This window comes from Buteo buteo, chromosome 20 (genome assembly GCF_964188355.1).
Source record: "Buteo buteo chromosome 20, bButBut1.hap1.1, whole genome shotgun sequence".
In the NCBI taxonomy this organism is placed as follows: domain Eukaryota; kingdom Metazoa; phylum Chordata; class Aves; order Accipitriformes; family Accipitridae; genus Buteo; species Buteo buteo.
Genome location: NC_134190.1, coordinates 10,201,817 through 10,323,712, shown reverse-complemented (window position 1 = coordinate 10,323,712; position 121,896 = coordinate 10,201,817). Strand labels below are relative to the sequence as shown.

Genomic DNA, 121,896 nt, shown 5'->3' with positions numbered 1-121,896 from the left:
GTAGATTTACTCTGATGTTGAAAAGCCACACAGCAATATCCAGGGCTCCTCAGACAGAGAAAGCTGTTGTCTTGGGTGGAATTTGGATGCAAATAGCAAAAAGAAATTATTAAAAAAAAACCACCCTACATTATGTGGACAGTCTATCTCTGAGATGGGAAAAATCTTCTAGCAGAAAAAGGGCTCTGTTGACTTAAGAGTGATGTGTGTATGTTGTTTTTGAAACTGCCAGTGTAACGGGTATAAGATGAAATGAATAGGCACGTTTCAGAATTGGGAGGAACTCTCTGTGTCATCCTCCGAGACTGGCAAGACCCTGTCTTTGCCCTGGAAATGTTCCTGTCTAAATGTAGACTAATGCTGTGAACATTGCGAGAGGAGAAAGCAGCAAGGGAGGGTTAAGAACTACCTTTGGAGTAAATCCTATGAGTTTCTAAAGCCTTTTGATTGAGACTGAGGCATGTTAAGGTGGAGCAGGCAGCCTGGAAGTGGGTTCAACAGGGAAAAGCTGGATTTGGAGCAGAACAGCTACAGATGCTTGGCTCGTGGGCAGAGGGAAGGTGTTACCGGTGAAGCAACACTCTGAAGAGCACTGGCAGTAGACGTGGGAGGGACATTTCTGAAACGTAGCCCAGATGTACATGTTGGAGAGTACTAAAAGCTCCAGGGTCTGGAAGTTCCGGGGGGTGTGAAGATGCTGGAGTGTAATCCAGCATCAGGCGACAGTGTGGGAACTCGGTTTCCTTCACCCGTGTTGCCTTTGCTGGAACGGCAGACAGGGGGTTTGCCAAGGTTGCGGAAACGCGCAGGTAACGAAAGCAGAAGCCGCGCAGCCCTGGCTTGCAAGAAATGGTAAAAGTAGCAGCAGGGGGTTGTGCAACATGGGGCGCAATGAAGTGTGTCCTGTGTCATGAATCAGTATGAACTGATAATTTCTCTAAAACCTGCCCATTTCAAGAGTGGCTTTTGTCTCTCCTCTTTCTCCCTCACTCATCATCCTGGAAAAGAAAGGAAGCATTTTTCTGATTAATATGAATTAGCATTTACTTAATGTTTGGAGTAAGGAGCCAAGTGTGTTCTGCATTTGCCACTAGTGTGAGGCAGCCTTTTTTTTCCACACTGGACATCAGACAGTCATTTCACAGTGGCCATCAACTTGGTTGCCAAACAGCGGTAGTTTCTTGGCAACTGCGTGGGGACACTGTGGCTCAGGGAGGAGAGCAAAGAGGCTCTGGTTACTATTCTGAACCATTTTGGTTGTCCAGTCCCTCCTTTGTTGTTAGTTGACCTTTTTAAATTTAGTAGAGGAACAAAATGGAGCGCTTTTGGGAAGCAAGCCTGCATGGCTGGCTTTCCCCTTGTGAGGACACAACAGGCCGGACTAGGCACTGCGCTCTCGAGGTTTTCATTTTACTTGCACTCTCCAGCAGGAAAGTCTTTCACTGGCAGCTGAGAACTGGCATAAGCACAGAGCCAGTCCCAGGTTTTTTCTTTCCTCCTTGCACACCCAGGGTGTTTGACAGGAGGTAGGGCAGTGCCTTGGCAACAGTGAAATGGGAAGATAACTTTTGGGAAAGACTCCATGATCCTTGAAGCCACGTGGTTGTTTCAGGTGGAACCCCCCCCCCACAGGTAATGCTCAACTTGGCGTGTAGAAGAGGGATGCTCTTACTGTTGGGTTGGGGTGGGGAAGGATGGCTACACTGAGCAAAGCTGCTCTTCCAGTTCCTGCATGGATCGTGGCTTCACCAGTAAACGCTGGAGAGGGAGAACAGGCCAAAATGGGTGGACAGTCGCATCTGTGTCCTGCCCACCCCACCTTATCGTGGGATTGTGTGAGAGGAACTGCCCCGTTCACCCCCAGGACCTGCGCCTGTGCTATGATGAGGTGGTTCAGGATGCAGCTCACGCAGCAGGAATAGATGCTGGGAACGGGGCAGGAGCGTGGCCCGGTGCGCTGTAGACCCTGATGGTTGTATTTTGGGCTTGATACCTTGTGTAGCTGAGTTGGATAAACCTGCTTCTTCTGGACAGGCAGAGAAACTGTCCATCCCTTCTTTTTTACACCCTCAAGTTCTCACTCCACACTACAAGCACTCATCAGTGAAAAGATGGAAGTAAACTCCTCATTTTAGAATGGCTTTGATAGTATTAGCAGGCAGCAATATTTCTTTTTAATATGCTTAGAGGACTCTGAAAACAAGAAAAAATAAGACCACATGTTGCCTTTTTTATATAAAAAAAGCTATAGTCATTTAATAATTTTAAAATGGCTCTCTACAAGATAACAAACTGTAATACAGGCTTGCAATAAAGGTTCTCCTTTTGAAAGCACAAACTATCAACATAACCACTAAGCTTCAAACACTTTTTTACTTTCTAAGAATATACAGTGAAAAAAATGGAGAAGGAAATCCAAGAATCCCAAACAACACTAGTACAAAACAGGTTCATGTGGATTGCTTTTTGGCAACTGGCTATCGGTTACAATGGCATAACTACACTTCGTGGATATTACACCAGAGCCAAGCCCTGGAGCCAATTCTAGGCCAGCTGAGGTTGTGCTGGCTCCCGTTGCCCTTCCAGGAACAGTCTGCAGACCCTGGAAGCAACGTTACGGTAACTAAGAGTGGTCTTCACTCTGAGACAATACATTAAGGCTGCAAGATTTCATACGCTGCTGAAATGGTTTTGTTACCTAAGACAACAAATCCCATTTCAATAAGGCACGTGTTCAGATACAAACTGGGAAAGAGAAAAGTTGGGCAGAAGTGCCAGTTTTCTAGGTGCTACTGATCTCATGACTGTGTATTCACCAGTGATCTGCTTGCTGGTGCAAATGCTCAGAACACATCAATGTGGGACTACCCTGAATTATGCAAGGACAGTAGTGTTCTGCTTTAAAAATGCCAGAATCACCTGGGATTTACCTAAGGTATTGCTCACTTTGAAGCATGGCTTTTAGTCTGAGGACCACAGGCAAATGGCATTCTGTGACTTATTTTTAGGAGGTTCACAAAAGGCAATGAAGACAAATAAGCTTATATGTGTTTTGGAGCAGCCAGCATACATGAAATTTCTAAAGGAGTCTATCACTCTGCTAACAATTTTTAAGGGTCTAAATTGAAAATTGCTGGGTGGGACTGTGTGTACTTACTGATGGAATGGCCCCATTAAAACAGGAGGTCATTTTTGGCAACAATGCAGTGCAGAAGGACCAGCACCTATGTAATAGAATTTGGAAAAAAAGCCCAATAGTTGAATGGAAGTCAGAATTGCCATAGATGCAATTAATTCTCAAGAATATGTCCTACAAAAGTAAGTGCTATTTCTTCATTAAATTGTGTATATGCTATAGAGATGTTTAAATATGTCACTTCAAATTTACCTGTTTTCTCTCCATATGCATTACAATTTGTATGTTAATTCCTCTGGAAGGGACTGGTATTCTGAGACATTGCTCATCTGCAGCCTCAAAGATGAGCCCAATGGATCCTGGGATGCTCTCAAGGTAACTCTGAGTCCATGAACCATAAGGCTTTTGGGCCTGTTAAATTTAATTGCGAATGCAAGGACGTACAAGGTAAACATGTATGAATTTACATTGCTGGGAATCCATCCACATTTTTAAATCCCCCATTGCACAGTTATTAGAAATAGCAGAATTCAAATGCCATAAGATATTAAATATATACGATTCTGTCTTCCTTCTTAGAAGGTTCTTTTTCTTATATGGCCTAATAATGCTTTCCTCCCAAATGCTGTACGCCTTGCTTGATGCGTTGCTTGTTGCAGTTGTGCATATATGCTAGTCAGAATGATTGAATGCTGTACATAAAGTAACATCAAGAGGAGAGTTAAATTTCATGGAATTAAACTATAGAAAGTAATTTCTAAGAAGGGAATGGAGTTCTATGAGAACCATTACACTTGCTTCATGGATTGCTACAAGTAGGTTTCACAACCAAGTCCATGTGCCAAAATCAAGATGGAATGAAACAAGAAGAGTGCAGCATCCAGTTAACAAATATACTGAGGTAACAGGCAGTATATACAAAAGATACGCACTGCTTACCCAACGCATAATTTTTAAGGTGCTTAATTGATGGTTTAGAGAAAGTAGCAACATATACAAATATGCAGTGTATACAAATCTAAATGTGTATTAGAAACATAATACAGAACCAGATATATTCCCAGATCCCTGATTTCATTAGATTCTCTAATGCATAAGAATGTATCTAAAATTTCATCAAAAATACCTAAAAAAAACCCCAAAAACAAACCAACCAAAACAAAACAAACATTTACATAAAAATAGCTCCAGTTTGTTTGCTTTTCTGTTTTGCTGCTTGTGGATTGGATTCCACTGGGTTTCATAAGGATGCCATTTGGACCAGCGAGAGTTTGAACAACTGTGCGTGACGAGACAGCTCTGTTACTCGGTCGACCATCTTCTGTAAGGCTGCTGTATTGGGGTAATGCAAGGCAGCCATCTTTGTAGCCAGAACGACACTCTTCAGCAGTTCACACAACTGGTTGCTGGCATTCATCACTTTGTTGCATATGTCCTGAGTTGTCACTTGCCTTGTGAGCATGTCTCCAATGAACACAAGTTTGTGAGCGCTCAAAATGACAAATTTGCTGTGAGCCACGAAGATTCGGGGGGGCTGAGAAGCGTTGACGCAACCAAAAAAGGCGTCAATGGCATTTAGGAGGGAGTTGAAGTGAGTCTCGCATTGGTCAGAATAGAATAAGAGTAGCTGGCTGTCACGGGAGGTGGCAGTGCCGTTTGCAGTCTGGAGAGCTTGAGGCGGCTTCCATTTTGAGATGTCATTCTCTACTGGCTTTGTGATCTCTTGCTCCAGACGTTGAAACTGATTGATCTGAAAGGCAAATAAAAAGGGTCTCTTCAAAGAATATTCTCCTAAGACGTTATGTATTCAATTTCACTTCACGCCTCAGGACACCTCTAGGTATCATAGATTGACCTTATGCTAGTATACGTTTTCAAAGATCTTTTATTTTGGAGAGTGAGGGGCAATCAAGTGCTTTGGTTACCAGAAATCCAAATACACAGAGTTCAGAAGAGAAAAACATCTAAAATACTCTATTTGCATTTAAAAAAAACCAAACCCTCCTGAATTTACAGGCTGTTGCTCATTTGGAATATTCTGAAATCACAAGTGAGAGAGATGGATCCAAGTGGCAATGACTCCTACAGAGTCTTTAAAAAGCTGCCATCTCTGTGGGATTTTGAGATGACAAACCTTTAACTTTCACCTCCATGTTGCTTGTACAATTTTCTGCCATACAATATGGCAACAACATATTGAAGTATTAACATGAGGGCAAAGTGAAGCCCTCAATCTTATATGTCCTACTTTTTTAGCATTTAAAGTGATGTTAAGCACAGTATTTAAGTTAATGCTATTGATCTTTACTGAACAGGTGTACAGGTGGTATGTGCATCCAGTGTGGCCCAGTGATTAAGGCACTGGATTGCGGGTCAGGAAACCTAAGTTCTTGAGCTGACACTGTGACTGACCCACTGTGAGACATTGCATAAGTCTGTTTCTCCTCTGTGGTAAATTAGAGACAGAGACTGCTTTTTATTACACATATGCACTGGGCCCACCACAATGGTGCATTGTATAAAAAAAAAAATTAGTCTCTTAAATTGAGATGGTTGGAAATTGTTTTCAAGGGAAAAGCTTATTCCTGCCACAAGAGATGTCATTCTAAACACTGAAAGCTGTGGCTGTGTCTCCACTCCATTACGAAGTGGCAACAAGGAAATGGACAGGGCAGAGATGATGATCTTCAGCATAGCTACGCTGCAGTAAATACTTAAGATTTCTTTGGCATAAGCAATCGCTGACACAGATGCACAGGGCCAGGAAGGTGCCAAAATCTCGATGCTCACCATTTCCCATTTGCAGCATGACAGTGTACGTCCTCGTCCTTTGCGCTGATAAATCCCATTATGGTGGAGCCTGACTGGCACAAATCCCACTTGGAAAGAAACTAACCAGGAGCTGCTGTTTAGCCAAGACCTAATACCTGCCATCTTCACCATCTAGCACCTGGGACTTTCCACCTGCATGTGCTGGCACTCATGCACGCCTCACAGCCACGATGCTAGCACTTGCACGCTGCTAAGGGAAGGGCCCCTCCTGTTTTATTTGATCAGTATTCCTTATGTGCAAGGAATGCTGCATTTCAGTGTGATTATTGCATCTGAGTGAACATACCTGATGGTGCTCTAGCTCCATTTTGCTCTGTTTGATGATATTTTCTTTTTCCAGCAGCTCCTTCTGTTGCCTTTCAAACTCTTCTTTCCCCTGTTTTGCAAAACATAAAGACATTGTGTTAAATCAAAACCGCTCCTGAGCTAAATGACAACTCATAAATCAAATAACAGGCTGCTTTGTGTTGGCTTTTTCACTGGTAGTGCACCACTAAGAGTATGGAGAAGAAAAGGATAGTGTGGCAGAGCAAAAGGCTATTGCGATTATGTATGCAACAGTCTTATTTGAGAGAAAGTAATCACCCTTGTGAAATTACTCTTCAATATGTATTAGTGTAACAATCTGATTGCTATTTTCCTGCAAACAGCTTCTGCAAAAACCACAGATACCTCGCTTGGCCTTGTGCAGAACAAGGTGTTGGGTTTACCTACCTGCAGGTGAACATAATCGTAGTCATCCATCCAGCTCTTTTCTGAGCTCTCACTGGGGGTATTGTGGGGGTGCTGACCTTTACTCAGGAGTGGAGGAAGGGGACTGCAATGGTTCTGTGCTTTTTCTCCATGACGCTGCATATGAGGATTGTCATATACATAGTCAGGAGTGTTCATGATGTTCTCCGGTAAGTTTTTGAAACGTGAGCTGCTCGACACCTGTTTGAAGAGCACCTCTGCGTTGATGCTGATGGTAGTGGTCAGTTGCTTGGCATCATCTGGGACTGTCCTTGCCACCATAACAAACCGATCCAGGTCATCACACTTGTTCTGCAGTCTGTTGACAGCTAGAACATTCAAAGACCAGTTGTAGCTGTTCAAGTCGTGACTGGTTTGGGTAAGGATCTGGTGAGAGTCCTCCAGCCTTTGCACCTCTCTCCTCATTTTGTTAAGGAGGCTGAACTCGGATAGGCAGGAAGCATTGGCTGCTGATCCTTTCGCAAACTGGAGGTACTCCAACAGCGACTGCTCTACCTTATCCACAGCAGTGTGAATTTCATTGATGTGTTTCTCCATATATCCATAAGACCGCCAGTCTGCTGTAATGAAGGCCATGAGGTTATTGACAGCTGTCTCCACCATCTGCTGGAGGCGATAAAGCCTTTCTATAGCAGTGTCTGGATCAAGTATTAGTCTTTTGTCCTGTGCAGTTGATGCTGAGAAAGAAGAGTCTTTTGATGTTGTTGAAGATGTGGACATGTTACTCCTTGTGCTTCCTGTGCTGGAGAAAGACAACCTATTTATCCCATCAGTCACATCCTGTAAGCCTTTAGTGTCTTGGAGGACTGGTGGTGGCACATCATACACACCTTCTTTTCCTTCTGGGATGAGACTTTCACTGACTCCTGTCTGTTGTCCTGGGAATGCAATTCCCCTTGGGGTATCATAAACATCTTTTTGAGGTGCAATTTGCTGTCCAAGAAAATGGTTTTGATGGTTCATAGGGATGTCATAAACACTCTGTTTCTGTTGCACTCCATCTGGCAATAAAAGGCTTTCAGGAGAAAATTTATTAAGCTCTTTCCCAGTTGCTTTGGTGATGGGAGGAGGAATATCATATGCTCCTTCTGGTCTCATACTGTGGCCCCCTGGAGATGAAAATTCCTGCAAATTTTCCCTCAGGCCTGTATCATCTCGGCATGCAGATGGAGGTGTAGCATAGACCTGAATCACAAAAAGCAAACCATGAAATCTTTGGCTAGAATAGCAGAATATTTTACATTTTCCATATGGCCTATAAAATGCTGCAATGGAGGATCTGCCGCTGACTTTCATGAAGTCAGCTACTTATCGTGACTTTGAGTGTCAGTTTTAATATCTCACTTTTTCACATTCATCTTGATGCAAATTCTCATAAGCAGCAAAATCCAAAAAGGCAGCATGCTTCCACAAAGATAATGTAGGCCTAATTATCAATTCACACTCCATAATGTTAATAATTTTGATGCAGTGCTTCACTTTACCAGTTTTAACAGTTTAAAAACCTAAGGAAATCTTTACAGCACAGAATCTCCCCTTCTTTCAGGATCATACATGAACTCTTGTTTAAACATGTCTGGTCAGACATGAAAATACAGGATCTTGTGGAAACAGTGTAATACTTACCCCTTTGGCAGGTGGTATGTCATAGACTCCTAGAGCTTTTGCTTCTCCCATGGGAGCTGGAAGTGCAGGCCCCTTAACTGATGTGGGGGGAATGTCATATATCTAAAGAAAGAATTAATTGGTTACAGAAACAAGTCACCTCAGGAAAGCTCTGATCTCAGATGAGTTTTCTTGGTTTCCGTGTTTCTTCTCAAACAGCCTGAAGATGATCAGAGCTCTTCAACTTTGTATCATATGGGACAGCTGCTTGGATATGCCTGGTATTCTGGACAGTTAGGGGGAAATGCATTTTGCTAGGTCCCCTCTGGGCAATTGTGTGGACAGTAGGCTGGAGAGATGTAGTCACAGCTGACTTCTATCCCAAGAGTTAAATCAAGGCCAGTCTATTACAGATACCTGTTGGGTGAACAGGGGAGCAGTATATTCATGTGACCAGAACTGATCACACCCTTACTGATCGAGATTAGAGGAGTTGAGGAATAAGCTTCTACTAGTACACGCTAAATTCTCTGAAAGTAAGGCTGCCCCTGTCAGTATCGCCTATCTGCTTTATTGGGTGCAGTGTGAGCTGTCTTACTCAGCAGAGAGTACAGCTGTCAGATGTTTGAAGTGTCACACTTGGTAGCATGTCCTACATTACAGTGGGTTCTGCACGTGGTCTAAGGCCACTGTCTGAATGTCTCTTAACCCAGACTTCCCAACAGTTCCAGCCATTTGAGGTCAGTCTGTGTTATGACCTATTAGGCTTCAGTGTTGTTCCCTAGAGGAGCTGCTCGGTCAAAGAGCCGTGGAGAGATGCAGGGTTGTTGAGGTACAGGTCCTGCAAGCATCCACTCTAGATGTCTGTGGTCTTGGGGACTAAATGCTAAGGGTGTTCCCCAGAACAAAGATATATTTTAAGTTCAGCGACATAGTGCAGTAGATATGTGGTGAAAACAACTCCCTGCATAGTAGCTGTTCATCTAGGCGGTAATTTTACCCTTACTGAGTGAATTACTGTCAACTATGCAACAACAAAGTAAGGGAAAAAAAATTGTTCCCAGGCAGCAAGTTTATTCTGTTTAGATACACTCTTTGATCAAAACACAGAAAACAAATGGGACTTTTGCATTTGGTGTGCCGCCAAATCTTAGTCAACATCAAATACAACTTTGAAATGCTTCTGCGCTCTGTGAATAAGCCACAGCATCTAATTAAAACATATTTTCTCTCTGAAATGAGAGAATTTGCTTAGCTCATAAACTTCTGGTAGAAATTCATCACCTTTTGTATCCTGTCAGTTGGCAGTTTTATTGGTACCTACCCCTTGGAGAGGGCGAACAGGGGGGATATCGTAGGTATCCTTCTGGTATTTCGAAGGGAATTCATAAACATAACCTTGTCCTGACCTGACTGGAGTTATTACCTGTGGGATAAAAGAAAAAGAGGAAACATAAGTCTCCGAGGATCTTGGCACGTTCTCTCTGTAACTGCACAGGATATAAACAATTCAGTACTATTAACGTTCATGCTTTATGTGGCAATGTTAGTAACACAAGTCTATATATACTCCTGCCAGTTGAACACTGCAAAGTGACTGTTAGTAAATGCACCATTTTTTCCTTCCAGACCAGTTCTGACACAGCTGCTTTCTAGTGCTACGGTATCTTCTATTTGTCAAGCACAGATTCTCCAGCAGGTCTAGGAGAGTTTGGTCCCTTCTTCCCACTGACCACCCATTAGCACAGACCACACGAGGTGATGGTTACACCACCCACTCACTGAGATCAGGGCTACGTACATGCTGATCCTACTGAGGTATTGAGTGTCCCCACTTGCTGACAGAGGCTTAAAATACTACGTTCAGGCTCTGGGAGTCCACCCCTTTTCTCATGGAGGTATTTCCCACCTACTCCAGCAGGACGTCTTGTGTTACTGCTCCACAGTACAACATGCTGGATAACTGAGTGTGAGCTGTGGCTTTGGAAATTCTTTACATAGAAAGGCTATGCTTAAACCTTCCAAAGCAGGACATTCAATTTTGCTGTCTCCGTTTGGTTTGTCTATATTAGCAGCTAAAAGATAGAAAGTGTTAAGCCATTCTTGAAGTATATAATGCAAGAACAGCCTCTGGAAAAAAAAAAAAAGTGCCTAGAATTTACATTTTTTGACATTTTTCTAAACCATTAACTACCATAATGACTTCAAATAAAATTTGGTGAAAAATAAATGCCTTATGTTTTGGACAGCATCTGCATGGCAGAATATCAGTATTGTGTGGTATAAAAGAAATGTTACCTAACTCCAAGAAAGAGCTTGGTTTATGGTGGAAATGCTGACATCTTAACCTCTGCTGGTGCTATTCAGCTCTAACAAAAAAAATATAAATACTATGACCCAAAGGCATAAAATGGCAAATTACATAGGCCCCTCCCAGATGTGGCTTTGTACTCAGCTGGGGAGAATTCTGTATCAGAGCTACCTAACTGTCTTTAGAAATGTATGCAAGACATACAACAGACCTTCTGCCCAAATGCTGTGTAAAGATCCTATAAGAGTTTTTGCTGTAAGAAATCCTAGCATCCTGGCCAGAGTTCACAGTGAGTTTTGTTTGACTGAGGTCTGCAGGGAAAGTCCCTGATGCTAACCTCCTATCTCCTCTCTGCTATGTTAACAACATAGGCTTTTTTTCTTTTTACTTGCTGCCCAAATATTGCTGTGTTATCTCTGGCTCTGTACCATGAAACAATCACTGTATCTTCCCCCTGAGAAGCCATACCAGTATACTATACAGGTCTGATTCAATGCGAGTAGCCCAAGGCACTGGTAGCACCAGCCACTGGACTGACTGCGTGTGCCTTAGGTGAGGGAGGAACATCCACGCCTGGCAGGTGGGGGAAGACAGCGGGTTTTGCAGCTGCTTTTCCTTGAATTAGTATCAGAGGACAGGAACTGGAAGTGATATGGTCTCCAGAGCTCTGGGTCAGTTTGCTGCCCATGAGAGAACTCCTGCTGAATTGGGTGTGGGGTTAATAGGGCTTACACATGTCAGAGTTTTTTAAATAGAATCTAAAAATGTACTGAATTTATAACAGACTGTTCCTCTCCCACAGAGTCACCTACTACATTGTAAAAGGTATCTACAGACAAAACTTTTAAGAAAGTTCACCCTTAAGTTACTGGAAGCTTCCCACAACAGGTCACTCCAGATATTATCCCTCCCAGGCCACTCTCATGTATTACTGGGATTATTTTGTTTGCCTGAGAAACTTAAAACTTGTTTCAACATGGCTTCCTCATGCTTTTTCTGCCAGTGAGGGCTAGTGATCAGACTAGCGTATTTTGCCTGTGGAGAAGGACTCGGGGTTATTAGTGGATGAAAAACTGAATATGAGCCAGTGATGTGTGCTTGCAGCCCAGAAAGCCAATCACATCCTGGGCTGCAGCAAAAGAATTATGACCAGCAGGTCTAGAGAGGTGATTCTCCCCCTCTTACTCCGCTCTCATGAGACCCCACCTGGGTTACTGTGTTCAGCTCTGGGGCCCCCAGTGTAAGGCAGACATGAACCTGCTCAAGTGGGTCCAGAGGAGGGTCACAAAGATGATCGGGGGCTGGAGCACCTCCCCTGTGAGGATAAACTGAGAGTTGAGGTTGTTCAGCCTGGAGAAGAGAAGACTCTGGGGAGACCAGAGGAAAGATGGGGAGGGACTCTTGAACAGGGAGTGTTGTGATAGGAGGAGGGGTAATGGTTTTAAACTGAAAGAGGGTAGATTTAGATTAGATATAAGGAAGAAATTCTTTACCGTGGTGGTGATGAGACACTGGCACAGGCTGCCAGAGAAGTTGTGGATGCCCCAATCCCTGGAAGTGTTCAAGGCCAGGTTGGATGGGGCTTTGAGCAACCTGGTCTAGTGGAAGGTGTCCCTGCCCATGGCAGGGGGTTGGAACTAGATGATCTTTAAGGTCGCTTCCAACCCAAACCATTCCATGATTCTAATATAAAAAAAGGAGCTGATCTGAGCAGCACAGGTAATAAGGCATAGAATTATAGAGGGTTGGAAAAGACCTTTAAGATCATCGAGTCCAACTGTAAACCTAACACTGCCAAGTCCACCATTAAACCACATCCCTAAGCACGCACAAGTAAAACCACTTGCTCCTGTTGTTATAGGTAAACATGATATTTTGATTTTGTAAAAAGAAGCCCTGGTGGCAAAGCAGATGATATCCTTACACCGTGGAGCCTGGAACAGACGTGGAAGACAAGCTGTGCTCATGCCCAGTATTTAGAGAGATCCTCCCTCACTCTGCATACAAGAGTATCATGCAGCTGCAGTTATTCTTGTAGCTCATCCTTAGAGACCTTTCCCATTTTTCAAAAAAGGCTGACATACCAGATGCTATACGAAAGGCTTACAGTACTACAGGGCTGCTGTTTTTATTTACTGTGCTGTGATACAATCCTAAATAACTACACTAGTCAGATGAAGGAAGCCAGTTTCATTCAGTGCTGCAGGACCTTTTTATCATGTATCTTGACACTTTCACTCTTTCCCAGACTAGACTAACCCGAAGTAGTGACCAAGCAGGGTCACTCCTTTATTTGGGTGAAACAAACCCCTGCTCTGGGTGCTTCCTGCTGTTGTCAAAGGAAGTGAGATGTTAAACATGAAGTGCCTGATTCTGGGTATTCATGAGTACAGCTCACCTAAATGGGTGACTGCGGACAGAAGACCTGAGCTGTCTGCGGTGTTGTGCTTAGCAGTGCACTCAGGGTAGCATTTATTTTCCAAATAAAAAAGCATCAGAGGCTTTTAAGTCTGCTCCTTTTTAGGCTTCTGAAAAAGCTATATGAAAGAGAAAATACAACTTTAAGAAACTCAGCAACACCCACTAACAACCAAGGTTTGTTGATAACATGAAAGAGAACTTTTTTCTCCCAGTGACTCAGGTATATTTACCTGTGTGGAGGATTATTATCCAGTAACAACATGTTCCGAGCAAGTTCATCATAAAATCCTCTACAAATGCTGATCTGGTCTGCACTGAGTACAAGAACGTTTCCTGTTGTTCCTCCATCCTTCTTCCCTTCCAACACTTTTCATTAGGTTAAACGTGGCTCTTGGACTGCTTGTTCCCAGTCAGTTCAGAACAGAAGCAGCTCACCACCAAAACATATCCTGAGTGAATGTTTTGTAACAGTAATTAAAAGAATACCCATGCTACATGACAAAGTGAAAATGTGGAGCATTTATTCTGACTCGCAATTCCCCAAGACATGACCTTACACGGAAAGCCAGGACATGCGGTTGCACGGCTTGTTCTGTATGAGGAAGAGGGAGGTAGCTGGGTAGGTGAAGTAAGAAAGGTACCAAACCCAGTTTTTTCAGAAGTAACTTTTGATTTTGGATATTCACCCATAAATACATTAAATTAACTTGCTGCTTCTGAATTGGGATGCTCAGCCCTTTCAACATATTGTTGAACCCTTTCTTATGGTTTTGAATGTTTGATGGCAGTTTAGTTTTGAAGATGGAACTTCAGAAGGAAGGAGGTAGCTGCAAAAGAAAAGTTCCCCTTCTCCTGCATCTGGAACAGGGATAGCAGCCCTGTCTGGTACTTAGGAATTTATTTCCTAACAAATGTCACTGAACTTCAGACCTCATGAGGATTCTTTCTCCTTTTACCTCTTCTCTTTTAAGAATGCCTGTGGTCATCCGAGTTTAAATAATCCTGCATTTCAAACCAGCAATTTTCTTTGTTTACGCATTGAAGGAAACAGATGGTGTTCCCACAAACTATCTAACCCAACATTCTCAAAACATAGTTAGCCGCTTAATCCATGCAGAGCAACTAACGGGGACCAGGTTTGGCTCTGGTGAAACATGTAATGAGCCTACTTCAAATTTTCAGTACTGCAAAACAGAGACAATTGAGCAGGAAGTTTGTTCTGTTCTTGCTGGAGACCATGCTCTTCCAAAAGCAATTACTTGGGTCTCTTCCATGCCAATGGCATGTTCCTAACCAAGAAAAAGAGCTGAATGTGCATGTACTTTGCAAAAATATCCAGTCCTGTGGTTCATTAAATCCCTCTTCCCTAAATATAAGGGGAAAAAAAATCCATTCTGTTTCTTCTAGGATTAAAATGAACATTAGGCTGCAACAGAGAACATTCCTAACTAAGGCAGCAACAGGACAGTTCTCGTGCTTATGGCAGATGCACAACACTGTATTTTACATTGTTTAACAAGGACAAAGAGCAAATAAACCTACTGAAGCCAACAGAATTACTCTGAATTTATAGCAGAACTGTGGAGGGCAGAATTCGGCCTGCTCCCAGGAAGAGCAATGCCTTGTATGCAGAATGATGGGAAACCAGCTTTGTCAAGTTTTACAGGTGAGAGAACTGAAGCAGAGGTATGTTGCACCTCTGCAACACTTTGCCCCACCTAAACCACCGGCAGACAGGGGAGCTGAAAAGGGCAGCTTGAGATTTCCCAGTACAGCCTCTTAACCCCAAGAACATACTGATGCCTGCTGACTGCTTTTAAAATAGATCAATGCTTTTTTCGAGGTGGAAAAGAGAAGGCATGTGAGGTAAATTTATATATTTATTTTAAATCTGGATGAAGAATTGTATTAAAATATATTTCCTTCCCTGATGCTCTCCTCTTCACCCCATGGGTAACTCTCAGCAGTTGATGAGCTACTGCCATTAACTGCTGCTAATCTCAGCTGTCAGTCCTGTATCTATTTAAATCAGCTGTAGCTTACCCTGGGAAGAGTTGTGCCCTGGAGCAGGCCCAGTGGTGGTGCATAAAGTGGGGCTGTTATAAAGCTTGGACATGGGGGAAAAAAATGAATGAAAATGTAAGTAAAGGAAAAAGAGTATGATTGTTTTCTGTTGTAAAGTGTTTCTGTAAATGTAATACAAAACTCTAGTTGTTGAAATTCTGCTCTTAAGCCTCTTAGGTGGATATATAACAGCTACCTGGGCTCTCTTAGGCTTGTAAGGGGAATGAAATAGCCAAAGATAATGTGGGGAAATTATAAGAAAGAGAATTCAGGGAAAAAAACCTAATCCCTCCTCTCTTGAACTCCTAGTCCTTTGCCAAGCAGTGACAGGAGATACTGAACAATGCTCGGTCAGGTAGTGAGCCACCTCCCAGTCCATCTTTCTGTTTTGCTGTATGTACTTAGGAGGCTAGGTGTGTCTCCCTAAATGTTTTTTCTTGGGAAAGGTGTTAAAGAAAAGAGTCTCTAAGGTAATCTGGGTATTTGAAAGAACCAGGCTAGCTGGCTAAAACTCTTGTGTTTTTCACAGAAAGCACATAGTGTTTCCTCTCCTGTCTTTTGCAGACTGCAGTAAGATTTCCAGTGACTGATAATGAATTTCCTGACAGTAATACCTATTGTATCACTCAATGTTGTCTGCTGTAAAAAAAAGAGCAAAAATGTTTTTTATGAAGCAGTAGCCTTGACTTACTTATTTGCTATATATGACGACATACAATGTGTTCCCCAGCTGTCAGTGAGTAAAGGTTGGGGTTTCATTCTCCTATGTGCTAAGGATACTTGCTCTTATAAATGTTTTGGTTTTGTAAGTTGCTGTAGGTCTTAAGGATTATCAAATCATAACACTTTATTTTAACCTAAATAATGTATGAACATCAGGCCACTATCAAATGCTCTAGTAGAGTACTTTCTGCCAAGACTGAACCATTGGAGAGCTTTAGATCAAGGCTCACAAGCTGAAAGAGAGGGGAGGAAACCTATAGAGGCATTTCTTCTAATGCACCAGGCTTGTAGCTGCAACTATGAGTTGCTTCTAGTGCTGTTTCTGAAAGGCATGAGGAAATCAACAAAAATGACTGCATCTTCTTTCCTGGGCTGAGTGAGTTATCAGCTCTACTGTGTGGCGGAAAGAAATGCGGTATCGATGCACACAGCGACACAGCCACTTGTCTTTGATTGGGTGTTCCCCAGTGAATTTTCTAAGAAGTAAGACTCAAGATGTGTGAAGATAAGGATGTGTGACAAATACTACCCTGATACAGAACTGATTTATAGTTCTTGATGTTTCATTTTCAAAATACCTGCTTATTTTCTCCTATGCTTTATGTCCATTTGTTGTCCAAGAGCTATGCCTATGAAGATCTGCTTTTCTGCTGCAACTGTACGTGCTCTCATGGCTAAAGCATGTCCAGATGTCACTGATTCATGGTGTGTTAAATTAAAAATGCCTAACTTTGCAGGCTCAGGGCTTTAAACGGAAACTTTTAAATGTGGTTACTAAGTGTCTCACCAGTAGATGCCCAGTCTTAAAAAATGCCCCCATGGTATTTGAATGTAAATAACAAGTAATGAAATGGGTGTTACACTTTTCTCCTTCTGAGGTCGTATTATTTCAACCAGATTTATGCAAGTTTTGGGTTGTGAGTCTTGAAGATGTACAGCAGAAGGTGTGAAAATGATTTAAAATTAAAAATGTGAAATCATGAGCTGGCCATGATTCAAACTCTCAACTGCTGGTGATATAGGTATAGCCAACTGCTTTTCAACCAGCCTAATCCTGACTTGTCAACTTCTGGTGTGACCCTTTCTATTAACCAGCACACAAACGCAGGTTCGTTACACTGTTTTTCAGTTTTGTGTTTTTCCTAAATCTAAAGTGCAGGTTTGTTATCTTTCTAAACAACTAAATATATTACTTTTTTTTTTAATCTATGGAGTTACATAAATAACCTAAGCTCCCATTAGCATAAAATGACAGGGCTGTATTAAGTGTAATGGAATGGTGGTGACTTGCTGTAGCTTTGGATTACGGTGTTCAATTTTTGCTTGCTGCTGGTGTTCACGATCACAAACTAAATGCAGATATAAAGGTCTCTGTCTCTACAGACCTTACTGAATGAGTAGTACGAGGCACATAAAAAGTTCAATAATTTTGTCACTGACAAGACTTTACTGCCTTTTTTTTTCATTTAATGATGCTTTCATGACCTGATCCTGCTCTTGCATCAACTCTAGGGCTTTCTGCCAATTGTGTTATGAGCAACATTTCTGCCTGCGTCAGTGGAACAGGCTTGGTGCTGGCTGGCCTTGAATTGCAAGGCTGACTGGGAAGGGGTATTTCCTAGCTTCTGGTGGAGTCATTCTTGCTTACAAAATGTGATTAAAAAGAGTCAAACCAATGCTTCAGAGGCTGTCATGTTTTTTGAGAGGAAGAGAACAAGAGGGACGAATAAAACATACCTGTTATTATTAAATTATCAGCATTTTAAAGAGAAGTGTGAAAGAGGATACTTGTCCAATACTCTTGCTAAAAGTTTTTTACCAGTGCCATCCCCATGACAATTACTCACTTTTAGACAGACAGTGACATCACCATTTCTGCATGTGTTGGCCAACAGTGCTAATGAGCTTGTGTTGCAGTACTGCTGTTAGAACAGGCATGCACTCTGAAGTAAATGTCTGTGGATGGATATTAAGGAGAAACAAAATCCCCAAATTATTGTGTGCTAAGTTCTTCTAGTGGAGAAATATGTTTATCTGATAAAGCACTCTCTGGAAACCTGTGATTAAATTTGAGCTGGAGTTTTGATTAATGAGAAGTGTGTGGTGAAACTCAGCACCTCAGTGTTTTGGTCTCTTGCCCATGATAAATACTTAAAGCAGTGTCTTGCTTTGCCATCCCAATCTGTCTAGTCTTCCCATTTTAAAAAGGTTGTCGCATGAAGAATCATTTGGCAAACATGCACTTGTTTTCTATGCTAGTAATACTATGACTGTCTCATCTCAAAGACAGAAGCCTAAATTTAGGGCAGGTTTGCAGGAGGAGAGGAAATGAAGAAAAAGGATGAGAAGATGAGGTGCTGGGACAGGTAGGGCAGAGAGTGGTCTTACTGTTTTGAATGACATGAAATCCTAAAGGCTCACAAACAATAAACCAGTTTGGTTCAGCCCAAACAACTCATTTCAATTCTTTTGAGGAGCTTCATCTTATTTCTGTTATTTCCTCCTGCCTATATTGAATTTCTAGATGGAAAGTTGGAGAGAGGGGAAAAAAAAAAAGCTTCATTTGGGAATTGAAGTAGGGTATTTCCATGAGTTCTTGTTTCCCTTCAAATATTTTCCTTCTTCCTTTAAGACGTTTCTCAGAAGAGATCCTTCTCTGTCATCAGTTTCAGTTTTGGTGAATTAGCATTTCCCAGTAGGCAAAAAAAATGGCTGAGATAAAGCATTGCCAAAGAGTTTGAATTCCACAAGAGTGCTCTTGGAGGTACACTTGGGCAGAAATAATGGAAGTGTCCCTAAATCATTTAGGTTGGGAACTATGTTGCTCTGAGAGAAGCAGGCAAAGAAAACCTTCCATCAAGGAGAAGCTCAATTTAGTGTGATTTGTAGAGGTTCTCTGGCTCACAAGCTATATTCTGGCTTCATTTAGGTAGGGGTTTCTCAAGGCAGCTGTATGGACAAGTGCTCCTATTAACTGGCGTTTAGATTAGCATAGCTTGCTTTGGCAAGTTTATGGAAGCTATAGATGCATTTTAAACAGATATAAACTCCATCATTAATTGTCTGTAGCATCTATATAATTATTATATACCAGACCTCAGTCAGGACTGATTATGCATACAAAAAAGTTGTGATGGGAAGACACAATGGGAATATGTTTAGTGTCTTTTAAGGATTAGGGATGGACTGTGTTATGGAAAATTTGTCTCCTAAGAACTTAACTACATCAATTTCACTTTGATTCCATTCTAATAATCTGTTTTGGGAGAAAGCTTAATTTAGATTACTTTTAAAAAAAAACCTGATGCAATATTACCACTGCTATTTAAAAAAGAAAAATGGAAACACTTCAAGCCAGACATGTGGAATGATAATATTCTGAGGCTAATTAGTCTTCCTTCAAAACAAAACATCTACAAAAATCATCGAATGGCTGCAAAGCCTTTGGATTTCTATAGAACTATGTTTTCTGACTGTTAGCAACCCATCTTCATCTATCCATTTCCTATCTCCAGAAACCACACACTTCCTCCTTACGAAGAGATTCACTTTTTGAATAATCAGTTTTCCACTCACGTTTCTGTAAAATGCTCTGCTGCTGTGCTTGGGTTTTAGTACTTACAGGGAAATTTAGACTACCCAAACTTAGTGTTTGGTTAGCGTGTGTTTAGATGTAACCAAAAGCAAGAAACAGTCTATAAGCTTGCATTTTTCTTTTTATTGGTTTTTTGTTGTTGTTTTTTTGTTTTTGTTTTGTTTTTTTAGCTAAGGTTTGATCCTGTACTTATGCTTGTGCAGGCTGATTCGTGTCCCTGGGGACCTCAGTTGTTGGATGAGATTGCAGGACTGGCCTTTTTTCTGATACTACAGGGAAAAAATGCATGCCTCTGGTCTACAAATAGAACTGATTAAAAAGAGCCCTGTGCTTAGGGAGAAACAGGGAGTAATGTTGAGCTCATATGTTTGCTCAGCCTAATAAAATGCAGTCTTTTTCTTAAAATACTTCTCTACGAATCACATCAGTGAGTAACTACTGCTTACTCTAACTTGTGGATGAGGGTTTCTTCACTCAGTGGTTTTCATGGAGACTGCTGAGGATAGATTAACTGCACAGGCTTTTTATCAGTAAAACAGCTTTTCCCCTATTAGTGTCACATGGAAAGTTACAAGTGAAACTCCTGAGTCTAAGGAAAAGGCTGTGTGCTGTTTTTACCATTGAGTTTGCATTTAATTTGAGAGAATTTCACCCTTTAGACTGCGCTTTGTGAAACAGGGCACCGAGTGTTGAGGTATGTGTTACCATTCCTGCTGTACTCAGCAAATTTGCCGTGTGTTCAGCACTTCTAACACTGAAGCAATATTTTGTTACAAGGGATACAATCCCCAAAGTAGAATTTGTAATGTGAAAGCAGAAGAGGGACTAGAAGATGACTGGGCCATTTAAGTAAACCGCATCACAGGAAGCTCTGGTATTTCAGACTTGAGGGTAAACGGGGACAGTCTATCTTGGAATGTAAATATATTTTGTCATCAAAAAAAATGGGACCGTATCTAGTATTTTGTAGTTTGTTGGCAAATTGTTTGCCACACAACTCTTTAATATACTTAGTGTATGTCTCTTCTTACTTCATAAATGTGAAAATAGGCAAGAAAAAAGATAACAATGTAAAGGCAGGCTTATTTCTGGAACAAACGTTATATACAGCCATTTGTTTCCTCCCAGCTAAGACAGTACTTGTTTAATTGGAAGGAAAAACATCGTAACGTGGCTAACTGGCTTCTGCTACTGAAGTCAGTGCCAGAATTGTCAGGGTGGTGCTGCTTGTGGGGTGGTGTTTCCACTTTCTCATGGATTCAACCAACATGACTCGAACACAAATAAAGACCAAGGAACGAGGTCCGTTCCCTCAGCTGTAGTTTACCTAAACCTCCTGCTGAAGGCAGTGAACTCTTGAAGAAGGTGGAGATGTCAGGGTGTGAAACCCTTGATCTGTCAAGGGGATGTTTATACTTGGAAATAGGCCAAGGATGTTCACGTGTGAATAATTTCCTTCCCTGTCCTGCTTTATCCACTTTTAAAAGATGGATAAATGTGAGTGTTTCCTGAACTATAAAACTCTAGTTCAAACAGACCAACAAACAAAGCTGATCGTCTTCCAAGTTGGCATTGACCTCTATTTGCCTGAGTTGGTCCATGCCTTGTGGGAGTTGTAGTTCAGGGCTGGTAAGCCCTGCAGTGCAGCCTCTTCCCTGGTTGAACAGCTGTGACCTATCAGCCTCATATTCTGTTTTGTGCTGATTTCCCTTGATCAAAAGTTCTCCTGAAAGCTAGTGGTTCCTATAGAAAGCTTTCAGAATTTGTCAAAACCGTATTCCAACAAGGAAATGTTTCCTTTAAATTTTTTGGCCAATGCTATTTTCAGGATGGCAGGGACAGCACAACATCAGTTAGGGGAAATACTGAACCAGAAAAAGAGTGTTTAAATTACAGTGGTGTCTTTTTTTCCATGTCACTTTCACTATTTTAAAGCTCATGTGTGAACTAATGATTAATCACAGATGCAAAAGAGACTTTGTGCTTTGACAGCACCTTTCCCAAAGGATGTGCTCCCAAGTAGTCTGTCCAGATTGAGTTCCCTCATAATTACCCCACATATTTTGCAGATGAGATTGCTGAAGTGCAAAAACACCACTTAAGACTATGCAGAAGTCTGTGGCAAGGATAAACCCCAGGTTTCCTGAATGTCAGATTTGTCTGAAGATTCTTTCTCTTTGGTTGCAGGAAAAGAGAGTAAGTTTGAAGGCAGAGCACAGAAAGAAGAAATAAATTCTAAGATACAGCTTTTGTATCTTTATGCTCGTCAGACACTCTTCACACTTAGGGGTGTAACTATTTTGTGACTAAACATGCAGCACAGCTATAAAAGCTTGGGGCTAACCAAGGCTAATTTTAAACCATCCCTCATTATCTCTGTCATTTGTACGGTGAGTTTTAGAAGGTGGTATTTTTATTTGATAGAAGGAGCCGATACAGCTCTGTTGTCAACAACTAGCTTGGCCAGAATCAATTCATCATTATAATTATCTGCCTCAGGACTCCTTTTTGAGTTGCTTTGCCTTTCTGGCTAACAAGATATGTTACCTCAGCATAGCTTTATAACATGCCTGCTGTTGATTTACTGTTGCTTGAGGCTAGACAATTCCTGCCTGACAGCAGTTCCTAAGCTTTGCCTGTAAAACTTGTATGGTAGCCAAACCACACATTTGCACAAAGAAAATGGGCAAATGTGTGCAGAAATGGATAGGATAAAAACTGCTGCTGGTCCTGCTTAGAATGGTGTCTAGAGGCCACAGTCTTCTCTAGCTACCGCTATGGGAAGGAAGAAGGCTTGCATATGGGACGACCTCATAGCAAAACCCTTCAATGTCCTTAAAACTGCCAAAATGCACAACTTGCTAACCAGCTGTTTCTGCTGATGGAAGAAGGCAGAGTGGCTCACTTAAGCCATTGGGCAGGTGTCACAAGTCTGAGAAAAGAGATTCATCATTTTGGAAGTCAAAGCAAAGATTCCCAAAGTCAAATCTTCAACATTTCCTGCTTTCCTTAATACTAAGGATTGGTTTTACTGATCCCTAGAGGAGGAGGAGGATTTGGAGGACAGACTGTTTGCTCAGAGACAAGTGCTAAAGTGCTTCCCTTTAATTAGGCTTTTCTTTCACAAAGGCATTAACAGATAGTTGCAGCTGTAGCACTAAAAAGCAGTTTTGCAAGATTAGGATGCTAAAGAATGGAGTATGTTTTAACTCACTGAGTCCTCCCTTACCAATAACCCTACAGTTCTCTCTTGTCTACCATGGTTTCAATCCCAACGGGCTCTTTTTAGTGTAGAACTGAACAATTCCAAGGGACTAAAGACATACCTGCCTCTGATCAAAGCAACAACAAAGCTCCCATCTCTACCTGTGCAGCAAGTGCAATTTTCTCATTTTATCTTCCTGCACACCCTACAAAGCATAATTGTGGAAAAGCTAAGCAATCAAACCTCTTTATAAGTTGACTTGGAATGATTTCACAGGTCTTTTTCTCTTGCTCATAAGGAAAAAAAAATCCACTTATTCTTATCAAGGAAAATGAAATTATAACAAGGAAATAAAAGCATTAGAAGATGTTTTCCAAAGGCCTGATATGACAGAGTTGGGGGTGAGGCAGGGGGAAAAACCTGAAACAGACTGTCTTGCCAATCTAAATTAGGAGATGAAAGTTTAAACCAGTCAGGAACTTCCTGACAGAGACATCTGCTCACAACTTGTATATAAATACTATGCTTTAAGCTCTAAAGGTAAGGAGGGTGCTAAAAGCTGGAGCTGTTTTGCTGGGAATGGAGGGACTGTAGGAACTTCTTTTTGGCTTGGCAATAAGGGGTCTGGAAGGCCAGGAGAATCTCCTTTCTCCCTCAGGTACCTTCCTTAATTCTTTTCAGCCACCAAGGAACTGTCTGTCACCAGGGTACCTGGCAGGTGCCCTGTGAAGGTAAAATGAGGGAGTGACAGAAGATGAGCAGAGCCTGAGAGGGACAGCAGGAATAAGGGGGGGGCCACATAATGCAATGCCTCTCACTGGATCCTTGGGAGCTCTCATCCGCTGCAGTAATGGCTGCATCATGGAGCTGTTGCAGCTCCCACTTTCAATCAAGAAATTTAGCTGTAGATAAACATCAGGTGCACCCTTATAAACTTTAGGTTTGGTATTAAAACATCCCTCATCATCATCATCCTCTTCCTCACTCTTCCAAGTATGGACCTTGTCTCATTAATCATTGTTTTCTCTTTGTAATTTAGACCCAGAAGTCCTGGGACTTCTCCAGCAGGACTATACATCATTTTTAATTAAACAAAAATTACTTGGGCAGGGGATGTAACTGTTCATTAATTTGTGGGAGAGTTAATCTTACTGCAGCAGCTCTCTTTTGAGCATAGAATGCAAAAGTGCCTATGCCAGACGTGTTTCAGCTTCCCTGGGAGCCTGTGAGGACACAAGATCACATACCTCCCCAAATCCTCTATCGTGCATCTCAGTTGTGAATTAAGCAAGCCATTAAGAACTGGACCTTTCTCTTCTTCCCACAGCAGTAAAGTTACAGCAGTAACTTATGTATATTTATCCTTCCTACATCTTAAGTCCACAGGCTATAACTAGACATTAACCACTTCACTGGTGGTCAGCACAAGTGACCTGCTTTGGAGCTATGACATGAAACCAAATGCACGCACCTTGTTAGTCAGAGCTGGACTATCAACACATCTCTGCATGGAAGGTGGCACCTGGTAAATATCTTGTCCCACTAGACCATGACCAGTGGGTATTTGATAAATTCCCTGATTCAGATGGGAAGGTGGCACTTGGTAGACAGGATCCCGTGCTGAGGCATGTGAGCTTGGCACTTGGTAGATCTTTTGCTGGTTGAAGGACTGATGCATCAATCCTGAATTGGACATATCCTGGCCAGAAGGACTGTCCTGTACCACTGGACCTATCAGGAGTTTCACACGGTTGCCTGGAACGATGCCTTGCCGGCCATGTAAGGAGCAGAGCCACCATCCTTCAAGACCTTCGGTGTTCTGTTCTATCACTGTCAAAATATCTCCTTTGCGGAAGGCCAACTCTTCTGCACATTCAGGGACGTTATCGTACAGGGCTCTTGCCATAAGATTCTGTGGAAAAAGAACACCAAGAAAAACAAATGAACAAACAAGCTAGAACTTTTCTAAAACTTCAAGCACATTCTAGGTGAAGAACTGAATTTGAAAAAGAAGTGTGCAGGAAATCAAAATAACATGGAAAATAATGCAGCACAGGATTCCCCTGTCCCAAGCTGGAGAAATAGGAGGCTTATGCATTAGCAACACTGCTAGTGAGAACTCTTCCAGTAATACTAGGTCAGATAGAAGCTCTTTATATGGTCTATTCATGTGAACAGACGGGAAGTCAGAAGAGGTCTGCCCTTGGCATTGAGATGCTCTTCCTGTGAATGGGGGCTTGTACCTTCATGTCTTGACATTGATTTCCCTATAAATGTGCTCTGTATACTGCTACAGCTAGCTAGCTGATATTTAAAATAAAACTTGAACAAGACTCTCAGGGACATAATCCAGAGCACTTGTTTCCAAACATTTTTCTATTTGCGGGGTCCCAAAAGACTTTCCACTAGAGGTGCAGATCCCATCAGTGTAAAGACAGTGGGCTGGCTTTTCTTAGCTGCCACCTGCAGGCTCCTTAAAGTCAGGTATCTGTAGACCACCTGGTGAGAAAAAACAGCCTAAAATACAAATTGGCAAAACGTCACAGTTTCTGAACTACGGTGCTCATGTTGGTATGTAGCTCTGTGCCTTTTCGTTCTTTCTGTAAACTTCCTTGGTGGCACAGAGCCGCATAGCACCAGCTTAATAGGTAAAAAGCCTCTTCCCCCCCATCCTGCTGCCTCAAAACCACCACCACAAAACAACCTCAAAGGACAAGGTTCCTCAAAGACCCACTCTCTGTAGAAAGACTTTGAAGAGAACATTATTTAAAAAATAATGTGCCCAGTGACCCCAGCTGGAGTCATGCCTTTGCCATGGGGAAAGCTGTACCAATCCCTGTGGGCCTGTCCTTAAAGAACCTAAGAATTTAGTTACCAAGCATTACCATAGAGTATGTCTATGTGTAACTTGGGAGGAGTCTAAGGGCAGCCAAGGAGTGTCTTTGACCTGTGTCAACATAGTTTAAGCATATTTATATGTATTTTGCTTGATTATGTCAAGTGGAACAGTAACATTAGTATAGGGAACGTCACACAGGTCTATTCCCAAGCATTTGACTAGTGTTTCAGGCAGGCTCTGCAGCTTGCCCTGACCTCTGTTTTGGTGTGGCCATGCTACCAGCAGTAACTCTGCTAAGAAGTTTTAGGCCAACTCTGACCAGATGTAAGACTGTAGTCTGTGAGGTACAGGTGTGTTACTAACAAGTGCCATCTCCTCTCGCAGACTGAACCAGCTCCCTTCCCTCTTTCTCTGCAGGCCTGTATGGCACATCCAGTTCTGAATAATTGGCCAAGCTTAGGTATTCAATGGAAAGTAGGCAGGCTGGCTGTTGTGACATTCTTGGACCCCTCGCAAAGGCCATGAACATTTAATTTCTTGGCTCTGGTGATATTTCCAAATGCGTTGGCAAGAACTGCTCCATGCCTGCCTGCTTTTCGGTGAAGGCAGTCAGCAGAGATAGTTATAAACTAATTGTAAGCACTTGAAAAAATATAGGAAGCCCTGGATCTGGAGCATTCTAGCTGAAGTATTTGGATGCAGTACACAAACTGAAATGGTGCTAATCCACTGTAAGATAGGATATGCAGCTGTCCTGAACATTTATCTTCCCTCTGTTAAAGGGACAGTGTCAAGTACAGTTTAGTGTTTTTATCTGTCATATTTATCCTCCTTCTTGGACATATCAAAATTTTTTTTTTTATCCCCCACTTGTTGTATCTTTCCCCATTGATATACACTGATGTTTTCCCATCATCTCTGTGCTTCATCAAGACAGCAGACTTCCATTTGACCTTCTTCAGTTCAACTTTTCTTAAGCATATGTCATGGTTTAATCCCAGCCAGCAACTAAGCACCACACAGCTGCTCACTCACTTCCCCCCCACCCAGTGGGATGGGGGAGAGAATCAGGGGAAAAAAAAGTAAAACTTGTGGGTTGAGATAAGAACAGTTTAACAGAACGGAAAGAAAGAAAATAATAATGATGATAATAATAACAATAATAAAATGACAATAATAATAATAATAAAAGGATTGGAATATACAAAACAAGTGATGCACAATGCAATCGCTCACCACTTGCTGACTGATGCCCAGTTAGTTCCCAAGCAGCAATCCATCCCTCCCGGCCAACTCCCCCCAGTTTATATACTGGGCATGGTATGGGATACCCCTTTGGCTGGTTTGGGTCAGCTGTCCTGGCTGTGTCCCCTCCCAACTTCTTGTGCCCCTCCAGCCTTCTTGCTGGCTCAGCATGAGAAGCTGAAAAATCCTTAGTATAAACACTGCTTAGCAACAACTGAAAACATCAGTGTGTTATCAGCATTATTCTCATACTAAATCCAAAACATAACACTATACCAACTACTAGAAAGAAAATTAACTCTATCCCAGCCAAAACGAGGACAGTGTAGCATATGGCCAGGAGGTTGTATGAACAGCTGACTGGTGGATGGAAAAAGGGTAAGCTCAGATGTCACATAAAGGGTAGATGAATATGCTTTTCCCAAGACATGTAGTGTTTGAAATGGGGTGCATGAGATCACTTTTCTGATCCATCTTCTCCAAATGGGGGATCAGCTTTCAAATGTATGAGAAACACCGGCTTTGCCTTTCATCAGCATCATTAGTGAGGTCAGTTTAAATTAAGCTTTGGCTTGGAAAAGCAGGACTGCCATTTTGAACTCCCATGTAAACAGGAGCACTGGGGCCCACCATTCCCTCTGATGTACGCCTACTCAGCTCATCAGTCAACAATGCTAAGAAATGTGAATAGAGATAAAGCAGAGAGCAGTTTTGTCCATGCCTTTGCAGAACTGTAAAACTATTCTTTAGCACAGTCAAAACCAGTGGTCTCTTCTTGAACGCTACATCTGTGCTCTTGCTGTGTTGACCTGGCTGCTCAGCTGAGTCCAAGGAGCTCAGAAAAGAAAAGCTCCTGCCTAGTCCGAAATATTCAAGTTAATCTCTTATCTTTCCACATTTCTTTCTAGTGTGCCTTTCACAGGAGAAATTTACTAATGTGACTAGCTCAGCCTGTGCAACTGACTATTTAAAGGAGGCTTTTGCAGAGGATGATTTTTAAAGGAGGAGGAAGAGGGGGGGGGGGGGCATAAAACAAGCAGGCTAAATCAGTGATAAATGTTTATTCTTCTATATTTTGGTGATTAAAGGTATTTGAAAAGCCTGATTAGCTTCTACAGCAAAGCAATTCTCAGAACAAAGCTTGAATGGTGGTAGAATTAGAACAGATAGAAGTTCCCATGTGATTTTTTTTTTTCCCAGTTGCTCATTATCTCTGTCCCAGTGACCTTCTCACCACCTGGCATACAGCGTATTAATACTTTCTGGGTGTGCTTCAAGAACTTCTGTGCTGCAAACAGCTTCAGATTCTCATTGTCAGTGTTAACTCAGGCACCAGTATGTGAATTATACTAATTGGTTGCCACTTGTTTCACAGCAATTTCCCAAAGGCCCTTTAAATAATGCAGAGCCATGCCACCAGCATCAGCAGCAGTGAAGCAGGCAAAATATTCCTGCAAGTAAGCACTGGGACCAGAACCTCTAAGCCTGTTGCTTGTTGCCAGCATCATAGGCACTGTTCCTGCTAAGCAAACCTGCGTTTTGAGCATTTCCCTGACTTCATTCTTCCTTCACAGGATTTCTTAGTATGAGCTTCAGGAACAGTGTCACAGTTGCTTTCATTAGTCATTAGAGTCAGTCTTGAGAAAAATGAAATTGTCACCACAGAAGGTCATCAGGAAAGCTTTTGAAAACCACAGTTACCTTTAATGTTCTGTGGTGATCAAGATGGTAGTCTCTACTCTTCCACACACAGAAAGAAGTCCTGATTGAAGACGTTCCTCAATGCCTATGGGTTTTACCTGGATTGATTTGACAAATTTGAATAATTTTTGGATGCTGTGGGCATCACAGCCCTCATCTTGCAAGCCTCGCTCTCACTGGTCTTATCAGCTAAGAGACTGGGGAGGGTTATCTGGCATTAATTGGACTTGCTCTTAGAGGTATGGATCGTCACTCATCTGCCTGTGAAACAGGCACCAAATTACCACTAACATTGATATGAGAAGGCAAAGGCATATCAGTGACTTTTTCGTTGACTAAGTGCTGAAAAATACATGGCCATTTCCTAAACAAATTCGTAATAGAGAAGGGGCTGATGAGAAACTTGCACTGGAGCTTGGTTTTGCAACTGGAAAGTTGCACAGAAGTCCCTTTATATTTCTAATACAAAGAGACAAAAGGAGGGCAACAGATTCAGAACTACAAATTCAAGTTCTGTAATGACAGGGGAAAAATGATTTGATCCTAGAGAGGGAAAAAAATTTGGTTTGCCATAGAAATCAGCTGTGCTTCATAAAATGAACATACTGGCAGCTACCACCTTCTTTTAATAAGATTAAGGATGGAAGTGTCTGTTGCTCTCTTTTGGTCCAGTTAAATTAACTACATGATGGGTGCAGTGGTGCTCTCCTCAAAATCTGAAAGTACCTGTGGTCTATATAGAGCTCCGTTCTCCTGAGCTCTCTGTGTAATGAGTGCTTCTCTACAACTAATGATTGACTGGAAAGATTCAGTTCAGCTTTTGTATCCTCAGGCCTAGCTAGCAATACTGGGATGTTTGGAAGTCGAAGCCAGGGTCAGGCCCCCACTGTGTAATACTCTGTACAGGCAAAACAAAACAAAAAAACACATTTGTTCTCAAGAAGCTTAAATTCCTCTTAACCTTGGACTCTTGAGTGCAGTAGAAAGCATCTTCTGTAAAATCACTTAAATAAGGAAGTTTCCCAGTCTTCTGTTAAATAAAGTGCTATCCCAGTCATCAGCAGGTCAAAGCGAAAGGGAGCCTGACCCTAATGACAGCTGCCTGGGGATTTTAGCTGGAACGTGCTGCAGGAAAAGGCTCAGTGGACTTTGCTGATGCCTTGTGTCAGAAACTCTGTCTAAAAGATCTCAAACTGAAATGGATATTCTCTAGATTAAATGTAGATTACAGTGCCTGTCGTCCCAACTTTCTACATTGGTTGAGACAAAAGTAAAGCTTTCAAGCTCTCTAGGTAAGGTGAACCTGGGATTTGAAACTTCTATCTGATTTCTCCTTTAATGCCAGTTGCAAGTCCATTAGATAAAAGGCACAATTTGTATTCTCTGCACACCTTAGATTTTCTCACTTTTACATCCAGGATGCATGTCCCAGTAAATCCTGACTGAGAGCAAAAGACGCTGTCCTGAAAGCTATCAGCTGTTTACTTGCAGAAGCTGAAGAAAAAACCCTAAGACTCTGTAAACTAATTTTCTTCTCAGATGCTGAAGGAATTACAGGCCAAATTCAGATGCATAAATGAGGTCTATTATAGAACAGTCAAAGGTGTCTACTCTCAGCCTACTGCACTTGATGGTTAATGTGCCTGCCACTGAATAAAGACATATGAAAATACTTTGAAGAATATGATCTGTTTTGGTTGGCCTTCCCTGCAGCGATGGGAACTGATAGAATTCTGTAATTTGTGGTTTGGAGGATGAAAAGGTTGTTTGTTGATGAGGCTGAGTGCCGGAAGAGGCAAGAGTTAAAGAAAGTGGTGGAAACATCTACTCTTCCTGTTAAACACATCCAGTGATGTGGGTAATGAGCATGTGAGGTGCCCACAGCCATGGAAGCAAACACCAGAATAATAAATGACATGCTATGAGATTAAATACAATGGACTCTTTAAGGGCTGAGTGTCATGGTGCCAAGCTCCTAGTGGAGGGCTGCTGACTCGACTCCTCAGCCAGCCCTGCAATGAATGAATGCTCGAGGAAAAGGTTCAACCAACCATAAGCTCAAAGAATTTCAGTCGCTTCCCTTAGAGGTGCAATATGACGATGTTCCAGAGCATGCAGGCTTGTGGATACTGATCCCTGCTCTGTGCTTGGCTGGTGGGGTGTGTTGTTTTGTTCTGCTTTGTCTTGTTTTTAAATATTGCTTCCTATGCATAGAGTTTATGTGCAAACAGAACTAGGGAAATCACCTCTGCTCTTAACTGAAAAAGGGTGGGACCCCTTTTTTCTATTATTGGACAAACTGTTTCTTAAAATGCCAAATGGCTTCTCTTCTATGTTTAGCTAGCTTAGGAGAGGGAAGGAAGAGAGGAACAAAGGAAGGAAAGGTGGGGGAAGCTTCAGGTTCACAAACCAGTAGCTTCATTTTGGTTGGATCACTTTTAATTATCCATCACATATTTTTAATACAGATTCCCCTGTCTTTTAGGTTTCTTTAAAATGAATGACTGCCATTCCAAAGTTAGCTTAAGCATTTATGTACCCTTGTAGAGTTGCAGTAGGCCTGTGATTTGCCTGTGAGACTGAAGAACCGATCTGAAAACCCAGTAAAGAGTGAGTTTTATTCTAATAGAAACAGTCTGACTACAAGCCATACTCATAGAAGAGAGGGAAATTTGTGCTCTGTTGTGCCTCCTGACAGAAGGGCTTCAGTGCAAGGGTCATTGGACAGTTTAACATCGTGCTTTTTAGCTCCCATCTCCTTTTCTATTTCTCACTGTCACTGCCTCTGAAATAAAGAATTTCTTGTGCTGTGTTTGCAAGGAAAGAAACTACTGAGGTACAGTAGGTAACAGGTCTATCTTTAACAAGCAACTTTTCATGAAGGCTACTTAATACAAGTTGACAGAGGTCACTGAATTCAGCCTTGAAAAATGTCTGTTGCTGGTATCCTTAAACCTGGAAGAAGGCAGTGTGAACAGCAAAGGCAGCATCTGGTACATACAAAGCTGCACTGGCACGTTCTTACAACACGTCCCTGTGGGCACCGACATGGGGAATGGACTAGGATATGGCACCTTGCTGCTTGGCCATAACAGCCCACACACACGTGCAGACCTGTAACGGTTAATTGCCAGCAACAAGCTGTGTGCAGGTAACCCATAGCTATGTAGAGGAGGCAGGAAGTGCTACCACAGCACGTATGAAGAGCCTGCCGCACTACCAGGGTGTTGCAGTTACCACGAGTTCAGCAGTAGGACTCTGAAAGGCCCTTAAGCACCTAGTTCAGACTGCAGGTCTGCCTGCTGCCTCTGGGAACTGCGAGCTTCTTTGGCTCACAGCTAATGACAAAAGACGGAGCCTGGCTGCAAATGCTCAGCATAGTAATGTTTCAGTTCACTCTTACAGGCAAAGCCCACAGTTCCACTTTTCAGGCACTCTCTTGCTTTCTTTCACCAGAAAACCAAAGTTTTGTTTTAGTGCTGATAGTTTTCTGGTCAACCATTGCTAGCCCAAATAATTACAAGTCCTGCTGGATGGAAATTAAGGCAGTTTTCCATGCAGATTTGGAAGGCTGGCTTTACAGGTAATGAGAGAGCTATGAGGTAACAGGCTGAGCAGAGCCCTAAGGAGGACAGGTCTTCATCCACCTTAAGTATCCTTGCATTCTAGTCTTGTGCATCTCCAGAACAGAGGCTGTCAGTCATGCTAAAGTATGCCAAGCTGCCTGGAGGTTGTGATGCGGAAACCCTTGGGTCTGCAGGGGAGAAAGGCAAGCGTCTTATTTCAGTGTTCCACTGAGCTGTCCCAGCCCCTTTGTCTGGCCTGAGAGGCCTGAATTTCAGAGTTTGTTCTGGCTGGGTTTTTTTTGTAGCATGGCCAGTTACACAGAAAGTTAAGGCTGAAAAATGGGAATGTCCCCTCCTTACTGGATCACACTTGGATAAGCCAAAGCAGGCATTATGGCTGTCATGCTCTGGATATATTCACTGACAGTTTATCCAGGCACAATACTCCACCCAGCAGGGGTGGCAGGCAGGCAGCGAGCCCACCGACTAGGGCCCAGGCACTTCACACTCCTGCTCAAGATGCTGATGTGGTCCATCAGTTCACCCAAGACTGGGATTCAAATGTAACATAAACATGTGAGAGACTGAAGGCTCTCTGGTGTAAGAACATTTTTTGTTTCAGCATAGCTGATCCATTTTTAAGCAAATAGGAGATGTCTGTGTATCCAGTTTTTTGTGGGCAGTCAGCAAAGTACTTTGTGAAACTGAGGCACAGTGGTGAACCTGCAACTAGGGAAGGAATCCAAATGCCTGAATCCAAAAGAAGGAATTAGGAGGGTAGAAAAGGTGGGGGAGAATTAAAAAGGAAAAAAATATGAAAACAAAGGTTAGAGCAGGAGATCCTAACTGAAGCTTTGACCTGTGTGAATAAAATACTTCCTTGTTCTGCACTGAGTGCATCAGCTTATTGCTGTGCCTGACAGTTCAAACTGGACAAGTGAGTTGAAAAAGTTTTCTGGCTCTGTATTTATTAAGAGCAACGAAATAACTCTATGTTGGCTAGAAGGACAACAAGCTAGACTTTGTTTGTACATTTGAATGATATTCTTTTGTCTCGTGATTGAGGTTTGGTTTTTGGCTTGGCTGGTGTTATTTTATTTTAGTTAGAGGGGATGTGAGGTGTGGGGGTGCTGCTCTGCTTTCCTAGGCATTACAAAGCTAATCATAGAAATATAATTTAAGGTCAGATGTTAAATAAGGAGTTGATTTACCCCTTCTGTTTCTGATGCAGTGAAGGATGGATGTATTGTATCACAAACACCATTTAAATCGCACAAAACCTCTGAGGTGCTCAGTGAGCTTGTAGGGGGAGTTTAACAGAAGTGGCAACTCCCTTTTTACTACATAGCAACCTTCTGTTTGGAGTCTGTGCAGTGAGACGCAACAGGTCACAGCTATGTTAGAAAAGGGCATATCTGAGGTAATGCTCTTTCGCTCAGCCCTGGGGAACACCCCTGAGATTAATGCACACTGCTTCTGTGTTGTCAGACCACCCACTCTGTTTTGGAGCTATCACAGAAGACCAATACAGTTTGTGACAGTAACATTTACAGTGAAGCAGAGCAGTGATCCACTGGTGACATATTCTGATCTTATTCCCCTGCTCTCCAAGTTCCTGGGGTTTTACAGGAATGCTGAAATACCATTTTCTTTGCTCTTTCTGGGAACGCAAACTACATCCCCTGACTTACCTTCAAGTCCTATTAATACTTTGGGAAATTCCACCACACCTAACTCGCAAAGTTTTCTGTATATGTTTTACCCTTGTAACCAGTTTCCTCTCCCCCCACCCAAGGAAGGGTGTGATCTAGTTCCATGACTTTAAAAGGTCTTTTCAAATCTGTCTGAGGGCTGCGTGCCTTCTGTGACATCAGTTGGGGAGGGGGGGAAGGAAAAAATAAAGCATGCAAACAATAGCCTTAGAGTAAATATGATCTCACTGTGATTAAACCGCAGTACATCAAAATCAAAAAGCAGATGGAAAACCTAACCTCTTTCCCTCAGGCAAGCAATTAAAAACTTAATGAAAGGAGATCGGATGTTGAATGCTTAAAAATTGAAGGAGCAGAGCAGAAGGAAAAAAAAAGAAAAAAGATGGAAAGAAAGAATCCCAAAACGTGTGTTTTGAGTTCTCAGTTTTCCATTTTCTGGCATTTGCGAGCAGTCTTCTCCCAGACAAAGTTTCCTTACAAAAAAACCCCTCCTCCCAAATTTAACCCTTCTCTACGCAGCTCTGGGAAAACAATCACAAGTTGATTGTCAAGAAACCATAGCTGTGTAGACACAGGACCTCAGTATTGTCACCAACGTACTTCTGTCTGATGTCTTCAGCTTTGTAAAGTATGATTCTTTTTTTAATTTTTTTTTTTTTATTTTAAATCTAGAACTTAGCTGAACTGGGACATGCTCTTCTTCCTCCAAGTCTCTCCAAAAATTCTCCATAGAAGGGGAAGCCACCCTTCTCTGTCACTTTAGTGTCACCATCTGGGATACTACACAGCAGCCACAACTTGGGATGCCCTGAGAGTCCAGCTTACTGAAGAGAAACAAGCTTGGGAACTCATGTTTCCAGGCTCCTGACAGCCCTCAGCAGGCTGGTGGGGGGACAGGCTGCAAGTTGCCTGTGAATCAGACCCACTTCCAGGGGAGCAAAGCCTGGCTGGTAGATGAGGCTTGCCAGGTCCGGTCAGGGTCTTCTTCATAACTCAGGGCAGCGGCCAAAAGTCAACAAGCCTTCCAGAACAGCTTGATTTTGGCAAGCTGACATTTTCTAGGGAAGCATACCCCTGAAGAAGGGAGAGTGTGTGAGTGCATTTTAACCAGTTATAGTTACTATGCTTAGTCTCAGATTGAAATGCAACTTTAACTGTATTCTTGATCATGTGAGAGATTGGTTTGTGCAGTTTCTGGGCTGAGAACAAGATAAATCAGTATAAGCAGGGAGAGAGAGAAAAAAGAGAAGATATCTGCTTGTAAACTAGGCCTTTTATAACAGTAAAAGTTGGTTTATTACCCCTAAGCATTTTAACTGGATGTAAAGTCCATAGGACAAAGGCATTCATGACCCAACCTACTGCAAGCTGTATGTTAAACAGAGAGTGCACACTTGCAGTTGTTTTGTACTTAACCCTTTGGATCAAAAAATTCCTTTGAAAGAGAATCATTGAATTTTCATGGTCTGTATTTTTCTCCCCCTGCCCTCAACTAAGCAGGACATTCATTGGAGGAATTGAGATTTACTCCTAGGATCCTTCAGCATTTTCTAAGATTTGTTGTCACCAAATGGTTGACAGTATTGCTATTGCTAAAATTTTCAACCTTGCTGTGAATGAGGACTGCTTAAGAAAGGGCTTCTGATGTGCTGACTGCATTCCTGTAGAGTAAATCCATTCTTATTACTCTTCCTTTTCCGGGCAGGCTAATCCACTGACTGTGAATGAAGTGTTTTTAAAACAAACAAAAATAGAAAGGCAAGAATGGGCCTCATCCCTATAGAGAGAAAAAAAAAAACCCACACAATTTTTGCCATGCTATGCACTTGTGTTTCTAGGACTGCAAACTATAGCTTTAGCAGTCCTGTTTCTTGTCAAACACAAGCTACGTCCAAATTTTCTGTGGAAAAATGAACTCCTTAAAATTAAGACAGTTTCCACTACTGTAATGTCTAGACCAAAAGGCAAAAGAAAAAGGTCACTTGCCAAGAGCAGCCTGTGATAAACAGGCAGCAATATTCATGGCTGTACTCTTAGCTGCTATAAAGTGACCTAGCTTCACTGATACCGAGAGCTGCAGCCACTAACAGGCAGCTAGGAGTACCTCTAAATGCAGCTTTACTCAGCAGCAGCCCAACTTAAATATTGCTGAATACATGCCATAAATATTCTTTTGTAGTACAGTCCCAGAGGACTGTGATCAATCCTACTGAAGACCTAGCATAAAGCATCTTTCAGGGGTCAGAGTACTGTTGTAACAGGTAAACGTCCATTACTTTCATGGATGCTCAGAGAGCACCTATTATGTAAAGAAGCATCTTGAAATGTGACTTGCACATTTACGATTCCAAACGTTACTGAATGTGAGCTCCTACAGAGGTGTGTGGACTTTAATGTCTCAAGAAGTTCAGCTACTTGTCTCCATCAAGTGCAGCCAGAAATGGGAACAGTAGAAGATAAGGGTTCTCCACAATTGTTGCAGCTAAGGCAGACACCTGTGCATGCTCCTCTTAGATGCTTATGTCGCTTTAAAAATGAAATTAAACTCTAGATCTTGGAGACAGGCGGGTTCCTAATTCCTGTTGGCATGAATGGGATTTTAAGTACTTAGGTGTCTGTGACAAGCTAGTCCAAATAAAATAAGCAAAACAAAAGTGACTTTACCTAGGCCCCTAAGTGACCTAAGCCCATCTATTATATGCACAAGACATTCCCGTGCCCTTAACACCTTTGATAACACCAATATGACAAGGAGGAAGCCCTATGCTCCAGTGAGAGTCTTCTACTTTTTGTATGCACAGAGATACAAGGCTGTTTACTATTTCCAGATACTGGGTGTACGTCCTCTTCTCCTGTACTTCTGTGCAAGAGCAGGACCTCATGCTTGGCTGAGGACTACCATGAGTGCAAGTTCTTTGTGAGAAGACAAAGGCTTCTTGTCTCCTACCGTTTCTAAAGTTGGCCAAAGTAGCCAGTAGGTACACCCATTCCAGTAGCGATGCAGGGAGGTGTGTGTGACTCAGGAGAATTGCCTCATTCAGACTTTTACTCAGGTCACTAGACGCACCTGGCCTTGCTGCAATGATGCTGGTATTTGTCACGGAGCACAGGCAGTTCAACAGTATAAGCTTCTCCTGAACCACCACACATATGAGTTCAATGTTCAGTGATAAGATATCAGTGCAAGTATAACCTCTTCTAACCCCACTTGCTGCTGTGCTTGAGATCGTAAGATTCCAAAGGTGAGTTTGTACATGGTCTTAGGAATTGTGCTCCAACACTTAACAAGTTCAAAATAACACTTTGTGAGACTTCTCCAAAGTCCAACCTGTATTCTGCAAAACAGTGGTTATCGGCTTAGAAAGGCTGCAGAACCCTCCTAAAATGTACTTTCATCTTTGCTTTGCAGAAGATGTTCCATAAAGTCTTCCTATTAGGCAGTTCTCCCGCTCTCTGATCTGGCAGGTGCCCCTCTGATCAGGTCTTTTGATAGTATGGCAGTGCTTGCAATGACTAATGTTGAGTCAAGATACCTAAGGGCAAAGTAATAGTCTAATGTGACTGCAACCTCTAGCAGAATCTTAAAAGCGTGAGTAAAACCCCTAGATTAGTATCCAATACCTCTTGTACTATCTAGGGTCAATCTGAATTGGAACTATCAAAAATATAAGGAAGACTGTTCTGGCAGTTCTGCTTCCCCATCATGTACTAGGAACTACTGGACAGAGACAGATTAGGCTACCAGGTTCTTGTTGAAATAGATTTACAGCTGTATTACTCAAGAACAGCTGTTAGCATGAAAACAGAAGTTTAGAAATCATGCAAAAAAAACCTGCATGCTGTTAGCTGTAATGCTTTGTGATGGCTCTTCTTTTTCCTCTGAAACAAGCCCTGTAACATCCCCCACCTTCAGCAGCACCTCCTTCTGTAAAACAGAATGAACAGCACCTTGCTATCTTACCCAGCCTTTGGTAGGGCAAACAAATTCTATTGTGGGAGTTTCTCAAATACCCTGAGGTATTGAGGCAGTTACCTCTATTAAGTATACAAATACATACTTGACCCAAAATTGGAGGCTTATAAGCAATACATAAGTTTACCAGGGGCTGGGAGGGGGTGGGGGGCAACACAGAAGCCACAGTGGGAAGAGTGGGAATCTGAAAAGGACAGTGGCCCTCCAAGCTTTAGGAAGGAGCCAGTCCTACTGCTACGTGTCACTAGTGTTGCTGCTGATTTAGGCCTGACCCTGCTAGACTTCTGTCACCTTCCTCCGTACATGCATGGAGGAGATAAAAAGCATGGAAACTTCCATTGCAAATTCACAACGGTAACAGAGATGGCACAAACTTGTACAGTTTTTCCCCTTTGTTGGTTTGTTTCTCTAATATTACCTTTTACAAGGTTTTACGGTTCCTATTTACTCCTAAGTTTGATTGTCACCCTGTGATTGCTGAGATAGCAAAAAAAAAAAAAAAAAAAAAAAAAAAAAAAAGGAAAACAAAGAGGAGTGTGAGGGATAAACAAAACAGAGAGGATTTGGTTAGTAAAGTACAGGCAGTTCTCTTCCTTTTACATGGCCCAACACTCAAAGTCTTTCATTGCCAGGGTTACAAGCAGCTTTTCACAAGCATTCCTGGTTGGGAATATAGTATTTCTTCCCAGTGACACTATTTTGTTTGTCTTGGCATACAGGCATTGTAACCAAGTCTATATATTACAGGACTGTGCCTTAGCACAAATGGCAGCCATTTCAAACCCTATTTACTTAGGTTTCTCCCTTGCCCAACAAATTATCTAAAAATAGATAATCAAGACCTCATACTTTACATCTACGTCATTCCTTTTGGCTTAAATGAGGTAAGGAATGCAGGGGGTTTTGTTGTTTTTTCTCTCCTCTTTCACTAACTGTTTGGATCTTTTAGTAAACAGATAAGTCCCTCTTTCTCCTTCCCCCTCTTTTTTCGTCTTGTGAACAGCCAACAAGCTACAAAAGCCTTGTTATGATAATGTCTTCTCCCTTTTCCTTCTGTCACACTTTTATTGCCTGAGATAAGGGCATTGAAATTGCTGGCCAGATACATCCTCTCCCATCCATGTTCCTCCCTGATCATGGTAACCCACTGGTACTTCTGTTCCTGTATAGCACATTTTAGCTTTAACTGCTTCATCCTTGGAATCACAGTCTGGGTTTGGTTTCAGAAAGGGTTGATCCTACCTTCTGGATTACAGATTACTTGAACAGCATCCTGTGAGACCTTGATGGGATGCAGTTTTGTGGTACATGGAGATTTAGCACAAAAGGATGCTGTTGTCATCAAATGAAGAACTGGGGTGTTGCCATAATACAACTGCACCCTACAGGAATTAGTTTCTGAAAGTAGCTTTTAGACAAGGAGGACTAAGAAATGCTCACAACAAACATAGAAATATTTGTTATGCTAACATTTCCTATCTTTTCACGGCTCAGGGTAACTTTTGTGTTCTCCAGTATTTAACTAGTACATGAATGGCAGAAGAGGACCTAATCTGGGGTTAAATTTGTCTTTGCTTTAAACAGTCACATCTTCACTCAATTTCACACAGTGTGCAAAAGATAGACAGAAGTGTAAAGACATACTAAAGACATATATAAGGTACAATTCTGAACTTGCTTAAATCCACAGGGATTTTCCCAGTGGCTTTCAGAGGAGTCAGGCTTGAGTATTATGTTGGAAGGATGTTTAAAGAGTGGGATGGACAATAAAAGAAGCTTAGGTAAAATAAGAGAGCGAACAAGTCTTCAAAATGTTTATGAGTGAAAAAAGGGTAGACTGACTAGCGGAAAGGATTTCTAGACCAGAAATGATCTTGGGTTTAGTCACGCTGAAAGTGAAGCCACGAGTGATGGAGAGACATACTCAGGGTCTCACACACAAGTCAGTTCCTGTTCTGTCCAACTGTTAATACTCTAATTAAACTCTAATAAGAATCTCAATCATTTCATTAAATGAGGCCTTATCTTATGGACTATCACAATGATAGTAAAGAATGACAGGCCCCAATATAACACCAGGAGCAGTTAAATAGACCCAACTCTGCACCTGGAACCTAAGCCACCTCTGAAATGATGGTATGTCCCCAGGCAGCCTGTAAGCATGCTCTGCTCCTTTATTTTCTGTATACAATAAAAACTACAGGACTTTTGTTTTTCTATAGAAAAATAAAAGAAAGAAAGCAAATACAGAAAGAAAATAATAGACACTGAATGAGCAGCTATTTTCTTTCTGTGTTACTCCAGGGATAAGAAATAGATCAGGGATAAGAAATAGATCTAAGAATGTTTGTCCTAGTTAAACAGTGTAACTACTTGACATTTCCCAGGGAAAGTAAACACCTTAGTCTGACAAGAAGGCCAAAACCCTCAGTCCTTTTTTTTTTTTTTTTTTTTTTTTTTATGGCTCGTACGTTGTCTAGCTTTCTCTGTTTAGAGTTACGTAATCACAAACCCAAACCAAAATGCTCATTCCAAACAGACAGGGCAAAGGAAACATTACAGAGCAGGGAAGACTTCCACCTTTTGAGCTACCTTATCGGTCCCTATTCTTGCAGTGCCACTGGGCTACATATGAAGCATGATCTCCTTGCATCAGAGGAAGGATAGATGGTGACACCAGAAGTCAGGAAGCTGTGTAACTACGCAGGACCATTATTTTGCCACCGTGACAGAAGTGTCGCTTAGTCATGGTCAGTTGCAAAGCAGTTCATGAGCTCTGGACTAACAGTGACACTGCTCTTTTACCCCCAAGTGCCTGACATTTTGTTGCAAGAGTCACAGCTTCTCTAAGCAGGTATAAAGTCTACCTGAACTGATTTGAGGGGGAGTAGAAAGGGATAGGAGATGAATTTGATCTCAGACTTCAGATCAGTTGTTTGAGACAGAATTAAAGGGAAAAAAAAAAATTTTCAAAGTCATGGAGTATCTTTGTCTATCTGTATCTTAAACAATTTCTTTTTCCCAGTTATTCTTAACCACCATGAGATGGAGAAACTGGCAGCAGCTTTGAAAACTTAACTCTGACCTTTCCCAAAGTTTGGGTATGAGAGATCCTGAAAGCCTGGGCTGAGCTCAGACATATATGGAAAAGCATGAAAATCTACCTATATTTACCTAGGTATCACTCGCACATCTCATTCTGCCCGCATTTATAAGCCTTATACAATGCTATAGCATGTATAGCTACAGCTCCCATGTAGGAGACACTACACCGCCTAAATTCAGTAAGAAGATGGACTTCACTTCCAAAGCAAGTTAGTCTCCAAGTAAGTATATAACGTGTGACATTTCCAAATCACTTTTTTATTGATGCTGAAGTTATTTTTGGCAGAGAAAGTAAAGTTTTTCCTTCCCTCCCCCTTTTTTTCCGATCACACAAGATTATGGTATGTCTGTACAGTAATCTAATGCCCTGTGGGCAATTCAGTACCTTGCCCAGACGTTTCTAAGTAGAGTAATGTTAGGATGAAAGCCTCCACATCTGTGTCTTCTGAAGAAAAACCTCTAGTAAAAGGTTAAGCTAGAATCACTTATATTATTTAACTTGGGAAAGGGGGATAGGCTACCCATTTTTTTAAATATACGGTGGTTTGGGGTTTTTTTCTTCTTGCTGACCCGAACAGACCGCCCTGAAAAACTGCGCTGTGATAACGAGACATTCCCCAAGGACTGGAAAACGGGGAGAAGCAGCGATACCCGTCCCGAACCGACGCTGGGCATCACGTACAAACCCGCCTTTCCCCAGACACCGGGCTCACACCGTTCGCTAGCGCCGGCGTAAGCGGGAGAAGGGCCGAGACACCGGGCGGGAACCCCCTTCTCCCCCCACCCACAACACCCCAGAACACCCGGGGCGGGTGGGGGGGTCTCCGCCGGCCTGCCCCCCTTCGCTGCCCCGTCCCCGTCCCCCCCCCCTTAGGGCTCCGTGCCCGGAGACAGCACGGAGCAGCGGGCTCGGGGCGGCTCGGCCGCACCGCCCCGGGCCAACGGCTGCGCCCGCTTGTCCTGTGGGGGGCACCGAGGGGAGCCCCGAGCCTCCCGCCTCCTGTCAGGGCTGCGGCCCCTCAGCGAGGGCCGCCCGGCTGCCGCCGGGGAAGCCGCTTGACAAGCCGGGGAGACTTCAAAGGCCCCGGGACGGCGCCCGCCGCCGGCTCACCTTGTACTTCATGGCTGCGGAGCGCTGAGGGGGCCCGCGCGGCAGCTACACCGCCTCCCGCCGCATCGCCGCCGCCTCCTCCTCTCCGCGCCCCGCCGCCCGCCACCGCCGCCAGGCTACCCCGCTCATTTGCATAGCGCCCCCGCCATTGGTCACGCTCGGGGATAAGGTGGACCCTCTCTCCCCCTCCCCTCCCCCGCGGCCCCGCCCTCTGCTGCCCGCCCTTCGGGGCGCTGAGGGGAGCGCCCCCCGCTTCTGTGAGGCGGGGGGGAAGGGCGTCCCACAGAGCGAGGGCCCCGCTTCTGGTGAGGCACCGGGTCCGGCCGTGCCCTCTCACAAGCCGCTCACCTCGAGTTCCCCGCACGGCGGGGACGCTCGGAACAAAAGGCCTTCTGTCTGCCGCCCCCGCCCCGGCTGCTGCCTCCCGTGCTGAGGGGGGGGGGTTTCTCGGCCCGGCAAGGTTCAAAGCGCCCGGGTTGTCAGTGAAGGCGGCCCCGAAGTGACAAAGCGGCGGGGAAACAAAAATGCCCCCTCGCAGTCTGGCCTGGTCTGGGGCCTGGTGCTAAACCTTCTCCATCCGTCCCCTCTGTAGCCGCCTTTTTCTTGTGCAGCTCTTGGAGGCGTTGGGCACTTCTTGTCTTTGCGATTGATTTTTGCCCTCGTTTGCCCCCAAAAGATGGATCTTCTAACTACTACCTCTTGAATCAAAATGCCCGGTGTTCCCTTTGCCCGGGAAAGCCTGCCATTCACGCACCGGTTAGACACCAGAGGCCAAGATGGCTTTAATCATCTAGAGATGTCCATTATAAAGAGTGACCATGGCAAATAAGGATTACTTGGAAGAGAGTAATAATTAACTCTGGTATCTTGGGGGCAGGAAAGAGCAGGGAAAATAAATGTGTGGCGATCCTCCATGCTTTTTAAGTCAGACCCCTTAATCAGGCGTGATTAATATGGTGCACATAATAGGAATCTTTGTGTATGGGACATACTCCAGCTTGTTTAGATGAACAGGAAATAAATTCTCTCCTTTTTGCCCGAGTTGGATCTTACCCAACATTTCTAGGTCACAGATGGACTCAAGACTATTTCTAGTGGCCTAAGGAAACACAGCAAAGAATAATCTTGTACTACCAGATTACCAACATAACTTCATTCCATAGTACAGTGATATCCTTAAATTCTCATGTGACTAATCCTCTAGAGAAGGATCCTATTGCTAAAATGGCTTCATGGCTTCTAAGGAATGTCATACTTTTATCTGCAATCTCTTCCGTTCTCTGGTTCCAGCAGAAAATATGTGGTTGTACTATACAAATTTACTAAATGAATGCAAAAAAAATTTTTTTTTCTATACTGTCTCGTAGTTCATCGGTATGAGTTCCTGTCAGCACAAAAGATGTCTCAGTGAGAAAAGCGAGCTTCTGCTTCCTGCAGTGCAGAGCACGCCACTGTGACTGGGATCCCTGTGCAGTGCTGTAGCTTCACTGGCTGTAACCCCCCACAGGGGTTTTTCTTTGGGTTTTTCCTTCTGTTTTTGTTGTTGCTGTTGATTCTTCTGATTTTCCAAGACAGTACTTGAAATAGATAATATTTTATATGCACTGAGTTTGGGGCAGTGTTGTTTTAAGTGTAGCATCAAAATAAATGTGGGTAGTTTTGAGAGAATAAAGCTCATTTGTATGCTGTGTCCTTAGACACTTTATTTAAGAAATAATTCTTCCAGTGATTATGCATAACCAGCTTACTACTAGAAGAGCGCAATTCTCTTTGGAGTGTTTCTTAACTGTGGAGTTTGACCTTGGATTTTCTTTTTTGCGTGTTTTTGCCCTTCATACTCCAAGGATAAAAATTTCTCCTGGGAGGAGAAAATTTCTCCTAAGTACAGAGGATGCGATAGCTAATGTGTTTGCATGGTATTGGACTAGCATCCAAATCCCATTCCCTGAACAAGCTCTGTATAATCTCTTTATGTGGCACCATTGTCATGAAGATAAATGCATTGAAGATTGTAGAACCACGTTAGTAAGAACCGGATAAGTGTCAGAGACAAAAATAAGAAAAGTAGAATCATACTTCTGACTTCACCTATATTTAAATGCAGAGTGCATCTGGTTTCCAGTCATCTGACCAGCAGTGATACTTTTAATGTAATTGGTGTTTTTCCTTTTTCAGAATGCTTTACAGTCACATTATGAAATCTAAACACATTTGAAAAGCTGTGCCTTCTGCTTTTGTTTTAGCCTGCGTTGCTTTTAGCGTATGTAAAATGTCCCTGACTGATCTTGATATGAGGTAACAGATGTGTTAATGTAGAATTCTAGTTGAGTTGTTCCCTTGTATATATTGTTTTGCCTTTATTGCTCTCCATAACTCATATTAAAAACTTTTAATTAAATGCCACTGGAATGACAATTTGGGCACAAAGTCTATCGGTGTTGGTAGCTATACAATTCTAAAGAAGCAGATACAAGAATTGGTATTTTACAGGGAGAAAGAGAGCTTGCCATCGCACACCACCTCCTCAGTCAAGTCCCACTGCTCATTTTATTCACGCACCCTCCCTCCCCCTTCTCTCACCTACTCCGTTTACTGTCTTAGGTTTTCTTTGCACTTTGAGGGGGTTTTTAATTTCCCCGAGGGTGAAATACTCCTGCTTAGTGCAACACTTCTAGCAGAGCTAGCAGTGTGGCAGAGCTCCCCAATCTATCACGAATATCAGGAATTAGATATACCTTGAAAGAGAGATTTGTAAATACGATCCTCTAACCTTGACGCATTACTCTAAGAAGTCAGGATCGTGGCAAGCACGCATTTGTGGTTAGTGCAAGCACTTGGCTTTTCTTGATGACCTTGCCAACTGCTGTGCCTTTACTATGTAATATTGTATTTCAGGCGTAGTCTAGGAAAGTTTTGAGTTGTTGGTTGCCTTGGATAATCAGCTCAATTATACAATGGAACATGCTGAAGGGGAAGCCAAGACCTGGATGTCTGTGTTGTAGAAGCAACTTGAGCTATATTGCCAGGATTTATAACTACAGGGTCCTATTGAAGTTCTCAGGAGGGTAATTCATGTAATGTGTCTTTTTGCTTCACAGCACAGCAATGGCTTGATTCACTGCCTCATACTTTGTGCCACTGCAATTCTAGCTGAGTAGCAAATGGGTTCTGTGACTTCGTCTTGTGCCGGCATCAATGGCTTTTGTTTGTTTCTTTGCTTTTGCCGAGGGCAATTAATATTACTCTCTGCTCATTTGGGCAACCTACTGCTTGTCTCCTGCTCTCATACACCATCCTGGTGAGCTTATCGCTTGCTTTATTTCTCACCGCACCACTGGTCTGTGTCTTCCTGGTGCCCTCCTGATTGCCAGTTGGGGTTCTGGGGTGTTTGGGAGATGGCAGCAGGTGAAATGGTAGGGCAGCCAAAGGGACTGCTTGTCAGCCAGGCTCTGCGGCTCGGCCACCACAACGCTCAGCACACAACATGAAACACAGCTGTCAGCCAGGCTGGGAAGCGAATACCCATTGAAGCAAATCAGCCAGCTATCGCCCCGTGACAATTGATAGGAGAAGAACACGAGACAGATATCCTGCTCTGAAAGGTTACTCAAACAAAAATCCCTTGTTCCTATTTCCCCATGACACAACCTGAGAAAAGAGAGACACAGCAGAGTGTCTCCCTCACAGTTGAGAGGGTCTTTTCAGGAAGGGTCTGTGAGCTCTGTGTTTGGGAAACACTGCTCTATCTTTTTTTTTTTTCCTGCACAAAGCCCTGACTATCCTTTGGATAATGTTGTGCAGCATCTGCATCACTTCTTGCTGTGATACTTGGCCAGGGAATTGGGATAAAAATTAATTTAGTTACAGTGCCACTGCACTTTACGAGCAAAGGAGTCATAATTAGCCTTGGTCCTGCCGCCTCTACAACGCTACCCAGACTGGCTCAGTGGATATGCAGTGGATGGAATTTCTTCAGTGTAGAATGGTTTTGTACACAATCAGAGTGGTGGAATTTGCTTGCTTGGACAAATCTGTTAAAAAAGATGAAACGCTGCTGTTTCCTGAAAAGAACATTAGCAAAAATTCACCACTGATGTGGGCAGGCTTCTGTGTCTGTCTGCACAGAAAGGCCTCCTCTCCCACCTCACTACGAGATGATGAGCAAAAGATTTCAGTCTCACCCAAAGAAGGGAATATTTTGCATTTCAGCAAACCAAAACAAAGTCTGTTCTGTTTTTCTTTGACCAGTGATGGAAATCTTTTCAAGCAAGCGGTCTATTCCATTTAACAGTAACAGAAGTCTCTCCTGGCAGACAGAGGGGTGAGTAGCGGTCACTGTAGTCGTCAGGTTTAAATGCAAGGGTCAAATTGTGAGAATAAAAATTGTTAATAGAAGTATCTTTTTAAATTTGACTTTCCTTTGCCATTCTACCTAAGATGCCTTTTAACCACAGAGCTAGTTCACTGGCCTTGCTCTAGAATTCTGCATTTCCTTTAATATATATGAACTAATCTTACAGGCATCCCACCTCCTTTCACAATAAAGCACAAAAGCTGTTCACATTCTCAAGAAGGGCATTCTATGCAGTGTTTCTTCAGGAATCGCTCATTTAACTTTGTAAGTCAACCATCAAGGCCCTGTTTAGTGACCCTCCTTCAGATAAAGGGAATAAATGCAGCTCCCTCTGTCCTCTCTGTTTTGCTTCAAATGCCAGCCAGAAAGAAACATGCTGGTGTCCTCCCACCCAAAAGGTTTTGAAATTGAATCCAGCCTTTGTTAGCTTGAGAAATCATGGAAGGCAGTTGGAGTTTAGATATTCCGGAACTGGCTATCACTAAGCCACAAGCCTGACCCTGCAAATAAAAAATGAAAAGTCTGTTTGGTTTAAAAAAAAAAAAGGGGGGGGGGGGGGGAGCTGGATAAGTACCACTACAATTTTCACTTGTTATGAGAAGCAAGCAGTCACCTTGTCAGGGGAAAATGAACACAGGAAGGGAAACAGTGGAATCACTATTAAAACAGCAGGAGGGACCCATCTCACCCTGGAGAAAGGAAAGGAGAGAATGTAAAATTGATTTGAAGTAAATTTATCTCTGGTCCAACGCTGAATACTAACTGCAGATGAGGATGAAAAAGAATCGCTTTTCCAGGTCCGTGCAGCACAGCAGCTCCTCAGCCATCCAGCTGGTGCAGAGCACGAGGGTCAGGGGGACTTCATGTTCTCAGCAGTGCTGGAAGGAATTTGTGGAAGACAGCAGCAATCACAGCTGAGCTGCCACATGCACTTTGCAAAGCCAAGGCAAGTTAAGAGCTCTGCAAACCTTGATATGTGCACTCGTGCAGATAACATTGGTGCATTGGGTAGAAGAGATGGCAGAAGCCGGTGGCTTCAAGATGGGTGCAGGGCTGTGGCAGACTGGGTCTCCAGCGCTTGCCTGCCCACGAACCAGTGGTATTGGGAGGGCAAGAGGAACGTAAGGTATGCGGGGAAGACTGGAGAGGGAAAAGAATGTCAGGATGGAGCACGCACTGGCCTATTCCTTCCAAGGATACTGTCAAAGGCTTATTCATTTCCCAAACAAACAAACCAGTCTAACAGTTGTGCTCACAGAATACACTCCTTTATTTTCCCCTCCAGCACTGAATATTTTTAATACATGGGCTTAAAAAATACAGGCTTGCTTCCAGACGTGTGGCATGCATGCCATTCAACCTACTGATGCCAAAAGAGGGGTTTTCTGTTTTTCGTAAGAAAAGCTGAGAAATAGCATAACTATGGAGAGACTGCAAAAGGCTTCTGTTCTCTCTGGTTCACAATTATGCAGATGAAATATGATAAATATAATACAGGGAGGTTGCTCAAGAGGAAATGTATGTTTAGACATCACAGCTCATTTAAGATGAAAGGAATCCAGAATTGGAACCGGAATTGCCTCAGACAAGAAACTTAGCCACAAAGCTTAGGCATGTTAAGCTTTTCATGCAGTCGTAAGAAGTTGCAGTCCTGGCATCCAAAAGCTCAGATCTTTACCTGAACTTTCTACTTGAACTTTCCCCAGTTTGGGTGAAACTCTGGAGCTGAGATTTTATCCGCATGGATCCACAATGGATGTTACATTATTCCACCAGGTATTACAATTGTTAAAATAGGAGTGAATTGAGTAAGGTTTTTCTTTTCTTTCTCTTCTTGGGGTGCTTTGGGGTTTTTTTTGGTGGAGGCCAACCAGCCCACCACAGCACTATGATCCCAGTTTGGAAACACCCCAGGCTCTTTTGAATACATGTGTCTGGCATACTACGTTTGTGGGAGTGAGTTCCTTCGTGAAAGCAAGAGTGTGAGTGTGGACAATTAAGTAGGAAACAGTGGTCTGGAGTAAAAAGGTTCACTTCCCTGTGACATCTAGAAAGATAAGGTTTCGTAGACTAGCATCAGCAAGTTTTTTCTCAGCAAGTGTGATCTCTCTCACCTCCACACATGCACACACAGAGTAATATGCAGCAATTCCTATCCCCAGAAGCTTTGTCTTGAACATGGTAGCGCATGGCTCTGCTCTTTCCAGTCTCTGGTGCCCTGCTCCAGCCTACTCTTCCTCCCTGCCTCTCCTTCCCCTCCTCCTGCCTTCCCAGTCCTGCAGTTGACAGGGTGGAGAGCCCCACTTTCAAACACACGTGCCAGCACTTTCCTCTGAATTTGTGTGGAAGTAGGTTGTACAGAAACATTAAGCTACAAAATGGCCTATAAAGAGGAGTGTGCATTGAAGTCCTTACACATCAATTAGATTTAAAATACTGCATCAAAATCCTTCAAAGCCCATTAATCCTCTGTGCAGAGCATTTCTGCATCTTAGCCCCATCTCAGGGAGCCAGGACCAAAGAAACCCTTATTTAAATACTCTCCCCTTCCCCCTGATTTGCAAAATGCACACTACTTTAACGTGACAGAAACTCAAAACTGACCCTGAAATACAATCTCTCCTGACTGTAAACTGTCCATCAGTTTTACACATCATCCAAGGAATCGTCCTGTGACTGGACTAGCCAACTGTGTCCATTTTGCTTGCAAAGCCTGTTATTTTTGTTCTGTCTGGCTTTAGGAAGCTTTTATTGCATATCTGTCCTGGTTTCAGCTGGGATAGAGTTAATTTTCGTTCTAGTAGTTGGTATAATGTTGTGTTTTGGGTTCAGTATGAGAAGAATGTTGATAACACACTGATGTTTTCAGTTGTTGCTAGGTAGTGTTTATACTAAGTCAAGGATTTTTCAGCTTCTCATGCCCAGCCAGCAAGAAGGCTGGAGGGGCACAAGAAGTTGGGAGGGGACACAGCCAGGACAGCTGACCCAAACCAGCCAAAGGGGTATCCCATACCATGCCCAGTATATAAACTGGGGGGAGTTGGCCGGGAGAGACGGATTGCTCCTTGGGAACTAACTGGGCATCAGTCAGCAAGTGGTGAGCGATTGCATTGTGCATCACTTGTTGTTGCTCAGGGGCCATCCCACTGGGTGGGAGGGAAGTGAGTGAGCGTCTGCGTGGTGCTTAGTTACTGGCTGGGGTTAAACCACAACAATATCTCCCACACTTTTTTTAGCAAAGGTAATCTGCTGTTGTTATATTTTATATCCTTGGTTTTTGCCTCTTCCCATCTCTCACCAGCAACTCTTTCATAGCACCGAAAGCATTTCTCCCTGGCAGGGCACACAGCTCGGTTGTTGTCCACTAGCCAGCTACCAGTTCTTTCCAGTGGGAGGAGGGGAAGCAAAAATTAAAATTTAATAAAATGCAAATTAGAGATTTAAAAAAATCAATCCAGAGGGGAAAATTCTGTTTTGCCTTTACCACCAAGCTTCCCATGAAGACTCAGCCTGGAGGTGTTTTGAGGCTTGAGGAATTTCAGGGGAATTTGCTTCTTTTGGAGGTGTTTGGAGAGAGGATATATGATAGGAAAGTGATCATCTTTTCTCTCTTTCACCTCAACCAGATCTGTGGAGGTCAGTTGATATCCATAACAACAGAGAATGGCACATGAAATGTCTCACACTGTCTAACTTATTTTTCTCTTCTTTGGGTGCTGGTGTTTAAGCTCTCATCTCATACTCAGTGTAAATTTGCATCTCCATAAAACTGCCAAAAATGGTTATCTTTGCTGCCATCTAAATCTGTTTATGGTCTACTCTCCCAAAATCATTCTTTAAAGGAAAATGACTGATTTCCAAACCCCTCCTCCTCTTCTGTTATTTTTAACAAGCAATTCAGTCCAATGTCTTTTAAAGAAAAGATCATTGCATTACTGTGTGTTGCAGGACTCTCAGGAAACAATAGTAGAAGAGAAGGAACGTGGGAACTCTGTTCCCTCTCTTTTCCATTGCTATCATTTGCAAACTCTGAATGCTTCCAGCAACGGGGTAGCCAAAGACGGGGTGAAAAGGACAGAGCATGTTCCCATTGGCAAAGCTTCCCTCGACTTCACTGGGACCAGGATTTGGCCCACACCGCATAGCATCCCGAGCCTTGGCTTTGACTAAATTGGCTCCTCATAGTAGACTTGTCTCTGCTGAGGGAGGCAGTGGTTGCAGATAACTCTGCTCTCACGAGTATCCACCACAGTTATTCTTCTGCTTGCTTCAGTCTCGATACTTACACTTGCACAGCTGATAGAAGCACCAGACTTGGGATCACATGAAAGGAAGGCTACACACAACTGTTTGCTGGTCTCTCCTTCAACACCTACATTCTCTACTCTGTCTGCCCTTTCCCTCACATCCCAGTTGACTCATGGTGTTTGTTCCTGAAGTCTGATGAGGGCTTGAGTCATAAGTGTTGACACAAGGATTTCACTCTTCACCTCCTCAGAGTTCAGCCCTGTCTGGGAGCTGTAAAGATCTGTCTCCACGTGTACTCATGGCCTTTGAGGGGGGGCTTAGCTCATTTGTTGTGCCATAAGGTCCTGGAGAATGTACGTCTGGAAGGCATTGTTAAAAATCCCTGGGAGTGTCAGGGTACCAGAGAGGCTCTCCTCTTACTTTAAAGTTCTGAGATAGAATGTGTTGGCTCTGGCTCTCTAGGCAGTAAGTAGGCACTGTAAAAGGGCCTTAGTCATACTTTCAAAAGTAAGGCACTGTAGCATGCCGTGGTGAGCGCAGTTGCTGTGGGATGGGTCCACAGTAGCTATTCCAGAAGTTGTTGTTTCCAGTGAAAGACCATGGTATGGATGAGTGTTTGCCCAAAAAGAAGACCATGAAGGCCATACATATGCAATCCCCTCTCCCCAGAACATAAGCAGTGGTCTGACACTAGATAGTGGTGTAAACACACAGAAACATGAAAGTCCTAGATGTGCTGGGAGAGCAGGTTTCAGGTATATATGTGTAGGTAGGGTCAAAAGGTTTGGACTAAAGCTGGTGGAATAGGCTCCTTAGACTGGTCTTATAATTTCATTTTCCTTATTTCTCAGAGACGGATCTTCTGGTGCAGAGATCAGAAGTGGGAAAACGTAAGAAATGCAAGGTCCCAAATGCTGACTCCTGACCTAAGCACATGGGTGAAAGAAAAGTCTGTCGGACCAAGTTGCATTTGTAGGAGCTGTAACCACTGTGAGGAGGAATGGAAGGAGACATTTCTTTGCAGTTGTGGGAAAAGGGAAAGAGGGCAAGAAAAGGAAGATGGATAGAGAAATAGACTATTATTAATCAAGATAATGAGAGAGAAATAGTCAGGGGCATTAGGCCTACAAAGCACCCCACACCTTATGTGGATCAGTACAGATTATAGCCTTTTCTGTCTTTTGGGAAATCTGTTCCCCTCCTTACTTTGATATTTAAAACATTCTGCACTTGATAAATAACAAAAAATATGGTTCTTAAAGACTGAACCACATTCTGGTAGCAACCAAGATAACTTTATGAAGACAGACAAACTTGTGTTAAATTAAAAAATATATATATCACGCTAGAAAGTTATGTAAGATTCTATTTTAAAATCATCTGGTCCTAATTTACTAAATTTACTGCCTCAGAGCTAATGCCAAACTGCTACATTTGATTTATAGAAATACTTTAGCACATTTTTCCATCAGGCTATTGTAGAGTATATTTACTGCCTTTTTATTATTGTTAAAAATGCAGACTTCTTTAAAGGAAAGGAACATTTTTGAAGAGATTATTGATAGTTTCTCATAGAATGCCAGGAGACATGCAGATAGTAAACAATGCTGTGTGCTTAGGAACATTCCACTCGATTTTCAACTCCTTCAGCATCTTTTTTTTAATCTGTAATTGAACAAAGTGATCCATCTGGTAAATGGATGTTTGAAAATGTCCGGTTTGTGCCAAACCACTTTTCTTAAGCACAGACTACATTTTTTTTCAGGCAAATATTTAAACAGCAGCCGTACTGTGATGCATTGCTAACCATTAAAAAAACACACACAAAACCCAGACAGTGGGCAAGGGGGGGTGTCGGAGTGGAAGAAAGCTTAACAAATATTCCATTAAAAATCTATCTAAAAATATCATGCTAAACAACCCTCCTTTTTCCCCTTTCTCTCCCTGACAAGGGTTTCCAAATGGGAAATGACTTCTAGGGAGTAGAACCTATGCCCTGTGTTCAGCAGAGTGATTGAACACATGCTTAACTTTATGCACATGCCCAAGTCCTTCCTTATTCATTTGTATGTGTGTGCTTCACTGAAATGGGTCCTTGATGAGTCTTTGTCTGCTTGTGCAACAAAATTGTGCTCCAGAAGAGTTATGTTTTTCAAGATTTTGAGAAGTCATCATAGCTTTTTTTTCTCCTGCGTCCATCTCCCATTGAACTTATCCACAAAGTTTGCACTGTATGCAATGAGTTCTCAAATTTATGGATATTGGACGGAGCTCTGGTTCAGGCCTTTCCCTAATTTTTATTCATCTCTGTATACTGATCTTTTGCACCCAGAAGTGCCAAAATACCACAACCAGAGGGAATTTTTCTGGTATTTCCAGCTTGAGCAGAAGTAGGTGGTATTAGACATCTCCTCTTCTTCTGTGGTAAACTCAGACTAATTCAGGTCTAATCTAGCAGTCATACCAATACCTCTCCTTCAAAAGTCCCCATGCAGTTACCTGAAACTTGTATTGCCTGCTTTCATTTTGATACCTCTCTTTCCTCGTCCATCTCTACAACTGCTCTCTGTTGAGTCTTAGATTCAAATTCAGAGTCTCCTGAAGTCACACAACCAACTAACCAACGTCAAGGACTTTAACTTCAGGCCTGTTTTGAGTCCATAAACTCCCTCCCATTTTAAAGCCCAAATCTCTGAGTAATTTTGAAGCTCAAGGGATTGATATTTTTTGCCTTGGTGCAGCGAGACATCAGACTCCTAATGCTAGCTTCAAAAAAAGCATCATTGCTTTTAAAGTGTCTGGTCTCAATAGCAGTACTTCCAGATGAGTTGGGTTTGCACAGCTGTAGAGGCTGTTACTTCGGTAAAAGAATGAGAGGGTGTAAACCCGGTCCTTGCAAAGCTGACTCAAGTGTGTCTGTGACTCCATGGTATCATCTGTTTAGTCTCAAGATAGAGAAGATCTCAGTATTACAGTGCCAAGGCAAAATTGATGTCTGTTTTGTATCCATGAATGCCTTGCCACTGTGTCTGCTTGTAACATCCCAAGATTTTAGGGCATTTCAGTTTTGTGAAACAGGTTACTAGGCTGTTGTGGTTTTTGTAGGTGGTGTTATGCTTGTTGGAGAAGGACTGTCAGAAAAGGGGAACTGTGTCTGTTGCCCAACATGAAAGGTTCCTGGCTGAGAAAATTTCCCTGCACCTCATCGAGTACAAATCCACTGAATCTTCTTAAATACTTCCGTGATATAGATGCATGAGAGCAGCTCATGAAGAAATGGACTGACATGAAAGGGAAGGAGGGTAAAAAGGTCGCAGCTGGAAAAAGAAATGATTCAGCACTAGTTTTTGCGGGCTGGCATTTGTGTTTGCAGGTCAAAGTTAGTGTAAAGTTATAAATGTTCTTCCATGTTCTGCTCTGGAAAGGAGACAACGGTGCAAGACAAGCAAAGCGCTAAAGTCTAAATTTAGTTTGACACACCATGAAAATGAGACAATTGTGTGCTAGCTGGTTGAGGTCCAGAGATGTCGCCTCCCATTATTATCATTTGTTGAGTGGTTGCCAACATTTGTCCGTTTTCACAGCCCCATCAATACTATAGAAGAATATTTCTGGGACTCCTCGGCAGTCTGAGGAAGAGTGGAGCTTTGTTTTTTGGGAGCTAATCCCCTTAAACCACTTCCTCTTCCCATTGGAGTGAGGTTTTCTTAATGCCTTTTTGTGTGTTTTGTTTTGTTTTGTTTTAATGACCAGTGCTCTTGGGGCTGTTTCCAGATCTCCCTGAAAGGTCAGGTCTGCTTTTCTCTTTGCCTGCCATTCATATGGTGAGTAGCAAGTGCTCCTGCTCCCTTCCCTCAGGCTTTGAGCCTGCTCTGTTTGCTGACCTCAGTTCTCTTCTTTGAGGTTTCACTCTTTAGAAAAATAAAAAAGGTCCTTAAAACTTTGTGAATTTATATCCCTTTTTGCTATTTATCACTACTTCACCTAAATATTTGGGTAAATAAGAAGTCCGTCTGCATCTTTCAGCCTTTTCTTTGCACAGTGATACAATGAAACACACCTGATGCAGAGAGGAATTTTTCCACAGCAGCTCTGGACAGCTTTCAGCTCTGCTTTAATGTTTGTCTTTGTTGTTTTCTCTTGCAGGGTTTATTCTGCATTTCAGAAAACAAAAACAAACACGCACTTGACATGTTTATATAGTCATGGTTCTAGACTTCAGATGTACTGTGTGTAAGCAGGTGTCCCCAGATAATCTAAAATATATCAGGCATGCCATTTTTATAGACATATATGAAACAACCACTTAATTAAACTAGCATCCTAAAGACTGCATCTGTCTTTGATTCATTCAAGATCTTGGTGGTGTTGAGAACCCGCAAGCTATACTGAAGCTGCTCAGTTTTATGAGTGATTACTGCCTCTTGGGATCGGTCTAGTTGATAAAGCTTATGTTGAAGTTGGTGACAGTTACATTCATATGCATAGGGGAATAATTCTGACTTATTACATAGAGATGACTTCATGCAGATTAATTCTAAATGCTCACCATGAATGATGTAGTTAGATACAGAAAAATCTGTCAGGATAGGAGAACATTTAACTTAAAAGCAAGTCCAGCCTTCAAAGCAGCAACTACCTCCTCTCTAATCAAGGATCTGTCTTGTTATAACAATATTAAGTTCCAAAGTTCAGAGCCAGATAGCTGATATGAGCTGGATGAATTTTGCTTCCTTCTCTCTCTATTACTTATTTATAAAAAAACTGTACTATTTCTCAGGTTGGCTGATTTCTTTTCAAAATAATTTGGGGCTTTTTTGCTCATATCATGGCTCCATTTCATGAGAAAAATCATCTCTGGAATTTTTTTCCTGCTATTCAAGACTCTGTAAGGTTTCAAAATGAATTGATTGCAGAGTGCCACTTTTGGACCAGATGAGGTTAGAAAACAAGTGCTGAAATGCTAATATGAACCCATTCCTGGACCACAACCACAACTGACATGAGAAAAGGAGTACTGGACAAGAAATTGTTTCACTTAGCTGTGTTCTTTAGCAGAAGAAAGTAAGGGAAGGCTTACATACATTATAGTCTGTCAGTGGTTTATTGACCACACTGTGGTTGAATTTTGGCTAAAAGAACATCTTCCAGTGTTTAAATTTATATTGACCTAGAAGTATATATGGCAGAGATGTAAAACACCTATTTGATCACGTAGTCCCTTGCATTTAAGAAAATTTACTGTATCCTCTACTACAGGTGTTTCCCGGGTGTATGTGGTAGGTCAGAAATCTCTGAACTGCTGGCTGTTCTTTGAGATAGAGTAGTAGTATCACCAGTATTTTGCAGGAAGGAAAACTGAGGCACTTGGTGATTTGCTCATGATCACACAAGAAATGCAAAACAACTGAGGTGCAGGTGAGCTGAATGGCAGGGAGAATTGGCTGCTTGGCTGTGACAACATTGCTGAATAGGGGAGCACAGGCGCTGCTTGATGGGGCTGCTGTATCTTCACTGAATCTCCCCCATTATATTCTTGGCTGTGTTGTAATGCTACAAATAGCACCTAGCTGGATTTCCCTTACTCTTGGGCCTCTGTCATCCTTCTCCTCAAAAATCAAAGTGGTTTGGCAGTTTGGTTCACTTAGGCATTCACTTAGAATGTTTGAGGGCTAGACTTTCAGAAGTAAATCCCCCACTAGGGATGGGACGGGGTTGCCTGAGCGTGGAGTCTATAGACAGGTCTAGCTTAGGATATCCCAGCTGACATATAGCTGCAACTCCAGGAAGGCAGCGGTATCCAATACGTCCTATTGTACGTACCCACCCTTGCATGGATGGTTGAGAGTCGGGTGCCTGAGCCTTTTGAATCCAGCCCCTGAATGTTTGTTGGGATCACGGACAAGATATCTGAACATCCTGGCTCAGCAAAGCTGAGCTGGAGTTTGAGACCTGCATTTGAGACCCTCTGTCCACAAATGCATTTCTTCTGGCAGAAACCAGACATGCAGAGGAGAAAACACATAAAATAATAATCATCAGGTCTTCAAAATATGTTTGAGCTGTTTCCAGGTAAAATTTTGGTCCAGGAATTCTGGGACCAGGGGAGATTTGGTAGTCTGAGTAATAGTAGTAGAAAAATCTGGACCAGTTTCCAGTCCGTAAGGTTCAGCCAAGTGAAAATTCATCCATTGTGAAATTGTCACAGCCTGCTTGCTTAGGCGGCCATGACCTCTGCCACTTTTATCCTGTAAATACAAAGTGGCCTCTTCCCTGGTCCAGCAAGGAACAGAAAATGATTCATTGCAGTCAAGCATCTCAGTGCTCAGAGTAGCCAGTAAGATTTTCCCATGATTTCTGAAAAGCCAGTTCATTTGATGGAATGCACACAGAAGGCAAAGATAAGGTAGAAGGAAACTACTCTTTTCCTTTGTTTTCTGTTTCTACTAATTTGTGCCGTACTTAAAAACAAAAGACCCCTAAATCCATTACTGATTCAGTAACTTCTGCATCAATAGCCTGCTCTCTGCACCAGCAGTCTGACTACCTTGCTAGCTGCAGCGACAAAATGTGTCTTTCTGTTTTTTTAGAGTGAAATCACACCTCACACTGGGAGTTTCTAGGTCACATGCTCACATTCAGAAAGGATGTGGTTTTCCTGTTCTGCAGGTTGCAACACAGAGCTGCAACAATATGAACTCTGAGAAAGCTTGCTGTGTAGTGCCAGCTGTGACAAATGCTTCACCATTATTCTTCACAAAAGGATGAAACCCACTGTTTTAGTTTTCTGAACTGTAGCTAGCCCTCTGGGAAGGCTGGACTCAGGTTAAACTTGTGCTCTGGGCACAGGAGGGCGATAGGACCATAACTAGAAGGACAGGGGGACAAATGGAGGTGAAGCACAATGATTCTCGCCCAAGTGCTAGTAAAACTGGCCCTTACTTATGCTTTGCTTTGGCTTCTGCTCATGTTGAAGGTGCCACCACAATAAATCTTGACTCTTTCATCCTCTGTGTCAGGTACCTAAGCAGACTTTGCATCCTGGCTTGACTCCATACCCACAAAGCTGCGCTATACAAGGAATCCTTATATGCCACCTTTTTGCTTGCCAAACATCTGCTAAGTCCTTGTCAGTGCTTAAGAGGTCTAGTCCGAGCCCTCCAGCTTTGGAGTCTGCAAAGGGCCTCACAGTGCCTGCAAAAGCTAGTTTCTACAACCAGCTCTCATTCAGTTATGAGAGGCTTAGCAGACTTCCCAGGAGCATGGAAGAAATGTAGGTGGGGACATTCTCTTCTTAAACCAAACGAAGGGGAAAAGCAGACACAGTGGCTCCTCTGAAGCCTCTTCCAAAAGGGCTACATATTTCTAGGAGCACAGGGCTAGTTTGGCAGGGATCAGCTGTGTCACTGAAGAAGCTTTATTCATTTGCTCAACCCAATCCTGCTAAATGTCCTAACACAGAAAAGAAGATTATCTTTCCTTTTGGCTGGCAGGCAGACATGGTTCGTCATCAGTGCCTATATATCTTCAGAGACAGATATACTCTTCGCTGGGTGGATCTCAGGTATCTTCTCACCCTTCTAACAGAAGGTAATGTTTTACGTACAGAAGATGTTACTGCAAAATTTCAGCCCATACTGAAAAAAATACCAAGTTGAGTCAAGACAGACATGGTAGTGTGGGAGCTGCAAAAGCAAAGGGCTAGCTCGGGCATGTTTGCACTAACCCAAAGGAACTAGATACGTTCTCCACCTCTTTTTAAATTCAAACATAGCCTCAGGTCTGCTGAATCATTCATAACATTCAACAATGGAGAGTTTCTAAAATCTTGCATTAGCTGAATTTTCACAGTGCATCTTCCAAGATTACCCATGGCAGTATGCAATATTTGCATTGCATATCTAATCTGATATTTACAGCCCCGTTCTGCAACTGTGCAGCTTCTTCCTGGAACAGTGAAAGACCTTCAAGGGGGCTCCCACTCATGGGTGGATCTTGTGGTTAATGTGCCATGGCCCCCAGTTTAACAGCGAGGCAGTTTGAGGTGCGAGCATGCGGGTGTCTCTTCTCTCTCTAATATAATTCTCTAAGTTCAAAGAATACCAAACACAGATGAAAGTGGCCCTGACCTTTCTACCAAGCCAGCAGTGGTGTTCCATTTTTGTGCCCTAGTAAGCCGTTCTAACAGTCTGAAGCCCGCCTGATTCTATGTACATTTAGCTATGTTTTGCTCTGCCAATAGTGTAATTTCTTTCACATGGAACAAAGGCTGCAAGGGGAACTGGATGCTTTTCCCCTTGAATAGCACCCTCAGGATCTGCTCCCAGGTCATTCTTGTCTCTGAATATTTTCTGAACACTTACATTTCAAATTGTTCCTACCAGCCTGGCATGTATACCTAAGTGGTGATGACTGCAGCAGCTCTTGTAGAAGTCTTACAGAAGTCCATAGGCCAGATTGTTAAAAATATCTCTAGGGGAGGATTCTACTTTATTTGTGAAGTATCATAACTGATTTCAATGATGCTACTCATAAATCGAGGTGTTTTCAGTCAGAATAACAAAATATTGGATTCTGTACCTTCTAAAAAGGATTCCTGCTTTCAGTAATCTAGTTTTTAATTGATAATGGATATTAAAATGTCTGCATGTGTGCCAATTATATCCACCTGTAAAGATACTCATTTTACAGTTTATCCTGTTTGCAACTAATATGGTAAAACATTCCTCTGCTTTTTAAATACCATAAATGTAACTTAAAAGAGTCACTAAGTACTGACTGCATGCTTCATTCAAAGCACTGGTACCTCCTTTCTTTACTCATGTTGGGTAATATCATTCATCTTAAATTGTCTATCTTCTTTCATAAGTCTAACTTATGTTGTGTTGGATGTAAGTATATGAAGTAAATATTCTGGTTGAGAAAGAGTAACTAAGTCTGACCCAAGCACCTGTGTTGATTAATGTAGTATGCAATTTTGCAGCAAGCACCTCAAAAAAAAAGAATGTGAAATCAATTTGACACATTTCCTATTTTATGCCATATTACATTGATTATTGAAAGGTTGAGTTGGAGATTGCAACTTAAAAATTCTCCTCCTGAGTAAGGAAATGGCTAAAAATTCTTGTTGTGGGTTTTTTGTTTGTTTTTTTTTAAACAACAACCCCTAGAACTTGAAATACAAATAAAACCCCGCTTGGTGTCAAGTGCAGACTGAAGCATGAATGTAAAAATTTCAGGCTTGTCCCTTGGTTTAGCACAAATCATCCTAGTTCCGCTGATTAGCATGAATCGACACATCTTCACTAACCAAGGATCTGGCCTTTAGAAATGGCTGTGTGAAATGGCCTCTACTTTCACTGTATTCATGACTGACCATCCATTCATTTGAACTGGATTAAGGTCCAGTGTCTTTCTACTAGATTGCTGTAGATACCAGACCTCTAGTGTATGCTGCTTCCCACCTTTCAATTGCCTCTACTTAGAGATTCAAGCAAAAAACTTCTCTTTCTTTTCCCTTCTACTTCCATTTTGATCTTTGACTTTTGCAGTTGTTGCTAATCCTCTTCAAAAGGACAAAAATCAGATGGAGTTTACACAGCTGTTTCTGGTCAGAAGCTCTCTCTAGTCCTTGATGGGATGGGCTTCTGGGTGGCTACTGAGAAAAAATTGTCCTCCTTGCCCCTTTTCCAAAAGTTGCACCTATGAATCTTTCCATCATTCTAGTTCAGCATTTAAAAAGCAGTAAATGGATGTGGAGAAATTTAACCTGATCCCCTTCTGGGTGACAGAACAAAGGAAGATCTGGAAACATCAAGATGGTCACCATTTTCCCTCTAGGTTTTCTTTAAAGCTAAGAATTTTTTTGCTGAAAGTCGTTGTTCCCTACCTTCTCATGCTTCTTCAAAAAGTGTTTTAGAATTGCAATTCACCTAGCAAAAAAAAAAGAGTATTAAGGAACTTGGGAACTTCCTCTTGCCTCTGCAGGTGTTTTTAGAATGGCAAGCCTTCATTTCCCCCAGAATATGAACCACTCATATCCAACTGCTACATAGTTTTGGGAATATATCCGTATTGTGTTGTTCCTCTATGCAGATTTATAAATGACTGCTACTTTAGGACACAAAACTGTTTAATCTTGTATATTTTAAGATATTTTTCTGTGAGCTAAATTAACCTTATAGAAATTACCTATTTCCTACTTCATTATTGAAGGAAGCCTTTAAGACAACAGAGTAAAGTATTTCCTCTTTTCCTTCTGCTCCATGCTATATCTATGAATATTGTATTTCCTACTAACGTTGTCCCCTTATATTGAAAATGCAGGCAGATAGGATGGGAAATAGCATTCATATAGCTCCTTATGAGAGCCTAGCTAGTGACTGCGGTGTATCAGATTGTTGGTATATGAAATCAAGTTAACGTAGTATCCTGAGGATAGTGACACAATGGCAAAAAAGTTTTGTGTATTCAGAATGATCTGTATACTGCAGGTAAAAATACTGAGGCAGATTGAAAAAATCCCCATGTTTTCTACATGAAATTGTTTAAGTTTTGCTGGCAGAATTTTAAAAGAAAGCCAGATGACCTTTATTTCAATGTAATTTTTTAGTTTCTGGGAAGAGAAACAACATGCTTCTATTTTGGGGTATTTCTACCTAATTTGTCTCATTTTTCTCTAATGCACAAAAGGAGGGTGAAGCTGTGGGGTTTCTAAGTCTGAGGAAGTACCCCATTTCCAGTTGTGAAGAGTACAGATGTTGTGTGAAAGTGTTTTATTCCCTTTGGTTTTTAAGATTTTAAACATATTTTCCTGCATTTCTAAATGACAGAGAATAAAACCTCTATAATAACTGAGGTTTGTTTGTGGGTTTGGGGTTTTTTGTTTGTTTTTGTTTGTTGTTTGTTTTTTGTTTTTCAAAACATGTAAAGAAAAGTAAGCTCTTGATCTCCTTCTCCCTCTTCCAGGGAGCACTTGGACTGCTGGCACCTCTCATTCCTCTAGGCCAATCTTTTTATGAGTGTCCACCACTGTAAACACATCCACTAGAAGACTAAAAACTTCATGTTTATTACTCATCATAGCTTTGCTTACAGCTGAAGGAGTTTATTAATTCTCATTAGCAAAACAAGATTAAGGCTCTGTCCCACTACCTAGCAAAACAGTTCAGTTCTTGCTTTCTCAGGTAATACTGTAAAGAACCTAGGCCTGTTGTGAATAAGACCTTGTCTAAAATCCAGGCTGCCATAAGGAAGGTAGCTAGAAACATTTGCAGGATACCATAATATCTGGAACTCATCCACAGAAATGCAATAAATTATTTTTAAATACATATGAATCTTCCAAATCTTTGAAAATCTGGGCAGTTTGCTTTGAGAATGCCCATAAATTAAATATCTCCCAGACCTGCAAACCACATCTGTTGCCAGAGTTTAATCCCAAATACCAGAAGTGCAGAAAGAAGCTGGCTCATGAGGTGTGCAGGGGTACTCCTATGTGCAGATAGATCATCTGCTTTTGCAAAGTCCCTGACAAATCCCCGACATTTTCAATATGCAAAATCAACTTGCAGCTGCATAACTGCTACAAACGGGATTTCTGCATTGCAAAGAGATGGTTTTCGTGGTTGTATTGCTTTACGTACATCAGGGACTTCACAGGCAATTTGGAATTTCATCTCACTAGACTCTGGATGAGCTACCAGCCTTGGCTCCCTGGAAGTCGAGTCATGAGTTTTTTAAGTTCAGATAAATGGTCATCCATGCACACAATTAACTTTTCTAAGAAATATATACATGTACACGCACAGAGTGTTATCCCTTAAGCTTCCATTTCCTTAGGAGACTAGGTGCACACGCACACCCTCCCCCAGGTGCACACACGTACAAATAGACATTTTGTTGATCGATTTAAGAATCAGTTTGACAAGTTTACCAAACTGTATTGGTCCCTGTAGTGCTATTTTTTCCTATTGTACATTTACATAGGCTGCATTGGTAGCTGACTTTCAGAACTAAACACAAGGGAATATGTCTGGTTGCTGTAATGCTTTCAACATACATCTTCTTGCAAATCTCTACTTTTCTACGTGTTACCGGACTGATGGGTTTGGTAGCACTTTTGCATAAATTCTATTCATGCAGCTGAAAATCTCTCCTCTTCCTGCATAATTGACTTCTGGCCATTAAAATCAGAACCCAACAAAAAAGGTCAGCATTTAACAATCATCCATTATATAAAATGTCCACATGTTTTTTCCCATTCCCTCCCTAGATAAGTAGGATGGACTTTTAGGTACTTTTCGGCTGACAGTTAACACATGTTCATCATACAGTTTGTGTCTGTATTCAAGTATTTTGAATCTCAGCTTGATTGCTTTTATGCGATTTCTTCTGTGTAAGGAAATGAGGGTCAGACTTTTCCATCAGTTTCTCAAGCTCATTCTTCTGTTGCTGCTGGTGTACATGACTATTTATACTGCGCTGAGGTAGGACCGAGTTAGACTGTTCAACTAATGTTTAGTTTCTTGGATCCTTCCAGCAAGCAAGATGTGCAATTCCTCAAGTATTCAGTAGGATAACATTATGAAATCATATATTTTTTTTTACCAGCCAGCAGATAAAATGACAGCTCTCCCTGTGCTCTGGAATGTCATTGCGGTGGCCTCTTTTACAAGTTTGTCAGCTTAAGTAAAACAAATACCCTACTCATTTGCCTTAGGTTACAAAATAACAACTAGGCATTTACTGTTGTTATAAGGAACCATAATTATTATCAATTACTAAGTATGCAAGCGTATTTTGTATACTCAATGGATTTCGACCTATTTTCATTCCAGTCTAATTAGAAAGCTACATGGTAATCTCCAGCCTCAGGCTTTTCCTACCCATCCTTGAGTGACTGCTTAACTTATCCTTTCAAAATAAACAGAGCTGCCACATCCACAGCAAAGCTCCAAAAGGAGGCCCCATATACAGTGACACAGCATTAAGAGATGACTTTTTTTTAGCAATTCCCTTTTATTTTTCTTTGCAAAATTGTCTACTAACTACTAGCTTCAATGGGAAGATTTTACTTTGAAATTCAATTTCAGTGTTTCTAGACCAAGTTAATATTTTCTTTCACACATGGTGGGAGAGGAAGAAAACAAATTTGAAGCAAGGATTAGTTAGTTGACTGTAAGACAAAAAAGATAAATTCTGGGAGTATAAAGTACTGATGCAGGTATCTGAACATGGTTATGGGCTCTCCTTTCTCCTATGCTTTCCAGAGCATGTTAGATAAATGTGTTGGGGTTGGCGTAGGGATATCAGACCCTGCCCCCTGGACAAAAATGATATTAGATGATCTCATGAGGTCTCGTTTAGCCCTAGTTTTCTAAGATTAAATTCAAATTAGACAGGGGGCTGAGTTGTGTGAGTCACTGAACTTAATCCACTACTGCTAAAAATCAGGGTGCCCACCGTGTGCCCTGAAAGGTAAGAGCAGACCCTCCGTTTGAGAACTGCGCCGCTGTAGGAGGAGGTAGGCATGGAGATGAGAGGACACTGGTGGTACATCCCCAGGATGGAGGCTGTGAGCAGTGCCAACCACAGTGGGTCACCCCCCTGGCCTCTGAGACTGGCAAGGTATTAGAGGAAGAGTTTGAAGGGAGTCTGCCCTCTCTTCCCTGGGGAAGACGACAAACTGGATGAAAGAAGAGAGATCCTAAAGTCTGGGTCTCTTACTCCCTGCTGGGACTTGGTGGGCATCTCTGATGTAATTGAATGTTTGCTGGAAGGCAGCTTGATGCCCAGATTCTACATCCCAGGTGAGCATCCAGCTCGCTGGGTTACTGGTCTGCCCTCTCACTTCATGTGTTATCTCTGTCCCAGTTTAGGTGAGGGAGCAGAGTGGAATGAGTCCATCTGGTGAGGCAGTGGGAGGACCACTCCAGGATAACATGTAACTTAGTGGCTAAGGTGGCCTCCTAGGAGTTTGAGAAACCATTGTCAAGCACCTGTCTCACATCAGGCAAAGAAAAGTTTGAGGCCTCGCTTCTGGTGTCCCAGAAATAAGATTTAGCCTTTTCATAAAAGAGAGGCATAGTTCTTCTAGCCTCCTCTTGAAAATGCGTTTTGGGTGGTTGTCATGAACAAGCCTGCTGTAAGATCAATATTTAACATGTATTAGGCACAAAGCAGTTTGGAGGTGAATGAAAGAAAAAACGAGTTTCAGTGTCTAAAGGCTGAGGTCTGGGTGCGCAGGGTGCAAACCACAGGCTTTGTGCAGAACATGGCAATTAGGCACCTAATCCACCCACACAAATCTCATCCCATCAAACTGTGGTGTTTGTCTGTTTATAATTATGGTTATATTTATGTTTTAGAGGGAAAAGCAAACAAACCTCTTTACGAAAAGAAAATAGATCATTGCACAAACAACATTTCTGTTGGGGAGAAGGGACCCCACATGATAGAGATGGTCACACCGCCTGATGTGCAGCCAGGAGGTGTTTGATACCACAGCAATGAGGCTTCCATGAGAATTTGGGTAGTTTAGAACAGAAGTTTCAAGCCTCAGCAAAGGGCAGGTGGGCATATATATATCTCCTCATGTTCACTGCTGTCTCCATGACAGCACATGTGTTTTAGTCGCAGAATGGATATGCTTTTCGGTCACAGGAGAAGGCAGAGGTACTCATGTCCATTTACAAGGTTAGGTAGCCTGACTCCGGCAAACAGTCATACTCTATTTCTCTGTTTCATGTTAATATTTCCACTCTGGGATATACAGTGGCTTTAGGACCTCAGGAAGAGCTGTTTGTGCAAATTACCAGGCAAATCAATGGTATGTGCATTCCAAGGACTCATAACTCAGGCAGAAAGAAAGAAAAAAATCATCAAATTGCTCAAAGGAACTTGTTTAGGGTGGCAATTTCCTTGCCATATTTCAGCTCTCTGTCTCCAGCTATTCAGGCTGTCTAAAATAAATCACTGTCTTTTTTTTCTTCTTTTTTTTTTTTTCCTGAACAATGGGGGAAGTGTGATCAGTTCATTTGTGCTAACTCTTTTTTTTTTTTTTTAATTCTCCTTTTCCATAAAACCAAACAAAACCTGTGACTCTTTCTGTTGACAACTCTATCCTAAAACCTAAGCATGCAAAACCTTTCAATGGGCTTAAAGTAGTATTTTAACCAGGAGAAGTCAAAATACCTTAGCTGTTTTACCCACCAATGGAATGTAACGCAAGCTATGCACACAAACCAGGCCTCACATATTAAAAAATGTCAGTAAGAAGTAAGATCCATTCCCCTCTTTAGAAGCTATGGATTTCATCCTATATTGGAAGGATGCTGAGTCCAGACTCCTGTTAGGTGGCCTCATCCCAGACAGTGGTGAGTCCATATAAAAACACAACTGGTTGTGGGGGTTTTTTTTGCCAAAGCTGAATATATTTCCCTTTGAAGTACTGTTGGTGAGGAGCATGTTTTACTACGCATGGTGTTAACACTAGTTCAAAATTCTAACTCCTTTTTCATATTAAAATAAGAATTCATGTCCATGAGAGCTTGAGACTGGCTTTTTAACTACAAGCTGCAACTCTTTTTTTCTTAAATGAAATAAAGGCACTGCTTGGGAGCAGGAGACCAAAAGGATGTTTCTAAGCTAAAAGGCAGGCAGAATAAGCTTGGCTTGTCACCAACTTGCACTGAATTTGACAAATGAAATTTCATTAGAAGTACAGGGGCGGTTGTGAAACTGCCAGTAAATAACTGTCTCCCCAGAGTCTCACACTTTTTCCAGAGTCTATTTTCTCTTCGGACTCCATTCTGCCAGGGACAATATTTTAAAAGCAAAGCCCAGAGCTAAGCATCAGAGTTAGAAGTCAGTATATAATAAAGGTCAAATGTATTTTTTCCAGGAGCTACTGGAATTTATGCCATTATTTTATCTTTTCTTCCTTCTTTGCGCTTTCTCTCACAGTTGTTACCACTAATGGGTCCAAGCCAAGGCCATGAATCTAGACAAATTCAGGGATGGTTCCAGAGCTAAATCATGTCGCTCCAGTGACCTGAAGCAAAACCCAAGCCCCATGCCCATCACCCTGCGTTCTGAAATGCTTGGAGCTGTTTCAAACCTGGATCTGAACTTCAGGGCTGATGACCCTCTCTAGTCATCATTCTTCACTAATTCAAAATATAAATTAACTGCACAACATCATTCATCCCACCAAACCACATCTGTGCACGAAGCTACTTTTGCTCTCTCAGGGCATTACAACACCATGAAGTATCTCTCCTCCTGGCTGTTACTGAGCAAAGATAAAGGGTTCTTTGTCTTCTTTCTTGCCGCTTCTGTAAGGAAGGTTTCCTACTCTTTCTGGCTCCGGGATATAAGACACTTACATTTCCAAACCGGAGGCTCTGTCATGACAGTTTGTGTTTTCTGTAAGGATTAGCTGTTGAATTTACTCTTCTGTACCACCCCTCACTGCTCCTTAGCTGCAATGTTGGCTGGGGTGGCCCTGACAATGCAGCTTCTTTTGCTCTGAAGCCAAGGCAGGAGGTCCCGTGATGGTCCCAAGTGTGGGAACGCAGCTTTCCTGCACGGACGCTGTCACTTGTGATTGACTGGGACTGGCTTGAGGGAGCACCCGAGCTCTTTTCACAGGAGCTTCCCCCTCAGTGACACAGTCTGTATCTTTTCTTACAACTGGCACTCTGAAGGACACCTACTTCTGAAAACACATGTATCTGCATCTGCCTCTGTTGTTAGACACAATTTTGATCATGCGTAGGGATGTTTTGTAAGTGAACTCTTTCCTTCCCTGCATGCAAGGAAAGAGCTAGCTTTTCTTGGTAGCCAGTAAGACCAGGCGTATGAAACACCTGTTTCTGAAGTGCACAGCAGTGCCTCCAAATGGGCAAGAGATGGAAAAGGAGGTGTCCTCAGACTCATTCTCTGTTTTCTTTTTAAAAACTTGAGACCATGTGTTTGGGCAAAATTCATACCTGCTGCCATCAGAAGAGCAGAGCTGGGATTTCAGCTCCCTAATTTGGTTGACAGTTTAATTTGCTAGGAAACAAGTCCTATGTCACATGCTTCAGCTGATAAAATCAGCAGATCTTTACTCATCAGGCCATGTCACTGATGTAAATGGAAGTCATTACACCAGTAGTTTATGGGAAGAGGATTTAGGGTATAGAGAGAATAGAGCTCCAGTCTTTGCTCTTCCAAGTTTCCTAAAGCCATAAATGCTTGCTGAAGTAACATGAAGAGCATATTTCCAGTGTAGATGAAGTTGGAGGATGCAATTTCTTGGTACAACTTCTGTTTTCTAGAACCTTAATTAGAACTTTCAAAAATCACTGATAACCTAGATATCTTGCCACTGCTCTTAGTAGAAGGTAATCCTAGATGACCTTCCACAAATCCCTTTTAATTAGCCTCTTTCCCAGAGTGTGCCATGCCAGCAGATGATTAATACATTAATCTTACTGTATTTGCAGCTGATTCTTGATTCTTTCTTTACAGATGGAGTTTTATTTTGAGGCCCCATGAAGTTTTAGGTCTCAATCATCTGCTGTAAAATCTATTCTCACCCTTAGAGAGTCTAGTCACATTTTGGGGAAGATGGGGGGGATGATCTAAAACAAAGTCTTGCAGATGATATTGCACAAAACACCACACACAATTGCACACAACAACATACTCAATGCTGCCAGCAGTCCTGCTGCTTAATAACAAAAACTGTCTCTCATGAAATCTGAATTTACAAGTTGATTGTAATACTATTGAACAAGCTTACAAATGACACACCATTGTACAAGCTGACACAGGAGGCAGCGCTAACAGATTCGTTAATGGTACCAAATTGTGTAGATTGTGACATCAGATAAACTTTTTAGTCTTGAGAAATAAGAATTTATTTATGCTGCTTATTATTGAGAAATAATACAAAATGGTTCACAAGTGAAAAAATTCCCGCTATGGCACTTGATATTCACCATTGCACTGGATAGATAATAGCCATGTGAAAGAAAAATCTGGGGGATTTAGTTGGGCTAACTAGATTTGCTGGAAAACATGCCCTGCATACCACCTGCTGCAAATCTGATCTGAATTTGGGTCATCAATCAGGTGTTTGGCTGAAATGTAACATAATATTAGGGAGGGTCAGAAGAACATTGAGCTTTGTATTTAAAATATTACAATCTCTGTCAGGCATTAACTACATCAGCTGCTGTGTATGGCACTATGGAAAGCATTTTGCAACTGGACTCAGTACCTGTCTGAAAACGTTTTCCCTGAAATTTTCTGTTGGGGGGAAAAAAAGGTAAAGAAATAGGTAAGTACACCTTTGCCATCTCTGGGCTTTATGAAGGTATGACTTTGTGGATGGCCATGGGGAGCAAGGATGGCAAAGTTCAGGGTAGCGATTGGTGACGTGGACCACGGGGAGTCTGGAAGGAGGATCTGTTAGTCTGCTTCAGTCGAGTTTATCTGTCCCAGTGGTAATCTGGGTACCAGCAGGTATTTGATGGCTTTATGGTAGGTGTGGTTTAGAAGCCACTGGAAGGGCTATAAATTTTCAGACTTGAGGCATTAACTGACGTGTAACCGATGGAGGTTAAGGACAAGCTTCTCCTTTGGTGAAATTGCTGGATTATTTGTATCTTAGCAAGGCAGCTGGTTTTACATCAAAACCAGCACATGGATTAGATGGACAGTTAGTTGTACCAAATCCAGTGAGTGGTTCCTGTGTCAGGCTGGGTAGGGAGGCTCTGTCAGATGGTGAAAGCACACTGTAAGAGAGATCTGCCAGTAACTTCTTACAATAGCTGTATATATACCGTATAGTTAAATGCTGAGAATCAGGCCCTACCAGTGCTGTGATTTGCCGTTTGTCCTTGTAAATGGAGGGTATGCCGTACCTTGCAGAATGGGAACCTGGGGCACCTGCTGTTTGAGTAGCAAAGGGGAAAAGCCAGAGAACAGGGAAATCTGATGGCAAAGAAATCTGAGACAAGCTCCAGAGAAGATTTTCAGCAGTGGTATTTTGCACTGTTTCCCACTACGTTCTGGGAGCCAGTGAAGATTTCTGAAGATGTTTGCTTGATAGAACACCCACTGCTTGTTTTAATTAGCTCGGTCTCATTTTTAGTAGGCACCAGATGAAAATTTTGAGTGAGGTCTTGCATGCATTTCAGTATTAATGCAGAAAGATGGGCCTGACAGAGTTCAAGCTTGCATCCTGGTTATTGCAGGAGTAGTTCCACAGGTCTGGTCTGGCGCAGCATAGGGGGAGCAGCCAAGACCCAGCTGAATTAAACTTTGTGGGTTGGGGCTATCTTTTGCGTTTCTCTTGAAAGACTTAAAACGTATAAAGGCCACTTACGTTCCTTTTTGCTCATCTCTGTTCAAGGCTGCTGACTTCTGTTGAAAGCAAGTACTGATTGCCTGTGGTGGATAGCTTTTCTATTAAGAGATTGTTAAAGCATGTCAGCAATCTTTGGCTGATAGCAGGCAAACCAAGCGCCTCTTGCGTTCCCTCGCACAGAGCCTTTAGGTCTCCCTGACATGCCTGGAGTCGAAAAAGCCAACGATGAGCTGTGATAATAGCTTGTAAACACAGAGTGCAGCCACACCTTACAGCATCTACAGCCTGAGGGAACAGATCTGCCAACCTGTACATCTGCCCTTAAATGCCAGGAAACAAATCATTGGTAATAAAACACAATGGCTGTTCTCCATCTGCAATCAATTTGTGTTTGACTAATGATGTTAAGTAGAAAATAGCCACAGTCATCTCTTATTAGGTCCTTGAATAAACAATGGCTGTAGCTCAAATGCTTCATTAACTGGGAAGGAAGCAGCCACTGGTTCCATTTCTAGGTATCAGTAGCAGCTAGGGTTTACATAGCTGTAGGCAGGCAGGAACAGCCCACGTTGCTGCCGTCCTTCTTTGCTCGTGTGATGGAGGGAAGGGTGCATCTCTCTGCTGCATGGCCTGGGCAAGGATGGTGTGCTCATAACAGGGAGGCGAGCTCTGCAACCCAGTGAAAAGAGTAAGTCTTTCTGCTCCTTGCAAATGGCTTTGGGCTCAACCATGAAAAAAGTCAACCAGGGTCTGGGGGAATGCTATGGAGCTGGGGCTGCCTCTAAGCTCTCAAGCAGAGAGCCCGAGACAAGCTACCTTATGTGGTTCCTATCTCCCCTTGAGCAGGCTTGGGGTGCAACTGCTGGTGGCATGGCAGTCCCCTCAAGCAGGCCAGCTGTGTACAGTCAAGACGTTTTTTTCAGGCTCAATAGCACAGAGAAGCTCAAGTTGTAATGTTGGGATTAGGGTCAAGTGCAAAAGTTGTCAAAATTTGAAGGTGATGAGATGACTTTGATTTGACTCACCAAAAGCCATACGCAGATAACACCTCTCAACTTTTCTAGGCCTGAGGTTATTCACCCTTTAAGTGAGTTTTTTTGCACCATCTACAAATTACAAACCCCAGCTCTCTTAAAGTGGAAATTATGTGCTATGTATGCACACAGGGCTTGGCTGTTCTTTTACGACAAAATGCTATGCCAAATAAATAATCATGAGCATAAGGAAATGTCATGAATGAGGGAAGAGAGAAGGAGAATAAAATGAAATAAGGCTTCTTAAAAATATTCTGGGAAATGAACAGACATTGTGAGCAAAGACAGTATAATTTGTTAGCAGACTGGGGAATTTATGTTCTTTAATGGCATTCTAATGCTGCTGATAAGAAATGCATGTATTCATGGGACTTAAGTAGATGCTAGATCCTCTTGCTTCAGGATTAAAGCAAATAAAGCTTTAAGGTATTTTCAGAGAGCCCCTTCACTTCTAGCCTGCTCTTTGTTAGTTTAAAAAGAAAAAAAAACCAAAACAGAAGAATTCCTAGAGGAAAATATTTATGTTCATTTGGGGCAACCCAAAGCCTTTCATTTGTTTTTGTTTTGAAAGGCAAATGTTTACCCTGAGTCTGAGCCTAGCCTGCAGGTGTTGGGGCTGGCCCCGTTAACCTGCATGGGCCTGCTCACACGCAGGCGGCTCTCAGGGTGGCCTGCCTCACTGCACTCGGCTTCGTTCTTTGCTGGGTGTGTTAGAGATCCGTCTTTCTTGTGAAAATCGGAGTGTGTCTGGCTTGGATTAGGTTAGAGAAACTGTGAAAGGAAGGGGTTTGGTTTTGTTCTGGTTTTCCCTTCGTGCTATACAGCGCTAATGGCTTCAGCCAGGTCAAAATCGAAAAAAGCAAAAGGGGTTTCTCCCTGACTTCCCTCCTGTGTCTGACTGCTGCTGACCATGAAAACATTGGTTCCGAGCATTAAATGTTAGCACTGATCTATTCCAGCCCTTTCGTATGTATCTGTGTTTAGTTTGCTATTCTGGATCCCCCCTTCTCCAACTGAATAGTAATGGTGGTCATGCAATAGGGGTTTATGTAAAACAGCCATCCAAAAAAATGGTATATATTGCTGTAAAGAGTGTTTACTTTGGCTGCTTCTTACATGAATCCTAGTGATCTACATACACACTGTAGTAACCCTACACAATGGTGGAACGTAATGACTAGAGGCTGTCTTTAATTGGGCAAGGTAATATTAAACAATTGTACGAGGAGTCACTGAAACTGGAACAGCCCAGCCTTTAAATACCAGGTTACTCAACAGCTGATGAAAATGTCATCCAGGTCCCTGAGCTTTCCCTTCTGCACTCATCCTTGTCAATCAGTGATACTTTCTCCATTTGGTCAAGGACGCATTAATCCATAATCCAGACATCAGCTAAATCTCTGTATCTCTGGTTCTCATTACTCTCCAGTAGGCTAAAGCTTGAGATGTGCCTCACTTGCACTTTGTCATACTTGGAAAGGAGGGAGGACTAAACTGGCTTTAAACTTGTGCCTGGCTGCAGTCTAGGAGTTACTGGGTTGGATGCAGGCATAAAACAGAGTGGGCTTTGGCTTTTTTCCACGCTTTGTCTGCCAGCATCTCCTGAGGACTACTCTATCGCGTGAGATTGTCAGGGGATGGACTTCCCACTTAGGAGTTGTCCCTGAGGCCTTACTGCTGCATTGAAGAACAGCAAATGTAGGAGCTGCTCCCAAGGCCAGGCTTCCTTGAAAGATTGTATTAGATAAACTGTGGCCAATGTGTGTTGATGAACTACTTGCACAGCAGACGGGAAACAAATGGAAAGCATGCAAAACTCTCTATACACATTAGAAGTTTGTATATTTTCTGCCTCCACTTCTAATCCTGTCCAAAGCGCTCTCTTTTTTTTCCTTTTCTTTTTTTTCCCCTTAAAAAAAAAAAATATCCAAGCACTTGGTATTTTTCCTCAAGATCCATTATGAGGTACTCTGTTTTTCTTGCTGCTTCACTGGACACTAAACCCAAACTTCACCATGGTAATTTTTAATGACTTAAAGCTCTGTGCACAACATTCCTGTAATTGGGTATATTTCAGGCAGTTGCTACTTCAGGCCTTCATCTTCCTGTATTTCAATGGAGAGGAAAATAAACCATCTATATCAACTGGAGGTAGAGGTTATAGATGGAAAGCTATGGCCCCCATGAATGAAAGTATTATTCATGGAGTGAGATGTAATCCCCAAAATCCAGGCTGGGAGAACTGCTGCTCAGCTGAGGCCACTTTTAAAACCTGTAAGGCAACTTGCTTTCCTTGTAAACTAAGGAATTGGGTATAAATACATTTTACTGCACCTTTAAAGTACAAAACAAAACAGACGGTTGAAAGGTACTGTGCTCTCTTGTCAGCTCTCACCCTCTTTACATGGACTTCTTCCAGCCCTCCCAGTCTTTGTGGGTTTTAATACAGTTATTAATCCCAGTTTGCCTCCCCCCTTGGCAAGGAGCCTCTCCCCTTGCCAGTCTTTGGTCAGACAGTATTACTGAAGCCTGATTCAGAACCTGCTGCTGCTGCCAAACCTGTGATTAGCTATTGTTTGGAAACCCTAAAAATTAGGCAGGGGTGTACGTGTTCCGCTGGAAGCCAGTGATCTTGTGCAGGCGGTTTGGGGAGCGGGGGTGATTTGCTGGACAAGTGTCACAGAGCAGCTCAGTTTACTGTAGTGCAAAGCATCAGGGCATGTGGAGCGAAAATCCCTGATAACATTTTGGGAGAGGATGTGCTCAGGAAGGGCATGTTGTGCTGCAGCGGCCTGCGCAAACCAGGGGGGTTGGCTTTGTTGCCTGAACTGCAGAAACAGATAAAGCACTGAGGGCCGAGTAAAAAAAAAAACTTAGCTTTCTCTAAACAAAAAATAATTGAATGCTGGGATTCTTGCAAAATCTGGGGGCTGGCAGGGCACTCTAGAAACCAGCGTGTATTTGTAGTCTTGTGCTCCAGAAAATGTGTCGTGAGCTGGCAGTGCTGGACAGTGAAAGGCTCAAAAGGATAAAATATTAATGCTGTCTGCTTTAAAGTGCTGTACATCAGGAAAGAGGTACTTGATTCAAATAGAACTTGCTTGGGGGCCGTCTGAGCCTGCAGACTTGTTTCAGCTTGTTACTAACCACTATGCCTTGTTCTCTGCCATCTACCTCCAAACGAGCAGCTAAGAGGACAATTTAATTTAGTTACACAGCTCCCCTGAATCCAGGCATAGGCATGGCTTTGCCAAATGGGTTGGGTTGTGCACAGAGGACAAAATGTTGCCCTTGCCCCATTACCATGGAAGCACTAAGATGCACGGGCAGAACTGAATTGGCTGTTGTTTGGAAGGCACCAGTGTTAGGTACAAATTATATTTCTCAGAGCAGGAAGGCTGAAGTTTATCCTGCCTAGCTGAGATGCTGAGAGCTAGGTATTTCCAAGACTTATTACTCTAATACCAGTTTCTATTGACTGTGCAGAAAACAACCTAGGCTAATTGTCTTTGTTAGGTGAGGTGGATGCTTATGCCCCAGATCTTTGGGTGAGGGTTGGCTGGAGAAATAAAACACTGGTGCTAGCAAGATAGCCAAGGACCACCACTTCCTTCTGTAAATCCTGAATACAGAGTTGGTGGAAATAGCGGGAGGGGATGTCTGCATGGGCGGACACTGAGACAAATGTGATTGCCCCCTTTCCGTTGACTAATTGAGGATGGAGAGATCCTGTTCCTCTCTTTGGTGGCCTATGAGATATGTACTTCACCTCTGCTGGGCAGCACTGCAGAGCAGAGACTTCCCTTCACTCTTCTAGCTGGGCACTTTGGCCCAAGTGCAGGGCAGTGGTTTTGGTCAGTTCCTGAGAGTAAGGGGAAAAAAACCTATATCTGAATCCTGCTGTCTCATCCCAGGCACGCTCTGGATGCAAGCAAGCCTAGGTTTCTTATTTGACCTCAATTTATACTTTCCTAGAGAGAAATGAGGAGGGTCTGCAACTGAGAGTCCTGACTGGAAGAAAGCAGTGTGCCACAAGCACCTCTCTACCTGCCTTAGTAACAGGGAGAAGGGAAAGTTTCTGCTTAGTGGAAGAAAGTGAGCACAGCTAAAACCTTGCTAAATGTAGGGAGTCGCTTGCTACCTTTCAGCTCCTGCTTACTCCCTGTGATTTGGCAACGCTTCATTCTGCCCGCACAATTTCTTCAGTGTGACTGGGCTTTGCAAAAACCTCCTTAATCCAACACAGAAAGGTTTTATGCAATTGCATCCAGCACAGTCCTATTTCACTTGACTTAAATGAGAAAGTTAAATCTCAGTCTAGACAGAGTGCTCGCTAGCTCCTGCGAATCTTGCACCCGGCGAGATGTATCATCTCTGAGTATGTTTCTCATTTTCCAGACGAGCCCAGGGGATCTGCACCCCCCTCCATAAAATTCCTGTCTGTGCTAAATTGCCTTTTAGTCCTGATTTATACCTCAATAAAACACATCGTGAGAAGGAGAAAATATTTAATTGCATAACTGACATGACTTACACGGGGCACATTTTTGGTGGTTATTTATGCACTTATCTTCTTAAAAAGGGATGTAAAGACCCATGACTTTCATTTACAGTGGGAACAGTAAAAAGGTGAGGAATATAAATGCAGTGAAGGACAAGGAGTAAACTTTAAAATAGTATGGCTTCTGGAAAAGGACCTCTGTGAAAAGAATCACTGAAAAATATGAAGAGATGCAGGTTGGATTTGGGATCTTAAGGGGTTCCAAGAAAAACTTCAAGATTCCTCCTGTCCCCTATCAAATCAAGGCGGAAAACAACCTTACAATGGGGCTGTTTGATGTTGAAAGTTGGAAAACGTTTCTTTTCTTAAAGCAGTAACAGGTGAAGGAATCTTCTTTTATGTTGCTTATGAAACCGTTGATTCCGAGTTCTTTTTTGATTTCTTTCACCCAGACCTCTTTCAAAACTGTGCTGTGGTTTTCTTTTAAAATAGTTTTCTCAAGGGTGAACATGGTGCTAGAGACCAAGAGGCAGGTATGCAAGCTTGTCTTCAGGTTTCTGCTGCAAAGTTTCTACTGGCAACCTTGTCCTACTGATGACAGACACATTGGCAGCACCTTAAACAAGTGTTCAAGCGGCACATGCAAGATAAGAAGACTCCAGGATAATTAGAAATAGGTTCATTACTGGGAGGCTGGCGTGATTTGCTTAATTACATCATAAATGTGCTTCTTTATCTTTTCTATCGCCCGCATAAGGATGTAGCTTCTAAGACTGTTTGTTCTTTGGGGGTGAAAGCTAAGGAGCAAAGTTAAGCTTGTTGTTCAGCTCCAGTTTGGTCTCATTACTGATTGAATGTTTATTATGGCACGCAGTTAGTGTTGACATGTGCTTTGTTCTGCATGACGTGACTCTTGCCTCAAGGGCCATCTAGACTTCAAACGCTGGAGACTAGCTACGTGGTAATGCATAGACATGCCTATATATTTGCATATTAGGCTGATAGAGAGAAGAAATACTTCATAAATATGTAGGTCAGCAGCATTCTTATCTCCTCGTCTTTTACTGTCTCAGCCCTGAGCACACTTGTCTTACCTGTGGTGGCATCCTCTGCACAGAAACTCGGCAGCTATAGTGCTGTGGACCAACAAAGAGGGAGTGTGAAGTGAGGAACTTGTTAAGGTTTCAGAGTGGTGGGGTACAAGGCCTCCTAAAAGGTCTTAGACTGTCCATAGGGGATGCTGAATTCTTCCCATCAACGTCTAGAAATTTCCCTTAAATATGAGAAGTGATCAGTGCAATCTTCAAAAGCTCTCCTCTAACAGAGAGGTGGATGAAGTCTCTCGCGTCTTCATACTTAGATGCTGTACTAATCCCCTGAGACATCATTTACTAGAGACAAGCCTCCCTCTTCTTCACTGGAGAAAATCCTCCTGGCAGTATGTTCAGTAAAGATGCATTTAGTACCAAGACTTGCAGCTTTATCCCTACCCAGGATACCAGCTCTTGCTAGCTTTGGCACTAAGACTGGTTGTGACCAAGCCTAACAAGGAGCGCTCTGCCTGACTTCTGAACAACGTGGGTGTTCGGTCAGCCTCTGAGAAAGAGAGTATTTTCTTGCTGAACTGAAAAGAAAGGCAGCTATGCTTCTATTAAAACAGCTTTTGACTTTGTAGAAAGTGAAACTTACCATTATCCAGTGTTTTTGGCTTCCACCTACAGTACGTTAGTCGAAGGAACACAGGAGCTTTGTGCATCAGCGATGGTTATCTCCGTAGGAAATCCAGCACTGTGGTTACACTGGCTGGTGTTTTGCCTTTCCCAGTTGTAGGACTTCTTTTCGCTTGCAGGATTTCCTTGTTCCAAATATTTCTTCATAAACCCAAGAACTTTTTTTTTTCTTCCTCTGAAAGAAAATGTCAATGAAACAGAGATCAACAAAGGAGGAAAATGTCTTGCCATTTACTTACCGTCCTGCCAATTCAAACAGTTCTGTGCTGCACAGGGTTTCCCTGCACGCCTCTCCTGATGATGCACAAGACTGACCTCAGGGAAAAACTCCGATTCTCTCTAAAAATATGATTCAATAACTTTGCCACTGTCAGCAATATGTGTTTTTAATCAACGGCATGGCCTTTTTTTTTATCCCTGGTAAGGGCTAAGGAATTTTGGCAGGTATCATAAACTGATGCATGCTGCATGGCCTTACTTTACTGCTCCCAATGCATTTATCAGGAAGGCTGATATCCAGAGTTGTTCAATAGCTCTGGAATGCTTATTCCAGCAGTTCCTTCATCTGCAGATCTGCAGCCTAATGTTGCAGCTTTGTGCTGGAGAACCAAAAGGCCAAACAGACCTCATCTGGGGTGAAATCAGCTACTTTGTGGGCTTCGCTGCACAAGCTTTGAGAGAAATGCAGCCAGTAAACCAAAGCACAACCAATCCACAGTGTGGATTGAAAATATAATATTTTATGAGTTGGAATAGCTTAGCCTTTTAAAAAATATTTTTGTTGCTCTTCATATTGGGACAGTGCCTAGAGCCAGACCACCATATGGATTATGCAAACATAAAACAAAGGGTTGATCCCTATACTGGAGATCATTAATCTAGCTTTAAAATGACGAGCTGTGCTTTGAGAGGTCACTTTGGTTTGTTTTTTAAACCTGCTTGTTGTCTTGAGTAACCCAAACAGAACATTGCTGAGGCCCTGCCCTTATTCTGATAAGGGACACAAAAACTGCTATCATGCATGGAATTTGCCTCCTGAGCATTCAGGTATATAGGTGACTATACACTGATAACCAGTTCCTCTGTGTGAATTTTTTGAGACACTTCATGTTTCAAAGAAAGACCTGAACTGCATGGAAAAAAAACCAAAAAACAAAACCAAAACCAAACCAAAAAAACCCCCGTGGGAGTTGTCAGGAAATAGCTGAGCAAGCGTGTGAGAAAATTGTGAGTTAAAGGAATATGTGAAGAGTTTATGCTGTGCATGGAGGGTGTGAAGTTTTAGATGGGCTCAGGGTACGGCTGTAGTAAGCTATAACGTAATCCTTCTAGCATGCGATGCGCAGGATGAGCTAGAGTTTGAGAAGAGTTACTTGGCTTTGGGATCTTTTCTGTTTGCCAGGAGAGTCAGTCTGAAGGAAACCTTGGAAACAGAGCACACTTGCTTTTTTCGAAGAGTTCAGTAACTTTCGCTATTTGTACTTCCAAATGCAGAAAAGTGGTTGTCACAAATGACGCTGCTTCTCTTGACTTCTTGGGGGATCTCTGAGGTATGAAGGTAGCTCCTGAACTTCAGAATGCTTTCACTATCCTCTTGGTAGCATGTGGAGAACCCAGGAGGCATGATTTCCCCCCTGCCCCCGAATTCTTCTAGACAACATTAATGTCTTGTCCAAAAATTACAGAGGACGCAACTGCACAAAATAAGGCAGAATTGGCTGCTGCCTTAAAATATGCTCACATCATGGCACTAACACCTGCCCCTGCTCCCAACTAAAACAGACTTATAACAAAGGCACTGAGTAAGCTGTAGGGTCCCTCAGCTGACAGCGAGATTGCTGGTAAAGGTTGCACAGCAGTCTCCTTTCTCTGCTCCCAACAAATGAGGAAAACTGATGTCCTGGCAAGGACTTTTCCTGTCTGTCTGGGTCTTAAGCACAGAAGCAGCACTTCCCAGGGAAGAAAAAGAAATTATACTTTTGTGTGCAAATAGCAGCCGGCTGCTGGTTGTGTTTTTTGTTGTTTATTCCCCCTGCCCCCTGACTTCTAAAATGTGTTCAACATGTTGAACCCAATTTCTCACCCCTCATCCAACCTGCAGAGGATTTAAAGAACAGGATGAAAAAATTCCCCGTGTGCCAAATACAGCAAGTGTCCTGAAGGATGAAGGGGCCAGAGGTGGCTTGTTCCACTGAGCCCGGTGTATTAGCTCAGTATGCATCCAGAGCTGGGATCAGACATTGGGCTAAAGAGTTTGGCCAGGTGGGAGACAACTTCAGGGAGACTTTTCATGAAAGCAGTATGTGCTGTCCTGCTGCAGGACCGCCGGTGTTGGCCTTAGTTCATCTCTCCGTACTCTGTTTTGCAGAAGCTTTAGCAATCGCTTTTGCTCTCCTTTTCCTCATCTCCAGCCCCTGTGGTTTGAGCCCTGTACTGCTTGTGGCTCTTCCTCTCAGAGCAGAGGGCAGGGACGTTATTTCCCTCTCTGTCTTCCCATCAGACCAAGTTTTCTTCTGCAGGGTGTGACCCTGAGGAAGGGCAGTCCGTGCCTGCCTCGTCTCCCGTCAGGGGAGCGATGGGGTCAAACAGCTCGCGCAGGATTTCTTGTTCCTGCTGAACGTGCGCGTCTCCAGTGACCTGGGAGATGTGCTGACGCTGCTGGGTTTGTCTAGGTGTGGGGAATCTTACAGGCATAGCGGTGGGGAGCAGTTATGTCACTGCAGTGATACCAGTGTCAGTTCCTTTCCTACTTGTGAATCAAGAGTGTAGTTCAGGCTGTTTGAGCTATTTTTGAAGTAATAACTCTCGAGTATGGCAGGACAGGCAAGGTTCTTGATCCAAGCAATGTCCTTGCTTTCCCAAGATCCGCTACTGACCTGCTGGTGCTTACTCAGCCAGGAAGGAACATATAGCTGGGGGGGGGGTCACAAGTTGAGGGGTTGGTACAACGGAGTAAAGCAGGATGGCCTTTTGCTAAAGGCATCAAGTAAGAGTGTGAAGTCTGTTGGCATGTTATTTCATCTGTTGGTATGGGTTTTTTTTTTCCACTGCCCAAGAGTGAGGCATGAAACCTGCCTATGAAGTGCCTACAGCATTCATCCCTCTTGCTTGCTTAAAAGAATCTTGAAGGGAGTTGTGTTACTTGCTTTTGTGTTAGGGAGCAATAATCTTGTGCTAAATCCCGTGAACCAAAGGCTGCAGGATACTTGAGCTTTCAGCCAGCACTTGACTTCATAGCTTAGGCAACCAAATAGTACTCCAGAAGTAAAACAGCGTTTCTCAAGTGAGTGCTTTGGGATTATTATCCTTACATTTCAATTAATATGTTCATTCCTGTAGCGCAGTCTGAGGCACACAGAAAACATTTGTTTTGCCAAATGGTACCAAGAGCAAAATTACCCTTCTATGATCCATGTGGTTTACCAGGATAAATCATAGTACTAAAAAATGATGGAAAGACAGATCCAATTAAAATCCTTTTTTAAATAACAACACTAAAGAAATCCCTGTCAGGTGTGTTTAAGGAAGAAAGGCAAACATAAAATCTTAAGCCCTGCTCCTCTAAAGAAGGAAAACATTGTGCTGAAAGGGCTAACTACTGCTCTATATACTGCATGATTTTACTTTGTACACTTTCATAGCACTGAGGAAAGAAAATAAGGTACAACCCACATGCCTTCCAGATCTGCCACAAGGTGTTTCCCCCCCCCCCCCCCTTGCTCCATAATGAACAAACGCTCTGTGCCTTTGCTTCACAAACAGATTATTTATTGCTTGACACTGAATTCCCCTTTTATTTGCTGTATTATTTTCACCCCTGTATTTTGAAAGTTGCTCTTTCAGGTATCTGCTCTTCTAGCCCTAAAAAAATGCCTCTCTGTGCTGAATGAAGTGCTACAGGAAGTTATTAGTTTCTAATTAGGAGAACAGCCTGAGGGACGGGCTACACAGGCAGTCCTTGCAAGGTAAGGTAACAGTGAGAGAGTAAGCACTGGTGTGAGGACCTGAAGTGACTTGTACAAGAGCCGAGCAGATCTGTGGTGACATTGGGAACAGAGTCCCTGTTTCACAGGAGGGTCTCATCTTTGACAGCTCTGGGTGGCAGGATTTTCAGGACCGCAGAAAACAGTCACTGTTGTAGCTGGAAATAACCTTCTAACCTGCTCTGCTCACGGGGAAACTGGTCAGAAAAGTTCTTCTGGGTAGATGCAGAAACAGAGAGGAAACTATAAGTAGGTAGAGGTGAAGAGAGCCGGGAGAAGTTGGTGAAGAGCAGGATAGATGGCTGAGGCATAAGCCTTGATGGTTTTGGTTTTGCTGTTCAGAAGATGTGTGGGAGCTGAGATTGCAGAGGTGCAATTAATTTAAACTACAAGGAATGTACCCAAATTCCTGAGTAACCTGCAGTGAGAATCGCCTGATGCTTCTCACTTGAAAGATGCTGCTTGAAGGTGTTCACGTGTCTGCCTGGCTTTGGGTGGGTTGATGGCTTTGGGGTCAAACCACAGGCAGAGATCTTGTCATCGGTCCCAGTTCTTGAACCAAGATCCGCTCCTGCCGTGGCTGCGTGGGATGGGCATCACCTGACGGCCGCTACTGAACTGCAACTTTAACCACCGCACTTAAACCACAAACACCTCTCAATCTGTTAAGTGAGCTGGAGGGTAGCTGGTTGATGAGCATTACCCCAGAGGTCATTCTCCTTCAGGGCTTGGAGCAGAGGTCTGGGCTGCTTATGCTTTCTCTGCAAGCTGGCTGTCTCACCGTCTGGGAGAAGGACCATAAAGGCAATAATGATGGGTTATTGCACTAGCTGTAGTAGAGAGATATAAATGTTGCTCCCAAGAGCCCATTTTACAATTGAAAATCTGTTGTTTCAGTATATTTTTTGTAAAATACTAAGAAAGTGATGTTAGAGGCATCCTATTAATGTTGTTTGATTGGTGGTTTTTGATGATACTAATGGTACTTTTAAAAATGAATCAAGGTCAAAGTCAAGGTCATCTGTATGACATTTACTTGAGGTTAAGTTGCTTAAATCATAAAACTTTTCTCCTTATCACTCAGTGTAGTCACTCCCTTTCTGTTTCCTTTTCATGCTGCATGGCTCCATGCATTATCTGGTCTATACTGTACGTCCTCCTCAGCCCTGAACTACATTTTTATTTATGTTCGGCTGTCAGGTAGTACTGCTGTTGTAGATGTCCATATAGTGTTTATCTGCCTAGTGATGAGAGGTGATATTTTGGAAGGAGCAGAGAAGCACAGAAAGCTAATTCAGCATCATCCAGGGCAGGATGTTCTCCACCTGCCATCAGGCATCTCATCTGAGCTGCTTCTCAATGGATGGGGAAAGACATTTCTAAAACCTCTTTTCAGCTAAGTCTACTTCTTTCATAATTATTTTTTGGGTGGGGAGAAATATGCAATCCAAAATATTGTTTTTCATTTCCATTTAAAGCATGCTTTTTGTATCAAAATTTAGATACCTGTGTTCTTAAACAGTTTTGTTTTGGAAAACAGTAAAGCCAAATGTTTGAATTTCTGATAATATTTGCTGACAACCTTTTTCTGACTTTGACACAACTTTGCACACAGGCTCATTTAACTGAAAACCAGATTTGTTTTCAGGTCAAAACAAACCGTGAAATTGAGAGGAGAAAATCCCAAACCTTCTTACTTGTACATAATTTTTCTTTTTTTTGTGCTACTTGATTAATTAAAGTATAGCCCTCTGCTTTTGGTTGTTGTTGTGCATGCTTATCATTCTAGCAAAGCAGGCCAAAAATGTTTCAGTGTAATTAATTGGAAGTAGATGAACATGAAGTATCTATTTTCAAAGCCTGGGGTTAAATAAGGTAATAGGCATTTTGTAAGAACTGTGCAAATGTTATGGATGCAATCTGAGACTATGGAAACTTTTTTTGTACAAGAGAGCGTGATTTTTCTTTCAACAAACTGGATTCACTACTTCAGCAGCACGTTATGGCTTTAAAACAAATAAAGCAGGGGCCTTCTGGACAGGACACTTACTAGGGCACAGCCCCTGACTAACACTTAAAGTATTGGCACTGAATGAGGCAGGGGATTTATGGAAAAATAGTATGTGATAAAATGCATAATGGTGAAGACTAAAGCTAAGAAATGCAGATAAAAAAGCTGTTTGCGCAGTCTGGATTCAGAGTACTTGACTTTGTAGCCATAGTATTCTTTTAATTTGTAATAATTTTGATGCTAGGAGTGCAGCGAGGTTTGATGTGTGTGTGTGCATATATATATATATATATATATGCATGCAAATTTAAAACATATCTATTGGTCTAAACCCCATGCTTGGTTTTCTTCCAACCTGTATTCTGTCTACGTGGAGATAATTGAGGGAGTGGGGACATGGAACTTCTCGGCCTTCCTGAGAAGTACAAGCGAGCAAGTACAAGTTGTGATGCAGAACCCTGCAGTACCAGCTGTGTGTGGCATCCAGGACGGCAGGCAAGCTACTTGGGTCAGTAGGACTGCCCTTGCACTGGAACTTCACTTGGACAAGGGAGAAGAGCAGTTTTGGTGGCTGCCTGTGTTATTTAGCCTCATTAATTCACAAAAAAACCTAGTGGGCAGCATGTATGCTGCTGATGCAGGGTGCTCGGTTCTGGTGACGAGTTGTACCAGGATAGTAACTGCCTTGCCTGAGGTGAGCAAGAGGAAGGAAATGAAACAGAAGATTAATTTTTCTAGCCTTTTGCTCCTGGAGGTGGATGAAATTTGTTTGTGTTTCCATGTCAGATGAGCGTGGACGTTGCAGCCTCGCTCTGCGTGCTGTGTGGCACAGCGAATGCAGCTGACGCTCTGTTAACAGCACGCTCTGTAGCTCCGGGGTTGAGCTCTGTCAGCTCCCTGAGCAAACTGTGCCAGGCCTGTTGTTAAGTAACGCTAGTTCAGTGCTCAGAAAAAACAAGCTGGGCTAAGTCTTGGGAGCATTTGGCAGCTTTTTTCTCTTCTGTCGTAGAGCAGTAGGGAAACGTTGGGAAATTTAGCATGGGCAGTTACAACAGATGGATGCAAGCTCTGAAATACACTTCTGTACTTTGCAGTTTGGTGAACTTTCAGGTATAAGCTGTTGCTCTGGGCCTCTCAACATATTAGCAAATAGGGAGCAATGTTAAAGAGATTGATAGGGATCAAATACTGCACCAGTAAGTGCTCGGTGTGCACCAGTAAGTGCCACTTTCTGCATTCAGGCACCATCACGCTTTGGGAGGTACAACCTGGTAGGGGAAAAGCCAGAGGCATGCCTCATCGCTAGGGTTCAAACCTGTGCCCTCGCTGAATGAGTTGCCTAAGGAAAATTATTACACCTATACATGTACTTGCTGCTGGGCAAATCTACAGACTCGTGTTATCCCATGCGTAGCACTGTAGGCATAATGTTTGCCACCCACCGAGTCTTTAACTGTGCATGGGGTTAGGAGGAGGTAAGTCATACGAAACAGGAGGTAATAAAGAGCCTAATGAACAGCAGGCAAAGCAGACATGAGTTAATGTAAAAGCAGAGTAAGTAGTGTAGTTAAAAGCTAAAGAAAAATAAAGCTTTGGCTGCCCTGTTGGAAGTGCATGTATCAGCAGGAGTCCCCATGTTCTAATTTAAGTGAAGAATTAGTCACAGGCAGCAGAGCAGAGCCTCAGGGAGGTGAAACAACGCCCGGAGCTGCCTCCCAGAGCCCCACACTCTTCTCATGAGCATGCCAGGAGCCCCCCTGGTGCCCGCCGGTGGGCAGGCGGGCATCAGCCCGGATCCTTCTGCAGCCTCTGGCTCACAAGCTCAATTTTGCAGGGACCGGCTTGGTGACGGGCGATGAAGGAGCAACAACGGTTGGCGTGGCAGCGGAGAGGAGCCGCGGGCGCTCGCTGGGCTCTGCCTGGGCAGCCGTCAGGAGGATGGCGGTCCACCCTGCGCAAGCCCACATGTTTGTAAGGAGGATGGGAGCACTCCGACTGGCACCTGTGGCATAAGGAGAGGATCCTTGAGGAAGCCTTTGTCACAAACCGCTGCTGCCTATGCGAACATCACCCAGAACCGCAGCTGTGATCTTCCACCTGCCCGTACGCTAGCTTACGCTTGCTGTCTGCCGTGCCGAAGGCAGGAGGAAAGGTTACAGGTCAGTAGCTCTGTTTGGCTTCAAAGCTGATGCTAGAAAGAAGTGCCTTTTCCCACACCCCCCCCTCCTTCAGTTAACCTTTATGAATAAGCCATTCCGAGTCAAGGCAAGACGAACATCAAACACTTAAATTTACACACCCCCCTCCCGAGTTTGAGACATGGCTTGCAGTTCCTCTCAGGTCTAGCTGCAGCAGCAGATGATGGTGTTGCCGTGCCAGTGTGCCCAACCCCTCTGCCAGAAGCTACTGCCACTGTGGCAGAGCTGAGAAGGGAAGCAGCAAGCTCCCCTCGTCCCAGGGCAGTTTGCAGCCTTACACGCTAACACCAGCTGAGGTCAATGCCGGTGTGAGGAGGGATGCTGGGCTCCGATGTGTGCTGCTGAGAGCCGTGCTTCAAATATTTCGGTTGTAGCAGTAGTAGCTGAAGTTTATCCAGCCCTTGGCAGGTCAAGAAGCAGCTTTCAGTCCATAGGGATTGCAAATTGCTTCCAACCTTGCCTGGTCTACCTCAGCAGTTTTATATTATGGGAAGTAAAATAATTGCTACGCAGACCTCTTCCCCAGCTCTGAGGCACCCACTTCGTCATCCCTGCTCAGAAGTCATGTGTCAGGGGATATCACTGAAATCCAGTACCTCTTCCTGCCTTAAAAGCTGTATGTTCTTAGACACCTGTGGACCTCCTGGTCCATTTACTTCCCATATTATGACTTCACCTCTTCCCAGTTCCTGTTTTTATTTGTCTTCTCCTGCTTTCTTGGGATTTCTTGGCTGCCTAAATCCATACTCTAAACAAAGCGTATAAGAAAACCAAGCAAAACCACAGCAGAGCACCCAAGTTTAAAATTTATCGTGGCTTTGAGTGAGTAATTAGCACTTACATTGCTTCAAGAACTATTTTTACAATTGCCATTAAAAGCTCATTACAACTCGTATTTCTTTTTCGGCAATGATGCATCAGCTATTGAATTAGTAGTTGTAAATGTCACTTGGACTTGGCAGGAGGAGGCCAAATAATCTAGTTAAATAGTTTGGTTTTAAGATGCTGGGGTGGGTAGTGGTCTGGCCTAATATGAACTTTCTAGGGGAAGGAGCATGAAATTAGAGCTATACTGAAATGTAGAAACTGCCGTAGTTGGCAGGATAATGATTAATCTCGTCACTTGGCTAATTGAGTTTTTAAATTTGGTGCCTATGTTCCCTCCACCATGTGAGGTGACCTGGGAACCTCAGCATGGCTCTCCTGGTTTTGCACTGTGTCAGTAAACCACAGGCACCGGTGGATCGAGAGGCTAGACTTGCAGCCAGTTAATATTAAAGAGCTGGAAGCAGACCAGATGAGTACTCCCTCCTCCTCTTCCTGCAAGACTTTACAACTAGGTGGTTTAAGTATGTTCACAAGAGTCAAGGCATGGGTGATCAAGTGAGGCAGAGGAACAGAATTAAACACTGGTTTCCTTGCATTGCAGCTGAGCTATAGGGTACGAGGAGAACCACAGCCTCCTCCAGTTTTGTTTTATGCAAACCTGTGAGTAATTGCTCTAGTTCTCTACTAAACCGGGCCTCTTGGACAAACTAGGCAAATGAAGTCTTAGTCTGTGGATCCCCTCTAAATCTGAACTTGAGCAAGCCAGCAGGTTGTTCAGCTGTAACTTTGTCGGCTGAGATGTTTGCCACTCCTGCTTTGCACAAAAACGCTTGCCACAGTGACAGGATGTGTTATACAAGGTGGACAAGGGTCTTGGCCAGCAAAGTCCATCTTCCAAATACTGTGTGTTACAGTGGAATAGCTGCCTTGGACCAAATGCTCCTATATCTGCAGGCTGGTAAAAATACTCTGGTTCCCTCCACTGCTGTGAATGATTTTCCACATGAGGTTAAGAGACTTGCTGGACTATCTGAGAAACTGTAAAGTTAGTGGAAGGGACTTGCATCCAAGGTGACAGTAGTTTACTACTGACATGTCTCATAGGATGAATGACTGCTAATGAAGTCAATTATGGTTTGAGCTGTCAGGATAGTAACTGCAGACAAAAGGACTAGTTTGGACTCTTAAGTGTTAAAAAAAAAAATAAATCCCAAGTGTACCTTTTTATTGAAAACAAATGTGTTTGTGAAAGGCAGGAGTTACCCAAGAAAGATACATATTTAAATGTGCATAGTTAAGGGTCAGTTGTCAACTACTCATTTGAAGCCCTATAAATAGTACCTCATCCATTTTTGTGTTATGAGATGTGCATATGATAGTTGGAGGTTCTCTTAGGTATGCTTTCCTCTCAGCGCAAATCCAGTTCTGCTTCAGGAATATCAGTTCATTCCCTTTCATGCTTATTTTCCCCTGGCTGACTTACAGCACTATCAAATAATCAGAAATTGAAAATTTGCCAAAGGGTAATTGTTTTCAGCGTTGGGATAAATATGAAAACACCACTTGTGACATTTTAAGCCATTTATTTTTGGTTTGTGTTTTTGTGGGTTTTTTCTTCCCCCAATCACAGTGAGTTACATCCCTAGATAAACATCTCACTAGCACACCAGTTAGACGGTCATCCAAGCCCAAATGTGTATGTTGAGTTTGCTGACAAAAAGAAGGGCATACCACTTGGCAGCAAATGCTTCTCAAAGTTCAGCAAGCCTCTGACATAAATTTTTTATGTATGAGGGGGTTTTGTTTGTTGGGTGTTTTTTGTTTTTTTTTTTTTTAAAGTTCTGGAAACCATTTTCCTTAAACTCCAACGGTAATGAAAACCACTCGTTTGTAGCCAGGTCTGCACCGTTGTGCGGGAGGTTCGCCCGGAATTCGCCGGCGCGGGGGTCAGATGGGCTCACGGCAAAGACGGGGAGGTGAGCGCGAGGCGGCACACGGGACGAACGCCCACCGGCGGGCGAGCGGGGCTGCCCACGCCGTAACGAAACGTGGCGTGTTAGGTGGCTGAGCAGCCCAGGCAAACAACCCCGGTATTCGCAGTTTTTCTCATGTACAAAAGCAGCTCTTGAGGCTTTCATGCTCCGGCAGCTCCGCTGCAGAGCGCACCACCTCTAGGAGACCGTATGAGGAACTAACGCCCGACCTCGACTTGGGCTCGCTCCAGGGGAATTCAGCCCGTGAGAGCCCTGGCCGCGGCCCAGCGTGGGGCCGAGACGGCTCTCGCCCACAGCAGAGCGAATCTGTAATCGCTCAGAGTCCGATAATCAAACCAGGGTATTTCCCTCGCCAGGTCAATGACCCTACTCCACATATACGTTGGCGCGTGGCAGAATGTGGTCCAGCAGTACGCCGCTGAGGTCCTCTGCTCCTCCTACGGGGCAGGACCGTCCCTTTCACCTGGTGTGTTCAGGACCACACGCGGCCGCGTTATTTCAAGAGCGGGAGTAAGAGTTGCTGTACCCGTTGCTCTGATCTCTGGGCCATTCGGACTCAGTTTGAACCGTGATTTGTGTGTGGAAGAGTTATTTCATGCACTGTGGTTCACAGCTACGCATAAATCTGGTAATTGATCAGTTCATTGCAGTATAGTTGTGGGCAACTAATCTGGGCAGAACCTCAAACAGGGTGTCATGTCTTCATTGCAAATAGGTCAGAGGAGGAAAAAGTCACCTACTGGAGCACTGTGGAGAGTTGTGGTTTCCCTCCTCCAGAGATCTGCCTCTGGAAACCACGTCTTCAGTTGCAGCAGACACTGATTTCAAAGGAAAAAGTCGGTAGCAAATGAAAAGAAAAGGTGGCAATCTGTTTGCTTGCCTCAGCTGCCCTGGCTGCATCCATAAAAACGTGTGATTGCCCTTACATGCAATAAACGGGAAGCAGGTATAACGTACCACTTCTCAATATTTCCTTGAGTTGTTCCGCTGGTTCTGTAGGCATTGTCTGCCTTAAGAGGAGGGAATCCCATTGCTTGTGCCAGCTCTGTCAAATCCGACAGCAGATTCAAGCCTTGGGAGAGAGGACGTGGATTGGCCCTTCGTCAGATGGCACATTTTTCAAATGTGCTAAGTGATTAACACTGGAAAAGATTGGGATCCGTAATCTTCTGGTGGCCTTGGTAGCACTCAGATGCATGCAGGGGCAATTAGAAAGCAGTTTCAGCATATCTGCTTCAGTTTGCTAGCGGTCACAAACTCGTAGTTGCATATAATCATTTTTTTGTTGGACGGATGACAGAGAAGGAGATTGTGCATTCAAAGGAGTATTATGACAGGTCATTTTTTTTGGTGGCACTGGAACGTGCTTTTCTAAGCATGGAAGCTATGGAGGTCAGAGGAGTCTCTTCCTGCTTTTGCAATAGCAGTAAGTTTCAGTTTACAAAACAGTTTCCCTGGGACACGAACACAAGGCATTTGACAGCCTTGTTAGAGATAAGTTGTTTGGGAATGTTTTTCTCCAAATCATTTTTGTAACAGAAGAAAATCCTACTTTGTCTAAACCTAACCCTTTTCATGAGAATTAACAATTATAAGAGACTTAGCTGTAAATATTTCAGATTTTTTTTTTATTTAAATACCCTGTTTTGATATTTTGGGGTAGAAAAATCTAGCTCAAAACTAAAACTCTAGCTCAAAACTGCCTTCATTTTAACACTTGACTTAGTTATAAGAACCCTGAAACAAGAAAAAAAATTAAAAATATTTTGAAGTTCTCAAAGCTTAAAGAAAACCACAGTGGGCAAAAGAAGGGATAAGTGTGTTTCAGATTTTCAATTTTTGTAAATCTAGGTTTTTCTTTGGAATAATTCTCTCAAAGCCTCAAATATTTTCCCCCATATAGGATGATAGTTTCTAGTCCAGTTTATTATGGATTCAGTAGCAAAGCTGTGTCTTCCACAGTAGATAACCTTGCAAATACTGTTTGAGGAGGGAAGGAAATCTGACCCAGTCTCTTAGTAGAATTACTCAAACCAGAGGCCTTTCCTACATGATATTATGGGTATCTGCTTTCTCTCTGATGCTTTCCAGACAGCACTTATAAAGAAGAAGGGATGGCATCTCTGAACAGAAGGGTATGGAGAAGTTTGGGCTGTGTGGTGGAGTGCCACTGAATGCGTGAGCACGTACCTGGAGGCTGGGCAAAATGAAAACTGAGTTTTGTTGAGCTCCACCCTGATTCTACCTCCACTGCTCTCTTCTAGTGGCTCTTTCTCCCTCCAGCCTTTTCTGAAATCCTCACCCTACAGGAAGGGAGAAGAGACGAGACCTCCCTGGAGGTACTGGGGACCCAGCCACGATAGCTGTGCCCAGACCCTCTTGTGCCACGCTGAGGAGTGGGGTGAAACAACTGGAGGTGTTTTCCCCACACACCATAAAAGATGCGTATCGGTAAGGTGGAGCATCTTTGAGATCTCTTGTGATGGATATAAGGCTTTTCAAGTAGGCTGTGGTGCCAGTGGTGTCCCACATTTAAGGGTTTTTCAACAATCCAGGATCACCAAGTGGGACTGAAATCATTCACCTTCCCTGCCTGCTTCTTGTCCCACAGCCACCAGTAACGCTGTGTGGTCTGTAGGGTTGCTGGCACCACTGGGAGACGGGCTTGTGAATAATCTGGACAAGGTCCTGGCAGTGCTGATTTGTTTGCTGATGGGGACGAAGGTGGTAGAGGCTGATCTACTCCTCCGCTCACCCACCCCCAGTAGGACAAGATTTCAAGAACTCTTCTCTCTGTCCCTTTGCTTTGGTGCTTTATTCCACTCTGTTTTCCTCCTTCACAGTTTTATTCTTACCATTTTTCCCCTGCCTGCTTTCTGCTGCTTTTGTGTTTTCAGAGCCAAGGATAAGAACAGTCACAGCCTAGGACTTGCTGTGAACAGAGCCTGAGTAAATCCATCCATCGCTGCAATTATGGGCTGCTTTATTATTCGTTTGTTCTGTATTGAAGTTTTTAAATTTCCAACCTAAAGTTTTGGAGGAGTATCTCAGAGGCGGGAGCGTGGCAGTGGAGCTGCTGGAGAAATCCCAGAGGACTTGCTCAGAGATGACAGCACAGGCTGGGCTGAAAGAGGCTTTATGTAATCCTGCTCTCTCCAGCTTCCCCTGACACTTCAGATGAGTGGTCCTCACCCTTTCCTGAATTAAAAAAGGCTGACCAAAGAGGTCCCTTCCAGCAGGTCAGCGTGCCTGCTGCTTCTTGATAAACAAGCCTTATGTCAAACAACTTAGCTCAGGGCAAGTTTTCCCTGCCCCTGAGCTGCTCTCCTGTTGCGATTAGCTGTTGCTGCCCTTCCTGCTGGGAGTGAGCGCGTTCGTCAAGGGGAAAATGCCAGGGCAGGTTGTGGGAGAGGAAGCATATCCCTGACAAAGAGGAAGAAGAAGGTGGAGACCAAGACTTTGCGCAAGGCCACCTCCCAAAAGCCCCTTAATCATCTTGTGTCACACCCCTGGTGCCTGCTGTTTAATTCCAGGAAGCCCTCAACTCTTACTTAGTTTCCCAAGTGTTGCCATCAGCAAGAAAATGGTGCTTAAACCAAGTGCTGCTGGGGCTTCTGGAAACCTTGAGTTGATCTCTGCTGGCTCTGATCTCTCTCTGGAGCCAGCCAAGGCATAGTGGATCACCTCTTGAAGGTTGGCCATCCCCAGAGTAGCTCCGTAAGCTAAACCCAATGAGCAAATTGGCGTGGAATGGCTCCATGCTGCAAAGGCTGTTTCATGTTGTTTTAAACTGGAAAGCTGGAAATTTCAGAGCCAGCACCAAATATTTGTTCCATTTTCAAAGCTGAGCATCAGGGAGCCATTCCTTAAATAGTGGATGTCTGTTCTCTGAGCCCAGATGTGCTTATAGCATGGGTCTTGCCAGCATTTTCCCTTCCTCATGCTTCCCACATGAATGTGGTTGCAGCTTTCTAGCCATCCGACTTTACCCTTTAAAGCTGGTGTGAGGGGTAGCAGCTGTTCCTTCTTCAATACAGGTGGCAATAACATTGTACAAATTGTTTTCAACCGTAATCAGTAAAGTTTGCCACACAAGCGATCCTATTTCTTGCCAGAAGTGATAAATCGGACACACTTTTGGAGCAGATGAAATGTTAGGCAAAATACATTAGTCAAAGACACTTCAGAGTATCAGTTACTTTCCTGTGGTATGTAAGTAATAATTCAGTTCTTAAAACCTTCCACCTGGATTTGGAAGGTCACCTGAGCTCCCGTTGCAGGCATTTAGCAGTGAGTTAGTGTGAGGTAGCAATGCTAACGGGTATGTGAATTGATAGATAGCATGGTGTTCCCATTTGTGTAATTGGAAACAGCAGCAGACTCCAGCCTGGAATTTGGGATACTGGCCTTTACTAATCCATCTTACTGGGCCCAAGCTGGGATGTTCTTGTCACTTGCTATCATTTTACACAGGCAGCCAATCTCAAATTATCACAGCTTTATCCCTTCTTTAAATAGCACAAGCTGGGCAGACCCAGGGTAATGACAACGCACAGAGATGCACCAAGCACACACGGACATCTCCTGAAGGTCAGTCGTCCCTTCCTTCCACCTTCAGTGGCTGCCTTGCCTAGTGCATGCAATGGAGAGGTGATCCTGAAAGAACCAGAGGAATCAGAGGCTGAGATGCTTAGAGAGGGAAGCTTTTTCTTTCCGTAATGCTTCTGCCACCTTTCCTTGCCCTGAGTAAACCCGTGGCTCCTCTTAGGGAAAGAAGGTGCTGAAGGAGGGCAGGAGGGTTATCCTCCTGTTACTGGTCACATGCACTGCAGCGCTGGTGAAGGGATCTGTCAGATTGGGCTTGCTTTGTCTTAGGTGCTGCACAAAGCTTAACAAATGACGTGGTTTGAAGTGATGGAGTTGCATCACTTCAAGTAAACTCGGTAAGAGGTTGATGTGAGAAGGGGTAGATTCCACCTGCACCTCTCACAGCAGGGTCCTTCCCCTGACCAAAAGAAGAGCAAAGGTGAAAGTTTTGAGAGTTTTAACCAAGTTTTCTAATTATTTTTTTTTTTAAGAGTGACCACGCTTGTGCTTGTGTGTAGAAACTTTATTTCTAACCTGGCAAAGGGGACAATGGGTAGAGGAAGTCAGAATGGCCAAGACAAAATCACAATTTTCTCTACTGCAGTCTGAGGAAGAATGTGTTGTCGTTTACTGCATCTGTACCTCCATCATATTTCAGCACCAAGATTTGGAAAATAATGAAGTTGGTTGTCAAGACGTTGAAGCCAAAACCAGCCAGCTCAGTCAAATAAGGAAAAGATGGGAGAGATGACTCAAATAGTGGAAGAGCAGGTGGCAACCTGGTAAATTCTGGGCCAAAGCACAAGAAGGCTGATATGGAGTTGAAGTTAGGAAGGGGTTAGAAGAAGGTAGGAAAGTTCACGGTGATCAATGTGGTTTTATGAAAACTGTCTTGTCAAATAATTGCAATGTAATTTTCGTAAGTTGCCATCTGTTTGGTAGAGGTAATGGTTTTGATATCTACTTAATACACATCTATTGAAATTTCTATAAGGCATATGATTTTGTTCCACGTGATGTTCTGAGTAAAACCCAAAACTATAAATATATAAGACTAATTAAAAACACTAAATTAATTGCAATCTGGCTAGTAGTCACACTTTCTAAAGTAATTATAAATGAGGAAGCATTCAGAGTGGCTGGTCCTGACAGATATACCAAAGGGCTCATTCTTAGGCTCAGAGCTATTCAGTCACTTGGCTTTTGACTTGAGAGCACATGTCATATTTCATTAGGCAAAGACAATGAGGCTGATGCAACCATTGATGAAGTAATAAAAGACAATGTCAAAGACAGAACTGTTCTTCAGGGTCTTCTGGATTGTCTGATAAACTAATCTCATTAAAAAAAAACCTGTTTGTTTAAATCTTCAGTCAAATTCAAGGTACTTCTAGACCAAAAATATACTTTTAGAGCCATGCCATTTGACTGGGAGATTGTGTTTTGGAAACCAGTGACTCAGGCTCATTGTTATAATGGATAATCAGCTAAACATGTGCTCCCTGTGTGATACCGTATACCTGAAAGCAAAGGCTACTGTCTCGGATTAGAGCAGATTGCTGAGTAAAGGTCAAGGAGGTGATATTTCCATGTGTACAGCATTAATGAGAACGTTACTGAAATACTGAGTCCGCTCTGGGTGTTTACGCTTTTAAAAGGATGCTAACAGATGGGCACAGAACAGAGAACGGCTGAGCAGCACAAGCATACGTCGAACCGTGTTGTCTAAAGAGAGGCAAGAGAAGATAAATCAATTTATTTTGTCAAAGATGAGATTTTATATTCTTCCACTAGCACCTGAAAGCAAAGAGACAATTAATAATTGAAAACTGTCTCTGGATATAGCAAGGTGGTCAGGTGCTGAAGGTGGGCAAATTCAGATTAGAAGACAGGCAACTAAAAATGCTTTTTGCTTTCAGTGTCAGCAACTAACCACTTAACTCAGGATGTGGGGCTTGCCTGTTACATGAAGTCTAAGAAAGCACTGAATCTTTTTCAAAAAGATGGGATGCTGGTAAACAAGAGTTTGTCTGAGGCACAAGTGTTGTGATAAATATACTATGGCCGTTAACGTTGAAGCAGGTCAGTCTAAGTGAATTTACTAGTTTCAGTGGCTCTAGACAGAGAGAACTGATTTCTCCCACATAATTTTAGCAATTTGGAGTAAACCCACTGAATGCCTGGAAACGATCAAATGTTCGATTGTTGCAGGCAGTAGTGTAGGGCAGCTTGGTTTGATCTGAGCATCTCCGGTGGAAAGGGCAGAGCCGGCAGAGAGTGTCACCTTTCAGCTTGCCAACCAAGCGCAAAGCTCCTCTGGGACGCTGCCAGTAACCACCACCGAGCCATCCAGTACTCCGTGTCTGGCTTAGTTCACCTGCTAACTCGGTGCCATACCCAGGCAGGGTACCCCCCTGTGTCCTTAAATTAGGGCTGCTTTCCCTTGGTCCTCGAGGAAGGGTGACCTGTGCTCGGGAGCTGTAAGGTGTGAGAAGACCCAGCAGAAGGGTCGCTGGGATGGTTCAGCAGTAGCAATGTGGGAGCCTTAAGGGAGGAAGGTCTGGCCCTATGGATGCTTTATGCTAGACTAGTGATTAAATCCCCTGGAGAGAGGGTAAGCCAGATTTTGGGTCAGTACCTCAAATCTGTTCAAAACACGAGCAAGGATGAGATCGGGATCTCCGATGCAAAGGAAAATAGCAGGATGGCTCTTTTGTGGGTCCACGAGGCGCTGAATATTTATGTCAACTTACAACTGTTTTTCAAATTTGGTGTATCATCGGAATCACGTAGAACACATTAGGCAAACTGTGCATAAATACATTAAAGACTGAGAGGTAACAGATGTACTGTATGTATATACGTAGGAAGGTCTAGATCAAGATGAATTTCTTGGTCTACTGTGGGATCTGAATCCTATTTTTGGGACAGCAGGAACCTGTTAGTGACTGAAAGTACTGGCTTGGACACATGTAAAGTAAGAATCACTATCACCAACCTTCCTCCATAGGTGCAGTAGGAACAGAAATGTTAGACATTTGGCTGCACTTGGATGCAAAAGGAGGCATTTTATGTTAGGTAGCATATGCAGCCTGAAAATCTATTCCTTGCTAACTTAGGGGACTGGAAGGAATAGGCTAACAGGCACACCTATCTTCATGACATGGTTTATGTGAAGTAATTGCACTCTGGAGAGCGTGATGTGTGGTGGGGGTAAAGTAGGAGTGAGGGGCAGGGGTTCACTAATCACTTAGATAGGGAGACAGGAGTTGAATGAGAGGCACAGAGGGTCATTACTCAATGTAGAGATAACTGGCTTTCTCATAAAGGATCTCCCTCCACTACCACAGAGGTCAGCATGGGCAATTTATGACGCTTGTCCTGCACAAGTGAGCTGCAATGATGCAGTAAAATGTGCATGTGTGGGTATCCACCCCGTATGTGAGTGCTTTGTACCTGAACAACCCTGCTTAAGGTGCCATGGGCCAGGAGTGAGTGCCTGCAGCACAAATACACTCAAAAAGCTCTTGATTCCTACTGTAAGGCCTTTCTCTTACTTCCAGCACAAACGCTGCAGAGCAAGGCTTTTTGCACAGGCAGTGAGTAACGCATCTCATGTTTGTTTGATGTACTTTGACTTCTTGGGAGGCTGGAAGAACCTTGACTTTACATCCATTTGTAGCTCAGATTTGATTTCCCAAATAGAATAAATTCTACCACCAGAAGAAGAACTTCTGATATTCGTATGATTGCATCTACACTGGGGCCTTTGCTATGATCAAGACTTTTTTATGGGGTGATTTTTTTTAATGTATTCATTTTCACAGCCATGCTGGAGCCAAAGTATAGAGTAGGTTTGAGGACTGGGGTCCTACATGTCTTCCTTTCATAGCAATGGCATTGCCCATGTGTTTGTTCTGCTTCATGGGACAGGTTTAGAAAAGCTTGTTTTGATAAACTGCTTTCTTGCTTGGCTTGGCATTCCCAAACACCGTGTCAGCTTTCCACAGAGCCATCTCATTTGGGTCGGTCGGGGAATTCAGCCTGCTGCTCGGCAGCACTCAGCCAGCAAGTGGCATGACTCAAGAAGAAGATAATTGGTTGGGTTTTTTTTTGTGGTTGGGTTTTTTCTTTTTTTTTTTTTTTCCCCCCCTGAGTAATTACACAAGAATTGCAAAGCTACTTTCTAAAAGTGGGAAGAGAGGGTCTGAAATGGATCTGAATTTTCTACCGGGAGTTTGGGAGTTGAGAGCCACATGAGGCAGTGGCTAATGATGGTAATTGTAATACTTTCCTTTGGGTGGGGTGTGTTTCTAGATGTGTGGCTTGTCAGTGTGTTTTTCTGTGGCTGTGTCTGCAGCACAAGCCACAGTTTCTTGGGCGGCTGCTGCCAGCTACTTACAGAGCAAGTGTCAGGGATTATCTGCTCTCATAACCAGCAGGAGGAGAGGGGGAAAACATGCAGGGAGAAAGCTGGAGATGAGACCTGAATACTGAGGGACCGATCTGTATCGAAGGATTTCCAAAGTATGAAAGACAAATGTCTTTGCTGCATGGAGGACCTTTATGACTCATGCCATCCCTCCTGATCATCCCTCTCCCATTTTTAACGCTTTCTCTCATGAGCTCCATTGTGTGAGTACAGAGGTGGTGGGTGCCTGGAGGTGGCTTAATAAATATATGAAGAATGGAGTGATCAGCCACTATAAAACTAAGTAAAATAAAATGGAAACATGGACAGTGGGAGCTGGAAACTAAATAACACTGAAAAGAGAGGGAAGGCTGGTAGGGGTAGTCCACAATTTTAGGAGGCTGGCATATTTGCTAAGAGAAAACAAGTAAGATTTGGGCAGGGAGCATTTCTTCAGACCTGTGTACTTGAACGCTTGTCTGTTGTTTTCTTAATTTCCGTTTGCCTAACGCAAGCTATTGCTTCTCTGAGACATTTGTCATTTACATCCTTGTGCTACTGTGGCTCTGCCTGTCACTAGGTTGCTGGCAGAGAAGTCATTTTGCAGGGAATGCTAACGGTGGGCGGATACCGAAGGGATTCTGGTTTGGGCATTCTTTTATTTGTGGAGGCAAAAATGCTGAAGACTGAAGAAAATAAGTGAAATGAAGAGGAAATGAAACCTCATTCTCATTTCCAACCTACATGTATTACTGACCAGGATAAACATATTTTCAGGGTGTGGGAACAACATTATCTTTCATCTTTGGTCACTCGCTCTTTTCTGCTGTGTTTCCCTACTGGGGGTGTTTTTGGGCAGCAGTCGGACCCTCCTCCACCTTCCCTCGCCCAGGCTCAGCTCCTCCGTGTGCTGGGTTTCCACCGCAGCGGGTCCCAGCCAGAATGGGCTGGGGGCTGCCGAGAGCAGCAATCCCACCCTTCATCCCACTCCCCTCGGGGCTGCCGCTGCCTCCCGGGCATTCGCCTGGCTGGGAGCAGAGCCAAATGCTGCCCTCCTCAACCTCCAACCTCCCTCCCCAACCCTGCCGTTATTTTTAACCCGGGTCGGTGTCTCAATTCACCCTGTGGCCTCTTTCTTCCGCCAATAGAAACAGGCTGTGAAACTACAGAGTTAACCCCAACTTCTTCAGGATCCCTGCAGCCCTTCTCGCCCTGGGCAGCTCATCCCCCTCTGCTAGAAACATCTCCCCTGGCAACGTGGAAGGTGGGACCAGCCTTTTCCACTGCTTTGGCACTTGAGGACAGGCTCCTATTGCCTTTGTCGTGGACTCGGGAAGCAGCCCGGCACAATGTCCGTAGGCTTCAGTGAAAAGTTATTGGATCCTCCAGTACATTCATAACTTGTAAGATATGCTAGTAGAGTCAGGTATTTTTCTCTTCTGCTTCCCTCATGCTTTTCACTATGAAATTTCACCCAGTCTCTTATAGTCCTCAAGACTGTTCTACCCTGATAGTCAAAGAGGAAACTATCTCCCCAATAAATAACCATTGTGAACAGAAAGTTGTGGGAATAAAACTCTAAATTGGAAAATGCACCAGAAATGTATTTCTGCATGGAGTTTATATATTTTACTTCGGAGTCTGTGCTGACCTTGATAGGCTCCAAGCATAATTCCCCCCCCCCCCCCCCCCCCCCCCCCCCGCTGAAGTCAACAGGGGTAGGATCCATCTCATCTAACTTTACAGGTGTGCACTATATGCAGCTATATCTGGAGTAGTCAGACTCCCTTTGTAGTCAGACAAGAGTAAATGTGTTTTGGCACTAATCAGTCCGACCTATTTTAGCTTTCTGCCTAAGTATGTGGACTTATGTCTTTTCATGGAGAGTAATTCAGCTGCCAGTAATGAGTTCAGGTTTGGATATCTACATCTCAAGTCAGCTGATGTGTACCCTCAAACTTTCCAGTTACTTCACTTGGCTCCAGACCAGGTCTTGGCAGATCAGCATTTATTTAGTCATGACCACTCACGTAGTTATAAAGATGATAACCTTTGAGTTCTTGCCTCAGAAGATCTCTAACTAAATGGATATGATGCTATTGGAGAGAAGGCCCACAGGTTATTATAGTTTAAGTGCCCTGTGTGCTCTCAAGAGCTATCCAGTGATGACTGACAATGTTTCTATACCTTTAATGACAAATGAGAGTCTACAATATGAGAATCTCAGAATAATTCAGGTAAGAAAGGGACCTCTTGAGCTCACCTAGCCCAACCTCCTCCTCAAAGCAGGGCCAGCTATGGGATCAGCCCAGGTCATTCAGGGCTTTGTCCAGTTGGTCTTGAATACCTCCAGGGATGGAGACTTCATGCTTTGCTGCTTGTCTATCCTCATGAGGAGAATGACTTTCCTCACACCAAGTTGGAAACTCCGCTGTTGCGACGTACAACCTTTGTGTCTTGTCCTCCCACCGTGCACCTCTGAACAGCCTGGCTCAGTCTTCGTGACAGCCTTCTCACAGGTACTGTAGGGCTGCGGATAGATCACCCCAAAGCCATCGCTTCTCCAGGCTGAACGAACCCTGGTCCCTCAGCCTCCCTTCACAGGTTAGGTGCTCCAGCCGTGACCATGGTGGTGGCCCCGCACTGAACTTGCCCCTGGCTATCGGCGTCTTTCCTATATCAGGGGGTTGCGGTACGTGAAACTGGACACAGTGTCTAGATGTGCTCTAATGAGCACAGAGCGAAGGGGAATAACCATTTCCCCATACCTGCTGGCCGCGTTCCTGCTGGTGCAGCCCAGTGCTCGCTAGCTTTGATTGCTGCTGGTGTGTGCTACTGGCACGTGTGTGACCGACTCTCTGCCAGGGCTCCCGCATCCCTTGCAGCAGCCAGTTGCTCCCCAACCTGTACTATTCGATTAGCAGGATTTTGGCAGAAATTTTGTAGCGATTGAGAGCTCGGCTAAGAAGTAGCAGTCAATCTTATTACTAATTATCATTAAGCCATGCATTTAGAATAGCTTCAAAAAATCAAAAGTCCATTGGTATTTATTGGGAATACTTCCCTAAAGCAAAATGCTCATGGGATTCAGTATTTAGCTGAATCCTGGTACAAAATAGAAGTAAGAATCTGATGTGGGAACTCTCAACAGCTCAAAAAGAAAAGTGAATTGTATTTCTGGGAGATGCTGGTGCTGTTTGGAATGAAAGCTGTGAAGCGCTGAGGTACTCAGGCTGGTTGTGTGTACAGGCTTTTTATTTTCTTTTCGGCACTTGGTCGTGCACTGTGTGCACAATGTGTGCCCGCTGTGCTTTCAACCTTGTGACTCCCTTGCGAAGGAGGAATGAGTTACGCTCGCTGTTTAAAAGGGAGAAGCTGTGGTGCAGGAACCCAGACACCTCTGACCTGATTTAATGACACAAAGTTAGACAGGCAGTCCCAGGCTAGCAATCCACAATCCTTCTAGAAAGGGAGAAACGGGTCCCTCCAGAGGTTCCTGGATTTCATCTCTTCCTTGCTTGTTTCAGGGTGAGAAATGGCCTGTCTTCACTGACGCTGGCAGAACCTGAACAGTCTTTAACCGAGATTTGGGGCTAAAATCCTAGTTAAAGCTAACCCTTGGCATTACCATTTAAGTGCTTCTCCCCCAGACTAGTCACGGAGAACTGTGAATGCTTCTAGGTTTTCCTCCAAATTAAACAAAGCCTCCAGACCATCCCTCGTGTTGCCTGAGGGATGCCATGGAGATCGGGGGGTGGGGGGGAAGAAGGGGGGCTCAGGGAGATGGCAAACAGGCTCTTCTCCTCCTCCCTCGCTCCCGCCTTTGGCAGGACATTTGCCCTCCGTTGGTGTTGGCGTGGGTTCGCTGCCACTGGGGAGACAAACAGGGGCTTGTACTTGGTGTTTCCATTCCCGTCTCCTCACATCTGTGGATGATCCTGGCAATGGGGAAAGAAACTGCCCTCTGCTCCTGTTGAAAAGGGACCTAACCTTTTTTTTGCTGGGGAAAATGTTGCCGTTTAGCTGCCAGAGTGCTTGGAGGTATCCCAAGTTATTTCAGTAGAAATGGCACTAAAATACCCCTGATTTTTCTCCCCTGTGTCAGGGTCTTTACTACTAATTTCAGTGACAGTCATACAGCTGAACTGCTTGTTTTCTTCAACACCTCCACAAACTAGATGAAACCCACCTGCTAGTGAGTTTTGGTGGGGGATGGAAGGTTTTGGGTTTTGTTTTGTACAGTTCTTGAGAGATAAACTGAGCTCTCTTGTGGGGTGCGGGAAAATCACCCAGCACAAAGCAAAATGACAACGTTCTGGGACACAAGCCACCAGTTTTATTTCCAGTCTGTGGGAATTTTGGCTGGGTTACACTGTTCACAGGTTTGACTAGGAGAGCTCTTCAAACAAAGAAACTTTAATACTGAAAAGAAACTTTGACTGCTTTTTCCTAAGTATCAGAGAGCTCTCTTGCACAACCAGCTCGCAGCAATGAGAAGTGCTAAGGGTCCCTGTCCCAGTCCTTCCTCAAAGGTGCCCTGGTGCTTTGGTTGGAAGAGTCGTACGGTAACCTAAATGACAGCAAGCCTCAATTAAGATTTAGTTTGGAGGCTAAAAACTATCCAATGATTTAGTCTCAGGGATTAAGGAAAACAAAACCTTACCGACGGCTGGATAAAATTCACATTCCTTTCAATTGTGATCATCCTACATCAAGGAAATGTTTGAAATGTTGGCAGTCTCCTACGATATGCCTGCGAAAGTTATTATATTGCTTTAAGTAATTTAAGAAAAAGGAACCAAGAGCTATAGCACAAATGTGTTATATAAATCTTCATTGGGATCACTGTTGTTTTTACAAAAATAGTTTGACTGATGTCAGGTCCCAGTGGGTGACCTTTAAAAGAGACCACATCAAAAGGAGGGGTAGAGCTGCAGCTCTCCACCCCCACACTGGCTCTTGTCCTCCTCGCTTCTCCTCACCAGAGTGCCTCTAGACAGCTATGTCATCTGTGGCCATAAAATAAATTGAAGAATGTCTGTCTCGCTAAAGGCAAAAAAGGAGCCCTTTTCTCATCTCCGTTGAAGTGGGCCACGTCCCTAGCTGGGCTGCAAAGTGAGCTGTGTACCTGCACGGCAGCTTAAATAACCGTAAAATCTCCTCCTCTTCCTCTCCACCTCAGATCAAGGTGTGCTGGGTTAAGAGGGATGTTTTTGTAGGGCCTGGGCAGGGAGTGACAGGAGTCCTAGCTCTGTGCCACTTTAATTTGCTGTTTAATTTGTGTGGGAACAGCATAATTTGCTACTGATGTCTATCAACACCGAACTGTTAATGCTAGAGGAAGAAGAAAGCTTGATTTTCCGAGCCTTTCTGAAGCACAGCTCCTCCTAGGAAATACATGTGGGATAGTTCATCATCAGTGATGGCTTCTTACTCAGAGTCCTTATGCTCAAAATAAGAGTTCAGCACAGCATTGAGGGTGTGCAGCTCACAAGATCGCTTTCTGATATTTAAACCTGGCTGCAGGGGTCTAAACTCGACAATTATTGTGGCAGGAAATCTGCTTAGGCATTTCTTTCCTTTTTCTTCAACAATGGTCTGTTTGGTTGCAGCTTAGAAAAAGAAAATCTTTTTTGTACTGCTTTGAATCAGAAAAGTGAGTAGAAACAATCAGTGCTATCATTACAGAAGGGTGTCCTATTTTTAGAAAGCCATACAACAGTAATATAGGGCAAAATAAAGTCTTGCTGAAGTGTCCTGCACGAGACATTTAGAGATGCTGTATCGGCAAACAAGAGTTCATCTACTCAGATAGAAATGGCACTGGTGGAACAAACCATTACTGGGAGGGAGTAGTTAGTGAAAGCGGATTTGTTTCCTTGTGGTCTTGGGGCAAAGAGGGGGATAGGGATGTGGATGTTTCATGGCCACCTACTCCCTACTTCCCTATGGCCGAGTTCCGGCACCAGACCGTTGTGGGATGGCGTGTCTCAACACATCATGTGAAACTTGTGACGAAATGACGCGCCGGTGCCCAGCTAGCCAAGGCAGCCTCCCTCAACCTATGAATCACGATAACAGAGGTCATTTCTTGCAGTTCAGATGATTTTATAAAATAGGATTCCTTTTCCTTTCTTTAATTCTTTCCATGACCACATGAACAAATATCCTCTCCTCAGATATTTCAGTCCCTAGTACTCCTTGTCACTCTCTAGAAGATCCCTTTGGTCCCTCTCTAATAGCAGACAGCCAGTGGGAGGGAGCCAACAGGTTTAGAAGCTACCTTAGGGAAGGGGAAAATGCCACAGAGCTTAGACCAGCTCTGGTTTAAGCATCCCTAAAGGCCACAAAATCCTGTGGAGCTTTCCCTGCTCATGCTGAATGCATGGATATTGCAGTCATTTCCATAAAAACTAGTAAGATCCAGAAACCAACATTAGGCTGTCTATGAAAGATAAGGAGAAGATACAGCAATGGGCGCTTGTTTGGATGCCCTTTTGGGTAAGGACCCCAGTGCACTTCAGGCACAGGACAGGAGGACCTTGATCAGTAATTTGACAGAGGGAAGAACACAAATATACATCTGGTTTTGATCTCTGCTTGCTCCTTACCACAGGGAAGATGTCTATGCAGTACCTTGAGAGTCTCTCCAACAAGAATACAGGGTGGATTAATTATGGGGCACCTTGCACTTACAGCTTTTTTTCTGACCTGCCATGTAGATGCAACCACTGAGTTTTAAATCACAGGGATTGCAAAGATTAATTGAAGATCATTGATTTTTGCCCCGTAATATACTGGTCTGCCTAAATCTTCTGGGAATCTGGTTGTTTAGATCTCTTCTTTTACTGCTGACAGAGGAGAACTGTTGATTTGGTCTTAGTCAGGATGTCAGAGGGTCTGAGCACAGCTGACTATATGCTTCAAACCAAGTAATGGCATATATTATGCCCCTTGCTATACCACCTACAGACAGAAGAGTCTCTGCTTTTCAGGCTATTTCCCCAGACACTGTTGGGAGTGTTTTCAGTATTTGGTATTCATGACATACTCTTTGGTTAGGATTTGATTCATTCAAATTGTTTTTCCACTGAGTGACAAGAACGATAGTTTCCAGTTTCAATTCTTGAAAGTACAACTTTAAAATTTCTTTAAAATGCCAATTAATGCTCTCTGGGAAACAAAGCAGATCAAAATGCATGGTGTAGTGGCAAGGAGAAAATTCACTTTTGGGGAAAGGATAGACAGGATGATTGGCAAAAGGACTTCATGGGGGCTGTTAAGAGGTTGATGGAGAACGCCTTACCTTCCCTAAACTACTTCACCCTTCCTCATCTCCCTTCCCCCTTGAAACACCAGATTCCTCCTTCCCTATTTGCAACTCAACTCCTCTGTCACAGGCCTGAATTTTGAATGCTCCTGCTGCGAGGCATCGTCTCACCCACCTTCAAAGCTTGGTCCCAACGTGTTCGTTTATCTCTGCTATCAGGTGCAGTCTAGCCCTCTAAGCCACAGTGGGCCCCTGGCTCTAAAGGAGAGTCAAAGCTCTTTCCAAGGGGCGGTGTGGCTTGTCTGATGAAACACATGTTGCTATTATCAGCCTTGTTTTGTTTTCCTGAGAAGCAGACAAAAAATTTCATGTTCCAGACACTTAGCCTCAGCACAACACTCCCATGTCTATCCTTGGTTAAGCTTTGCTTACTGTTTCTATGATGCTTTTACCAGCATAGACAACTTTTTTTAACTGACCCTGTGAAGCAACATTGCTTCGGAGGAAGCCTCAGCACTGAGCTGGATTTTCTCTCTGTTGTTTCCTGGCTTAGAGACAGCCATCTGGTAGATACAGACTTCAGAGACCTACAGGGACATTGCTGAGGGTTGCTTTTTGTGAGGTTTGGCCACTACACAGGTGTCTCCAGCCTTTCCTTGTCCTCCTGGCTGAATAGGGACAGGTCTCAAAAAGAGAAGTACCGGGGAACTGTTCAGTGCAGGAGAAGCAATAGTCCCTCTTTAAAAATTCAGAGGGTGTTGCAAATTACTTAGCTGAATTTACTCTACAAGCCTCTTATCCAAGTGTGTTTCTTAACCCAGGAAATGATTCCTTCAGATAGGCCAAAAGAGGACAGAACAATTCATTTTCTGCTTACAGTGTGCAATGTGACCCAAATCAGATCCTTTTGTCATATCCTATCGCACTCTGAATGTGTATCTCAAATAGGCTGGACTGCCTGGTACAGGTCACCGTGTAATATTTCCCGAGTATTTGTGCTTGGTCTCTGTACAATCACAGATCAGTTGTGAACAGCTGCAGAAAGTGAAAGAGGGTCATGTACTGCTGACACAGCTTTGTAGTCGTTATTCAAATAATGTTCGCAGATGCTTTCTTGCCAAATTTTTTTGCTTCTTAAGTCAAATGCCACCAGCCCTAGAAAACAGCTTGTCCACCACCACAGACCAGCAAAATAGCAATCATGTTACGTTCCTCCATCGCTACGAATTGCCTAAATAAAGCAAAGAATTCATGAAAGATAGCTTAGAGTAAGGATGGTCTTTCTCCGGGAGAGTTTATAATGTGTTTCTTCTCAGAAAACAGTGGGTACGTGGGTTTTGGCCCCTTCTTGAACACGAGTGGCAACTCTGCAGATAAACTCACTGCCGCCAGCCAACTTCCTGATTTGCCTTTGGAAATGAGGCAGGACTTGTCCGATTTCTCATGAAACGCACGTTCATTAAAGTACTTACCAGCATCCAAATAGTCAGAGGAGGTAAATTGCAATGGTCAGTTGTTACACAGAAAATATTATTTCAACAAAAAAAGCCCATGAGAGTAAATCAGCAATTAATTTAGCCTTTAACAAGCATAGAGTTCAAACTAATTGTTAGAGTTGTTCAAAAAAATCAAGAAGGTCACTGCATAACTAAATGAAGAGGGACCAGACTGTTTATAGACTTGCAGGCTCAGGTATTAGACAGCAGCACCTTTCCAAAACACCAGCAATCACAACAGAGGGGTTTTGCTGGGCAGCGCTTACCTTGCCAGGGACGCTGCTCCTAATGCCCTTCTCGTCAGGTTTCTCACGTCCTCGGTACGGTTAACGTAGCCCAAGGAAACCACGTCTGCCCATTGGCTCGTTAGGGAAGGCTTGGTTGTAGGAGTACTTTTTTACTCCGTCTCCCCTCTTTCTTGTAAAAGAGAAACTACAAATGTTTTTCTTCCGGTTTTAGTCATTTCCCCTCCACTTGGCAAACCTTATTTTTTGACGGGATCTCTCAGATATTCAGCCTGAGTAATCCTTTAATAAGAGAACCCCCAGGGAAAGTTCAGTGGTCGTCTGTGGCTGTCTTGTAGGGACCAAATTCAGTGGGGCTATGCTGAGTAATAATTTCATTTTATTGTGATGATTTACTTGGTAGTCCCAGTTCCTAAGGATATTTCTAACCTTCCTTCAGTGCTAAAAAAAGAGCTTTGTAGCTCTGGAAAGTCAGATTGCGGGCTTCAAGCTTTCCATGCCATGGCCCAGCGGTGCTGTGCGTGGTGAGACGGCCGCTGGCTCCAACAGCTCAGCACCTCCATGAATTACAATCGTGGGCAATAAGAAATGCCTCTGTGCTTCAGGACACTTGCTGTCATTACTGCAAACAATTAAGAAGCCAAGAGCCTGGGCTGCTTTAAAAAATGAAGTTAAGGAATAGTGGGGTTGCTGCAGACAGAGGTTTCCTTCCCATGCAGGTATGGATCAGGAGTGATGGAGGTTTGGTGTGGAGCTGGAACAAGGCCTGGGTGCTCATCTAAAACCACAAAGTGGGAAAGTACAATTAGGTATATTACCCCTTTCTCCGATGGCAAAATTCCCGTCAGCCACAAAGCAAAGAACATCTAATGGAGGAGGGAGTGTGAGGGAAGCTGCCGTGTCCTATGAGACATTGCTGCAGGTGTTTTGGTTGTCCTGACCCCAGGTGCTAGTAATTTCTAGAGAAGCAACAGCTGTAATGTGATGCTGATCATAGGCTTTTCAGTGGCTCTTTGCAGGGTCTGAAGGGAACAAGTTGTCAAGCAGGGGCCATACAACCATGTTGCCTTTCTACCAGCCTGGCCAAGCAGGCAGGGGAAAACCTAATTAACTCAGGAGAAAGGCACTAATGTCTATCACGCAAATGATACTGAGTAACTGATCTCTCCATATTGAAATATCAGTCAGTACTGAGGAGTCTCTAAACTCTCCTCATTGTGCGATGGAGCATGGCTGAAGGGAGAGAGAGGGTGGTATGGAAAGAGAGAAAGTGATGATGTGAAACAGTAAAAAAGAAGTTATACAAATTTGTTTGTCAAGACAAGATCTGAAAAGCTCTGTCAGTGAGTGGGAAAATTGAGCCAGACCTCTGAGGTCAAAAGTGGTGGGCAGGGGGGAAGTGAGAGGCACCAGGGTCTGATGGGCTGCAGGCAAGAAAGCTGGAGTTAGCAAGAGAAGGAGAGGTGAGAAAGAGAGAAAGGCTAATTCGTTGCACTTCAGCTTCTTAGTGTCAGTGCACACTAATTCAGAGTGGGGTATGTGCTGAAGCCTTTCCTGGGGGAAGGTAATACAAAAGGTAAATTTATCAATTTCTGTATGCCTCACAGCTACAAAGAAGCCTCTCAATCTGTCCCCAGGTCTATTCTGCTGGAAAAGGGGTAAGCAGCCAAAGCTGATTGATCAGTCACCTTACGAAGCAAGCACTCTTTACATTTTTATCTAAACTGCCTGTTTGTTAGTCCTAGCTTTTTCCGCCCAAAACACATTTTTAACGTTGTCAAATACTTCTTATCTCCAGACTAATCAGCTGCTCACCTACGTAAACACAGTTGTTAAATTGCTTGTGGAACATTTTGCCAAAGAGCGGTTTTTGCATCTGAGATAGGAGGACCCAGACCAAGCTCTGCGCTCACTAATAGCCAGCAGCCGGTCATGCTGGTCTCCTTCCTGAAGCTGTATTTCCCTGGTGCTTCATGAGCCAAGCTGACTGCAGCTCCTAACTCCAGGGGTGCTAGTATCTGCTAATTTATTTCGAGGTAGCAAGATCAGGACTTCAGGTTCGGGTCCACAGAAATGGATTGCCCGCCTTGCCCTGGTCCAGAGGTTTTCACCTCTGCGGATGCAGCAACCTGGCTAACATATCTGCTCCTACGTTCCTAGGTACGACCATGTGTACCAAAGGGACTTGCATCAGCTTCAACCTGGCCACAGAACATATTAGCTGAGCTTTCTGGGTTGCGATCCCTGCTGCACTGGGCTGCTGTGGCTGAAGTAGGGGCAGGCACCGAGCTCGACCGACAAGGACTCCTCCAGTTTTTGCACCTTTTCCTCCTCGGACAGCGAACCGGAGCCTGCAGGCAGCTTGGTGCCTCTGTGGGCCGTGTTTGGAAAGCCTGCTTCCCGCAGAAATGAACCTTCCTCAGCAAAGACAGGAGTCGCAGCCATGCACTAGTGCTGTGTGTGCATGCTACCTCCAAAAGAAGGGGTCCTCGGGCATTGGGAAACCCTAGAAAATCCAACTAGTTAGACTCCATCAGACCTGAACAGGCTGGAGTTGTTATTCTGATGAGGTATGAGTATTATTTTCTTAACCTACCCAGTCCTCGGGGCGAACTGTGACATATTGACAAAAGGTGCCTCTTACTGGTGAAAACTAGTCATATTTTTGTATGCATGCATGAGCCTTTTCATATTAATTTCTGCTGCACTGGGAAGATTGCTGTTTCTGTGTCAGTGGAGAGGTGAAGCATTTGCCAGGTCCTCATAATTCTCATCATAGGTTTGTAAACTCTCTGCGGTAATTTCAAATAGGAAATCCCAGCTGGGATGTGGATAAATGCTCCTGGTGAGTCAAATAATAGATATCTTACAGTAAATCCAAGGAAACATATCTGAGGGCCCTCCTGCATCCAGAAATGAAAGGTTAACTTTAGACAAAAGGGAAGAACCAAATGCTTTTGCTGCAGTGTGTTGAGCATATCAAAATAATTACTTGGGTTTTCCTATCTCTTTCAAGACAAGGTCTTCATTCCCAGCTTCTCATTTTCCTCAGCTGGACAGAGTGATGCTCTGTGTCCAGATTGGTGCTCCTCCTTTTTGGGTATGACAGCTGTGTGTCTTGTTACTTGGAATGGACATGTAAATCGGTTTGTCCTTCCATATGTGAAACCCATTATTTTCCAAAATTTTTTGTTGAATAATACTTCCAGGCTTACTTGTCCCAAAAAGAAATTTAGCAGTCCTTCCCGATGGTCACCGAGTTGGTGAAAAATGCCAACAAAGTGTTGCAAAAGAAAACAGACTCCTGCTTTCAGGCAGCCTCAGCACGTTTCAGGCTGCATCCGCATTACAGACATCGGCTGCTGCTGTGTTTTGACTCGCAGAACCTTCTCCTTCCAGAGAGATTCCTGGTACAAATGCCAGTGAGTTCACTATTGAACAATTTGCTGTCTGATAATTCTTTTACTCTCTTACAGCCTACAGTGCAAAAGTTGTTTCCAGAGGTATTCCACCTTTAGAAGAAATCCTTTCCCTATTCAGCACTGGTCCAATGGGTCCATTTATTCTCCCAGATAGTAGCTTGTACCCCTGCTATAGTAATCTGTAATCATTTTCCCTAAGTCCAGTGGTCATCTCTTTCTATTTTTCTAAAGATCCTTCTCTTGCCAAATGATCTTCCAACAGCGCCATGAATCTGTATGTTTATAGCCCCCTTTGAGGTAATTAGTGCCTCGTAATGCTTAGACTCATCAAGTTTTGTCTGAGCTTCAGCCCCCGAAGCTGTCTATGTATCTGCACCCCAGTTCCTCAGGAAAAGGATGTTTTACGTAAATCGCTTTTACATAGGGCACTTGTTGTATGAAACCTGACATGAAACAAACGTTGCACAAAAGGATGCAGCAGGCCTGAGGACTTTTGCATCTTGCTCCTTTCCCATCTTCCCTGTCTCTGGCATGCAGCCATCCTGGCAGGCGTTCCTGTTTAGCCCCGTGCTCCTCTGAGCTGGGGTCTGCAATCTCTGAGCTGCTCCTGGAGCACTTCTTAGCTAGTTAAGCTTAACAGAGCAAGCCTCTGGTTGTGGCTTGTTTGTGTCTTTTTTTTTTTTTTTTTTTTCTTTTTTCCTCTAGGAGTTGCTTTGCCGTAAATTCACCTGCGACGAAGCTTGCAAGCAGGACAAATACTCAGGGAGAGGTGAATGTGCTGCCCTGGTGTAAGCTGGGGGGTTCACAAAGGTTCACAAAGGTTGTTAAGGCAGTGGACTGAAAGCCAAAAGTGCTTGTGGCTCTTTTCCCAGCTCTGCCATGGAGTGTGGTCTCTGATAAGATATTAACAATACCTTCTTTCTTCTCTTCTCTTTGGCATTATCAACTGCAGAGTCCCTTTGCATCAGGATTGACTTTTAGCTTATTTTTTTTTTAGCGCCATTAAAACCTGCTTCCTCTCCCCCTGGCCTGTACATTAGATGGATATATTTAAAGTGATCCTCAGTACAAACCTTGAATAATGGCAGCAATAAAGAGGAAGGAACTAGAGACGCTTGGTCCTAAGAAACACCAATTATGTTTCATGGACATCTGCAGTTGCATCAGTGTGTATCGGGGAGCTCTTGGGTGCAGCTTCCTTTGGTTTTCCTGAAAAACTTTTGTTTCAGACATCTGTGTTTCAGGGGTTTGAGTCTGACCCTACCAAACACTCCAAAAAGCTCTTTCCTCTCTCATCGGAACAAAAATCTACATTAAAAGAATCCCAAATGTAGAGATATTGAAACCAGGTACAAACTGTCTGCCCTGGGTCTCCCTCTCATTTCAAGGCACTGAGTTCACTTCTCTGCTGAGAGAATGAAGCTGTCTTGAAGCATCAGCAGATACCGAAAAGTAAAACCATCCACTGAGTTTCAACGCGGCTCATGTCAAAATTACGTTAAATGATAAGTCTCACTGGGCTTACGAGTGAGGCTATAATAATTGCTCAAAATTGTGCTCAGGGCATTAGAGATTTGCTGGAAGATTTATGGCCCAGAAGCCACCTTTTACAGTAAATCTGGTCCCACATCTGGTTTGACATTGCAGTCTGAAAATGGGTACAATTTAGAGTTTTGTGTCTTGCCAGGAAGGCTGTTTTTCACCCAGTAGAAACAGAATAGCCCAGACTTGTCTTGGTTTGGATGCTGACTAAAGTGGTGGCTCTGAGAGAAAAGACAACAGTGGCTTCTGGGTGTTTTTTACAAAACTGAAAATACATGTCCAAGAGGTGGGTTCTGGGCATAGTCTAAACACTTGTGTTGAAGGACACGCTGCTGGGTTATGAAAGGGGAAGCAGAGCCCTTTCTGATGCATCTCGGTGCCAGGGTGAATTAAACACAGGCGCAGTTTGCATGAAAGTGCAAGCGGTGCAGAGCAGTCTCAGCTCGACAGGGCTGCTGCTGTGCTTCGCAAATGAGACAGGGCTGGGACCAGTGGGGAGAGAAGGTATAGCACAAGCCAAGCCATTGCGACTGGCCTGATAGATCCATTTCAATTATGCTCAGGGTCCTGATTCATCCCCCACCTTTGGGATGCTTGCAGTCAAAAGAAATGATAGAAGTAAGTTACTGTAAAATGGTAGACTGGGATCAGCTTCATAATTTATAGTCAGCTGCACTTTAAATTCCTTTTTTACTGCTTTCTAACTGAAAGCTTCTGACGCACGACTTTCTCTCAGGGCAGATAGATTATTTCACTAAAATTTCTCTGGGATGCTTTGTTTGTCTGTGCTAAGGTTAGATTGCTCAACATGCACTTAAGTAAATAACATAAAACCCACAGACTATCTTTAGCTACTGCAAAATGTTTTCCCTAAAATAACGAAGTACGTAACTGGCATTGCTTGAGCAAGAGTTTATGATATTGTTTCAGTATTTTTTAGTGTAGTAGGAAGAGGGCAGAGCAGTAGAGAATATCTGGGAGTAAAGCACTTGCCCTTTTTCTTGGTGCTGTGGGTTCTGTGGGTTGTTAACAACTGGGAGGTGCTCACAGGCAAAGATTTGTTTTGGCTGGAATATCCTCCATCCCACCAGAGCTGCTTTTCTGGGCCAAGGCTGGCGTAGGGTGTCAGGGGAGCTTTAGAGGAAGGAATTGGTGGGGCAGCCTGAACGTGACTTGTGCAGTCTCCATTCTTGGGTTTTGCACACAGGGAAAGGAAAGGTGTGAGTACATTAGTTGTGTACTAGTTGATCACAAGATCACCCTGAGTCACTAGCATGACTGGCCCTTAAAAAAACAGGGAAATGCGATCCCAACGTGAATTACCAGGAGGGGCATAGAAATATCAGTGCTATTTCGTAAAGCACCAGCAAGATGTCATCGAGAAGTCTAGTCACCTACTTCCAAGAAAAATCAGTTCATACTGGGACAGATGCAGAGACAGGTCATTAGGTTCATTAAGTAAATGATTAGGGGTTGTTTTTTTGTTAGGGAAAGGTATTAAAAAGCCTGCTGGTTTGTTTATCTTAGCAAAACAAAAGCTTTAAGGGGATACAACTGCTGTCTATAGATACTTCAGCAAATACACACCAGCAAGAGTGAGCTGTTTAAGCTAAAGGAGAGCTCTGACACAAGAACAAACGAACCTCGAGTGCTCATGCCAGCCCTGGAAGGAGACCTCTACCCTTGGGAGAAGAAAGAAGGGAGTATTGGTGTGATAAAACGAAACCTCATTTGAAGGTGCAGATGGAAAGGCATTGTGTGACCTGGGACAGGGAAGTCCTTTCCAATCTTATGTCCCCATTTGCAGCAGGGTTTACAATATCTGGTGGCGAGAACAGAAGCTTTTTAGTCGGTGGGCAGTTTAACATGGGAAGTATTTAAGATCTTCCCTCATATTTTTAATGCCTTGTGCTCGCACGGTTTTGTGCTCCTGTGCAAAGAGCTGTAGAGTGCCGTTGTTCTGACTTACCTTTGCTTTGGGTTTATTTGGGCAAGAGTAAAAGTCTGCATCGAGACTGAGCTATTGGTTCATATGGAGACCAGCTGTGAAGAAATGGAGAGCTTTTGTGAACGGCTGAAGTATGTGCGAGGGCACTTGCGGCAGTTCTGTGGGTTGCGTGTCTTGTTAGTCTTTGCGGTTTATTACCCCGTGGTTTAAAATTAATGGGAGTTGTATGTATCTTGTAAATGAACATATAGGATCATTTCCAATGTCTCTATCCATTTATTTCTCTCCTAAGTAGAAACTGATGAGATCTGCAGAAATCGTTCATTGTAAATAAACGCCTCGACAAATATTTGAATGTTTTTGTTTTATAAGTTAGTTGTAAATATTTTTGTCATCGTTCAATTGTTACCAGAAATAACTCAGTCCTGGAATTCACTCCCTGATAATATGTTACATCTTCCTGGAATAACTACGTTCCAGGGGTCACATTCTGCGAATAGCTTTCCTAACTTAAATTACTAGCCAAATAGTCTGAAGGGTCCTATATGACTGCTGTTGCGAAACCCGGCTTTCCTGGTAGCCATCTGCATTTAATCACTTTCAGGAAAAAAAGTTACGTGCAGCGCTTTTGGGCCCTTGCTTTTCTTTTGAGAGTGCATACCTGCAAGTATCTTCATTATTCATGTTTTATGTTCGTGTGAAGGATGTTCATACCTTCTGTTCCCAAAAACCACAGTGGGGTACTGCTAATAATGGCCATTCTTCAGTGTCAAGTTATACTTTGGTGATAGCTTCAATATTATCACTATGGTGCTATAAAGAAATGAGGAATTTGTGTTTGGGCTTTGTTTAGAACAGAGCACTGCAGTTTTCATATATGTTCTTGTTTCTGTAGTTTAAGAACTTCCAGGCTCAGTAAAAGTTAGAAATCAACTGAGAGTCTGGAAACGGCACAGGTAACAAAAGGAGCAGTTATTCTTTAATTCAAACTAAAGTTATTACTATCCTTAGGGCAGGACTCACTTGGCAGGGAGAAGGGTGAAGGGTAAAAAGAGATGGATGGGGAGCACAGATGGAGTGATGTTCTTCAGGAGGCATCATCTGAATTTAAGAGAACCATTTCACCTCATCTCTTCAGCATGAAAGATATTTAACTCGCTAAAAGAAAACTTTACAGGACTAAGGACCAAACCACCTTTCTCAGTTACGCCACCTAATTCCTGCAGCTCTGTTGAGTTAGCGAGGAAGCTGGAAGGCAGAAAGGCAGGGCTTTGGTACAGGGGTGAATGTGGCCCCGGAGCATGGAGCACCACGGAAAAGTGTGGAGCAGGGCATTGCTAACAGAAAAATATAGGAAATTCTTCCTGCAATCTCCAGGGGAAAAGGCTTATTTCAAGATCAGAAGAAAGCGATTATCTCTATTTTCTTCCAGGTAAAAAAATCCCAAAACCAAACTAACCAATTCCACAATCATAAACCTTCATTTTTTTTCAAAGTATGGTTTATCGTGAATGTACAAACAGAAAAAAGGCTGCTTCTGAACAGCCTACAAAACTTTTGTTTCCCTGCTAACAGAAAAACAGTGGTATGATCCTGATCATTTGATGAGAAAATAGGAAGGTGGAGGGTCCCTCCAGAACAGACGCTAATTCTTTTTTTTACATTTTGCATGGAAAACACTGAGTTGGGCAGCGTGTCAAAACCTGCAGTATTTTGGCTGAACTTTTTTGAGTTTGGGAGCATTTGGGGTATTTTTGCCCAAATGGTAATATTTTACTCTCTATTAGCTGTACACGATGGATAATTTCATTTAACCAAACCCCCGATTTTTCCGTAGGAAACCATTTGCAGTGGAAAAAGGTTTTGTTTCAGCTCAAAGAGCAGGCGACGGGCCGCGCGGCAGGAGGACCAGGTACCTGACGCAGCCTCAGCCCCAGCGGCAGGGCTTACGGAGGGATGTGTTTTCCTTGTAAGCTTTTATAACCTCGGCAGTGTTTCTAACAGCCAGCAAGTAGCTATCAGGACTTAAACAGCTCTCTGGTGACCGTCATGTTCCCGAGGCTCTGCTCGACTGCGGCATGACTTTATATAGCCATTTATTCCTTAATAGCTGCAGGGATCGACCGCATGGAACAGCATCCTCGGAGCCGGCACGGCACTGGCTCTGAGCCCGGGAGGCCCCCTAATTTCTCCTGTCGCATCCTGAGGTTGCTCTCTTTGGAAAGCCCAGGCCCGCCGCGCCAGGCTCGGTGGGATCGGTTACAGGGCGGCCGCTGCCAAACAGCTTCGGGGGGCTGCTCAGAAAACAGTCTCTGAACCGGCGAGGATCGGCTTTTCTAGCAGAGGAGCGGCGAGGGACCAGCGCTGGACTGTGCGCCCCGGAGAAGGCGAGACGAACGGAGCCCTAAGGAGAGGTTGCTTGGTTGAAAGCCGAGGTTTATATCCAGCACCAGTATTGCAGGGCAATACACATCGGGGTCTCGGTACACCCTGTGGGCAGTTGGGAGTTAAACCTTCAAGCGGTGGGTGTCCTCAGGATCCCCTGTCCAGGGGTCTCAGGCATCGGTCTCTACCTGATGGGGGGCTGTTGGCCGAGACATCCAGCCACGGCTTGGTGCGAGGAAGGGTGTTCTGCTCAGTGGGCGAGCGGGCATCAAGCTTTCCCCTCCCGCAATCACTGCGCGGAGGTGCAGCGTGCTGTGAGGGACAGCGCTGCTAAGCCTGCCGAGGCCCTGGACCACCCAACGCCATGGTTTGTTGTTGTAAGGCTGCGTGGAGCAGTCACTCATCCGTACGTACTCAATCCCCACCAGGGAGGGACGCGCAGTGACATTTGGATGTGATGGGCAGGCCAGACCCTGCTAAGTCAACTAGAACCTGCAGCACAGGGTTTATCCTGATTTCATGCTCTTGTGGTGGCTTTGTACTGACGGCAAGGTCTGCTGCAGCATGAATCTTGCCAACGCAAAAGTAGCCAGCAACACTTTTTAACCAACTTGAGCCAGCAGACTGAATTTATGTCAGATCAGCTTTTGCATCCCATGGTCGCGCAGTTTCACATACGGGACTAGCAGTATCTGAATGCGCTGTTTGTCCTAAACTATGCCCTGCCTGAAAAAAGCAGCTCTGCTGATCGCCTGCACTTGCAGAAAGGATGGGGAGGAGGAGGGAGAGAATGAAAGGATGAGTTTGCCTGCTGGGGACTGAGGACTTGCACGCAGCAGCCCTAGGAGAGAGTTAACCCTGGAGCTCAGCGCTCGCTCCCTGCAGGGCTCTCCTTTGCTTGCAGAGGGGCTAGTAACCCCCGGATGGACGCGTGTCTGTAAAGGATGGGGGAGGGCAGGGGGACCTTTTATTTAAGGAACCTTTCCAAAAAAAGCTGCCTGCGAGATTATTCTTTCACTGTTCGATAACACACGTTGCAAGAGAGAGGGAGTACGATATTCTCCAGATTAGGGAAGAGGACTTTCTGTGTTTTGAACTGTTTCAGAGAGGCCCCTCACAAAGACTTCAGAACAAAACTAAAAATAGCTTACTCCATTAATACTAAGGAAACACTTTTTTTTGCCAAGAAACTGCAATCCTATTTTTTATGCCCACTGATTTTAGAAAGCAGACTTGTAAGTCCCTTCGTGTTGGGCCTCTTTCTAAGTAAAGAGCATTAGGAAGATCAAGGTTGCTTTGTACTTTGTTTGAAGAGCTATCAAATAGCAGCAGTATCAGATAATGTGGATTATCATCTTCTAGCTCTCTACAGTTTTATGCATTTTAATTACTTGTACAGAAAGAGTTCTGTGGGACGTCTGAGCTTAGAAACAGACACTAATTAAACAAGCAAAGTGTGCCGAGATCTCTGTTTTCCTGAACTGTGTCAGTAACAAAATTCTCTAACAGAGAACAAAACAACAAGTTTTTGTTTTGTCTCAACAAAAACTTCCTCCTCCTCCTTTCCTCTGAGCTGTGGGTATTGAACAGTGTAATGTTTTTATAATCATCTGATTTAGGTAACAGCAGATAAACTCAAAACACAAAAAGAAATTGGGCCAGGAAATCCACAGTGGCTGTTCCAGTAGCTTTCCAGAATCCCTGACAAACCTCACGTCAAATCCCCAGCTGCAGCTTTACATGAAGAAAGCCTATTTTTTCCCTGTGGATCAGTGTTGTTCCAAAAACCCCATTATTAAATCACAGGTAGAAAGGGCGATCTGTTCAAGGCAGTGTAGAAACATATCCGAGCTCAGCCTGGTCCCGCTTTGTCTTCCTTCCAGTAGGTAGGTGCTGGGAGGAGCACTAGTGCGAGTTGAGCGCACCTTAGAGACTTGAAGATCATTGACTACTTGCCTAAAGTCATCAGGAAGCCTAACAGCTGACCCTGGAGGGGTGGGAAAGGGACACTAAACCCAGATTAAAGGAATATGGGTGAAGGGTTGGCAATTTCTTCCAACGACCTTGTCCTTCTGTCAAAATGATGGTATTTTAGCTCCTGTCTGGACTGCTGGTTCTGGGCTGGTGAACAGGGTTCCATTTTTTGGCCATTTTTGGTTGAATTGTTAGCTGCACACTGATTATAGAAACCCAAGCGCTAAATACAGTTGCTGAATCCTCAGCATTCCTTGTCTTATTCATTCCCTTCCTTAACAGAGCTGAGTCCTTGGGGTCAGCTTCACACTATTGCAATGGGTATTTTACGATACCTGACGTGACACAGAATACTGCAGTATTTCCAGGAAGAGAGTTCTCCGAGGCAGGCGGTTCCTAGTGTGCACGTATGTGCCTGTACTTGTGTGCGTGCTGGCTATACTCTTCTCCGAAGCTGGGAGATAAGAATGGGATTATTCCGTATCGGCCAGCTACAGGCTTCTCAGACCTTTCTCTGAAGCATCTGGTGCTGGCTAGCATCAGAGACAGGATATTGTGTCTAAGCAAATCTGGCAATTCCCTTATTTCCAGGCACTGGACAGAAACAGACTGTTTTCTAGTAGAAGGTGGCTCATATTTCTTGCCAATGCTGACAGTCGAATGCTGCTTTCACATTCTCTCTTACTCCTAATACACAACCTCAGGCTGAAGGTCAAAGGGTAGATCCTGGATGTTCCCATGCAAGGAAAATCAATTTAGATTCACAAAAGGCAGAGCAGTTGGTGCAGAAGGTCACTGCGTGGTCTCAGTTGCTCTTTGGGTTTAGAAATTTGAACAGGGAGGAAGGAGGGGGGATGAACAAGGATGAATTGATGGAGCAGGATTGCCTGCAGACTGGCAGAACAAGAAGAGGCATAGGCAGAAGGGCCATGTGCAGTAGAGATTGATGCGTCCCGCTGTGCCAGGACCTGGACTATCCCAAAATCTCACCAGTAGTTGTAATTTGGCCTCAGTTCATCCCATTGTGAAGCAAGATGTTCACCAAGTTTAGATTTCAGATCCAACCTGAGACTTTTTACTTTATTTTATGGGGAAGTTTGATACCAGATAGTTTGCTTTGAATCAAGCAACAGACTCAGACAAACAGAGAATGACCTGATTCCTCGTACAAGGATGAATAAAGATGCTTTTGAACCTAAAACACTGGGGTAAAACTACAAGTCTGCTGTCCTGGTGTAGCAGGAAAATCTGCTTGGCCTATAACAGATAATTTGACCTCATAGGAAACTAGAGCTGAGAAACACTTTCCAAGAGGTTTGGGGGGGGATTCTTTGCCTTATAAAGATGCTCATTTCCTCCAAAAAGGACATTAGCAAGAGTCAAATATTTTTTGGAGGGGCCAGGGCAAAAGACTTTGAATGAAAGGCAATGGGGAAAGCAACGCCCAGGGCAATAACGCAGCGCATGTCTCCCCCAGCACACAGTGTGGGGAGGAGGTATCGGTCCTTTCCGCTTCTGCCTTCTGCTTGCCTTTCTGCTTTCAGGCCGGTGAGTGCGTTGAATGGAGCCGCGCTCCATACGTCTCACGAGGAAGTGCTTATAGCTTGCATTAGGGACGTCGGCAAACTCAAGCTACTCATTACTGCATCGTGTTTAAGCTAAGTTTCACAAAGGGGGACACACTGTTGCTCCTCTGAGAGGCTAACGTTGTCATCTGGTAAGAAAGCACCCAATGAGTTAATCCCCCCTTCCAGCTCATTATGGTTTTGAGCACCGCTCGGTAATAACACCATGCACAGCTTCAAATTTAAGTACCAAGATCCCTACATAGACCGTTTTGCAGCTTTCATGTGTACAGCAGAGCATGACAGCTCCCCGAGGGCCAGACCAGTGCTGCTGTTTTCGTCTGGAGGCAGGTTCTTGCTGCAGAGTCTAATGCCCCATTGAATTCAGTAGGGTTACATCAGAAGTAGAATATGAATCAGGATCTTAGTTTGTCATTTGGCGTTTAGTTCATATTTGGTGTTGCTATAAATAGGCCATTTGGCTGTGTGGTGGGTTGACCCTGGTTGGATGCCAGGTGCCCACCAAAGCCGCTCTATCACTCCCCCTCCTCAGCTGGGGGGAAGAAAATATAACAGAAGGCTCGTGGGTCAAGATAAGGACAGTTTAATACAGTGATAGCAAAGGTCGCGCGTGCGAAAGCAAAGAGAAAAAACAAATGATGTTATTCTCTACTTCCCATCAGCAGGCGATGTCTAGCCACTTCTCGGGAAGCAGGGCTTCAGTACGCGTAGTGGTTGCTCCGGAAGACAAAATGCCCCCACCCTCTGTCTCCCTTTACTTAGCTTTTATATCTGAGCTGACGTCATATGGTATGGAATATCTGTTTGGTTAGTTCAGGTCAGCTGTCCTGATTGTGTCCCCTCCCAAGATCTTGCCCTGCCCCAGCCTGCCATTGAGGGGAGGGCAAAAATGTTGGGGGGACAGCCTTGATGCTGTGCCAGCACTGCTCAGCAGTAGCCAAAACACTGGTGTGCTATCAACACCTTTCTAGCTACTGATGCAGAGCACAGTGCTATGAGGGCTGCTGTGGGGAGTATTAACTCCATCTCAGCCAGACCCAATACAATCTCCACCCCTTATTCCATACCATTTGCGTCCTGCTCAGGTCCCACATAATTTAATACAGATATCTTCTAACCATATTATTGTATTTAATTCTCATTACTGAAATCCTTTCTTACCAACACTTACAGCTGAAACTACGTACTGAAACCACTTTTATACCCAATGTACGGATTTATACATTCTTATTAATTACTATCCCTTGTCCTTTAAAAGATAGATATTCCATGGGCTTCTTCCACTCCTCCAGATGTTCACACTCAGGTTATGACTTAGGCCCCATCCATCAAGATGAGTGGTCAGGACAGGAAAAGCAGTATGTTCGAATGCTGGGCACCAACACCCGCTTGGTTTGGGTCACCGATGCACTTGTCTGGTTCCTTGCGAAGTTCACTCCTCTGCAGTTCAGGTCATTCCTGCTACATTACTTCCTACAACATACAACTCACATCACAGATTATTTTTCCCCCAAGGTTAAATGTCCTTGAGGCACACACTGGGTCTCCCCATCCTTCCGCATTACCCACCAAGTACACCCAGGTCCCTGAGCAAAGACAATCCCACGAATGGGTTTGCCTTTTCCCGTGGGAGGTGCAATCCACACTGCCTTCCCCAGCCACTTCCCCATGTGCACTACGGGGACCTTATCTCCTCCCACAGTATGTAGGGGTTTTGTTTGGGCAGGACCAGGACGGTTAGCAGATCCTCTGGTGTTAACTAGCCAAGTGGCTTCTGCTAAATTTGTATCCCAATGTTTCCATGTCCCATTGCCTAGCGCTCTCAACATAGTCTTCAACAGTCCATTATATCTCTCAATTTTTCCAGATGCTTGCGGGTGATAGGGTATGTGGTACACCCACTCAATGCCATGTTTCTTTGCCCAGGAGCTTATGAGGTTATTTCGGAAATGAGTCCCATTGTCTGATTCAATCCTTTCTGGGGTACCGTGTCGCCATAAAATTTGCCTTTCGAGGCCTAAGATGGTGTTTCGGGCAGTGGCATGGTTTACAGGATATGTTTCTAGCCAACCAGTAGTTGCTTCCACCATGGTGAGTATGTAGCGCTTGCCTTGGCATGTTCGTGGCAGTGGTCCAATGTAGTCAATTTGCCAGGCCTCGCCATATCGAAAGCCCAGCCACCGCCCTCTGTTCCAGGGAGACTTTACTCTGGTCGCTCGTTTGATTGCAGCACATGTTTCACATTCATGAGTGACCTGTGTGATGGCCTCCATGGTCAGGTCCACCCCTCGATCACGAGCCCACCTATATGTTGCATCTCTCCCTAGATGTCCTGATGTCTCATGGGCCCATCGAGCTACAAATAGCTCACCCTTACGCTCCCAGTCCAGGTCCACCTGAGCTATTTCTATTTTGGCAGCCTTGTCTACTTGTTCATTATTTCGATGTTCTTCAGTGGCACGGCTTTTGGGCACGTGAGCATCTACATGACGTACCTTTAGAGTCACGTGTTCTACACGGGCAGCAATGTCCTGCCACAATGCTGCTGCCCAGATGGGTTTACCCCTGCGTTGCCAGTTGGTCTTCTTCCACTGCTGTAGCCACCCCCATAGGGCATTAGCCACCATCCAGGAGTCAGTATAGAGGTAGAGTACCGGCCACTTTTCTCGTTCAGCAATGTCTAGGGCTAGTTGGATGGCTTTCACTTCTGCAAACTGACTTGACTCGCCTTCTCCTTCAGTGGCCTCAACGACTTGTCGTGTGGGACTCCACACAGCAGCTTTCCACTTCCGATGGTTCCCTACCACACGACAGGATCCATCAGTAAACAAAGCGTAACACCTTTCGTCTTCTGATAGCTCATTATATGGTGGTGCCTCTTGGGCACGA

General features: G+C 43.6%; 1 protein-coding gene across 2 annotated transcripts; it reads right to left on the bottom strand.

Moving 5' to 3' along the window:
- Positions 1–2,231: 2,231 nt before the first annotated feature.
- Positions 2,232–77,416, bottom strand: NEDD9 (neural precursor cell expressed, developmentally down-regulated 9). 2 transcript variants are annotated; one of them, XM_075052203.1, is made up of 7 exons: positions 77,087–77,416; positions 24,117–24,557; positions 9,651–9,752; positions 8,348–8,449; positions 6,683–7,906; positions 6,255–6,344; positions 2,232–4,886 (listed from the first exon to the last, which is right to left on the bottom strand). In XM_075052203.1, the coding sequence occupies exons 1-7, from the start codon at positions 77,087–77,089 to the stop codon at positions 4,377–4,379; spliced, it is 2,472 nt and encodes an 823-aa protein (XP_074908304.1). In that variant the 5' UTR covers positions 77,090–77,416; the 3' UTR covers positions 2,232–4,376. The 2 variants fall into 2 exon arrangements, with proteins under 2 accessions (XP_074908304.1, XP_074908303.1); XM_075052202.1 differs by lacking the exon at positions 77,087–77,416 and adding an exon at positions 41,898–41,987.
- Between the last annotated feature and the right edge of the window lie 44,480 nt (positions 77,417–121,896).

What these genes read in the sequence shown, in the direction of transcription:
- NEDD9 (XM_075052202.1), bottom strand. An exon ending in GTCCAGCTCTGACTAACAAG is followed by an intron (nt 9,753 to 24,116) that starts GTGCGTGCATTT and finishes TTTATCCCACAG; the next exon opens with GTAATAACTCCAGTCAGGTC. An exon ending in ACATACCACCTGCCAAAGGG is followed by an intron (nt 7,907 to 8,347) that starts GTAAGTATTACA and finishes TTTGTGATTCAG; the next exon opens with GTCTATGCTACACCTCCATC.